The following is a 141,099-nucleotide window of genomic DNA, read 5'->3' on the forward strand; positions in this document are numbered from 1 at the left end:
TTTTTTTTTAAAACTTATATATTGATTTGTATTCTATGATTTAATTGTACCATCAAATAGTATTATCATTAAGTGTCTAATAATGTGTAAGAGAAGTTTGTGTGTAATACATAGAATTTTATTGGGGAATATTTTTTAATTGTCTCTTGGTCTTTTCTATTCATATTTATTTTGTTAATGTAATTTGTAGCATCCATTCTACCCCATTAGTTCCAAGAAACTGTGTTGATAATACCTAAATAATGCACGGCAGATCTATATATCAGTGGTGGCCTATTAGAAACTTCAGTCAAAGACAAACAAATTGTACAAATTTACCATTTGAAAAGTCATATGCTCGACGTAGGACATGTTTATTGGGGGTTCTTAGGTAAGGTTCTTAGCGTAAGAACCGTCTCTCTACTTTTAACTAAGAAAAATTAAAAACTGACTCTTAAATAAGATATTTAAGAAACAGTTCTTACTTTTTCTTAGTTAAAGTTAAGAGATGGTTCTTATATTAGGCTAAGAACCCCATCCTAAGAACCCTACAATAAACATGGTCTTTAAACTACAAATATTATATGAAGAAGATGAAAAAAACAGAAATGAAACAAAACAAATATGAAGAAAAGCTTTATGGAATTAATGACATTGTTATTTGACCAAGAGGCAAGAACCATATCATTCACACACACACAAATGATAAGTGTTAGCATGATCGGGCTTGGACATAAAAGTAACATTTGTTTGGGTTCACAAAACTTGATAAACTACCTATAAAAATACACTAGATTTTGACCCGTACTTTCGAAGCACGGGTTTTTGGATTATATACAAAATTTCATATGAATTAGTATTTTGGGATTGTTTCATTATTATGTTACAAATTCGTATCATATCGAAGAAATAATTTTTTTGAAAAAAATTATAATTTTTTACTTAGTTTATTTGAGATTTATATATACACTATGTTACTCTCTCTCTCTCTCTCTCTCTCTCTCTCTCTCTCTCTCTCTCTCTCTCTCTCTCTCTCTCTCTCTCTCTCTCTCTCTCTCTCTCTCTCTCTCTCTCTCTCTCTCTCTCTCTCTCTCTCTTAGGTATAGATATCTTATTCGAATCCAAAAATCAAACCACAATTAACCTAAAAATAAAATTTTGGTTCGGGTCCAGGTTCAAGGAAAAGTACATATTTGGTATTTTCATGGAAATGCGGGTCTCGGTTTGAGTCCAGGTCCTGCCTGAGACCCGATCAGGTTCCCAAAGTACCCTAAATGTTTTGTCTATATTATGTATATTTGGGTATTTCACATATATTTTTGGTATTACATACATATTTTAAGTTTTGGGATGGATTTTTTGGTTATAATTTCGAGTTTCGGGTAAAAATTCCAATTTAGAAAAATAAATAAATATATATATATATATGTTTTTGGTATTCAGATAAATTTTGGGTATTTTCGATTTTTAGGGTTAGATTTTGGGTAAATGTTTGGGACTTTTTGGGTATTTGAATGTTGTTCTGGTACTTTTTTGGGTTTCATGTATTCTTTGGGTTCAAGATTATTTTTGGGGTTTCGGGTATTTTGAGTCTTTTTGGAGTTTTGAATATCTAAACCAATCCTGACCCGTTAGTACCCTATTATATTTTACAGCTATTTGAATTATAGACTCGTACCCGCCGGACCCGAAAGGAATCAAATCCAACCAAACCAAAAAATTTAAATACCTAATTAGGTCCAAATGTCTAGGATCCGAAGGATTCAGATCCAAAAACGATTCGTACCCGACCCAAAGATCTGATCCGTTTATCAATTAACATATTCATTTTTGAATGTTTATCAATATAAATTAAATGTAATAATATAAAAACAGAATAATATCTTAACCTTATTAGAATATATGTAACCGAAACAATAAATATTAAAGAAATAAAACTTATAAGTATTCAGATTGGTTATAATACACCAACTCTTGTTTAAATATATATATATATATATATATAGTTGATAAATATTTTAGAAACCTTATTTTAAAAAAAAATCTTTTTTATACCGTATATAGATATGTGGTTATATTTTTGTATCTTTAATAGTCTAGATTCGTTTTTAAAAAATAAGTTAAATTAAATGAAATAGTATATAAATCAGCATAATATCTTAATGTTGTTAGAATATAATATCATAGTCCAATAAATATGAAGAAAATAAAATTAAAAATTATGATTGGTTATAATAATACACTCGAAATTCTCATTTAAATCTAAATATATAATTGATAAATATTTTTGTATCTATACTAGTATAAACTAGATCTTGACCCGCGTCTTCGCGCATGTGTTGGATTTAACTTGCGTTCAATGTAAATTTATAAACCATTGATTTTATAAAATGTCTATTTATATTTTTATGTTTTGTAAAATATATTATATTATAATATAGATGTTTGATAATAATTTTTTATCTGTACGTAATATTATATTTATAATTTTATAACTTGATGTAATTGTAATATTCATATATTAACCTATTGATTTTTTTTTAATAATTTAATTTTTTACAATAGGTTTGTATGAATTATTATTAATTTTATGATATTTGGTTTTCTTGAAAATTGTATTGTAGGAGATTAATATATACTATATATTACAGTTTGTGTTTTTATTTTCAGCAAAAAGAAATAACAATTCATTGTATTAATTAATTTAAATTTTTTATTTTAAGTGAAGTAGCAGATTTGTAAATAAGAAAGAAATGCAATGGCTAAATGTATAAATAAAAAAAATATTTAATCTGCTATCCATGTTTCCAAACAATTCTCATTTAATCTGCTATCCAAGTTTCTAAACGAGAGAATCTGTAAATGAGAAATAAATACAGTGACTAATTATGTAAATAAAAAATATTTAATCTATTATCCTTATTTCAAACAACTTTCATTTAATCTACTATCTAAGTTTCCAAATAGTATCAAAAAGTACTTCAGTTTTAATAATCTAGATTCATATTAGTTGAATGTTAATCACGTGAATTTAGGGAAATCTTATATAAATTTGCATCACATATAAAACATTTATATGATTTGGTTTAAGGATGCAATTATACGGTTTGGTTTTGAATAATTATACAAATTTGAATAAGATGATATAAAAAAATAATGTATATAAATGCTTTTATAAATGAAACAGGATAATAATGAATCTCTGTAAAGAAGTAGATGCTCTAATGAGGATGATTAGATATATGAAATTCAATTGATTTCGTTTGATCAAATTTCAACAGGTAAAGGTAAGCCATTTGGTGATGGTTCTATAGCTTCTTCCTCAGCAAACATCTGCACTTCAAGACATACAAATCACTATATACGCTTAATCTGAAGTTTATCATAGTTCAAGTATCTGACCTCGACCTCGGAATGTAGATAGTATTTCGATGATATGGTATCCCCGTTTCATATATGATGATAGTAAGTTTGATATCAAATGTTTATAAAAAAAATTCACATCGAGATGTACCAAAGAAACGTTTATATCAAATGTATGCATGGTCGCGATATGGGTTTATTTCAATGTTAGAGGATGTTATTTGACTGTTATAATAGGGGTTTGTTATAATATTTGATTATATGTAATAGATTGGGTTAAAAATGAATTGGTGCAATATTTTTTTTAATTAGATTTTAGGAAGATTTTTTTTAATAGTATAGATAATTAAAGTCAAAATATAAAGTTGAATATCACACGGTATGTAATGGTTAGATTCAAATTGTGTTTTTATTTTTGTAGTATTGATTGTTTCAAGTTCCATAACACTCAACAGAATCAGAGTTTTTAGTTTCCCAAGTTTGAGTCAGAACCCTCTGACTCATCTAGAAGTATAGCCATCTCGTCAGGTCTCCGTCTCCCGACAACGACACGTTTCCCGTTAAAAAAAACATGTTCCCGCTTTCTTCGTGTACTAACATCTGAAGAACAGAAAAAAAACGACCAAGATTGATTTTGCTTTTGGTAACTAGGCTTCATGAAGTTGAAACGCCATTAAACATCTCTTCAATTCAGATCTAACCCTCAAGATCGTTGTAGATGAACAATTAAGATATCCCAATCGAGGCTTCCTTAAATGCATTCTGTAATGGCTCCGACGAAGACGACTCTCCATCCGGAAAACGATCCAAACTCGATCGATTCCCTCTTAGCCGATGGGAACTCGCGGTATCTCTCGGCGTCTTCCCGTCTTCTCCTCCGGTCTCTTCTGCATCTACATCACCATGCCTTCTGCAGAGTTCGGCAAGCTGAAGCTCCCAAGAAGCATCTCTGATCTCCGCTTGCTCAAGTAACTGATAAAGATTTAAACTTTTTATATGGTAATCGAAGGGTATTGCTAAAGTTGTAATTTTTTTTGTTGTGTTTCAGAGATAACTTAGCGAACTATGCTAATGAGTATCCGGCGCAGTTCGTTTTAGGGTACTGTGCGACATACATTTTCATGCAGACGTTTATGATTCCAGGAACTATCTTTATGTCGCTTTTGGCTGGAGCTCTCTTTGGGGTTGTCAAAGGTGTTGTCTTGGTTGTTTGCAACGCAACTGCTGGAGCTACTTCTTGTTTCTTTCTCTCTAAGTTGATTGGTCGGCCGTTGATTACTTGGCTATGGCCTGACAAACTAAGATTCTTTCAGGCTGAGGTAGCGCTCCTCCTTTTTCTCAATGAGAACTTTTCATTTGGGAGTTGTTAGAGCATCTTTGGGTTCTTAATTTTTTTTTTGTCTGATTAAAAAAAAAATTAAAAATTAGTCAATCGTGAGCCGCCACGTGTCAGTAGAGTCCGCGAACAGTGCAAGAACCAAGCTCTTGGAAAAGAGGTTTAGGAGCTAACTCTTAAGTTTTTTGTGGGTCTCACCTCTTAAGAACCTTCCTAAGAGGTGGGGATAATCATGCTCTTATATATATATATATAAATAATATTTTTATATATTCGGATACCTGCTCGGTTTTTGGTTCGGTTATTTTGGATATTTTTTTGTTCGGTTATTTTGGATATAAAAATATAAAGACCATTCGGATATTTGAAAGTTTCGGGTATTTCGGTTCAGTTCCAGTTTAGGTCTTTGTTTTTTGCCGAGGCCTAATTGGTTGTGTGTTTTTCAGATTGGTAAGCGTAGAGATAAGCTTATGAACTATATGTTGTTTCTGAGGATAACACCAACACTGCCAAATCTATTCATCAAGTTGGCTTCTCCTATTGTTGATGTACCTTTTCATGTCTTCTTTTTGGCGACATTGGTGGGTCTCATCCCTGCAGCTTATATAACCGTCAGGGTAAGCCCTTTGTGATGATATATGTATATATCTAAGCAGAGCTTAAGATTCTTGGTTCTTTGTATTGCAGGCTGGCCTTGCTATTGGAGATCTCAAGTCGGTGAAGGATCTGTATGACTTAAAGACATTGTCGGTGCTTTTCCTCATCGGGTTCATCTCCATACTTCCAACAATACTGAAAAGAAAGAAGATATACGAATAACCAAGGAGATGTGGAGATCTCCACAACCTTCGATATCATTAGCCTTATAGAGGACAAGAATACACTTTTTAGCTGATTAGAGGAACAACAGAACAAGAATGAGTTCTGTTTACTTGGCGCTTCGTTTATTGCTTTATTTTTTGGTCTTATTGTGTTTCCATCTGAGAGCGGCCTTGAGGATATTACAGAAACAGTACACTTTGTTGATGAGTAAACCAGAGACCATCGAGCAACTAGTAGAGATAGTTTTGACTCTCTGATTATCTCATTCTTTTCCATTATAATTGTTGCATACGAAAGAGGAACTATAGAATAACAATTATGTCTTAAAATAATATATTTATTATAAAACCCAATTTCTCAACAACACAGAACTCTAGCAAACTCATGGCATTATTATAGTTAGATACCAGTTCTCAAAGCCACGACATTTACAACAACAAGTTACATTTTAGTTAAGTCAGCTTGAAACCAGCACCAACAGGTTTGTGCAAATGGTAGGTCTGGCTCGGCACAACTTGAATCACACCTGGTTGCTCTGCAACACAACACCAGATCCCACAAGAATCATATCAGAAAAAGAAAAAAAAAACAGAGCATGAATAAAAGAACATATATCAAGTTAAGACATTAATCTTCTTTTTCGAGCCTACATACTCAGAAAACGTGCTATCATGACTTATATATGATTCTATTTCTACTGGCTAGAAATCTCATATGCCTATCTCAACTTTGAAGTATCAAAGCTTAAGCAAACGGTATATATGCATAAGTGTTAACATTTCTCATTGCTTTTAACTGTATTTGATGGAAAAGTTACAAGATTCTTGTGTGCAATCATCGGTTAAGCCAGAATCAAACGAAGACTCTGATGAAAAGAGAAACATACTGGAGATCTCGGTGACTTGCTCAGGTGTGAGCTTAGCTGAGAAACCAGAAGCAGCTTCCTTGTAACTGTAGATCAGAGCGTCCTTTGCTGCTTCCTCACTGTAATCATCCCATAAGACACAAACATAGTTTCACCAAATCAAATCAAACCGATCACACACCAAAACCCATCTCATGGAAATCGAAAAAGATGGGTTTTTTTTTTTTGGGACAGACCTGCCGAGAGCGGAGGAGAGAGTACGGAGATGATAGTCTTTAGGTTCCTCATCGGTGGGCTTCTCGGTGTAGATGATGTGGACCTTCGCTTCCGACGATGCTTCTCCCGTTGATTCAGCCATGGTGATCGATGCAAAGAGCGCTAAGACGATGATGAGGTTGAGGTAGAGACTTCTTCCAGGAACAGATGGTGTTTGCATTTCTTTGATCGAATTTGAGATTTTATTTCAATCAAAAAAGATTAAAGGTGAGATTTTTTCCCATCTATGTTGATTTTTTTAAACCGACTCGCAATGGACGGCCTCAACTGGTTTACTCAGAATCTGACGGCTATTATTTGTCGGCCTAGATATGTTTCATACTGAAATTTATGTAAACTAGGTGATTTTCCCGTGCTCATGCACGGACATAAATATTTATAAAATAAATATAATATAGTAATTAATTGATATTTATTTTTACTTTTAAATTAATTTATAATTTGTATGTATAATTTATATTAATTATATCGTATTACTTTAATTAAATAATTATCTAATTGTTTTTTTTTTGTTTTTATAGTCAATTTAGTTGTCATTTGTACATATTGGATTCTGTTTATTTATTTGAATTCTACTATAATATATTTTTTTGTAAATATATTAATTTTTGATTAATTTTCTTATTTGCATTTTAGGTTGGCTGTTGTCTTTAATACATAAGTATACTTTATTAAGATTATGTATAATTTAAGATTTATTGTGATTAGAATGAAATAAAAAAATAAACTAAAATGTCTGATTCCAAATTACATAAATTAATATAATGATAATAATCTAAAGTCTCATGCATATATATAAATTTTACAAAAAATCTAAATTGTAACAGTGAGTTAATATTTTATTTATCATTTGTTAATATGTTTTATGTCATCATATAATTTATATAAACAAAATAAATAAATTATTATTATGTAAACAAAATAAATAATTTATTATTATATAAACAAAATAAATAAATTATACATTCTTATTGTAATTACATCTATGATTTTATATATAAGTTGGGTTAGTTGCTAATAAATTATACATTAGTTACATCTATGATTTTAGATATAAGTTGGATTAGTTGCTAATATGTTCATTTGTTAATATGTTTATTGCTAAAATTTATTTTTAGTTTTATCAATATCTCTTAAAATATACAGTAAAAATGTGATTGTATTTTATAAATTATATTATATAAGTAAAATAAAATCTATTTATTTTCCCTTAATTGTAAGATATTATAGTAAACTAAATATATGAAAAAACATAAAAAATACTTCAATAATAATAATAATAATAAAAAATATTTTTTGTCAATTAAACCTATATACGTTTATGTTACTTAATTATTTTGTGTAATCATCTAAGAAAATATATAGATATATATAAAAAAATTCAATTACTTTGAAAATATAGATTTGTATTGTTTAAAATTATGTTTTGAAAGAAAAATATTTTTTTTTCTAATATCAAGATCATTTGTGTGAACTTTTTTTCTTATGAAATCACATTATATACAAATATACTTTGTCATCTACGAATATGTAGATAAAAAAAAGTATTTTATTACTTCAAAAGTATATTTTTTGTTACTTAAAGATATCGTTTAAATGGAATATTACTATTTTGTGAACTTTTCTTTTTTTTATGAAATCATATTATATATATATATATATATTTTTCGTTTTTAAATTATTTTTAAAACTTTTAAATGTTTCCTTTTTATTTATATTGTTATTTGGAAAATTTTTAAAAGTAAAGAATAATATTTAAATGTACTTTTTTATTTCATTAGGGACAACGTAGTAATCAACCACCATGAGAGTTAACGTGAGCGTGACACCTAGGAAAGTGACTTCTCAAATAATATTATAGAGATAGCCTGCCAAGTGGCAGCTTATCATTAAAGTAAAATCATTAAACAATCAATTATCTTATTTATCTTTGATTTTTCAACCTGTATATATATAGTTAGGTGATTTTTGGAACCATTTATTATAATTACTTTATAATTAAATTGAAAACTTATGCAAATTATTTTATTTCTATTTTCTTTAAATATGATCTATAAATTTTATATTTCTTATATTTATGCTAGGTGATTATATTTTTGCATGTCAGATTATAATAAGTGACCATATTTTGTTTTTTAAATATTAGTTAATTTTTTGATTAACTATATTGATTAAGGATGAAATGTTTGGCAAAAAAAAAAGTTGAGTTCAAAAAGAACGAGATATCAGAATAAAAAAAAAACAACAATAACAATCGAACCACATGGCCCTATCCTCATATTCACACAACGAAATGAAAACCCATGTATAAATAGATAGAAGAAATATACATTCATTTATCATAATCATAAGCCAACTAAAAATACTTTGTTATTTTTGTTTCACATGTTAAAAACTGGACAACCGAACAAACCAAACCACCTACCCGTCGCTAACTAGCAACAGCTTAATATTCTGGATTAATAAGAACCTAGAAATTATATTTTATGATTTTATTTTTATCCAATCATTATTTTTCCCCTCCCTCGCCTCATTTCAAAGTTTAATACGCCTCAAAGCCAAGTAAGCCAATACTCTATAACTAGCAAACATGAAAAACAAAACACTAACGCTCGTCCACATCCCAATGTCTCCAACCACTTCCTCCTCCATAAACCTACACCCAGCAGTCATAGCCGTTCCTTGCGCTCTCTTGGGCTCACATCCAAACATCCTCAATATCTCATCACCATTACCATACTGGATTGCAATTAACAGACGGTAACAATAAAACGTCGTGGAGATGTATTTCATCCACACCATTCCATAAGGCACTTTGTTCACGTAGTAACCACCGGTTAAAACAAACGCTAGCATTGTCACAGTCACGATCGTGGAAGCTTTCTTTGCGTCCATGATCGCTCCGCCAAGGGCAAGTCCGAGTCCTTGGGATGCTAAAACGTATAGTAGTAGCACGAAGAGGGTGAGGAGGAAAGGGACTAGCCCTGGACGGAGACCGACCATCCAATAAGTTAGCGTCAAGAACACTGCCGGGAGAACGAGTTCCATGGAGAGCGATCCAATGACATGAGCCATGAAGTAAGATGAGAGTGTGTACATACCGGACGAGCGTTCTCGAGTGAAGATGGCTCGTTCTTGCGGAAACGTGAAAACTGCGTTAAATGACGGAATTACCCCCCAGAAAATGGATATGAAGAAGAGTAGTCCTAGTCGGTCCTGTAACAAAACATAATGTTAAAAAACACCAAACCATACAACAATATGTTTTATTTTTCTGTTTATATATGATTAGTAATGTTTGTGTGCTTACGTGTACGTCTCGATAATCTGAGTGCCACCACATTAGACCAGAGAGTAGTGAAGACGCTATCACTTGGAAAACGCGAAGTGCATCGAAGGATTCGTGGCGCCGTTCTTTAAGAAGTCTGTGGAGGAGAATGCAAAGTTGACTGAACCATGTTGCGATACCTGACGTTATTCCATGTGCGTTCTCTCGCGTTTTTACAAAACGCATGTTGTCTCCAAGAGAAGGTGCCGCATCGATGCAGGTTTTGACGTTTGGGGCTAGCATTGTATTATAAGCAACAGACAGCGTTTGTTTCACGTTTGGCTTTTCCCGTTCTGTCATGCCGTCAATTTGACAAACTCCTGGATAGGTTAAAAATATCAATCAGTTTAGAGAAGCTACGTATAATAATCAATAAAACTTGGGGAAAATTAGGCTAAAAATCAGAGAACTGTTTTCATGTATTTGCTAACCAGTAGTGAATTTCATTAAAAAAAAAACAGTAGTGCATAACAAATAGCCATGATTAGCTGGTTGGTACCTAATCGACCAATAAAATTCTTATTAATATCTATCAAACTATATATTAATGAAATTAACCACTCAAATTATCATCCAAATACACGAAAGTTAACTCGGCAATGGCCAATTGAATAATTAATTAAATATCCTAGATATAAAAATGGAAAAGACAATTCAAAGTGTAACTCCACCAAACACAGGTGAGGGCGAATCAACCAATTAATCGTCTTTTTTTTGACGGCACCAATCGTCTTGTTTGGACCGACCAAACAAATATATTCAAACAGGTTTTGACACCATATTGGATTAATCTAACAAAAGTAAATATCTTTAAACCAAATAAATTGACTAATTTAATAAGTAATGGAGACTGAGTCTGCGGTAAAGCTGACCAATCAAGTTGGAGAAGCGAGAGAGTCCACCCAAGAACGCAGAAGGTCACCACTACGGTTCTTAATTTTTTTTTTCGGTTCTTAATTTTAGCTTCTTCATTGATTCCAATTTCTTAATACTGCAAAAGCTTGAGCATCAAATAATCTACTATATATTTGAATTCCACTTTCTGTACAATAAGTTTATTGGAAAATATTCTGAATAGTTTCAATTCCTAACACGTGTTAAGCTTTACTTTTCCTGCTTATCAACAGAACTATCAACGGGATTAAAAATGAATTTCAGTGAACAAAAGTTTTTGATAGTCAATAAATAAATGAGTAATGCATAGTCAAGTAGTCGACAAGTGTAGTCATCAAATCTCATAAGCCAGCTTTTGATCAAAAGGCAATGATTTTGGAACAGAAAAATTAATTTATGTTGTTCTTTTCTTTCAAATTGATCAATAAGTTAGGGCAAGTGGTGTTTACTGTTGTACTTTGACGTATATCTAACATTTCTGATGAAAATGTAGCAAATAGTTCCAATAATTAATAACTAGTCAAACAATATTCTTGCTTAGTACACCATGTGATTATCAACTTTCCAGCCATGAAAAATCACATACATTTACATATACATATCTGAAAATATATGCATATATATACATTTACACATACATATCTGAAAATATATGCATATTATATATATGCAATAGATCGAGTGGTCATGTGGATGGTTGGTTCAATTAGAGGAAACTTTTTCATAAAGATAATGATTCAAAAAAAGATGAATGTGAAGCATATGGTTGTGAAGACAAAGAAACTATATAATGTCAAACATATGCCATTGCACGCAACAAACTATTTCTTTCTTTTTCATGACAAGCTATTTTATGTGCCATTTATACTCCCTATCTTATATGATATGAATGTGTCTCTTTAGGTTAAAACTGTAAGTAATTCCCCACAATTCATTTTCTTTTCCCTATCTAAATAAAAACTCTACTATAGTTATATTGTTTCGATGTGGATTGAGTGAGGAGGAGTGAGAACCACGAGCTAGACGCCAGGGTGTGATTGGGTTCTTTAGGCGGTTACCCATTAACGTAAAAGTTTCCAAGTCAAGGATGAATGGAAAAACGAAAACTATAGAACATCTAAAGCCATGCCGCCCACACGTGGAGCTCAGAGCCCAGGCATAAATAAAAGAGGGAAAGAGTAAGAAGGCTGCTTTCATTAAAACAAGTAAAAGAAGGTTGTATTTAGTTGGGTGAAAAAAGATTAAGAGACAAAATTGAAAAAGCTTGGGTAGTGCAAAAAAAGAAGAAGAACTTACTTTTTGAAAAAGTTGGATAAAGAGGAAACAGAAACACAAAACACAGAGAGCCAGAGTTTGTGAAACTGACGTCATTTTGTAACACAGATTAGACACGTTGTGTTTTCTTCTTATTAACCCGTTTAAAAAAAAATAAAGAGCATTTTGTTCTGATTTATTATCCACTGAAAAGAATAAAAGAAAAGCATGGTTTTAATAGTGAAAATGTGTAATGAGATAAGTTTTTTATTCAGATGATATATAATAAGCCAAAATTGAAACCCAAAAACCTGTGGCATACATATCATACTCGAAAAGAGAGAGAGAAAGAAAGACATAACACGTTCCCAGTTGGCCATAATTATTAACTTCAAAAAAGCCACCGTTCAATTATCAACTTTACTTTTAAAAATGTGGCAAAATTAGTAGTATATAAACTCATAATAAAAATTGACCAAAAAAAAATTATGATAAAATAAACAATTATTAGATATGTCCCTTATCATATAATAAATTTTATTTGATGCTGCTGAATACTAATAGTATACGCCAGCGCTTTGCTTAAAACTTTAAAGCAGTAAACTTCGAAATAACAAAGCTATAACCAAAGTAAATCACAAGCCATCACGACGACCAGAGTCCAAAAGAGACACATAATAGCTTAGACTTGTATAGTTTTCATCTACCTCGGCGTAACGATCATAAATATAACACTTATTACTATCTTTCTTTTTGGGGTCAAGCTTTTATATTCATAGTATTTTTCTATACAAATAAAATATTTTTTTTTGACTGATCTATACAAATATCTTACCTTCTCACATGAGATCGTATCATGCATGGCTGCGGTATCATTGTATCAAAGATTCCATATACTTCTACTGTTCTACATACACACAAGACCAACCAAAACGACAATTTCATATTTTGTTGTCATATCATCAGTCAATTCATGTAAGAGTACCTTTCATACAAAGTAAACCAAGCTTAAGATTTTAATAAGAAAATAGAATCCTAGGTGTAATCATCTGGTGAAATATTCGTTTATTTTCAGTCCAAGAAAATGCGTGTTAGTATACTAAGTCATGAAGTTGAATAATGAAAATTTGAATTTTAAAAATGAGAGCGTACCGTTAGCAAGATCGAGAAGGAAGTCAGCAGGATTCATTGGAAACGCAGGCGAGAACCCGACGGACTCGAAGTAAGCCATGGCGTCTCTTCCTTTTCCGTAGAACAAAAACTTTCCTTCGCTAAGAAGAAGCACAGTATCAAACATCTGGAACACACGGCTCGACGGCTGGTGAATCGACGTGACCACCGCCTTCCCTCTACCATGAGCCACCCAGGAGAGTGTCTGAACCAGCCGTAGAGCTGCCGTAGCGTCGAGTCCAGACGTTGGTTCGTCAAGGACAAGAAGGCTCGGGTTGATGAGTAACTCGTGAGCTATGCTCACTCGTTTCCTCTCACCGCCAGATATCCCTCTGATGAAAGTATTACCAACCACCGTGTTCTCGCATTTCTCCAGCCCCAGCTCGGAGATCACTGACTCGGCGGCTTTGATCTTCTCGTGTCTTGTTAGACTCCGAGGGAGACGGAGCAAGGCGACGAAAACTAGGGTTTCGCGTACAGTTAAGTGAGGGTAGAGGAGATCGTCCTGCGCGACGAAGCCAGTACGTTTTAGCGTTTGTTTCGTTGGTTTCACATCGTTCATGAGTATTTTTCCGGTGAGAGCTGGTCCATGGAGTCTCCCTGCGATAGCGTTTAGTAGCGTGGACTTACCGCTTCCGGATGGTCCAAGAACGGCCATAAACTCGCCGGGTGACACCATTCCGGTGACTCCACTAAGTATCGTCCTCTCCTCCGTTGATGTAGTCTCATCGGACGGTTTGTGGTCTAGTCCCAACAATCTCTGGATCTTACCGGACTCGCCGGTTTTGCCATGGATCTTCACTCGGTAACAGACATCAACGAACTAAACAAAGTACAAGTCATGTCCGGAGTCAAAGCGAGTCAACAATGAATCAGTGAGTGTTTCTTATATATATATATAAATATTCAAAAACTAGTGTTATATATAAATATGTACCTTGAGAGTGATTGGGAAACAAGGAGATGATGATGATAATAATGAGCGAGGATCTTGAGGGAGACGAGCTGATAAATCTAGACCGTTCCTTTGATTTTCAACGCCGTCAAAACCTGACATTATTGTTACCTCTTATCTTAAATAAAAATTCAGACAACTAACTTAAACGGAGTTAGAAGTACAGATCGAGAGAGAGAGTTTGGTTGAGAATATTGAGAAGGCTGAGGATCAGGTGGTGAGTTGCTGACTGCTGAGAGCTCTATTTATGGAGGAGAAGTGGGACGAGAAAGGCTAGTGGGATGCCATGTAAGCAAAGTGGTGTTCATTGAGAAAATAACATGTGGCAAAACGTATGATGCCAGGGGGCGGCTGCTGAAAGGAATCGGGTCGTCTTTTCTCTCCATTAGTGTGTGTTGTATAATTTGCCACTTTAATTCTCTCTTTCCTTTTCGGATTGTTAATGTGTTTCTTTCTTTTCATTTCGAATATACTTTTCCTCTCTTTAGAGAGTAGATCATTCAATTTAAGTGTTTTCCATTCTAATTGTCAAATTGAGAATCAACTGATCTTTTTTTTTTTTTTTTTGCTTTAAAAGTAAAAGACACACTTGGACGATGGTCGATTATCATAATGTATATTATCATCATATATATGTGTTAGGATTAGTTTTTTTTTCCTAGTTAAAATGCATCTGCGAGCCGGCCTCTTCTTGTTTTCTTTTGTAAAATTGCAGACACAATGACTTAATACGTATCCAAAAAATCGTATAATGAAAAGAGAAGTAACGAGAGATCAAGTTGAGTCAACTAAACCTAAATATTTTCATCTAAATCTATTAATAGTTTTTTGTGTGAAATACTTTTTATTAGTAACTAAAATAATCTATAAAACGATGATTTTTTTTTTGTTTTTTGAAATGCTTAATGTAAACACACAAATAGTTAAATAAATAATTAATAAATATTTTTTTATAAATTACTATAATATAATTGTAAAAATACAAAAGTTAAAATAGAAAGACTTAAACAATAATTTTCATTATTTATTTTAGAAAATTTATCTATAAATACATTTATCAAAAAATCTATATATAATAAATAAAATATGAAAATTCCGAAATGATTAAAATTAAATGATAAATGTAATTGATTACTATTAAATCCTTATAAATTTGTGTATGTATGATCAAGCTAAAACTGAAACTTAAAATAAATAAAATAAGTTTTTAAACTTTAAGAAAATACTTAAGTTGTAAATAATCGAAATCAAATTATAAATACAAGCTGTATATATATATATATATATATATGAAAATAAAATTGAAGAGAGACAAGTCAGTTTATGTGGGCTAGAAAATTAGCATCGCTAGCTAACACGAGAGGTAAATCTAATGTGTAATGATAACAAACCTCAGTAGTCAGAAGCCATGGCCGGCCATTGCTTGTCATCCATCTATACGAAATCATATAAATAATTAAATAATGTGAAATATAAGCATGATAAAAGTAAAAAATACGTCCATTCTACGATTAGTTTATGTTTCGATCTTAAGTTTGATAACATTGTAGATGTTTCAGTATTTTTGCTATTGAATAACCTGTGAAAGAACATATGATTTGTATATTTACCATGCTTCAAAAGTTGACAAAACTTATGTTTTGATTAAAAAAGAATGTTGTAAGTTAGCAAAAAAAAAAAATGTTGTACCCATTTGTGTGTTTGTGGCTGCTGTAGTTTGATGTTTTGAAATGTTATAAGTTTTGTCCCCACAATATACATGTTAATTTCTACTAAAATCCATTCGCTGTTTATAGTCCAGAATCATAGCACCTGACAAGCCATATTAGAAAAAAAAACATAGCACCTGATTACATGTATAATGAGCAAATCTTCTAAAATATGTTAAAACTGAAAACAATACACGAATATGAAAGAATCACGAAATTACACGTCAAACTTAACTGAACATCGAAAAGTCGTTCTTTAGAGCCGAATGTTCCTTAAAACCGGTGGATCACTTCAAATAGGATACGAAGATACAAGTCTACAACTCGACGATAACAAAAATTCTGCGTGGCACAATTTGACCAAGCATGTACTAGGAATATTTTGATGTACTACTTATTGTTCTTTTGTAATAGTACTAAAACTGATAAGTTTCCTGGGCTTCCAACTTAAAACCAATTGGCAATTAGTGGATTGGCCCAAGTCCCTTATATATTACTCAAGTCCCTTTCATATATTCGATGTGGGATCTTCTCTCCAATACCCTCCCTCGAGATAATGGTGCGTCTAACCATTAATCTCGCAGAATCCATCATACCCCCTCCGAAATCATGCTTTATTTTCTAGCGATCTTGGTGGAACTGAGCCTTCTATGGGCCATCAGCTAATGGGATGATCGGGCCACTGTCCGGGCCGGATTAACGGGTTAGGGTATTGGGCCTGCTCTGATACCATGATAATTTCTTGGGCTTCCAACTTAAAACCAATTGGCAATTAGTGGATTGACCCAAGTCCCTTATATATTACTCAAGTCCCTTTCATATATTCGATGTGGGATCTTCTCTCCAATAAAAACGTATGCGCATATTTGTATAAATACTTCTATCTTAATCGTGTGCTGTATCTGGTCAAGAAAACATGCGTAAACGGGCATGCACGGTGGTGCGTTTTAGAGACGTTATGACACCGTTTCTTAGAGCCAGAGCCGTGCCTAGCATGTATCAGAAAAGGCTTTTGCCTCAGGCCCCTTCTAAATATAAATATCTTAAGGCTTCAAAATCTTAAAATTTACTGTAGTGTAGAGGTTACTTGAGGTATCTATGTGCACATGAAAGGCAAGGTTCGACACATCGCAGTTTTAGATTTATTTTGTTTTTTTTTTAGAATTAGGCTTCGTATTGAAAAAATTATGTTTAATGACTATTGTTTTAAAATTTGCCTTGAGCCCCACTTACCCTAGGCACGCCACTGCTTAGAGCGTTCTCAAGGCGTTGACAATGACTGATTGTACACAACAAAACTAACTCAAAAGTGAAAGAAAAGATTTATCGGGATCGTTTTTGTACTTCGTCACAGAGACAATCGCACAAACACAAACTACAATGAATTGCATACATCAGTTAGTGAGAACTTTCGCAGTTTCAACTTTCAACGGTTGGTCCCATCTCCCATGTATAAACTGAGGACGGCGACGCGTGTCAAACGCAGGTGATGACCCATTCAATATTGTCCTTTCTTTTCTCAACTCAGATCCATTTTTGGGTCAGTCATCACTGTGCTGCTTTCCTATATCTATTAGGTTTGTTATCACTCACTCACCTTCCCCGACGGCGCGTTGGGTGCACAGAGAACATGGGTTACATGATCCACTTATGGCCATGAGTCATTGACGAGCGAGCGAGCATATCCTTCTCCCATTAGATTATGAGTACACTTTATTATATGACCTGCAATTACGTCACGGCAATATAAATTCATTTGGACTTTTCTTAACTATCAGTAATTAACTTTGTTTTTCGTATCAATTCAAATCTAAAAATCTGAATACATGTAATTTTATGAAGCAAAACAAATAATAAAATACAATATCGGTAAGAAACAAAGCAAAATAAAATACATATACATATATATATATATATATATATATATGTTGGAGGTGGACTGCGCACTCCTGTCAATGTCCGGTCAGGTTATGAAAAAAACTCATTTTTAACCTTGGTCCAAAAAGCAGGACCAGTCCAGCTCATTTTGAAGATCATGGGCGGCGAAAGCGATATGACGAGCTCCCAACCCATATCGCTAGTAAGCGTACAAACCAGTCAAAGGAGTACGAACGTGTCCGTTTGGGACGAGGCAAGATGAACCCGCGTCAGACTGAATATCTGACCTCGTTGCAATCTGTCTTCCGTCGGATTCGGAGAGCCTTTTATCTATAAATGAAAACTTTTGTTAACCGAGCAAATTAAGGACCAACTTATCCCGAAATTCAGATAGAATTAACTTAACGATCGCGATATTTTGTAGGAGCGAGCCCGATTCGAATATCAACCTTGCCTCACATTTGTAATCTCCTCTTGTACTTCAATTTTCTTCTAATACAAATTTCTGACCTACTTTATCCCTAAATCACCTTTAATCAAATTTTAATCACATTCCCGAACTCACACTTCAACAATATATTTAAAGAATAATATATAAGTTATATAATTATTATTTTATGATATACTTATTTATCAAATTGATTATTTCATTTAATAGAGTTTTAAAAAGAAAATAACTTTCTACTTTATAATAAAACATTATTATTTCATATTATATTTAGATTTTTAATTTATTTTTTAAAATTTATTTTGTTTTTCAGTTAAAATTATAAAAAATTTCCGGCTATCTATCCTATTATTTTCCAAGTAAATTCTTGCATTCAAACTCCCACGTTAAAATTTAGAATGGTTAATATTGTTCATACCATTAATGAATAAAATATATAGATTAGTTAAAAAATTAAAATGACTTTAAATTAATTTGATTAGAAAACTTAAAAAATTAATAATATTTAAATTATCTAAAAACTAAAAATATCTTTTAAAATATATAGATAACTCGTATATATATTGTGTTGTTATCCGAAAAAAATTTCAATACAAAAATTTAAACTAAAATCGAAAAACAGACAACTAAATATTAGTCAAGTAAAATGTTTTTTGAGAAAAGGCTTATTATTCAAGTAAAAATTTTAATTTTATATAACTGAAAAGAAAATATTGAGCGATTTAAAAAAAATATCTATTAATAATAAATATAGTGTACAAATAAATTTTCAAAATATTTATAATATGTACAAAATTCCAAATGAAACCATTTATCATTATAGTATTTTAATTATGAACGAATGTATTAATAAGTAAATATAAAAATGAATCGAATTACATATGAATTACTCTAGAAACCGAATATTCGATTCGTGTCTACCTTTGCATACGTACACCCTTACATACATACGGTTTCTTCTCAATTAGTATATTTTCCTCTTTTGACAAAGAAGCCCTCGACGTCTACCACCACCTCATAAACTACATTCATGTGTCTTAAATTTGACTATCCCCTATATATTATATAATAGTATTAATCTTGGAGCATTACAAATTTTAAGTGTAGTCACGTGTCATCACTAGAATGCTTCTCAGAATGATGCTTCTCAGAATTCTTAGAAAATTGGTTAGTCTATTTAAATATATATTATATTTTTTTATTAAATTAACTATCAAATTGATAAATAGTGTATAAAAAATTATTATCTTTTCTTTCCTTAAATAAAAGTTCGGAATTACCTAATATAATTAATATATATGTGACAGATTTTGAATAATAAAGATCTGGTAATAGTTTTTGTATCCTCCTTATTTTGTTTAACTTATATCATTAAAAAAATTAAAAAAATCACATTAACCATATAATAAAAAATTAATTTTTTTTCTTATATATTATATTTTGATTTCTTAAAATGGCTATAAATTAGTAAAACTGTTAAAAATATTACAATGAAAACGTTGTGAACAATGGTTTACTTTTTTTGTTATAAAAAGATACAAGTGATCATCAAACAATCACATTAATCATATAATAAAATCTTTAGATTTTTTTTCTTATATGTTATATTTTGATTTCTTAAAATGGCTATAAATTACTAAAATTATTAAAAGTTTTACATTGAAAATGTTGTGAACAATGGTTTACTTTTTTTGTTATAAAAAAGATACAAATGATCATCAAATCATATGAATATGAAGTATCATTTAATAGATATTCAGATTAAATATATGTACTTTAATATCACTTAAATTAATTGTGTATCATATATAATAAATATATGTTAATTTTAAAATTTCACTGAAAAGGTACTGCGACTTGAAAATTTTAATTTTTAAATTTGCATTGAATTTTTTAAAATGATTATAAATTACTAAAACAATAAAAAAATTTCACACTGAAAATTTTGTGATTGATGGTTTAATATTTTTGTTACAACTATTATATACCATATAAAATAAATAAAATGATTGTTTTAATTTATTTACTTTAATATATGTGCTTACTCCAATTTAATTATATACATAATTTTTATTCGCTTCTCAATTATTCATATATTTATTATTTGATAATAAGTAAATGAACACAAAATATATAATAATATGTAAAAATAATTTGTATACATAATGTTCATTCCCCGCGATGCGCGGATCTCTGTTGATGTATTACAGTTGAAATTTTCTCTCAGTCGATCGAAGCTCATATTTTTCCGAAAAAATCTTATGTGAAATTAAAACAAATACAAAACAGATGTGAGGTAACATAAACACTATCTTAAACACTATCATCCTTATTCCTTTGATTTTCAGTGTTAAAAAAAAGCACACATATTGTAGATCTAAACAAGAAATCACCTATAGAGACTCAAAGAAGTCTGAAATCAACTAAAATCCTAAGTCCCTTTTCGATTGTAAGTCAGTACTTTCGATGTTTGTCATTTCTATATCTGGTAAAAGAGTGAACCATAGATGGATTTTTCTTATGTATTGTTTCAGCCCCAACGTTTAATTAATTGGACTTTTACGAAACCAGTTTATCAACATCTTAGCTAGACTAGAACTTTTCACCGCGCTACGCGCGGTTTATGCATTTTAATCTGTTCATTTATAATATTTTATTTACTATATAATTTGTTTTGTTTATATTTGTATTTTATTAATATTTAAGAGCTATATAATTTTTTTTTAGTTTTGCTTTGTTTTAGTGTGCCAGCCAAATATATTAATATTATCAAATAAAATTTATATTCTTAAACCAATTAATAGATATCATTACTAACACACTAAATAGAAAAATGAGATTGATGTTCTTTTTTTCTTCTTTTTAGTTGTTGTTTTCCTTTCACTTATACATGGTATATCGTTATATTTTGTTGTATTTTTAAAATTTTCATTTAAAAATTTGAGTAATGTTTATCAAATTGTTGAAGAAAACTCTTGTTAATGGTGTTACAGTGAATATTATTTTTCTGCACTGTTTTAATTAGTTTTCAATGTCACATATGGTTTATTAATATAAGTTTTAAATTTTATATATTTGGGATTAATACAGTTACAGATATGATTTTCTTTTTCATTTTAATGTTTTTAATTTTGTGAAAATATCTATTTTCATCATTAAACTTCTATTTATGTTGTATATTTTTCTATTTTATATATAATTAGGTGTAAGTATACACCTACCTTTATTTTTATCTTTCAATTTTAATGGTTTATTTCTTGTATGGTGTATATTTTTCCATTTATATTTTTTAAGCCGATCTTTACTATTCTCTCCTTTACATTTCATTTGTTGTTCTAGAGTTTAGTTTTTATTTGAAAATAAATGTAGTTTTAAAATTTTAATATAAATTTATTAATATTATATGATATATGATTCTTTATGTTCTCCATTCTATTTTTTGTAGTTGAAATGTGATTAGATGTATAAGTAATGATGTTTTTATTTTTAAAATATAGAAAATTAAATATTTTTGTAATATGTGTGCACAATTCTGAAAAAACAATTACACTGAAACGGAGAGAGTATATGTATTATATTAAGGTTTTACTTATTGTATTCTTCAATTTTTCATTTATGTGCTACTCCACTCTTTTCTATATGTTTAGGTATATAATGAGTGTTGAGTATTGTTGTTTGCGGTTTTGCATTTGGTTTTGTGACTTGCACTTTTTTATAATTGTGATATAATTTTTGTTAGGGGTTTCCTTCTTTTATATATTATAAAATTTATGTTTTACATTCTTTTAAAACAAAACTGTAGTTTTAAACAATAAAAAATATGATAACAGTTGTTATTTCTTCAATTGATGAATTTTATTTTTTCTTTGTTGTGTCTCATGCTACATTTTTCTAATTTTATCACAATTATTTTCCATAATTGATGTTAATTTTACATTTCTACACTATTTTACATAGGAGAAAAAAATAATATTTTAATAGTGTTTGAAATATTTTTATCCAAAACACTTATATATTAATCCAATATAAAGATAATAATTTGATTTTTTTTTGTGTTAGTTCAAAATCTTTAATCTTCATAAACTCGAAAAATGAGCTGTTTTTAAGTTTACATTTTTTTAATTATCCATATCACAAAAATGAAAATAAATAGATAATATTAGTTTGGTAATAAATTTGAAGTTATTTTTAGCTAACATGTTGCTATTTATTTGTTATAATTTTCAATAGATTAATTGCATATGTTTTGTATATTATTTGAATTTCAAAAATTATTTGTTTCATCCACTTCTTTGTGGTCAATTAAACTAATAATTCCATTTAGGTTTCCTTACTATATCGGTTCCATATAACGTAAAGCATAGAGATATGTGCATCACACTATTTGCAAACCAGTATGTAAGTGATCACTTAGAAAACTGGTTTTCAATAGAACAATAGAAGACGGATACAGCATTTAGCATAGATTGAATTTGTAAGATCTAACTCGTAACATCATATAAATTAGTCAAAAAAAATATCATGTAAATTAGACTGACCCAGGAAAAAATATATTTCAAATGTGTTTGATACTGATGAAAGCATTATTTAATAATTTGACATAAAAAGTTACAGTGTCATATATTGAATGATTCTAATTTTTTTATTGCAATATATGAAAAAGAATATCTTTTTGGACCTATTACCATGCTATACTATAATGAATAGATGTTAATCATGCATGTAACATAAAAGGAACCAAAACTAAGTAGTAACTTATATCCGTTCCTATGAGATAACCTCTATACCATGACCGATCATCATAGTTAGATCGATAAAAAAATGTCACTTATAATATTTAGGCATATATTTATATCTACACAACTTAAAAATGTTATATAGAAATGTGTGAGTGAGTATATAGAAAATATATACATAACATTTTTCTATAGCTAATATGTTTGAGAAAAGTATCAAGCTGCTGTTTCAGATTATGTTGATGTTTATCTCCCAAATAATGCATGTAATAAATCCATACCATCTTCCTTTACACATGTATGATTATTTACACATGTATAATTATTTTTATTAATTAAGATTATTATAGTTATATTAAAGTATACACAATATTTATGTAGTGTATCCGTGGTTTAGGAATATCATCTGTAGGAAAAATTATTCTGAAGTAAAAATAAAACTATATTTAAATTTTGAAATTTTTATTTCCAATAATAAATTGTATAGTTATGAGAAATTGTGCACTTCAAAATTTAAGTGACATATAACTATAACTATTCAAAAATATTCTTAACATTTTAACCAAAACAAATTATACAAAATATACAACCTGGGCATTTTAACCTGGACCCGACGACCCGAACCGGAACCGACCCAAAAATATCCGACCCGGATCCGGACCGAAAATTTATAAGTACCTTTTGGGTCTAATTTTTTTTGTACCCGAATGGACTTGGAACCGAAAGGAACCGACCCGAATAGACCCGGACCCGAAAAGAACCGATCCGAATAGATCCGACCCGATAAGAACTGATTTGTACCCGACTTAAAAACATATATATCTAAAACTATAATGTTTTTGTGTTCTATTTTATATATATTATTTTATGATTTAGTTGAAATATCTTTTGTAAACAACATTTGTTATTATTTTGTAATATTGTTTAAGTAATATAAAGCTTTAAAATGTAAAATTTAGAGTTTAAAAATGTTTATGTTAATTATTAATAGTTTCATTTAGGTTATTTTGTAAAATTTTAGATATATATGACAAATATTAACTAAATTTGATAGAATTGGGTATGTCATGTCTTTTTTAGATCTTAAGTACCCGAACCCGACCCGGACCCGATATGGACCCGAAAAATTATGGGTATTTTATGGGTATTTTAATTATAGACCCGAACCGACCCGGACCCGAGAAGAACCGACCCGAACCCGAACCGAAAATTTCTAAGTACCTATTGGGTCTAAATATTTAGGACCCGAAAGACTCGGACCCGAAAGGAACCGGCCCGAACCCGACCCGAAGACCCGAACGCCCATGCCTAATTTAAGTCATAATTTTGTAGACTAAATTCCAAGTAAATTTTTTTTTTATTAGGATATTTGTAATCATAGAAAATATGTATTCTCACATGATAAATTGAATCCAAAATTGACCAAAATATTATTTTCTAAAACCAGTTTATGAGAGCACATTACAAATGAAAAATAAAACACAAACCAAATATAAAATAAACTTTGAAAACAACCACCCGAAACTTGATATATCTTATAAACAATATTTAAACAGACTTGGAATCAAGTAATAAACAATTTTATTATTTTAACCATGTGATGACCCAAAAAAAACAGATATATGAACACTGTGATGACGTAAAAATATATATGTAAATGTACACAGTCTTCAGAACAAATTTAGATTAAGAGATTAAAGTTAATAATAGTATAAACACTCGTTTCACTTTTTTTTTGACAAAATAAACACTCAATTCACAAAACAAAGATATGAGTTTTAGCCTTTTAGGATATGAAATCTGAACATATATCTAGAAGGAAAGAAGCATCAAACGGACATGAAAGGATGGTGCTCTTTTGATTGTGGATCGCGGATCTTTGAGTACATCAAACCCATGTGACGGGTCTCCAGACTCTCCACCACTACCACCACCATCACCACCGCTTTGTGATGCGATCCTTGAAATTTTCCTTCAGCTTAATCTTCTCAAAGATATACTGCTTCTCTGCCTCAGCCTTGGTTAACCTCTGTATCAGATAGTTACTTGCACATTCTTCTTCAAACCTATCCATTTTCGTAGTAGAATCTTTACAACCTCTCAGCCCCCGTTATGCTTTGTTAGCTTTAAGTTGTAACATGTCTGCATCTGCTAGCTTCAGCCTCGCGATTCTCTCTAGATCATCCATTAATTAAGTTTCTTCGTATGTCTCTATGTCTTCAGCTCTGGTACTTCTTTGGTTTTGTCTTCGAGTTCCTGAACATCTTATCTTCTCCTCAGACACCGTTTTCATTTTACTCTGACTCACACATGCAACAAAACGCAGCGTCTAACTTGACCACTTCAGAAACAGGGTAATGAAAAGGGTTAGACTAAACAGACAAAGTAATATTCAGATCCGATTCTCTCAAACCTGATAGCCACGTAGACCCTGCTGCCTTCTCCGCCACGAGTGTGACACTGGCGGTCGAGAAACACTTCGCTGTTGTGTAGCAACCTCTCAATAGATTCATCCAGAGCCACCATTTCCTACATTGGAGAGTTTTCCTGTCTGCGCCATCAATCTATACATCCGTGTGAATATGCTTAACTGAACGGTCGCAGGCATCCTGATACACCTTCTTCATTCTCAAAGCTCTTCGCACCGTCTAAGTCGATCATGGTAACAGAAAGAGTTAAAAACGAACAATAGTAATATTCATTCATAAATAAACAAAATAACCATACACTTTCAATCAGTATTTTACATTGGAAAACATTACTACTAATTTGCCAGCTGTTGTTTCTACCAACCCACCGTAAATCTTCTCAAGAAGCTTCTGACAATTACATAAAGTTTCGTAGTCGTACATTGTGGACCTACATTTAGTCGAGAAATTAAATCTATGATTCTCGATCACAGTTTGGTTCACATTGTTGAAACACATTCTAACCAAACCCAACAGCTCAGAAGTGCCACTGCATGACCGATACATAGCAAAGTTTCTTTGTTTTGTACGCCTGTTCATTGAGAAATAAAAAAGCTCGGATTAATAATAGACCTTGTATAGTTAAGGCTCCTTGATCTCTTTAAAGTGATTGCATATGTAGATACTAATAAAAAGAGTTCTCGACAATGCCCATTGCAGAGACCTGTAACCATCACAATAAAATAAGGCACTTTGATTTCGTAAATGAGTGAAACATTATTTAGTGAATAATGCAAGCAGAACCTTATTACTTGTTGGTCCTCAGGAAGGGGTTTTGCATTTTTGATTGATTAAGAAGAAGCCCCTGACCTATCGATCTTATTTATGGTGGACACTACACAAATCCCTTTGCCGTTGATGCAATCGCAGCCACAAACGATCTCTGGATCCAGTTCAGCATTATACAAAAATCTCAGGTTGCTCTTATTCCGCCTCTGTCTTATCTCCTCATACTTCCAAGTCCAATGTTCCCGGGACGTAATCTTTTACACCTTCCCCTCATCTGAATACAATATGTGTGAAAGAGAAAAGAGTCAAAAACTCAAAAAGAATAAATGATCTCATGTGTAATCACACTCACAATAGAGGTTCCTGAGCCCACAGTTAGCTTCAAAATCTTCATATAAGTGGAACTTTGATCAGCAACTTTGTAGATGTTCTTGATTTTCCTCGCATATTAATTCCTGAGGATGTAAGTAGTTGTCGGTTTGATGTGAGGTTGGTATCGTGGAGCCCGATTTGATGATCTGAAGCTTTGCATCACTGTTCACTGTCGCAAAGGATTTGAATTATTGTTTTAAAATATTGAATCTGATGGCAACAAAGATTTAGAAATCAGAACTCATACCAGCTCTTCAATAAGAACCAGGGTGTTTCCACCCTCCAAGTGGATTACGGGAACTTAGATCCATCTCAGATAACCCTGAGATGTCGCCAGGAAAACATAGAAAATGGAGAATTGCTGTTGAATTTTTCCGATCGCATCGCCAGAGAAACAGAGGGAGTTGGAGCGATCATTTGGAAAGAATAAAGGAGATAATTTAATGAGTAGTAGTGGTGGAGGTGAATTAACTACATGGAAAGGAAGAGTTACAACGTCTTATTTTCTGGATTGAAAAGGAGGTGAAGTTGAGGAGACGCGTGCAGTGAATGGAAAAGTTCTTGCCGTCGGCAAATTTGGTCTTAGGAATAGATGGGCTTGTTTTAAATTGTTAGATTTCAGTTATTATTAGTCCATGGTTTCTTGCAGAAATTTGGCCCGCTATCTTATCTGTGACATGTCAGAAAACTCAATTCTAATTGGTCAATTTTTTTATCTGACGTGGATAACCTAACTATTGAGGATATTCAACTTTTAGTATTGTATAGATACGCATCATCATTATAATATATGTGCACAACAGGTAACATTTTTTGGACTTATGACACGGTGTAATTGTTTGGGAAAAAAAAGTTAACGAGCACCCATCATAAATAATTAAAACTCACATGCGCGGGTTATCAACTACTAGTTAAGTTCTAAAATTAGAGTAAAAGTTGTGGAAAATTAATTTAACTAAAGTCATGCAATTAAACCTCGTGTTACCATTTCCTCATAAGCTACATTTCGGTATTTTTCTTTACAATATGATTTTTATAGTACAATTCAAGACAAGATTACTAATTTGAAAGTCATGTAATTGAGGTGTTGATTTAATGTTATCAAAGTTTTTAATTAATTTTCTTTAATCATTGTAGAAAGTGGGCCTAACCATGGGCTTGCTATTTTCCGAATGAATTAGATGAGCCAGATTTGATCCAGAGTACCTAAATAATGTTCAAGTCAAAATAGTTATAAAAGGAAAGTAAAACGAAGTCCAAGACAGATTCGCATAATCAAAGACCTGAAGCACAAGAGAATACAACTGAGAGAGAAGAGAGCAACCCATGGAAATTCAGGTATTCTTTGTGTGTTGAGAACTTGAGATTCAAGTTAACCCTGGGCTCTAAGTTGTGTATTGTACCAAATACATTAAAAAGCAGCTGTTAATGCATTTGTGTAATCATACCACTTTTCTAAAATTTTAAGAAAGTTAAACTGTTGAATAATTTGGTAACTCTCTCGGATTTGTTGCTTTGCGCATTTAATATTTTTGTATATAAACGATTCAATCAAACAAAACTTTGTTTTGTGGATCACAATCACAATCATACAACGAACAAAAGATACAAACAAAAACGATATGTGGCAAAATGCAATGGGAAAATATTTTATGAATTCTATTTAGTTTTTCGTTTAAAATATAACATATTTGTGTTGACAAACAAAAATAATTTCATATTTTTAAGTAAAGATGATTTCACAAACATTTTTTAAAAATAAATTAAGTATTGTTAAAGCATCATCATCAATTAGATATTCAAAAGAATATTTCATAATATCAATAATAATTGTATTGTTGTTTAATTACATATTTAATTTTTAAATATTTTTTAAACCAATTATAAAGTTTTAATTATATGATATCTTAACATTTTAAATGAGTTTTTTCCTTATGAATGTCTCTTCTTTTTAATATTATTTTTCTTTTTTTAATAGCTAGAGATTCTCTTGATGAACATGTGCTTAGTTTGTTGCAGGTATTTATTTGTACATGTAAGATACTTTCTCAACCTTTTTTTGTAAAAAAGATACTTTCTCAATCTCAACAAGTGTACACAGTTTTTGATTTTGCATGCAGTTTGGTTTGTTGACTTGTTTTTGTTCTTTTCTATGAAGCATATTTCTTTTCATTTGTACCCCACAGATTTTAGTTTTACGGAAATGTTTTTCGAGGAACAACTACATCCATAAAACTCTTACCAGACGGAGAGATGTCCCGCATGAAGCAGGTTTTGAGGAAGATATATATGAGAGGGTGATGGATTTCATTGGAGAGAATGAACTTTTTGATTAGCCCTTGTCACGAATTGCAAGCAATCAAGAGTGCTGAAAGTGAAAGGTATATTGTTTTTTGGGTTCCATATGTAAAAAAAACTTCACCGTGGAATACTTGTAAATGAAGACTACTCAACCACTGAACTAGCAAAGTACTGGCAAGAAGCTCGTATATCTTACGTGAGCTGATACTAAAAGTGTGATAAATTCATAAAAGCTCTACAACACGTAGTATTTGTTATGTTTGTTATATATGGAGTAATCAAATACCATTTGTAAGTTTGCAACTAACCATTGTCTTTTTATTTTGTTTTTGAACGAGCAACTAACCATTGTCCTCATTCATTGTTTTCAGCAATGAATTACATGTAGCTATAATTCAATTATTATTCTTTTTGAAAAAGTATAACTCAATTATTTTGACCAATCGGTTTCTTTTTTTTTCGTTTTCAAATGAATGTACCAAAAAAAATTCTATTGGATCATAGACTACTACACAATTTATTTACAAAGCATTCTATTTATGAAAACTTAAAAATTCATGTCCCTAATGTCCAAAGTCGGTTTCATATCTCACGTCAAAGCCATCAATCCAATGGGGTCGCCACTCTTACTATTACTTGCAATCTCATAACTCACTAAATAAAATGAGACCTTTCTCTCTGTCCACTTAGGGCATGTTCATTTCACCATTCAACTGATGGAAATGAGATTATTGTTCGCTTAGATTTCAAATTACAAATCATTTGAATGACTCATCTGGAGAGCTTTATAAATTTAAGTTTAATTTTTAAAACCATCCACTTAAACCAAATTGAACCATCTGGATGGAGATGGTTTAGTTAAAATGATATAATGTTTATTATACTCATGATACATTTCACAAATTACATACCTACATCTAATATCATTTTTGTCAATCATGAAAAATAACAACACCGTAAAACGTATTTTTCCACCAAAACCACAAAACGTATTTTCCGACAAAACTACAAAAATGTATTTTCTTGCCAAAAAAAACATATTTTCCCAAAAACAAATTTTTCTCCAAAAGCGTAAAACACAAACTTTCTCGCCATTCCCCCCCCCCCAAACCGCAAAACACATTTTCCTACGAAAACCACAAAATACATTTTCTGCCAAAACTGCAAAAACACATTTTCTGCCAAAATCGCAAAAACACATTTTCCCAACAAAACAACAAAAACACAATTTCCCGCCAAAAACGCATTTCCCGCCAAAACTATTAAATGCATTTTCCCTACAAAACTACATAAATGAATTTTTTTCGTCAAAATCGCAAAAATGCATTTTTCTCCAGCCAAAACCGCAAAAACATGTTTTCACACTAAAACTATGCATTTTTTTGCCAAAACCGCAAAATCGCATTTTTTTGCTAAAACCGCAAAATTTCTTTTCTCGTTAAAGTCACAAAAGAATATTACTTTTTCTGCTAAAACTACAAAATTATATTTTTCGCTAAAGCCACAAAATTTTATTTCCAGAAACCCATATTTTAAAATAATTATATTTTAGATAATTACTAAAAATAATATAGAGAAAAAAATATATGATTAACTCAAAACAAGTATATATTAATAATTTGGTTACAAAACAAATCTAGATGAAAATGAAGATACAAAAGAACATAAGTCCATTTAAATGATTCATTTGGATGGATAAACAAACAATCCCAATAATATCAAGATGGATCATTTGAATTAATTATGTAAATAAATCATCTGAATAGAAATGACATGAAACGAACAACCTAAAATTGTTCTCTGTTTAAGTTCTCTTGCGTATTTTATTGATTTATTCCCCACCTAAAATTTTTATTGTTCGTCATCCAAATAAAAGATATAAATGCAAGTGTATAATTAATTTGACGCAAGAGAGTTATAAAATTAGTACTCCCTCCGTTCCGAAATATAAGATGTTTAGAAGAATTTTTATGTTTCAATATATAAGAATATAAGATGTTGTTATCTTTCTATGTAACTTTAAGCTTATCAAAAACTGTGTAGCCAATCAAATTTAATAGTTTTATTTTATAATTGGTTGAATAGTTTTTACTTTATAATTTTAGTGATACTTTTTAGATAAAAAATAATTTTCTTAATAAATGTGTACTACCTAAAATATCTTATATTTAGGAACAGATGGAGTAGTACTTAGATGTAATTATTATGTTTGGCCTTTTATTGCAATTACAATTAGTTGAACAAAATATTTTTTAAAATTAATAGGACAATTATGTCCTTTATTTTTCCACAGTTTAAATGGAGAAATCTCTGATGAGAATAAACTAAAAGCCATTCTCTAGCTCACACTGTCTCTCCCTCTCTCTATCTCTTCTACCTTATGGATTCTTCAAAAAGCAGATTAGTAGCCAGACGATCTGATCCGGCCAACTTTCCGGCGAAGAAAAGCATTTCTTCCCGGCGATCTTTATCTTCATCTTCTTCTTCCTTCTCCTCTTGCTCCTCTAGCTCCCTCGTGTTTCCAGGCTCTCCTTTAAACTCTCCGGCGACTCCTTTTGGTCTCATCGGTGTTCCATTCGCATGGGAACAACTTCCTGGAAAACCCAAAGACTACTCTCATAGACTCAACCACCGCCGCAACAACGAGTCTTCAGTTATATTACCTCTCCCTCCTCACCGGAGTATCACCTTTCCGGTCACCGGTAAAAACCATAAATCTAACTATGCCACTAAAAAGAGCAGCTCCCCTGTGACGGCGACGGAGAAAGATCCCTTCGCGGCGGCGTTGTTGGAATGTTCCAAAGATGACGATGAAGATGAAGAAGACGTAGATCGGAGGTTCCGAGGATCAAGCAAGGCATTGGTAAAGAATAGCATCAGCGACAGGTTCGGGTTAGTGAGTCTCTACGGTTCTTGTCGGAGAACTTGTGCAGTTTCAGAGTCCATTGTTTATCTTCCGAGACCGGGAAAAGCTGCTTTGTATGATCATCTGCTTCTTCCACGCCGTCACCGTTGATTTGTCGTCATTCACGATTTACTCTATTATATCTCTTGGTCTTTGTAATACTTTCCCTATATATTTATTCATGAATGTGTCATATTATGTGTGATATTTTTAAAATTATTTCTTATGAACTTTTTAACTTTAAAATATATATTTTTTTCTCAAAAGCCTTTTCGGTATGTTGTATGTTTCTACAATTATTTCAACTTGGTGGAACCAAGTTTGAAGGTTCTGTGATCTCTAGCTAGTTTCCAATATCAACCCATGTGAGAGCAAGCCAAGCTATACGTGCAAGTACATACAAAATAACATTGATGATTTTGCTATAGGCATGGACGTGTTTGTACGTACTGACATATTATACTGTTGTTTTTTTTTTACCACTTAGAAAATGAGGTGCCTAGTGAATCGAGTTGTTTTATTGAATACTAATATATATAATTATATTTAGAGTCTTATTAGGAGCACTGATTCTTCAAAGAATACCTTGGCTATTTAATAATAATACAATTTTGGTATATAATTAAAATTTTAAAAATAAAAAGTTTTAAACATTGACAAACTTATGAGTTGAGTACCTCACCATTTGTTTGGAGTACCTTTAAAAAAGACGTCTCTTTTCTTTTCATCACTTCTTTTTTCCTTTAATAATATTTTATTATTGTTTTTATTCAAGAGAGATGCACTGAGAAACGACCGCTGCTCGCTGTTCGTGCTCTTAGGGGATCTTTCGCTGTTGGTGTGCGTACAAGGCAATAAAAATAATAGAGTTATTGAGCTACCTACCATGCATGCGTAATATGTTTTAAAATAACTATAAGCAAAAAAAATATTCTGTCTTTCTAAAAAAAAAATCTTCTTTGCATATATAAAAACAGTGTTTCATCTTGTTTTGGGTCATATAGACCCCACTTTTCTGTGTATGTAATACCAAAATGACTTGCGTGAAAGATTAATAATCATCTCCATTCATATTAAATTATCAATCAGTTATATATTTGATTATCATAATATTGAAAAAGTAGAACGATATGAGAAAAATACCAATAGTATTCAAATAAATAATATTCAATACTATCATATTCAATATTTATAAATTACTAGATAAAATTTCGAACGATATCATAATTTCTTATACACATCTCTTGCTATTAACAACCCTAAATTAAACGCATTTTAGGTGTCAAGTGTCAACAAACTACAAAAGTGGATAGATTCTCTAAGTTTGAGAAATAAATTACGTTATAATGTGTCGACTGTTGGAGTCGGGTTTCACCCAACTCCATACCCGGCCCGAAATTCTATCCAAAAGCTATAGAGTCTAAATTCTATCACCACTGAGGTTCAAGAGGGGAACATAGGCTTACCAAAATCAAAGTCCACCGCAGACTCAAGAAGCCAAAGAAACCAAACTCGGAAAAGTCAACTGAAAACGTATAAGAATCAAAGACATTAAAAGCCATCACTAAAGCGTCCAATCCATGCCAGAGATCATGCAGCCGTTACGATCTCTCTGAAAGATCTATAAAAAAAAGAAGGAGCCAAAGAGAGGGGATCTGAATCCTCCATAGCTAAATTATGCTCTGATTACATACAATCTCCATTGTAACCTAACACTTCCTTGTACTCGTATTCAAATCATTAATAAAACACACACTTTTCATTGTTGATCATAGCTTAGTCTTTTTCTTTTTATCTTACTTGTTAATCAAGTCTATATTTTCATAAATCCTATTTCTTAATGAATTTTAGGATCCATAATCAACAAGCTATAGATTAAAGATTAGTGAGGTGTTAAAAACTCGAACGCTCCTGTTATAAGAAAAGAAGAAGCTGCTATAAATAAATGATTACATAGTTGAATATTTCTCACAGATTTAAAATAGCTTGAGATATAGTTATAGACTAAACACATATATAGAAAACATACTAAAAATTTGTTCAGAAAAAAAGAGAGAACATACTAAAACATTGACAAACTCTTTAAAAAAAAAACCAAATTCTATAAGTTTCCTTTTCCCCCATGTGTGAAAATTGTGCTTCTGCAATATCAACAACTATATTTTTGTGATTAAAATTCGGGACCCCGCCGTAGAAATAAATGGCACTTATATTGTACAATATGTAATCTATATGTGCAGTATGCAGTGAAAAAACTGAAGGCAATATTGAAATATCAGTGACAATCAATAATCTTTCTACACATGAATGCTACGTAACCCACATGATGTAATATTTGAATAGTCGTTCACATTTTATGTCCCACGCTGTAGTTAACATGTCTTGATCATACTTGAGATAAGATTAGGAACTGTTTATATATCAAGTTGTTTGGTTTAGCGTACAAATTAATAATATTTACTTGGCATTAGACCGTTCCATTTTAGCATCTCTTTGTATTTAATCGATATTTAGTATCAGTCATATGGTTCTGTAATGCAAGGTCAGTAGTCAACTCCGCAATACCCACACCTTTTTTACTAAAACTTGCAAATATGAAAATATAAACGTTTACAAAATAACAATATAGCAGAATCATGAAACAATTTTTATAGAAGCTTAAGCCTCAATCTTAGATACAACTAAGACAGAGACTAGAAGAACCAAGAAGCAATGAAAAACATATGCTAATGGTAAAAGCCACGACCATGCCGACCATCTTTTTCTTTTCCTCTAACCGTCTTCCACTTCATATTGGTATTTGATAGGAGGCTTTGTCTCTCTCCTACCCTTTGTTAAGCTGAAAGAGTTAGATGGCTCAGTCTTGCTACTTGTTATGATAAAATAATACAAGATTACTCATCATAATACTACAGAAACATCAAGTAATACTACAGGAAAATGAAGTAATACAATAAAGAAAGAATAATGGATCCAATATATTGTTTTATTGATCAATAGGAAAAAAGTACATAGTATTGGTTCAGAAATAAAAGAAAAGAAGAATAACTCTACATTATTTTTTGGGGTAGAAGGTAAACATGGTCCGAAGGTCAGAAATCATGATAATATGAAAAGAGGAAGAGCTTCCTACCGTAAGTATGAAGATTGATTTTATGAATTAATTATCTTCGATACTATTTAAGACTTATATCACTTAAAACTTTTAAGCTATTTGATATTTGATAAAGGTTATATACGACACAAATTTTCTTATATTTCCAAATATAATAATAATTTAACATTTCTAACTTATAGTAGGTTTAAAGTAGTGTTAAGAATTATAATTTAGGATTTACAAACCATTTTTATGATAAAGTAATGTATACTAATTTATAGATTAGTTTTAAAGGCTTATAAATCAATTTTAAACAATGCATAAGTAATATTAACGATTTTTAGTGATAAACCTCCTCATCTATTTTTTCAGTCGGAAGAAAATCTCTCAATTAAATTTCAACATTATATATCCTCAATTTATAAAACTGAATTAAAACCGGAGATTTATTTTGTATGATTTTTAGTTGACTAAACATAATATATGAATATTGGATGAGACAAGATGGACCGCTATATATAATACTGATTGAGATGTAGATTGATTCTAAAGACACCATTATTTATCATCATCCGCCATCATGTCCCTCTTGGCACATGGAAAACAATATACTATGTGAATAATTTTTTTTTTGTCAGGTTATTATGCTATTACAAATTATGAGAAACATTACATAGTCGATATTGATAATTTTACTTACCTTATGAAGATTCACGACTGACTGCATGGTAGATGTCGTCTTGTGAGATCCATTTTTGACGGCACTCCTTGCGCCATGCGAAAGATCTCTTGTAAACATTTTTCTCCAATTTACTGCATAATTCATTTTTTCCGGGAATTAAAACTCAGATTTCTTGATGTAAAAATTGTCTCGTTTGGAATATAAACCCTATACATAGATGTAGAAACCTTTAAATCTTAACCATTAGACCATAATACTTCTGCATACATATGAATAATCTATACTAGCTAATGTCTTGCTAGTTAGTGTCTTGCGGCATATGCACAAATAATTTTTTTGTTCTATTAATTTAAGAACCAAATAAAATAAAAAATAATTATTTATTATTTATTTTTCTGTTTAATTTAACAATATTTAATGTATTTTTGGTATAGGTTAAATTAAATTAAAATGAAATTTTTTACTATATATATATATATTTCAAACTATACTTACAAATAATTTTTTTGTTTAATTTTTGTTAAATCAATAAAACTTATTTATTTTATCTATCTCACTAAATCAGTAATCATCATACCATAATTATTATATAACATTTAAATTCAAATAATCTCAATGGATTAAGAATTCAGTTAGTCATGGATCCAAATATACTTTAAATATTTGACTATTCATAAATTTTTAAATTTTACTCAAAATTGTCATGGTTTATTTGTTTAAAACTTTTATAATCAGTTTTGACGAAACTATGAATAATTATACAAAAGTACTTACTTCTTTTATCCTAAGTTCATTTTGATAAAACTTTTACTTTTACAGTTATATTATTTTAAGATTTTAATAATAATTATATATATAATTTACGTTTATAGTATATAGCCATATTCTGTAATTATCTTATTTTATCTTTTTTACCAAAAATTAAAGTCTTTATCATTAAATTTGCACATAAATAATAAGAGAGATGCCATGCCATCTTTTGACTAAGCTGTGACATCATTTTTTTCTTTCAAAATGAATGTAGTGATGATATAAAAGCAAAAATTTAAAAACCCATTTCATAAATAATGTTTAGAGGATGCGATATTAGTATAAACTACTAGACTAAATATTATGCATTAGTATAAATTACTAAACTATAGTTAAATTTGGATTTTGGTTTTTGTTTTGGATTAATTTTTTTATTTCAGTATTTCAATTTATAAGATTTACGTATCATATTAAAACAATATCTACTCTGGTTTGGTTCGTTTTATATATTTTAAATTTTATATTTATTCAATTTTATACCAAAAGACCATAACTATATTTATCATTTATAACAATTTTTTGAACTTTAGTTCATATAAATATAAATTATATTTATTAAAGTATAAATGTATTTTCAGTATTCTAGATTTTAAATATATTTTCTCAGTTGCTAAAAAAAAACTAAAATTAATAGTAAAATAAAAAAATTAACAATTATGATAGTCTTATTATAAAAATTCCATAAAAATTTGAACACTTTGTCTTGAGAATTTGTAAAAATATAAATGTGAACACTTAACGCTAAAACTTTGTTTTTTTTGGGTTATACATTTACAATTTACAAAAAAAAATATATTAAATAATCAAGTTCCATTAAAAACTGAACACTTTTTAATTTTTTTCTGAAAATTGTTCATTTAAGTGTTCACAGTTAACAAAAATATTAAATAATTTAAATCGTTATTTTCATTTTGGAAAGAAGCAAAACCACATATAACGTACTGACTAACAACCAAACACGTAAATAAAATATTACCTGTATTGCTTCGAACCTTCGTGAGGAAGAAGGAGAAGGGTTTCTGACGAAGTCTCTCGTCGATTTTTCGCAGCAGCAACAAAAACACGGCCAATTCTTACAAAAGGGTTATTATGCTTTCGTCCTTGTCTTACTTCTCCTCCAGTGCTGAAGCGATAAGTGTTGGTCCCAAGTAAAAAGAAGAATAGAGAAATCATCATGGAAACACATGGAATCCCAAACCCTAAAGCCCAACTCAGATTCTCTTGGACATAATTAGAGACCAACCTAGTGGCCAATATGCCAAATGATATCGCAAAATACAACCAGTTAAAGAATGAGCTCTTGGCTTTGGACTCTATAGGGTCTTGTTCATCAAACTGATCTGCTCCGAAAGCTCTAAGACATGCCTTGAAGCCTCCTTCGCCTAGTGCTATCAGATAGAGAGCACAAAAGAATACTGTCACTTTAAACTGAGAAACGCACGAGACAAGTGTTTCTTGATCTTTGCATGCAGACGGAATCGTTGCTGAAAACGTAAGCAGCCCAAGTCCCTAAATTCAGGATTATAGAAAATAAATACTGTTAGAAATCATACAAAGTATAGGAAAAGTTAATTTAAAACCAATTGACAATAAATGAATTGACTATTCATCTCTAGTTCCAGCTTGAGATCCTAGATTTGAGGCACTATTAAGGTAACAAAATAAGAAGAATTTTAGTAACGTTAGTTTAAAACCAATTGACAATAAATGAATTGAATATTCATCTCTAGTTCCAGCTTGAGATCCTAGATTTGAGGCACTATTAAGGTAACAAAATAAGAAGAATTTTAGTAACGTACCAAGATATAGAGAGAGGACGTGAAGAGGATGGTACGGAAACGACCAAGAAATGAGTCCGCTATAGAGCCCCAGATCAGTGGCAAGAAAGCTGCCGTCCCGAGCCAGAGGTTGACGTTTGAGGCTGCAGCCGCCGTTGACTCCCCTAACTGCGCCGTGAAGTAGGTTATCAGATTCGAGGCTACTCCAAAGTAGGCGAACTTCTCCGACACTTCCGCTCCTGTCGGAATATTCTCTTATTTTTTAGAATTTGGCGGGAACATTGAGGACGTTGGAGAAAAAAAAGGGTAAGTACTTACCAATGATGAAGCCAGAGGATCTCCAGCCCCCGGAAGAGGACCTGACGGATGGCTTGCCTCGGAAGTCAACGGAAAATATACATAAGACTCTTATAAAATATACATAAGAAAAGTTGATATATCATAATATTATTAAATAACTAAAATTTATCGAAAATTTCTGTCAATAAAAATAAATTTTATTTAATTTGATGAAAAAATTAAAAACAAAATTGAACTTAAAAATATTAAATTTATTAAAATCAAAATTATAATCAAGATCATATCAGTAAAATAAATATCTATATATATGATAGTTGTCTTATATAGTTTACATAAAACTATATTACTATATTTTAATTAATAGATTTTTGGTTTATTTGGTTTATATATCGAATCATATTCATAGTGCAGTTTTTGAAAAGTAACATCTTTTTGGTTTATTCGATATCACCAAATCATATCACTTTTTCTATTTCGGTTCGGTTTTAATTGATTTAGTTTAACCGGATTGAATAAGACTATTACATAAGAAAGTGATTTTAAAAAGTTTTGTCTAGAGAAATATTACATTTTTGTGGACTATTTTCGTAAGCATCTAACTGTACGAAATGGAAATAATATAATATCGAGATGCAAGATGAAATGAGCTATTAAATGCATTGTCTTTCGAGCTTTTAAGTGTCAACGTAAACATCAATATGTAATACCATAATGATTAAAAGATCGTACGACTGTACGAGAACCATGTGAATGTGATCACGGTCTAATAACACATGTCACACATATAGATATACCCAAAGCCATTGTTTCTAGAGATTTATACAGATCACAAATCACTAAAAGACTCGAGAAAATCTGTAATTAGTGATCGACCTGTGGGAATACTTTTAAATGTTTCAGTAAACATTGAAGGAAAGGAATTCTGATCCCCGTAAGTATTACTGTCAGGGGCACGATTTAAAAACTGAACCTAAACAACTAGAAGTCATTTTAGGAAGTTATGTTCTAACTACAATTGGAGCTATCATAGACACACGAGCAGACACAATAAGTAGTGAAGAACATGAGCATAAGAGCACCACTATACCTGAGCCACCTGACACAATTTCACAACAAGTTAATGCAACTGATTACATCTCATCTTGCCAATATATAACAAACTACGTAGATAGACTCATTGTAACACTCGTGGAACAAAAGAGAAACCAAAATTTAACCAAATTTCGCGGGAAGAACCAGTAGGTTTACCTTTCTAGGATTTTAACAAGTAAGATAATCTCTTCTGTTCATAATTAAGCGGGGAACTTCCAATTAATTTTACACTCGAAATCAACGGTCAATTAAGAAAAAAAGTGAGATTGTTTTGTTTGTTTGTTTATTGGCGATGAGGTTTATACATGCTTTAAGCTTTATACGTCATACAACGAAAATAATCTTACAAGTAGTTCTTAGGCTTACTTAAGGCTGATGCTAAGTAAAGGCCCAGCTAAAAACGAAGTCCAGTATACTGAAACGTCTACTGAACTAAGCGGTATGGCTCAACTTCAAGATACATGATTTTTTTCTCTATTGCATTTGAGTTTTACTACGAGACATACATGTGTGTGTACTAATGCTTTATTGTCTTTTTGTTGAGATGAACAATCTTTTGGTTAGAATCCAGAGATTCTATTTCTTCCACAATACAAATTCGGTATCTAGAGCATCTTTAATCTCATTCTTTTTTTTAGTCTAAACAAACGGTGTCTTTTGGTTCTTCTTTCGGCGAGGAGACTTGCGTGGACATGTGGTCATCCCAATATCGGAGCGACTCTTTGTTGATTTGGTAGACCATTGTCCTTCTCTTTTTGCAGGTTCTGAAGCTACAGGGTAGGTTTTCGTGCTTTCCAGCCCGTCTTCTTCCGATGGTGTTGAAGTTCCTGCCAGTATCAGGTATGAGACTTGGCTATGTCCTATATCACGCTTACAAGACTGCGGTTACCTTTGAAGAGGAAAGTGGGATGCGTTCGCTCCCTTACCGGATTAATTTGGTGCGATGGTGATGAGGGAAGGATCTGGAGTTGCGCCCACAACTTGGCTGTGTAGTCCGATGACTCAAAGCTATCAATCATATGGTTGGTATCGTTTTTGCTTGATTCTTAGTCTGTATGTAACCGTAATGATGCCCTTTCGGAAGATTAATGAAATTTTTTTATAAAAAAAATTGTTTAGCTAATCAAAATATATTTTCAGTTACGTTTTAATCAAAGTATTGGAAGAAGAAAAACAATATGCTTTTCAGCTTGTGCGTTTTAATCAACATATGGTAGAAAAGAAGACATGAAACATGTGCTCTAATAGATTTTTTTTGGGACTTGGATTATATGATTTCAATTTGTGCGTGTACCTATTAATCAGTACTAATAAAAAAATACAAAAAATATTCTTAACTGCCCAATTGTTATTATTTGAAAAATCTGAAGAATGGTTGTCTCGGGATCGCTACATGGTTACAATAAGTAGTCTACTAGTAGTAGACTACTACAGACCACCAAACATGGCTGGTCCTAGACCAAGTCAAATGAAACATTCATTTTAAGATTTCAATTTTTTTTAAAAATAAATAAATATATTTATAGAGAGAACTTCAAATCTGTAAAAAAAAATTCAAACCTCCAAACTACAAATTTTTTTAATTAAATCATGGGCGCCCTGCCACCAGGAAACAGGCCAAAAAGAGTAGAAGGAGCCATTGACTATTGACCAATCTAAGGGGGGCTTATTGGAATAGGTATTTGAAAGAATTTCAGTTTTTAATCAAATCTTCTCTTATTGGATTTGGTATTTATAAAAGTTCCAATAAATTCAAGGTTATTGGATTAGCCATTTATACAAATCCCATAAAATCCTCCCTTATTGAAAAACTGGAATTTCATCAATGATATTTATCAAAAGTTATTTGGGATTATCTAAAAAATGATTTGCAGTTAAAATTTAGTCATAAAAAAATACCACCTAATGAGATGGTATTTCAAAAAAAAAATAGTTACTTCATCCTCTTCGATTAAAACCAAAAAGTGATCAACCCTAATTGAAAATTAGAACAATGGAATCGTCCTATGTTATATGATGATAAATCAATTATATAAAAACACCATAATGTTTGATGAATCCAGTAATTTCCATGAATCTGATAGTTTACGGTAGTTTATGTTGTTGTAGGTTACTTTACTTCTCTAGTTTCGGTGACAGAGGTTTGATAGATGGATTACTTGCTTGCCTCTCAAGGATTAGTTTTATGTAGTTATTAGATTTGTGTGTTTGATGAATGTACAGATTGGCAAATTGCTAAGTCAGAGAAGTGTGGTTCACCAATGCAACCCCCAAGGTATTCGTTTATCACTTGTCTGGCTGTACGTAACCGTCTCTCCACGGGAGATAGGTCTAAGCATTGGGGATGGGTCAGAACTCGGACTGTGTTCTCTGTTCTGGTGAAGAGGAGACCATATCTCACTTATACTTCCAATGTGGCTGTACGGGGGTTGTATGGAGAAATCTAGTGGAGCAACTTCTAGGACTGGAGTTTATAAAGGATTGGGATAAGATTACTTCAGCTTCTAACTCAGTCAGGAGCAAGCCGAGTTAAGCTTTTTCTTCTACGTTATGCCTTATAATGCTCACTCTATCATGTCTGGAGAGAAAGAAACAATAGAAAGTGTCACCTCCGTTCCCCTCCACCTCCTGTTTTCCGATCCCTCCCCGATGCCACCTCTCTCCCGACGCTACTTCCCTCTTACCACCTCCTAATCACTAACCTTCTTCTTCCAAAGAATCCATTTATCTTGATGACTCGATAGTGTCAACTTTCTCCACTCCGGTGTGTTCTATAGCAACATCTCACCATATACAGTCTCATCGAAACAAGACCTTCCTCTTTATACTAGTTTCTCAACACCTTATAAGAACACTATTATTTCACAGTAATATGCTGTCTTTAAAAACCTTATCAGACACATTTGACAATCACCGGGACATTATTAATGGGAATTCTGTTTCCATATACTCTCTGCATGCAATGAAAATGGATGAGTTTGGGGCAAAAGGAATGTGAATCAAAATTAAAGAAGAACTAGATTTTGACCCGTGCAACCGCACGGGTGTTTGTTTTCACTTTTCTATACATAAATTATTGTTTTAGAACATAAGTGGTATATATTTTTAATGTTAATCATATACTTAAATATTTATATAACTATTTCAAATACAATAATTTTATAATTTACATGTTATAATTAATTAATTGTTTAAACCTTATGTATTTGCCACTTCTTATTATATATTTATCTTATTGTATTTGCATTTAGTTATTAAGCAAATTAATATATTCATGAGAAAATATATTTAAAAAATATTTTGTATTTAATTTATGCTAAATTCTGACACGTATTTCAAAACTGGATTTCTTTTTTACCAATATTTTTATGCTTATTCATTTTAGATAATTTATTATTGTATCTATAAAAGTGTAAGATATGTTAATTTTTATACATGTATTATATAGTTTGTTAATTTTAAGTCGTTCTATCATCATATTATATTTTAAATAAATAGTTTATATTTATGAAAATAAAATTTATAAATTTATCAATTGAATATAAATTTATCATATTTATTTTAGTCTAATAATTATATTTTAACATGATCATGACTATAAAAGTAGATAAAATAGGATATAATTTATTTATTTTTATTTCTAAACGATAACTTAAAATACATTAAGTTATTGTTTAAATATTACACAGATTTATTAGAATTTTTAAAATATAATATATAAATATATATTATATTTAAAATGAAAATATATTATGATTAAAGTAGTTACAAATATTTTATATTATTAACTTTAAAGAAATACATGTTAATTTTTATACATGTATTATATAGTTTGATAATGTTAACCCATCTTACCAACATATTAGATTTTATTTTTGAACATAAATATTTTATAATTACGAAAGTAAAATATATAAATATATAAATTTAATACAATTTTATTATATTTAGCTCAATATAATAATTTTAATTTAATATAATTGATTATGATTATATAATAACTAAAATATTATAGATTTTTTTATTTTTCATTTTATATAACTGAATATATTAATGTATAATAATATTTTAAACTAATTTCGAAATTAGTGAAAATATTTAAGTATAATTTCAAAAATGAAGATCTTGTAAAAATCTTTTTAAACAGATTTGTTAGAATTTTAAAATAAATATATTTATATTTAAAATGAAAAGATATCAAAAGATACTATGATTAAAATATTTTAAAAATTATATTTATTATTAGTCTGAATTAAAATATAGTATGAATTTCTATGTATAGGTCTATTAGGTCCATTTTTTTAAAAAATCACACATGAATCAAGGTTGTGACTTCTGTTTTAATATATAAGATGTCTTGTTACGGATACAAATAAAAATTATAAGCTAACTTTCCTATTGACACGTAATTTAGGTTTATTGTATATGTTGGCCTCTATAAAATTGATTCTTTGTTGATGAGAAATAACCAGTTGCTCACGTTTTAGTTGAAGTAATTAAATGATCAGATGTTAAGCCATTCGTTCTGAATGGTGTTTTGAAATATTAAAAAAAAAAAAAATTCAAAATTGTCTAATATTTGTACTCCCTACACACAACTTCCCCCATATTTGCATTTCATACTCTATTTCCCTTCAATTTTTTTCCTCCCAACATTACCATTTTCCCCCAATTCAATGGTATCCCATTCTTTTCAGTATATTAAGCTAATTTGCTCTTCTTTGTTTGTTTTTGTTTTAGAATTGTACCAAATTCCCCATAAAGTCTACATCAAAATCTTTAAAAACCCACCAAATCCCACCAGATCTAAAACCCTTAAATATTTCTCAAATCCCTAGTTCAATAAGCCCCCTAAGTCTTTCATTACAAGTCACAATCTGACTGAACACAGAAGAAGAAATAACAGAGTATACGACATGTCTATTAAACATCATGTACTTATATAACCCCACACTTCCAGTAATTGTTTTTGGTATTTTACTGTTTTATCAAGTCAAACGCAATAATATCGAATGCAATATTGAAAAATATAATTGGTTGCCAAAAAAAAGAAAAAAATAATTAATATTTTGAGAGTATATGCTACACTATTTGTAATATTATGATAAATCAATTACTTTATTAGTAAATGAAAATTTGAATGAAGTTCATTTGGTTAACTGCATTTAGGAGGAAATACCGTGATACCATATAGTCTACACAAAGCAATTATCTTTTTCTTTGGTCTAATACAAATCAATTATCTTGATACTTAATTAGTAAGAAATAGTAACCTCCTAGATGAACTAAATAGATACAAGCTGGCCCGTTACTTTTTTTTGTTTACCAATCTTGCCCGTTATATATCCTAATGTTATAGAGTGATCGTAATATATTTGATAAGTTAGAAAAAACTGGAGAAATGAATCCTATGATAAATAAGAATCCTAAGTAATGGCATAAGATACGAAACCCCAAATATTAATGATAAAAATACATTGATGATGGACTTGGTAGCTGAAACCCTTTTAGGGGGTATATCGAATTTGTAATTTGAAGTGATATGACTTTTAATGAGTTTGTAGATGATTGTAAGAGAATTGGAGAATTTGATGTAATTTTTGTTAAAACATTCTAGATTCTCATCTAAAATAATGAGATTTGGATTTTTATTTTTATAACTAAGGAACTCTCCTCAAACACTCTAGAAACACTTAAAGTACTCTAAAATCTCTAACTTAAATTTTGTTCAAAAACAGTTGATTTCAGAGTTTTTTTATGAAATGATAAGTTTAATAGCACTAAATTTTAAAGTATTTTTTTAAATCCACATTTGAATAACAGTAAATTTGTCATTTTAGTATAAATCACTTCAAACTTAGTATCTCGCGTGATTTTAGCTTGTATGGAAAAAGTGTTCAGTGATAACTAAGCTACCGCCACCCCAAAAAACGAAAATCTTTTTTCTTTCATGTGTGAATAATGTTTTTCAAAAAGAAGGCAAATAGGTTGGCGAGGAGACTGATTACATGAATCACCGCTCACCAGTGACGTCTTTATCAACAAAAAAAGAACAATTTAATATGGTGAGTGGATTAGTATTAACAACCACCGAATTGAAGTTATAACATAAACTTTCTCACTAGAATAATTTATCTTATCCCGTGTATATAAGAACTAGATGATAATATCCGCTCTGTAACGGAGTGAATTTTTTAAAATATATAGTACTTAAATAGTATAAACAATATACATTTTGATGTCAATAACTTTTTTACATTTAATCATAGGTAGATATTCGAGTACCATTTGGTTCAGTTCGGTTTAGATTTTTGTGGATTTAGTTTGGTTCGGATCTTTACGGATCTTGTTCAGGTTAGGGTTTAGATAACATATTTCAATTTTTTCAAAAATGAAAGTTCATATATCGTTAAAATTTTCAAAATCTAAAAATAAAAATAATATATAACATATGAATTTGAATAATGTATGTCAAAAATACTTAAACTTAACATTAAAACTAGTTTACCTTAATATTTAGATGGAAAATCAATAAATATTTTAAGTATTGATTAGCTATTTTAAACATGTACTTTTTTGTGTGAAAACATGTACTTATAACTATTTGTATTTCCAAGCATTTTGGACAACTTAAAAACATCTTTTATATTTTGTATATTCTTTTAGATAAATTTAAAAATAATTATTATATTTACATATATAAATCTGGTTCAGATATATTCAGATACCCGAAATATTTCGGTTCGGATCGGGTTCGGTTTCGTGTATTTGGATACCAAATTTTTGAAACCATTCGGATATCTAACCAATTTTGGTTAAAGTTAGTACTATTTTTTGGATCGGTTTTGGTTTGTTTTTGGACTCAGATATTTTGCCCAACTCTATATTTTTATTGTGACAAAATTTTAAACGAAAATGATGATGGTTCATATTGATTTTTGGGTATGCAATAATTTTTAAACCAAAATACATTTTACTATGTATGTGGCCAATTTAGATAATCATTAAAAATTGTTTTAGGTCCATTTAAAGAAAACAATAGGTTGAACTTAAAAAAGTTACCATTTGGATTATCAATCGACATTTTTAAATATTCTTTGTCGGTGTTGTGACGAATAGAATGGGGTTAGGTTTAGGAAAGAAAATTTGTTGTGTAATTCATGTTCTCGGTAGGTGATTTCAATAGCTTCTAAGTAAATCTTAGTTGTATCGATCTCTTGTAAGGATTTCGAACAATATTAATTATTAAAATCTTACACATGCTGAATTGTTTCTGAATTAATATATAGGAGATTAAAGTAATCACTTAAATCAACATAATACCTCTTGTTTATTTACAATATATTTATGGTATATAAATCAAAATAATTATTTTATATGGTATATAATAATATTTCAATGATATTGACATAAATATATAGTATATTTTAATATATATATATATATTTATTATTGAGACTTCCTATTCATTTAGTTTTATTAACATTTGTATATTTGATGCAACAAAAAATTTAAACCAGTAATCCCAAATGTTTTGATGTTATACTTTTCGATGCAAATTTCAAAATTAAAATATTAAGGTTTCAATACTCTTTCAATGCAAATTTCAAAATTAACATATTTTGTATTTTAAATGGTACATAGTTTAATTTAAAAAAAATATATAATATGAATATCTATTAAATAAAAATTTATATTCATACAATTTTATGATCATTGTATCTTGTTATAACAAAAGAAATTAATCCATTGATCACAAAATTTTCAATAGGATTTTTAACATTTTTGCAATTTAAAGGCGTTTAAAAAAAATTAAATATAACATATAAGAAAAATTCTAAATTTTTTATTATATGGTTAATGTGATTGTTTAATTTCTTTTAATAATATAAAATTAAACAAAAATGAAGAAATGTATAAAAATTGTTATAAATCTTTATTATTCATAATCATTAATTGTTATATATATATATGTTAATCATATTAGGTAACATCGTAGCTTGTATTAAAGGAAATAATACACGTTTTTATATTTTGGAATAATATAATGTCCCTTATCAATTGAATTTTGTACCTACAAATTATTCAATTGATTCTTATGCTGTCACGTAAGCCAAATTGACATCCTAACTAAGTGACACATTATAAGTCTCTTTTGTAATTAGTACAAAATATAAGTTCCAACTTTTTAAATGATTTTCAATTAATATACAGGGATTATTAATCTCACCAAGGCTTTGCATCTATCTAATTTATCGTAAAAGCAACAAAAAAAATTACATGCATGCATCCGACAATGCAAAAGTAGGTGTCCAAGTGGTGCTTCAAATGATGATATTGTATATGACAATATATTACTTGTAATTTTTTCATGTTTTATTTGAATAAATAATCATTATCTTAAAATATTTTACAGTTTAATCTAGCCAAAGTGATGCTAATGGAAGATCCAAAATACAAATCAGGTTGGAAGTTTGATCATGTTTGGAATATTATTAAAATTTTTGAGAAATTTCAAGATCAAGACACTCATGCTAGACAAGTAAGAAATCCATGTGGTTTTGGATATACATCTTCTGAATCAGAAAATCCTACTCCTGATTCTGCTGCACAAGCATCTCCAGGTTTGTCTTCATTTTCTCTAAATTTAGATGACAGTGAAGATGTTACTGATGGGACTTCATCTCAGAGACCAATTGGAGTGAAAAAGTCTAAGTTAAAAAGAAAATGTGATGATCAAACATCTATCGTCATCAATACTTTAAAAGAAGGAAACAAACGACTTTTGGAGCAACTAGAAAAGACAACTGCACAAAGAGAATACCACTTGAAGATTCAAAGTCAGAATTATGCCTTAAAAGAACTAAAGGAGGAGAACAAAATTTTATTTCGAGATTTAGCTTCCATTCAAGATCTAAATATTCGCGCATATGTTCAATCTGAACAAACACGGATTTTACAGAAAAAAGGGCTACACAACACCAAGATCAAGGAACTCCTCATGCATCTACCACATTCAGTCAATATTTTAATGATTTTGGTGGATCTGAAAATAACCTACCTGATTATTAAGTTATTTTCATCAATATTGTATTAAGTTTGTCTTATGTTTAGAGTTGTTAAATGTTGTATTAAGTTTGTTGTATTTTTTTTTTAACTTTGTATTAGTTATGTATCTCAATGGTATTGTTTTCTATTTTATTTTTTAAATTATATAGTATAATTTATAAAATTATAAATTATAAATTATATTTTAATAATTAATTATTGGTAATTCTATTTTAAGAAGTTTAATCAGTATATACATATTGGGTATAAAGTTATAAAAGTTATGTTTAGTGTTAATGTTTTGTTTATGCATAAAATAAAGATTGTCATAAAATAAATGATCATTATGTAAATAAAAAAAGCTTGACATCAAAATGAGGTTGTGAATAGTGTTCCCTTAAATTTGATGGAATACTGTTCATATATTCATTTTTTCCTTCAAAATGATGTACCATTGGAGATGAGTTTTCCTCATTTTTTGATATTTTCTCTCATTTTGATGCATAATTGGAGATGCTCTTAGACTATATACAATGGTTTCAAGATTCAACACCCTCCACATCATCTTTTAATACTCAATGTCATATTCTCTTTCTTACCCATCATCATTCAACACACATTCAATTTTTATCCACTACAATGGTCTTGTTGAATAAAATTCAACATTCTATTTTATTAATTAATAATTATTTTTTCTATATCCAAATTAAATAAACTTAGTCTTTATTTATAGATAATTTAAAAAGATAAATTTTAGTATACGAAATAAAAATAAATTATTTAATTTATAATGAAATTAATTAGTTTTAAATAACTAAGAGAATATCAAAATATCAAAATATCAAAAATCTTTAGAAAGTGATATGTATCGTCGGTGGTCCCCACTTTCTTCTTATTCAACATGTTGAATCTTTTCAACACCAATTAATCTACATCATCATATTTCATTTTTTAATACCCTTATTATAGGGATTCAACTGTTGAATCTTTTATTCAACACCCCCATTGTACATAATCTTACAAGTGTGTATGCACCCTCCGCGTTTACATCACGTGACGCAGTAGTCTTAGAGCCTGACTGGTTCAAACGCAGTGGTTGCGGTTGTGGTTGCAGGAGTTTGTGGATGCGGGCGGTTGCGGTTTCTAACAGTTTTAAGAGATTTGTACGACTGGTACTGCGGTTAAAAATTGGTGTATTTGCGGGTGACTTATGACTGGTTAACTATCAAATGCGGTAACTGTCAAATAATAAATTAACAATATTTACATTTAATATAATTATAAAAATATCAAAAATCATAGAATTATAATAAATATAAAATTTATATTTAGAAAGTTATAATTTTAATTTTTGAAAATTTATTGAAATTGTTTTTATTATAAAATTTTATAATATTAATTAAAATATAATAGATATATTTTAATATTTTCATAATTTCAATTTTAAAATTTTTATTAAATATTTTACTTTTGTATATATATATATTTTTTTTAATAGAAAAAAATTTTACCCTCCCGTAACCACCCGCAACCGCAAACGCTAGCTGGAGCCAGCTTTTGAATTTATGAGATTCTGAGCGGTTTGAAACGGTTTAAAGCGATTTGAGTGATTGTTGCAACCCGCCGACAATTGCTATCAACCACAAAAGCTACGTTTGCGGGTGGTAGCGGGAAAACCAGTCGCCCCCTTAATCAAACACTGAAAATTAAAGAGTTAACATTCCTCCTTCTCATTACTGTCTCCCGAAATGGTACACAAGGGAGATACATTGTACAATGTACCAAAAGTTACTAATGAAGTTATGATTATTGACACTATTTTATCATAAAGATGAATCATTGTCTGAATGCAATTTTTTTAAATTACTAAGAAGTTATGGGCCTAAACTCATAATTCATCTGTATCCAAATCACAACCGATAATATTAGTCTTGTTTGAAGTGCATTCAGATCTTATACTATAGATTTCATCTATAATATTTTCAATTTAACTAACTTGGTAAAAAAAAAGACAAGTTTAAATAGAGTAGGACACAAAAAATCAACTATTTATATTAAGATCTACTGGTTTCTTTAAAATTATTTAATAAAATAAATTAGAGTTTGATACGTGCACCCACACGGATGTTTATTTTAATAAAATAAATATATAAATTCTCTACAACACAAAAATGTAATAGTTTCACAAACATGCATTCATATGATGTTTGTTAGATTTGTAATATATAATATTTGTAATAGATAGAAGATTTTTAATTGTGTGTAATTTGTTGATTTCTCATATTGCGGTTGGATACAAAGCCAATTAAAATAATATATTATATAGCATATTTATGAATTACTATTTTTAAACTATAGTAAGCATTTTTGATATATTTAGTTATAAACTAAAATACCAATTATTATGTTTATGCATATGAATAAATCTATATTTTCAAAATTAAATGTATTTTTGTTTTAATAAGATAGATAGATAAGTATCTAAGTTTTTATATGCCAAATAAATTCCACTTCCATGTTTATATTTGAGAGAATATTAAATTGAAATTTATTTGTTGTATCTTATAATTTATATATATGTGTAAATTATACTAATCATCACATTATTATATAAAGTGTGATTATACTAATCATCACATTATTTAACATATATTAAAAATAACTTTATATGTTTTAATAAAAACATATATAGTTGATATTTTGTATGTGAAACGAAATAATAACATACATGAATGTATAACATTCAAATAAATTTGTTAAGTTTTATTGTAAAATTTGATTACAGTATAATCGGAAGTTTTGTACGTTTGGTTAGTGAATAATCTAACAAAATAAATTATTTGTGGTTAACTAACTAAGTTTGGATAGGGAAGAATCTAACCAAATAAATAATTAGTTTTATGATTTTTATTTAATTTTCCAAAATTTTATTTAATTTTTATTTATTTATTAATTAAATATCTTTTTGAAAAAATAAAGACAGACACACCATCGTTTTTACCTGCACAACTAGTCAATTTTTTTTTATTTAATGAACAAATAAGTTAGGTTAGAGGTCTTTTTCTGATATAAATATCATTTTGAAATTTAAAGATGCTAATAGAAAAAATTCAAGGTATAAAATATGAGTAAATACCACTTTCATGGTTCTCATGCTATTTTCCCTTATGAAACATGAATAATAAGTTTTATATTTGGATAGAGAATAGTGAAACAAAATAAACTATTTATGGTTAATTAATTATTTAATTTAATGGCACAAGTTGTAATTATTAAAATGAAAAAGAACTATTTCTTAAAGATATTTTAGTTTTAGTAGTGTAGATTAAAATCTAAGAAAAATGTTTACTATAATCAACCAAATCTAAAATGATTTTTTTTTTTTCAATTGAGAGTAGTGACATATCAAAAAAGGGAATCAAGAGGAAGAAGAGGGGAAACAAGAAAACAGTGTTAAGAAACAAATAAGTCAATAAAGCTTGACTGAGAGATTAATAGATTGATGCATATCCACTTGTTTTTATCCCTTCAATCATTCTCTCTTTACTCCCAAAGGCCATTATACTCGTAAAGCTCCAACCTTTAGATCTCCTCTCACTCGAACACTCCGCTCTTCTCCTTCCTCCTCCGCTTCAAATTCCCCCCAGATTCGTGGAGAATTCGAATTGCCCTCATCGTAATTCACATGTGTTCCGCTTAAAAATCCAATCTTTTTACAAAATCGAAGAGCACGACATGGATCAGAACTCTCACGACCGTCCGACGGCGGAGGCAGGGCTGCAACTCAATTCTACGGAAAACCCATCACCGGGAAGATCGGTTCATTTCGCCGGAGGTGCAACCTCTAGCTCCACGAGCACTAGCTCGGGCACTGCTCTCGCCGTGGTTAAACCCGCCGCGAAGAAGCCGTCTAAAGACCGCCACACGAAAGTCGACGGCCGCGGCCGGAGAATCCGCATGCCGGCGTTGTGCGCCGCTAGAGTTTTCCAGTTGACGAGGGAGTTGGGTCATAAGTCAGACGGAGAGACGATCGAGTGGCTGCTCCAGCAAGCCGAGCCTGCTATCATCGCGTCCACGGGGACCGGAACGATTCCGGCGAATTTCTCGACTTTAAACGCTACTTTACGCGGCGGCGGCGGTTCGACCATCTTCGCTCAGTCGTCGAAGTCTTCTCCTTTTCACAGCACCGGGATGTCTCTGTATGAAGATAGTAACGGTACTAACGGATCATCCTCCTCCGCCGCGAAGTTGTTAAACGCAGCAACAGCCGCTCAGAACGCCGCCGTTTTTGGGTTTCACCATCAGGGCTACCAGCCGATAATGTCGGCGGAGAGGAATCCGCCGACTTTGGGGAAGCCTTATAGAGAGGATTACTTCAAGGAGTCGGAACCAAGTGGGAGTTCTCAGAAACCGGGTCAGTTTCAGGAGCAAGAGATGGGTCCGGGTCCTGGTATGGGCCGTGGGACGGCGAATGTGGTGCCTCAACCTATGTGGGCGGTGGCTCCTGGGACTACGAACGGAGGAAGCGCGTTCTGGATGCTTCCTATGAGTGGCTCGGGTGGGCGGGAACAGATGCAGCAGCAGCCGGGTCATCAGATGTGGGCATTTAATCCGGGGAGTTATCCGGTTGGGACAGGGCGGGTTGTGACTGCACCGATGGGGTCAATGATGTTGGGAGGTCAGCAGCTAGGATTAGGAGTGGCTGAGGGAAACATGGCGGCCGCAATGCGTGGAAGTAGAGGCGGCGGCGGCGACGGTTTGGCGATGACGCTAGACCAACACCAGCATCAGCATCACCAGCAGCATCAAGAGCCAAATCAAAGTCAAGCTAGTGAAAATGGTGGTGATGACAAGAAGTGAACAAACGCACCTCTTGAACATTTTGGTGACCACACTGGCGGGTAGGAGGATGCTGCTGGCGATCAATGATTCCAATTGTAAAACATGTTTTGGCAGTTTAATGCTGCCATGCCTGAGAGATTTGAATGAGGAATATGGTGAAACATATGTGGGTTTAAGCTCTTGAACAGATTTGTCATATCATGTGTGATTTTTTTTGTGCTTTCTTGATTTTAGTTTTTTTCTTCTTGTGATTGTGCTTTTGATTGATAGATATGTGAATATGTTGGATTTTTTTGGGGTTTTGGGTGATCTTTTAATGGTTTCATACAGATCACACAAGGGTAGCTCGAACTGAACAACATTCAGACAGAAGCACCCGAATCCAAATTAAAAAAATACATAATTGTCGGATTATCATTATTCCAGCGTCAAACAGCCAGCAAAGGATGAAGAAACAGAAAAGAAATGACAAATACTTGTAGCTAAGATCCATAAGAAGCAAGAAACATTCTCTCTTGCAGAAAGAGAAAAGTTTGATAACTCATACAAATTTATTGAAGCAGAGAGACTCGAGTAAATTCAACCAGAAGCGGTCTTCCTCTGCTGGAAGACAACAGCAAAGATGGGAACACCAACACCGATGCTGAAAGCGGTGAAGACAGCGAGAGACATCTTGAGACCTTGGAACTTCATGCGGTCCAAATTGTACATGTGCTTGGCGTGGAGGTAGTAAGGCTCGTCATGGCCATGTCCTCCGCTCATCTTCTTAGCTCCAGTTGAGTGGAAGCTTCTGCTCACTGTTGAACAAAGAAAGTCAAAGCAATGCGTATAGTTCAAGTAGCTTTGCATTATGTTCTATTTATTAAGATATAATCATTTGAGGTTACAAGCGAAATTCAATTTCCAAAATTCGACGTTTGATAAGGTAAAACACTCAAAGCAATCGAAAATTAATCATGTTGAAGCACTCTGCGGCTAATCAGAAACATCAAAATCCCAACAGCGTATTCGATTTCTGGGCAACAATCGAAACCCTAGAAAAGGGGAAAAAGAAAGACAACTGAAACCAATCCAAGGAGATGGGGTACTAACCAGATCTGGAGACTGACGATTCGGATGAAGCTATGAGCCTTGAGACAGATCTGATGCCGGTGTTCAACGCCATGATCAGAGTTGATGGAGAAGCGGATAAAAGCTCAACGACGGCGAACTTGTTGGAGTGATTTTTTCAATGTTCACGATATAAGGAAATGCTTAGACTGGAATAGAGCGTCGTCACACGTGCGATCGACATTTTATTTTGGGCCCGGCCAGGCCCATTTATTCTCTTTTTTTTTTTTTTTTGTAACACGGCCCATTTATTCTCATAACGCCTTTCTTGACTAGTCTTATTAGATATGCAAAGCTCTAGTGTCGTCGGAGTAGTTGACATCACACCTCAGACTGAAAACTCAGTTCTCCGCCATTTATGAATTTTAAGTCTCAGGCTCAACGAGTACATCTCTCTCTTCTTTATTACAAAACGAGTAACTAATCACTAATGTGTTTTCTTACATCAACAGGAAAAAGAAGATGTTAAATACATTGTTAAAGGCATGTGATGTTATATGTTACTTGTGGCTCTAAGAGCTTACGAAGACGACGCAGCTGCTAGAAAGCTTTACTCAAACGCTGGTTACATCGTGACTGAGTCTGATCCACCCTGGGACCTCCACTAGGATAGCAAAGAAAACGTCACAATCGCATTCCTTAGGCGTTTTAGGTTTTTGTAGTTCTTGATGTATATTTGCTTAGCCATGATAAGGATAATACATAAATTGTACCGATCAATAGTGACAGTAAATGAAAACTGAAGAGTTTCAGACCATCAAAAATTTCAAGAAACAACATATCTAATATAAGTGTCCAGACATTAAGCTTCTCTACACAAAAGGGTTATAACTAACCAAACAAACAAAACATTGTTTCTACATCTAAGAGGGAAACAAAAGCCGACCATACATACCTATTGACATTCGGACATGCTCCTTCAGAGCAAAGAAAAAAACAGCGTCTGTGGACAGTCTATCTATGCAGACGGTCTGGTTAAGAGCGACATGGCCTTTCTGAAATCAAGAGACTCGAGTTCTAATCCCGGGACATGCTTGCCTTCTGGTCCCATCCAGAGACCTCCCTTTTGAGGAGGTATCAGCAACGGAGACTGACTGTTGCCCTTCTCTTGCGATGTTTCTTGCTTTTTCTTCACAAACTCAAAGAACTCAGCAACCTGGCGTGCATACCTTTCACCAATACCAATCAAGAATCCATCTGTAAGATTAAGGAATCTATTATGGTGACATTAATAGTAGTGAGAACTTACTGTCTCTTTGCTTCAATATCTCGGCTGAAGTCAATGTTTGGTTCACAGTCCAAAACCAAAGCAGGGACCTGTTAAAAACCAAAGGAACCAGTCTTAATCAAAATCTATCTTCAGACCTTTAATACAAAAAAAAAATGCAATAACGTTACCTTCTGGATGCTAGAATGCATATGGTTTCCTTCCAAGTAAAACACACGGTCTTTTATATCCGGATGCAGAGAGTTGTTATCCATCTGTAAAGACGGTTTACTAACAGACAGTACCCCATGGTTCCCACTCTCAAACGGTAAGAGCCAGCTCTCATGCTTCTCGTGCAAATCCTGGAGGTACTTCAGCGAGACTCCACCTTCTTCCGCTCGTTTCCTCAGCATCATCCTCTTGTGGCAAGTGTCCGGACTCGCCCTCAAGTATATGAACCCATCAGGAACAAGCCCAGGTAAAGCAGAGACAACCGGATCAAACCAAGAATCATATATGCTTATCTCCATCTCGTTCATCCACTTCGCCTCATGAACCGCCCTCACAAACACCATTCTGTCACTGAAGACGCTCCTCTCCATCAACCTGAGAGGCTTAACCCCAGAAGCAGACTCTTTCTCCTGCATCAGGCGCGTGACGAACACGTAGTTCTGGAAAGTGTAAGCGTACCTCTGAGGCTCTGAGTAGAAAGCGTCTAGTATATTGAAGTGGTCTGGTCCAACGTCTTGCCACTTGTCAACCGGCTCGGGAACTATCTCAACGAGGTCACGCAGCTCGATAGTCTCGTTAGCTATTCTTTGAAGAAAAGTTGATTTGCCTACACTAATGTTCCCTTCGACACAAAACGTCAAACGCTTCTTGGGGTTCGCATTAGGGTCCTTGAGCTCTGAGTCTACGCTCTCTTTGATGAACGTTGTGATGCTCTCCGCGTGGTTCCTGTGAATAATCCCAACAGAGCTACGGAGATAATCAACCATCTTGTCGCTTGCCTTCCAGAACTGAAATTAAAAAGTAAAGTCAGCAACTTTTTTTATTAGAACGAAGTAGAAGTTTTCAAAGACCTTATCTTTGTAGAGCTTCTTGAGCTCTGCGACATCTCCGATACCGTTATCAACAAGCTTCCTCTGGTTCCTCAGACCCACGCCAGGAATCTTCAGTAAATCTGGATTGCCGTCACAGCTTCCGTTAGAGCTCCGTCTATTTCGACGGCTCATCCTCATTGGCTTATCATCTTCTCCTCCGTCAGAGTCGTCTTCAACCACTGCGTTAACAGAGCTAAGACCTCCGTTTGATTCGGAGTGGAACAACTGGTTTCTTCGACTAGTACTATGGATTCTCCCGTTAACTGAGCACCGGAAAGAGGCTGAGAACGGTAGCGACGCCGCTCTGAGGACACGGGTTTTCTGTAGAATCCCGGAGAGAACGGCACCGTTTGTAGAAACAGAGCATGCCGTGGTCGGCATAGTGGAGGTAGAGAAAGGTCTGGGGGTGGAACAGAGAGATGGGTTTTTGAAGGAGGTCTTACACCTTGGAGAGAGGAGACTAGGTATGGCGATGGGTTGTGTAGAGATAAGACTACCGGCGAAGGAGGTAACCGGAGCAGAGAGAAGAGGTGTTGAGCAGGTTGTAGTCTTGTACAGAATCTTCTGCATCGTTTCGTTACCCGAGCATTTCACATCCGTAGCTGCTTTCACTTGTAGTTGAAACTATGGTAACGTAAGAAAGCGGAGATGGTGAATCGAGAAACCCTAGTTTCAGAGAAGAGAGAGAGAGAGAGCTTTCGTGTGGGTTTTGACAGAGGAGAGGAGGGAGAGAGAGAGATAGAATCGTCTAGGGTTCGGTTTTGTTTTGTTAATTCGGTTTTGCAAAATGTTAACTGAGCTAACCGGAGTTAATTCGGTTCGGTTCGGTTTAATTAAGTAAACGATATAAATAGCCATTGTTTAGCTCGCTATTTCATCTTCTAGAGTTTGCGGCGTGTGATGCAGACGAACCCTGATCATCGTGTAGAAAATCAAAGCGAGATGGCGGAAGAAGCAGCTAACGTCGACGCCAAGCCATCGAAACCCAAGGACATACGTCACTACCTCTGCCAGTATTGCGGAATCAGCAGATCGAAAAAGTATCTCATCACTTCACACATCAATTCTCATCATAAGGTTTCCATCTCCCTCCTCCCTTTCTCTCTCTAAGCCTTTAGTGTGTAGAGTTCATGAGTTGACGCGTTTCGTTTGTTTTGGGCACTTCTCCTTGTTTATTTTTAGATGGAAGTTGAAATGGAAAGAGATGAAGAAGCTTGCGAGGTTGATGAAGAAGAGGTCTCTGGTAAACACACTTGCCAGGAGTGTGGTGCTGAGTTCAAGAAACCTGCTCACTTGAAGCAGCATATGCAGAGCCACTCGCTCGAGGTATGCATCCTCGTGGAGACAGAGAAGCTCGTGGGCTTGCTTAGTTCTTATTGCGTGCTAAAAGTGTACACCTTTGCAGGAAATGAATGTCCTTTTTTTGTTTGATAACAGAAGGTCTTACTTATGTTATTGCGTGAGGCATTGGATCCCAAAAGAGTGAACTCCAAAATGCGAGGCTACATGTTATGGACTAGTATCAGGCTGGGAGACCTCCTGAGAAGCTCCTGCTAGTTTGCCTCGGTCACGCTAAAGGTTTGAAATTTGTTGTTCAGTAGCTTGTTTTTTTTGCTGCTCATTGCTTCTGGAGTTTGTTGTCTTTTATTGGATTTTGTTTCTGATTGTTTTTGTGTTCTTGCTGTGCAGAGACCTTTTGAGTGCTATGTGGATGATTGCACTTCTAGTTATAGGAGGAAGGATCATCTCAATAGGCATCTTCTTACCCATAAAGGCAAGCTATTTAAGTGCCCAGTGGAGAATTGCAAGAGTGAGTTCTCAGTACATGGCAACATCAGTAGGCATGTTAAGAAGTTTCATAGTAAGGACGATGGTAACAAGGACGATACTGGTAATAGTAAAAAGGAAGATACTGGTAATGGAGATTCTCATCACTCGGAATCTTCAACTGGCCAAAAGAAGCTTGTCTGCAAAGAAAAAGGGTGTGGAAAGGCCTTTAAGTATCCGTCACAGTTACAGAAGCATCAGGATTCTCATGGTAAGTGTCCGATTCTACTCTCATAGAGGCACTACTTCTGCTTACTGCCAGTTTTCAAGTCTCTAAAGGGTACTTATGGATTTTACATTTGCAGTGAAATTGGACTCTATTGAGGCTTTTTGTTCGGAGCCTGGATGTATGAAGTACTTCACAAACGAGGAATGTCTCAAGGCACACATACGATCCTACCATCAGCACATCAACTGCGAGATATGCGGCTCTAAGCATTTGAAAAAGAACATCAAGAGACATCTACGGACTCATGAAGAAGACTCATCATCACCGGGAGAGTTCAAGTGTGAAGTTGAGGGGTGCTCTTCAACATTCTCAAAGGTAAAGAAACACTTAAACGCAAATCAAGCACTGTTTTCAAGTCCTAGATTATTAACCATCCTCATTATTTACAGGCTTCTAATCTTCGGAAGCACTTGAAAGCAGTGCACGAGGATATCAGACCCTTTGTATGTGGCTTTTCAGGCTGTGCCAAGAGATTTGCTTACAAACATGTCAGAAACAACCACGAGAAATCCGGGAGCCACATATACACCTGCGTAAGTTCAGTCCCCAACTTGTTTTTGTTACAAACTCGAAAGAGGCTAGAATCTCACATGGAAGTTGATTGATGGTTTCAGGGTGATTTTGTTGAAGCTGATGAAGATTTCACATCAAGACCAAGAGGTGGAGTCAAGAGAAAGCATGTTACAGCTGAAATGCTGATAAGGAAGAGGGTCATGCCTCCTCAGTTTGATTCACAAGAACACGAGACTTGCTAGTTTACACGGTTTAGGCAGATATGGTTTTAACTCTGTGTAAAGTTTGTGTTTTATTTGTCTGTAGGAGAACATATAGATCAATAGTAGTAATAGTAAGTGTAAAAGATAAGGTTATAGGATAAAGATCGACACTTTAAGTCAAATCTCTCAACTCTTTTTCGTCCTCATATTCATTTCAAAGTTCAAAGAATTTCAAGTATTCGGTCAAAGTAAACTAAACTTGACTAATCAACCATGCAAAAGTCAATGGTGCAGCTAAATAATTCATTTTTTTTTTCTAAGCTTCTATATATATATGCTTTGAGAATATAATTACAATCACATTGGAAAGCATGGCTACATACAAGATTTGGCTGATGTCTCTCATGATCACAGGTATAGTTCTTGTTAACTACATACATATAAGTATATAACAATCAGAATTTGATATTACTTCTTGTTTCAAAAATTCCATTTAGGAGCGATTCTAGCAGATGTAATCCCTGGAGTTACTATAACAAAGACAGCGATCGCTTGTCCTCTCTATTGCTTGGAAGTAGAGTACATGACATGTCCTTCCTCTGGGGACGAGAAGCTGCCTCCGAGATGCAACTGTTGTCTTGCTCCCAAAGACTGTACTCTCCATCTCTCTGGTTCTACTTCTATCCATTGTACCAAATGATTTTAGAAACAAGTGTGAAGGCCTGATGAAATCCCATCCACTCATCCCAGTGTTCTATTTCATCTGTTCTGTAATCTCCTTTTTTCTTCTTCTTGCTTCTTTCTCAAACTTTAGCATCAAACGCTTACATGTAATGGATATAAAAAGAGCTTGTGAGTGAGTATCTATTGTAAGTTTGGCTGTTATATCGAGTATGTTAAAAACCTTAAAGAGTTCTACGTTGTGACCAGGTCCCAACTTTGTGATTATAAAAACGAAACCCTAATTATGCTAATGGTAAGATAAAAAAGTGCACAGCTCCTGCAGTAACTAGAACCACAGTAGTAATGGTTTTTTTAATACTTTTTGAATTTGTATTTATTTATTAAGTTAATTTATTTTAATAGAAATTAGGACCAATAACGAAATCAAAGCCATAAATTAAGAAAATGACCATAACAAAATAATGGTTGTATATTTATAAGATATTTGTCATTTTAACTTTCATCACTATTTCCTCTTATTTTAATTTACTTTTAACCTCTAAAAAAATATTTATTCAAATTTTTAGTAATTTATGAAAACATAGATATTTTCTTTCTAATGCATATTTTAAAATTTTAAAAACAGGTATACATTTATAAAAATTAATGTTATGTTTTCACTGATATTGGGTACATTCCCAAACAAGTCCCCATTACGTGGTTCCTTCTAACTAATACGATTGTTTCGGGCGATGTGGCAAAACCGCAAGACAAAGTGCGCCTCGTCGAGCGGTCGAGAAGTTTACTTTCACGAAGAAGCGACACGTGCAAAGACGTGGCGATACGTGTCATTCAAAAGTTAAAAGAAAAATAAAATGTTTGTTGCGGTTTCACATCCTCCCAAAGTGTTTATAAGTTTATTACCCGTAGTGGCAGTTCAGATTTGATGATGTAGTCAGGGGCGTCCCTTGGCACAGCCAACTAAAGCATGGGCCTTGGGCCCCCATATTTAGAGGCCCCCATTTTTGAAAATTTTATTATAAGTTTTTATAATTAATTTTGGATTTCATTGTTTTGTAAAGTAAAAAAAAATATACCAGCATCAAAATGAATTAAAGTCAATCCATTATTAATATGTTAGTGAAAAAACAAAAACAAAATAATAAAAACAAAATGGATTTACAATTATGTAGGCCCCCAACTTTTTTTTGGTTTAGGGCCTTCATAACCATAGGGACGCCCCTGGATGTAGTAAGCAACTTGCAAGTACAATGACGAATCTGTTGGCTTTGTGTCTTGTCTTCAGCACTTTATTTGCGGCGGAAGTATGGTCTCCGAGCCCAGCCGTGACCACTCAACAGACTGTGGTGTCGGAGGACGACGTCATCGTCAAAGATGGCCACCGCGTTGTGGTGGTTGAGTACGACCGCGACGGGAAAACCAATACGAGAGTCTCCATCTCGCCGCCGTCGGCAGATGAGGGAGAACAAAAACAAGAAGTAGAGAAGGAAACTACGTTGTTTAGACACGCTAAAGAGAAAGCGAAAGAAACGGCGTCGTATTTTCCAAACGTTGGTCAAGGCATCTCGCAGCCGGTTGTGACGGAGGAGGCGCGTGATCACCACGCGACGGCTGGGGAAGTCATATGCGACGCGTTCGGTAAGTGCAGGCAGAAGATCGCGAGTGTTGTTGGCCGGGCTAAAGACCGAGCATCTGATAGGGTAGATGATGTCGGAGAGAAGATCTCTGATGCCGGAGATGCTGCGGCGGGTAAAGCTTACGACGTGAAGGAGACGGTTGCACGTGGGGCACGTGACATAGAGGAAACGGTTACTGATAAAGCCGGCTATGCTAAGGAGAAGGTAGGAGAGACGGCACATGATGTGAAGGAGGGTATGGCCCATAAAGCTCATGATGTTAGAGATAAAGTTACCAAAAAGGCTCACAACGTGAAGGAGACCATGGCCCATAAAGCCCATGAGTCGAAGGAGAGGGTGAAAGATGAAGTGAGAGACAAGGCTCACGAACTCAAGGAGAAGGCGGCTCACAAGTCCCATAACGCGTGGGAGAGAGTTAAGTTGGCGGCGCGTGGATTGGGGTCAGCAACGGCGAAGGCGCTGAGTCCTACTAAGGTAGCAAGCGTGGTGGGGCTGACTGCAATTGCGGCTGCGTTTGGGACTAGCGTGTGGGTGACGTTTGTGTCGAGCTACGTGTTGGCTTCAGTGTTGGGGAGGCAGCAGTTCGGGGTTGTTCAGAGCAAGCTGTATCCTGTCTACTTCAAGGCAACATCTGTTGGAATCTTGGTGGGTTTGCTTGGTCACGTGCTTAGCAGGCGTCGGAAGCTGCTCACTGACGCTACGGAGATGTGGCAAGGCGTGAACCTTTTGTCCGCCTTCTTTATGATTGAGGCCAATAAGTCATTTGTGGAGCCACGTGCCACCAAGGTATATCTACACTTCCTTAGCCAGTTTGTCTTAGTAATATAGTAAAGTGATGTTAGTCTAGTGATCAGATCATTATGTTGTTTTGGGTTATATATATATTTGTTGTGGATAGGCGATGTTTGAGAGGATGAAGGCGGAAAAAGAAGAAGGAAGAGGAGGAGGAGGAGGAGAGAGAACGAGTGAGCAAGAAGTAAGGAGGAAACTGGAGAAGCTTAGCGAGAGGCTGAGCAAGCTCAACACATACTCCTCTTGGTTAAACATAATGATGCTCATGTCTCTAACCTGGCACTTTGTTTATCTCGGCCAGAGACTAGGCGCTGCTTGTTGATGCATATGGCTTTGATAATTTGTTTCAAGTGTGTGCATCTCCTGGTCCTAAACCTAACTTCTTTTGTCGTTGTGGTTGTTGTTTTCTGACGTACTTCTTACGGTGTCGTAGTTTAATGTTGTGTTGTTTAATGTCATATGTAGATATGTCTTGTTATTAGGTCATGCCTTCACTTTTGAATTAGACGGTTGTTTTTTTTGCCTGTACATATACAAAATTTTATGGTAACGTAGGCTAAACCTTTTTTTTTTTTTTTGTCAACCAGATTTCATTAAAAGCCCAAAGGCACAAGTGTACAAGGAAGATAAATAAATAAAATAAGGCCCACATATATTGCAAATACAACTAAGCCCAGTAAGATGATGATCTAAGATAATGAATCCGATCATCTCACGCATCCCTTATCCTTGTGTCTGCCCAACACGTGTTGAAACACGTGTTTCTCTTGCAAAGCGGAAGCTTCAGCCACCGTCATCTGCCACCGAAAGGATGCTCCGCCGAGATCACCTCTGAAACAATTCTCTGGTTCTATCAAATTTGGACCCTCTTTCCCGACCAAATTGTGCTCCTTGGAAACGCCTTCCATCTCCACCGTGGTTATTTGATCAGAAGAACTTTGTTTCACCGGAGTTGTAAACAAAGGAAGCTTGAGCCGAGTAGAAGACAGATCATATGTCGGACCGTTTTGGAAAAAACGCCAACTTTTCTTAATCCACTTCATAAACGACTTATCAAATCCGCTTCATAACTCTCATCAGAGATGCTTTCCTTAACACCAAATCTGGGTAACTATTAACAGAGGAAGTCTGATTCCCCTAGAGAGAGGTTGAGTTGAGCGATGAAACGAAAGTATCTGCTCAATCACCTACGGGATTAGAGTGAAAATCGGATGAAAAGCAGATTATTTCAATCTCAATCAAAGATAAAAGATGGTGAATGAAGAGAAGCTTCGACGAGACTGAAGTACAAAATAAAAATGGCCAAAGCTAAAGGATAACTCGGCAATCCGAAAAGACAGTTGATCAAAGATCGAACATATACTACACCAAAAAGAGAATCATCACTTTCCTCTGAAAGATCTAGGGTTTGATAAGAGGGGAGCGATGGAGAGAAAATTCTCTCTCTAAAAGAAGAAAGAGAGAATCTCACGTAGGCTAAACCTAAACAAAAGAATACATACTAAAAGAAGAAAAATACAAAAATCGGTAGCTCATTAATATTGAAAGTAGATCCTTTTAACTAAAAGTAGGCCTGGGCATTTTAACCTGGACCCGAAAACCCGAACCAGAACCGACCCGAAATCACAGGTCCAGGTACAGGTACAAGTATGTGTAGATTAACCTGTTGGATATTTTATTCATAGACCCGTGGGTACAGGTTCGGATCCGGATAAGACCCGATACCCGAACGGGTATTAATGGAACCGAAAAAACACAAATAGGCGTGCTTTAAGACTTCAAGTTACAGCGCGTCACTTAATGTTTTGTCTCAAACCTCGGTATCTCCTCGGCTCTTGCAGTCGTTTCCACTCCCCCAAACAGCCTTCAATCTTGAACAAAACCTAAAAAAACTTATCAATCAAACTGGAAGACCTAAATCATACTCATCTAATTTCTTCTTCTCTACTTTTTGAGACTTCTCAAATTAATTTTGTGATAATTCCTTAATCTAAACCCAAGTTTCTTAATTCTGTGGTAGTCTCCACTTTTTTATTGTTGATAATGGTTTCGTTTCGTTTTTGTCTTGCTCGATGATTCACTTGATGACTAAGTTACGTTTGTTTGATTCTTTTGATTTTTGAGTTTTGTTTTGTTGTTTTGTGATTTGACTTTTGTTCATTGTTCAACTTGATTTCGAAGCAAAGAAACTTGGGAGAAGACGTGATGAAGTTGTTGTTTTCTATTTTCTTTTGTTTTTGGATTGAAACTTCATAAGATTTATGTTATTTAGTACTTTTGTGTGGTTAAATTGTTTGCAAAAACATATAAGTTTGATATGAAATTATGGCTATTTGGTTTTCAATGCTTCGTAAACAGGTTTACATGGGTAAAGATTTCGGGTTTCAGGTTAAATGTTACGAGAACTACTGAAAAATATCTGAAACTCATGGAACTGAACCGAAAATAACCCGAAAAACTTGTACCCGAACCGGAACCAGATGTGATCCGAAAATAACAGGTTCTTTTGCAGGTTTTTTATTTTTAGACCCGAACCGACCTGGACCCGGTAGGAACCGACCCGAACCCGAACCGAAATCCTCTCAAGTACCTATTGGGTATAAATTTTCTAGACCCGAACGACCCGGACCCGAAAGGAACCGACCCGAACCCGATCCGAAGATCCGAATACCCAGGCCTAACTAAAAGATAGAAAAAAATCGGTATGCACCTGTGCGCCATTAATGGAGTTCCAACCCACATAACCAAAGCATCTCAGGAGTATCCATGGGCTGCAGAGATGATGAGGGTGCGGTTCGTAGTGTCCATGGGCTGCAGAGATGAAAGTGCGGTTTGTTTGCTAACCCAGGTGATTCATCTGGTACCATTGATGTTCGTTTTGTACATTATAATGTTCGATCATCCTGCTGAATTTTTAAAAAATTTTGCCAAATTTTCACCCATATGAACAGTACCAGCCCATCATCACGAGGCGCCTAAAGCCCAAATTCTTCAAACTTACGTGCAAAATAAATAGTCATTAAAATACTGCCTGAAAGTGTCGAACCCTATCCTTACTCTTGGTACTTTGGCGCCCCTGAAAAATCTAACATTATTTGGCGCCTAAAACTTTAGCTCAGGGCCGGCCCTGCATATGAAGGTGAGTATTTCGGTCCAAAATGATAAATGACAAAATATTTTTTAAAATCAAAATATTATTTCAAACCAAAAAACCTATATTTTTCCATATATATTTTTCCGCCAGAACCGAAAAATACATTTTTCCGCCAAAACTAATAAACAAGTAAACCGAAAACATACTTTTCCGTCAAAATCGTAAAATTTATTTCTTCGCCAAAACCGGAAAAATGTATTAAAACGCATTTTCCCGGCAAAAACGCAAAAACACATGTTTTCGTAAAAACTGGAAAAACGCACCAAAATCAAAAAAACATATTTTCCCGCCAAAAATACAAAAAAACGAATGTTTCCGCAAAACCGGGAAGACGCATATTTCCTCCAAAAACGCAAAAAACGCATGTTTCCGCCAAAACCGAAAAACATTTTTCCGCCAAAAACGCAAAAAACGCATGTTACCACCAAAACCGCAAAAACACATTTTTCGTCAAATCGCATTTTTTTGCAAAAACCGCAAAAATATTTTCTGCCAAAAACGCAAAAATACACTTTTTCCTTCAAAACGCAAAAATGCATTCTTTCCGCCAAAACTACAAAAATGCATTTTTCGCCAAAACGCGAAAAAACATTTTCCCATCAAAGCAAAAACGCACTTTTACGTCAAAAACACATTTCTGCCAAAACCGCAAAAAACAATTTTCCCGCCAAAACCGCAAAAAATGCATTTTCCGCCGAAACTACAAAAACACATTTTTGTCAAAACACATTTTCCGCAAAAACCGCAAAAAATATATTCCGTCAAAACCGTTAAAATGCTATTTTACCGCCAAAATTTTAAAAATATATTTTAATCATTTTATTGACAAGTCCACCTGAATGCAGATGCAAATTAAAAAATAAAACAACAAACAAACATAGTTGCATTTAGATGATTCATCTGGATGCATATACGAAATGAAGAAACGGACAACACCCAAATAGAACATCTTGATAAAGCATCTAGATTAACCATCTCGATGCATCTTCCAGATGTACAAACGAACATGGCATGTTCTTTTGAACTTGATAAGTTTCAGCTATCTAATTCTCATGTAGGCTCATGTCTTAACATCTAATCTACACTTCAGTCACTTACAATTTATTTTTAATAATATTTTTATTTATTTATTTGATCTAAAATTTTATAAATATCATTTATATTCATAATTTTGATGAAAATTACACTATATTAAGTTTATATATTCTATTTGTGTATTTTATACAATCTTAAACATGAAAATGTATTAATGTTATACAATATTCACAATTAAAGATTAACATGTTTTATGACATAGTAAACAATCTAAAAATTTCGCCAAGCATAATTTTCGATTAATCTTCTGATTTTCTCTTTAGGCGCTAGGCCCAACCCGACTGCTCGATTAGCGCCTAGCGCGTTCCCGAACAGGGTAACCAACCTCCCAAATTGACTTTTGAAAATAATTATCAATACTTAATTAAATTATTTTATTTAAATTGAATAAAGAGTAAATTTAAATAATTACAGAATATATATTTATACAAGTGTTTTTAAAAATAAATTTGATATTTTTTTTATTTATTGTTTTCCATCATCTAAAATTTAGAGTTTAGGTTATTTTAATTTTGACCAATGTTTAGAATACATATTAAGTTTTCTTATATCATTTAAGTAGTTCAGAATATGCATTACAACTTTTGTTCTATGATTTATCAACAAATAAAATATGTCTTCTTATATCCTATTTTTTTCTATGTTTTACGCAAATTAGAATATATCTATCATTAGCTATAGGGAGCAATTTGAAGAGATATCATGTGATAAGAGATGCAGTATGCCGACGTTGCTGTAATGCGGAAGAGACAGAAGATCATATATTCTTTGAATGTGAGTATGCAAAGCAGATATGGAGAGCCTCAGGACTTTCAAATTTAACGATTCTTAAATCCCTCGGCCAGTCTAAAAGATAAGATTGGAGCCTGTCTACAGATCTGTACATCAGCAGGGCTACGTCATTTTCAAGATTTACCAGTCTGGATCCTATGGAGATTATGGAAAGGAAGGAACGCTTTAGTTTTTCAACAAAAACATACACATTGGATGAACATCATACGCTACGCTAAGAGTGATGCAAAAGAATGGAAGCAGATTGAGGATACAGATACATCTGAGGTGGTTCGGAGAAACAATACTACAACGGTTCATCCACAAGGACATTGGTTAAGGCCTCCACAGGGATGGATTAAATGCAATACAGATGGAAGCTTTATTAATGACGAAACACTAACAGCTGCAGGTTGGGTTGTGAGATATTCAAATGGAATTTATAGAGGAGCTGCACAAGCTACAGGTAAACGAGTGCAAAGAGCACTGGAAAGTGAACTACAAGCAATCCTTATGGCGCTTCAGCATTGTTGGAGTTTAGGATATCGTAAAATAATTATGGAGACAGATTGCAGAACAACAAAAGAAATTCTACAAGATAATAAGCTCAACTTTCAAGTTTACAATTGGACAAGAGATATTCGAGAATGGAGTAAGAAGTTTGAAGCAGTTGAATACAGATGGATCAACAAAAGATCAAATAAGGTTGCAGATAAGTCGGCGACTTCGAATCCAACTCGAGTTTCATTTTTATTTCATAACTATGTACCAAACAACATAACATCTCTTCTTCAGGAAGACTATGTACTGTCTCATTCAAATTAATAAAATAAGTTGATATGAAAATAAAGAAAAGAATATATCTATCATAACAGTTTACTGTCAGCCCTCGGAAAGACCAATGCTAAATCAATTATCTTTCAATTTTCCTTTTTAATGGTGTAGCGGACCCGCCGAGCTTTGGATGTGCCCCCAAGCTGATGCCAGCTTTGTCTTCTTTCCTCTTTGGTTCAGATCTTTTGATGTCGTTTCATGCTTCTAGACTTAAAACCTATTCAAATACTTTTTTTTTTGGGCAAACTGATTCAAATACTCTTAGGTTCTAAATAGTAATCAAAAGAATTGAGTGGAAATAATGAATTTTTTTCATTTTTAAAATTTTACACCATTTATACAAAATAATTTTCACATATTGTTCCTTCTTATTTCTATAATTTAAAAAATTATAGAAGAATGTTCATTATTAAATTCAAGAATAAATAATAAATAATAAATATTTCTAATTTTTCATTTCGTTCTCTTTCATTTTTTCCCTTTTTATTCTTGCTTTTTTTTAGTGGTCACCAATTAAATCTTTAATTCTTTATAAACTATTTTAAAACATGATATGGATAAATATATATGTATATATTAAGTAGTTTAGGTATAAAGTACCATAACCGAATTATACCCGATAATGTTTTAGAACTTTACCAGTTCCTGACATAATTACTTCTACCAAACCGAACTAAATGATAACCAAAGTACCAAACGAATGATAACCGAACCGATCTGAACCGGTTTTAAGGAGGTTCCTATTTTGTTACCTAAAATCGAAAACTGAAAACCCAAAACTCAAAACCCAAGTTAAGCAAACCAAAATTCGAATGATCATGCCTATCAGAAATTATCAAACTGTTTCGAAATTGACGTAACATTTATGTTCTTGTGGCAATAAATAGCATAACGTTCTTGTATAATAAATGACATAGTAATATTTATGGAAAAATATTTATACATAGATAACACACATATCTTAGGAAATGAATAACTGCAACACGCACATACCTTTATTGAAAACAACATTTATTGAAAACAGTATATATCGATAACACAAGTATATCATAGGAATTGGGATGAGTAGGTTTTGATCTCTACGTCAAACATTTCGTTTTAAACGTTTAAATCGGCAGAACATTTTTCTTCTGCAGCTGATTTCATCATCTGGAGAGCTTCGACCATGTGATCACATAGGTGATGAGGGTCTGGAATTACGTCGAGATCAACTCCAAGATTGATGATAACTTTGTTTACATAGCTTGTTATGTGGACAATGAGTGCCTTATCCAACAAACAACATGTTGTTAGTCTCCTCTACATATATATATATATATATATATATATATACTGTTTCATTCGTTCAAACGCAATGATAACTTAGAAGAAAACTAAACTAAACTCCCAATAATTATATATCAATTTATCATATATTAGTTTTTCTTTTCATTTTTTGTGTTATAAAGGAAAAAAAGTTACCATTTTAGAAGTAAAAAAAACCATCATTGATGAGTTTTTACTAAGTCACTTATAAATTAAAAAAAATAGAAAAAGAAGAAAGAAGATGAAAATCTTTTATTTTGGGACATTTTATACAATTTTCGAGAAATTTTTTACTCTCTCTGTTTTATATTAAGTGTTGTTTTAACTTTTAAATTTTTGTTTCATTATAAATGTCGTTTTACATTTTCATGCATATTTTAAACAAAATTTGCTAAAATTTGCTTTTATTTTTTAATTTATTAATAAAATTAAACAAAAAATTATATTAAATAGTGGTAAAACAGACCATTTAACAAAAAATTTAATTCGCATGAAAACATTATAAGTCACTTATTATGAAACATAATGAGTAATTCATTGCGGTTAATATTGTTCCCTTATTCAAATTTACTATTAATAAACTCAATGTGTATCTACAACAACGCTGATACTCTACTTGTAAAAGATATCAAGGAAGACATAGGGTCATACCTGTGGAAAACCGGATACACTTGCAGCAACGTAAGAAATTTGGTGGTCGAAAAGGCTTATTTCTTCGGATGGACCGGCAACATTTGACAATATGATTGTTGATCGTCCGAAAATTCTCATTGCAAGATTTCTTAGTGCCTGTTTCCCACCCTCACACAACCAAATGATTCCATTAGGATTCATCATTCACATAAATAATATATCTGAAATGATCGAAGTACGAAATATATACTAACTCACCTTGGATCCGAAAATTTCGACGGTCAATTTGAGCAACACATAGGAAAATAAAGGCTCAAGTGAGAGTTTTTTCCGATCCATTATTGTTTTGGCTCGTCGGATGTATTCAAATATATCGTTTTCAGATCTCATCCATAGCGGAATCATAACATAACCAATTGAGTTTCCCCATCTTGACGTTGAAAGTTTCGCCATCATTTTAGCAAGATCCTATATTTTTTTTTTTTTGAAAAAGAAAAAAGATTAATTAGAGCGTTGAGGTTATAATATATAATATAAATATAGAAAATATTTGAGACCGTTTTGGCATGTTTGTTATTTTGCACCTCGATTTTCTTATTTGATCTTAGGTTAAAGAATACAGCAGCTCGAAGAGAAACATTTTCAAGAGATCTCTTTAACTTCGAATTTGTTTCAGAATCTGTTTCCAAAAGATCAAAACAAGAATTGTAAGAAACGTGAATAAATGCAATTCATTACTTCCTCCGTTTTTTAATATAAGTCGTTTTAGAGGAATTTTTTTGTTCTAAATTATATGTCGTTTTCGATTTTCTATGTAGAATTTACTAATAATTAATGTTGTATGACCAATGGTAATATATCTTCTATTTTTCTATTGGTTCAATTGTGGTTAAGTAAATAATTAATGATATTTTTGTTTAGAAAATATAAGAAATTAATGGTTTTCTTAATCTACGGAGGGAGTAGTACTTAATATAAATGTATAGAAAGATGTACCATATTTTTGACTCAAATATCGTGAAAGACCAGCTTGCACCATTCCAAGAATAACATCATTCACAGTCTGATTAAGAGACGACAAGAAATTATTGAAGTTCACGTTTGGTCAACTGTTAAGTAATAGGCAATACCAGAAAAAGGAATAACATACCATATTCATTGCGTTCTTCACGATTTTCACATCGTCCAAACTAATTACTCTATGAATAAATTTGTTAGGGCTAAGTGTAGCAATTGGTTTCTCCATAAGCGGAGTTGCAGCGTCGCGGACGGAACATAAAATGAGCAGAAAATTGAAAACTTCAACAAAAGTGTTGCACATTAGTCTAATTATGAACCACACACGAGCAACCAACGACCACAAAACATTGGTTACTTTGCTTTTCTTTGGAGCAACCAAAGTGGGCAATGACTCTGGGTCACTTGCTTTTCGACTACAAGCGAGTAAAAGAGACATAAGTGACATCCCATCACCCAAGGAGTGATGAAATCTTGCCACAAGGAAAGATTCTGCATCTGATGTTTTCATATTGAGTATATGCATCTCCCACAACGGTTTCGACATATCAATTGGTGAAAAAACCATATTTGATGTATAATCCTCTAGAAACTGATCAGGATTTTGAATAGTGGGATCTATATCCGGAACAACTACATGATCTTCAGCTTTTACTTTTGTGGGAATCCATTTGGCTTTTTTTCCACCAACTCCTGTCTCCTACAAAGTTTTACATAAACAAATATGTTCAAACTTAATTCAAAGTCGCGCACCAATATGGCAATATCGTTGCAAGAGTATATATATGTAAATTCATATATGAACATGTGTGTTATAATTACTAGTATGCTAGAGAAGCGTGGATGGTTGAGCAAAGTGTTTTTCAAGCCTTCAACAAAGGCTGATGGATTGGCTTCGTGTTTGAATCCGATGGTTACGATGTTGAAGCAATCGAGTCCTGGCATGCTGAACAGCCGTGAAAACGGGCTGACCGGCACCTCTCCAGAAATCATCGGCTTCTCCATTGCCATATATTCTTCTTTTTGGCTGTTTATATGAATAATCCACAAAGTGCATGGTTGAGTTATATACACATGCTAAGCTTCACGTAGCTATCAATATTATTGTATTTCAAGATGTTGTAAAGATGGATATTATATTTCAAGCGTTAAAAAAAATGTTTCTTTCGTTTTTGTCTCAAAAAATCGTATTTCATTTGTATATTCCTTTGATCATGAGTTTTCGTACAAAACGATAGTTTTTCCTTATCTTATACTCGTTTTTCTAAAGATCTTATACGATCATTGTTTTCTTTTACTTTTATAATTTTCTTATTTTTTATTTCTTTACATCAACAAAAACGAGATTTTCGCAAAAGTTTTTTTTTTTTTGTCAAAGATTCGCAAAAGTTTTTAACTAATACTTTTTACAAAACACTTCAATGCTTTATATCTCACTGCTTACGATTATGGTTAGTCTTCATTGTAGTGTGACAACAACTTAACAGCTCAATAATAAAACGATTACATGATGATGTGATTATTATTTTAATTTCTAGCATGGATTAATATCTTAATTCACATTTGTAAATCATCTACATGACTAGAAACTATAAAATTTGGACTCGTAAATTTTACACTTTACCATCACATTTATAAAAAGGTATAAAAAATAGTGGGAATTTGATTTTAAACAAACAATTATATTGATATATCAAGTTATTAACGTTTACTGCATAAAGATTATACTGGATTTTGTATTTTTTACCATATTTGTTAATATCATATAAATACGAGAATAATTTGTAAAAGATTACAACATTTTTGAACTACACAGAGTAAACCTTGGCAAAAAGAATAATAACAAGGTTGAGTCTATAATGCTTGAGTTAGTGGGAATGATGATTACTCATAGGGAAGCCAAGACTGCAATTGGAAGAGCTTCACGCCTCACCTTCCATTTTGTAACCGGTATTCTGTATTGTAATCACAAATCACTATTTTGCATTAGAAACTGTAATCGCAAAATTATGGAACATTATTTGGCAATAATAATAATTCTGCATCAGAATAGCATAACCATGATTATGCAATAGAAAGTAGAATGTCAATTTTCCGTTGAATAATCAAAATAGTTTATAACGAAGAAAATCATCATGCTACCGTGAAATCAAAGATTTTTTTTTATCATAGAATAGATTATGCAAACATAAATCATAATTTTATGGCAGATCATGGTTTTACGTTGGAGTAGCATGTTTCACGTATTTGTTCAATTTTGTAGACTAACAATCGATCCCAATTAAATTGGTGAACTACTTTTCTTCAGCAAATTAAATAAAAAGGACGACTGAAACTTCAACAAAATAGGACAACATTAAATGTGTAATAATTGACGTGTACCATAAACTATATATCTGTGTAGTAATATTTTTTCTTATGATAATAACGCTACTACGTGCTTTCTATGGTTGATGTAGCATGCATGTCTCATCTGAGACCGTGCACGGGTTTTTACAAATCATATGGACACCACTACTAGTCTTACAAAACGGATTTTGCAGTAAAAAGACTCGAGCTTATATGTTTTCATCCCAATCTTTTCAGGAAGATCATAAATTGATGTTTTTCTTTTCATTTTCAAGATTTTTTTTTTTGTTTATTTTACTTAGAAGTTATGAGCTAAAACCTTCTACATAATTTCAGGCCAAAAACAAGAACATGTAATATGGCTATCACTCAAACATAGTCTAAATTCTTGTCCCGGGGCCCAAAAGACCTGTCAATCATCCAAGTATGATATCGATCAATTAAAAAGGAAAATCAAATATGATATCTATGCTTGCTGGGAATTAAATTCACAATACTTTTCTTCTGCCAAAGAAACAAGATTGGAACTCTAACAAACTCGTTTTTGAAATGTGTGTGCTTTCAAATTTTCAGGAAAAAAACAATGTTTTGATTCACGAACTATCTATATGTAGGGTTTTGTTTTTGTTTTATGTACAAAGTAGGGTTTACATAATTGACGCAACAAGACTGTAGAATTACCAACAAAGCAGGGAAGATGTTATTCCCAATAAGTGTGCAATCCGAGAAAGTTACTTTGTATAATTTTGGTTGACTGAGAAGTGACGAGCCAAATTAAAGATCCTAAGAGCATGATTAACAGGGAGTATTTTCTCAAACAGTTCTAACAAATTTAATATAAATATCTTTTTGTTATTTAATTAATAGATAAATTATAAATCATAATATTGAGATAAACCAATAAAAAATTAACCTATGTGTAAAGAGTACCTTATCTTTTTTTTTTGTTAAGGATCTAAATGTAGAACAATTAGTTTCTCTATATTCACTTTTTATAAAAAAAATTCATTATTTTAATACTTAGAACCTGACTAAAAAAATCTTCATTGGGGCTGCCTAAGATCAATTTTAATGGTAAATATCTAAGAATAAGTATCTAAATAATGTTGTTTTAATGCATTTTTGATAAATAATTAAATTTTAATTTCCATTGAAAAAATAAGCCAATTATAAACTGACACAATAGTAAAATGGTTCTAGAGAGTATCGTGAAAGTTCTATTTTACAAGAGTTTCTCTCACCTTTTTTACTTTTAAAATTTTGTACTATTTTTTTTAGATACTCTTATGAGATACACGATAGAAGTTTTTGGAAAAATAATGAAAAGATATATAGAGCAAGAGAAAATGGAAAAGCCCAATGTAAGTGTATTACTTCCCTACTAGTTACAACATTTTCTTTTATTTAAAATTGAATATATAACTAAATAGTCACAAAATTATCCCTTTCTTATTAATGGAGAAACATTGAGAAAGAGTAACCTTAATTTTGTATTATATTTACATCACTGCCATTATGCTGACGTGCCAACCTCTCAGCCCTCCTCAGCCAAGTTATGTAGAGACCCTTTCATTACTAGAGAATTTACAACTACTGCCACTGACCTAAATAATTTTGTCCGACTATATTTCCTAATATGACATTTTGACAAAACGACCATTTATTATAACATAAATTATATAGTCATTTTTTATTGAACACACCAATACTTTGACAATGAACAGTTCTTCAGTGAATCCCACATACATATGTACCTACAAAATGAACATTTTGAGTTATTGTCAATCGTGTTAATTTTCATAATCTAAATGTTTTTATAGAAACATGTTATAAAGCTTAGCCACTCTTTAGAATAACATGTTACAAACTTCATTCAAGTTTCTTTCACCAGTGTTGAGAACAGACATGTTATATAAAAATTCCACAAAAAAAACTATTGGAAACATATGCCAAAACAAAGTTATATAGGAAACGTATACATCCCTATCAACGATAGTTCCAACATTTTAGATTAGATGTTCAAGTTTTTATTATTGATGCATTACAATGGTGAAACTCCGTTTAATGTACTATGGTTTAGTCATGTTGGAAATTTTACCAAGTTATGGTTTTGATTGATTTGGTTTCTTAATTTTAATTGGCTATTTACTTTGTCTTTACCATGAACTTAGATGATATAACGGGTACATACATGCAGTTAATATTTATTATTATATATAGGGGGTAAAGGGATTCGTAAATTTCTAAGAAATGAATGTTAGTATTAATGTTTTTTTTTTTTTGAACATCAGTATTAATGTTACGGGTGTAGTTTAATGTACATTGCTATAACTGGTAACGTGAATCAAGCAATTATTCCCCTTTCAACAGTTATAAAACTGAGTAAATTGAGACTTTCCAAAGTTATTAAAAGAGTAAATTTCGACTTACTATAGTTATGTTATCGCAAATTGAGCAATTCATATGTAATATCCCTCAATAATTGAATATATGGTAATGTCATTCATTGAGCCCACCATTTAGCTATATATAATGTCACTACCTATTAGATTGCATTCTACAAACAAAAGCCATATCAACAATTTTGTTTTCATCTCTTATCTTTTTTAACTTTGTTCATCACAGACACAGCAAGTTCTCAAATATTGTTTGGTCTTGCCACACCAGAAATACTTTGGGATATGATATTAGTTTTAATATATATATATATATTTTTAAGTGATTTCTGGAAGATAGTATTGTTCATTTTTTAATAGTTGTTGTTTTATAAAATAAACTTTACTGAATCGATGGAAAGGATAGTAAGAAAGCGTTAAATCCTCGGAGTGAAATTCGATTGCAACTGAACCCTAATCCCCCTTTTCGATTTTGCTGTCGATGTGTGTTTCAGGTTTTTTTTGTTGTGAGACCTATTTGTTCACTCAAATGACTAATACTAATAGGATAGGTTTACTAACAAATAAGGCCACTTTGAATATAAGCCTGCTTAGTTTATATCAAGCCCAATATATCATATCCAATAACACTCGAGAATGAAAAGTCAACACATCTTTTTCATATTAAATTGTTTATAATTTCAGATCCATTAGAAGTTGATACCATATAAATTGGACATTCTAAACTGTTGATGTGTATGGTTCCATAAATAACTAAAATACGATAGTAAATTGTGATTAAGAAGAAAATACAGGAGTCATAATTTTCTTTTGTCTAAAGACAATAGTTCAGTGGAATGTTCACCGGTTATCATCTTCCTACAATTTTGAACGTTTTTTTATTCTTGATTTCTCTATGTAATCTAATCATTTTAAACTTAAGATATTCTAAGTATCCTTTATTTTATTTTACTTTTTTGAAAAAGTATCCTTTATTTTATTAAAGAGTGAATTTAGAAGACAAACAAATTGTTGTTTTGTTTCATTATTATTATTATTATTATTATTATTGTTATTATTATTATTATTATTATTATTATTTCATTATTTTATTGGTTGAGATTTTTTTTGTTTTTTGCTTTCTGACTGATCATTGAGATTCAAAAAGGCTTTTATATTGTGCTACGTTTTGTACTTCAGGAAAAATTAAAGAGATAAAAAGGTGTTTATATTTTTCATTTGCTTATTTTTGTCTGATCATTGAGATTAATGGCTCTCTAATTAATTTATTGATTTTGTAATGATTTTTAAGTTGGTTTTTGAGTACGTTTCTATATGTGTGGCTATGATTTTGAAAGGATCTGATTAATTGACTTTGTTGTTCCTTCGATTTTTTACAATAGTAAAATGCACTGTTTGAGTTTGTAAGAGTTGTATGCCCATCAAAATTTTCAATAGTCTAATTCATATGAATTATAAGTCCGATTTTTTTTTTTGAAAACCAAACCAGATATCGACTTGGTATAACTACTGGCTGGACCGGTTTAATCGGTAGAACCGAACTTTCTAATTTTACATTATTTGTATCTAAAGAATATTTCTACATCGCTCGCATTTCTATTTTATTAATTATAAAATAAACAATAAGCTCCAGCTACATATACATTAAACAAGTGAATACTATTTAAATTTAAATTAATAAAATCAAATGATTGATCGTTCAAGTTACCATATTTATTTATTCTTACAACTAAAGTTTCGAATTTTATAAATATAACAAAGTGAAAATAGTATATAACTGAGAATAGTATATGAGCCAAAAAGAGATTTTTTACTATCTATTTTATTTAAAATTAAATTAAAAAGAACCAGAGTTAAATAGTGATAATCTAATGTTGATTATGAAATATTAAATTTTATAACAACTGAAAATACATTAATTATACATTATTTTTTTAGAACCAAGTTTTGAAATTGATCCGGATCACTGGGTTTACCGATTTTGACTGGTTTAACCATTTTTTTCATAACCTGATTTAAATCGAACTGGATTCAGCTTTTTCAACGAGTCATGATCTGGCCTGCTTGACCGACCAGTCTGGTCCGGTCCGGTTTTAAAAACTGTCCAGAACGAACGTAAAAAATATGAAATGCACCTTCTTTCTAATAGAATTAATTACTATAAATTCATAACATACATTATCTCATAAATGTTATTTATTTTATGTATTATGAAAGTTAAATACAAATATGAAATTTATTTTACATTGTCATTACGTAAACTCATCCCGCGCAAGGCGCGGGTCTTTACCTAGTTATTATTATATTGTGAGAACCTCTATTTTAGTATCTACTTGATGAGGACGCTCTTAAGAACACAATTTTGGCGAGTCTTAGGTGAAACCAACACGCACTTGGTCAAAAATGAAGTTTTTACCAATCGGAAAAGGATACAGTACTAATCCTGTGAACAATCTAATCTATTAAAACAGAGTCCTATTTAAAATTTACCATGACATGTTTTATTTTTGGACTCATTGAATGTTGTGACTAAATATAATTAAAGACAAGCTTCATATGCAATTTTATATGGTAACCAATATACTTAAATTAAACCAACTAATATCTCATCCTTCACAAACATAATTCTAATCCGTAACGAAATTCTTCGTCTTCACGAACATGCTTATACAATTTTCCAGCAAAAAAACTCGACTTCAATCTCTGTTTGCTTCTCTCTTTCTATAGGATATTGCTTAAGAATAGTGTGATCCTTTTTATAGTAATGATCATTTGTGTATTTCTTGTGGTTTAAAGCAGTTGGATAGGTGGGATATACGTTTAGGGCTTTGGGTTATGAGTGAAAGATACCATTGATGCCGTCTGATTGAAGATCATCAATCAATCGACTCAAAGCCAATGTATTACATCCAATGAAACCTATATCTGGGTTTTGATTCCAAATCCAAACTAAAAATCTTAGCAAAATAAAATTTGAGTTTTTAATTAGTGTTTAGAATTTAGTTGATTTGTTAGTTTACATATGATTTAGGGTTTTTTGTGTGTGTATGTATTTGATGCCTTTACCTATGTCACCAATTCAGATTATGAGCAATTCATATGAGTTAATGATTGTTGTTGTGGATATAATTTGCTCATTGCAGGAAGCTACACGCTCATGGGATAAAGAAGGAGCATACGTGAGAATAGCTAAGGAAGAGATATACTTGTGAGAATTGCACAGACAGTGAATCTCAACGAAATCATAGTGAAGGGCTCATATGTGAGGTTGAAAGAGAATAATAGTGAAGTGCAAAGATCTTGGCACTGTTGTTGAGGTAAAAACAAAAGAAAGTAGAAAGTAGAAACAATAAAAGACCAATTAGAAAAGCGTCCATGGAGAGTAATAAAGAATACTCAAGGAATATCAAGGTTCTAATACTAAGTTAGATACAAGTGGCAGTCATTCTTCTAATTCTACAGAATTCTGACAGAGCAGAAACTACTGGACGTGCACTGGTGTTTACTTTCAGGCAGCACTTAAATTGCCTCCTTTTGGAGTCTTATGGCACTGAGTATGCCACATATACGAGCATTGTCACATCCAATGATAGTAATGGGAGCACAGCAAAACATTGCGAGTAAGTTATATGTTGCCCTCTCATTTTCGCAGACTTTCTGCATTGTGTCTTTTATATATTTCTAGCATGTGAAAATGTTCTATTGATCCTATATCTTCAGATTTTTTCATAATGTGAACAAACCGATTCTAATATATTCATTCACGGACAAATCCTAAGCTAACTTCTCGTGTATAATTTGAGATTTTTTTAACACCATCAAAATTTTGAATATAATTTGGCCACACTATCATATCTAAACAAAATATTGTTTCATGAGCTGCTCATAATCAATGAAACAGAGCATAGAGGTTTTTGGGTTCGGTTTGGATCTATTCGGGTTTCGGATTTTTAATGTTAAGGATTTAAGCGTCATTTGGGTATTTACAAATTTTGGCCCGATTTTTGCGGATTCCGTTTGGGTTTCGATTACCCATTTAAATTATTTCAATAATTTTAAAATTCATATACACTTAAAATTTCTCAAAATATAAAAATAAAATAATATAACATAATTTTTTTAATAATATATGCTAAAATACTTAAATTAACAGAAAATTGGTTTGGGTTAAATATTTAGATGGAGAATCAATAGATATATCAAGTATTTTTGGTGTTTCGAGTATTGTTTAGCTATTTTAGATATTTACTTTTGATTATTTGTATATATATTTTTAAGTAGTTTGGACAACTTCAAAATTTTTTATATATTTTGGATATTTTATTGGATATTAAATCTTCAAATAATTAATATATTTAGGTATATAAATCTAATTCAGATATATTCAGATATTGTTGGTTTTGAGTGGATCCAATTTTCTAGATACTAAAATTTTGAACCTGTTAGGATGTTTAACCAATTTTAATTTTGATTCTATATTATATTTTCATATCCGATTCAGTTTGGTTCTTTTGATTCAGATTTTTCTGCCCATCCATAGCATAAAACTCAAATTATATATGTGGACACTAAGTCCATACTATCACATAAAATCCAAAAATAATATACAGCTTACATTGATCACATCAAAGTACGAAATTTACAGATATTTTCTGACTGGATATGTTATCTTGAGATATACCTGTTCTCTAAACATATTTAAAATATTAAGTCATTCAATAACAAAAAAAATAAAAACCAAAAATGTAACCAAAATTATAGCTACTAAACTAGAATCAAGATATAAAATGCCAAATCCAAAATCAGAGCCACACATTCAAATTGAACTCAAAATATTATCGGTTTCTAATATTGTTATTTGAACCAAAACAAAATAACAAAATCGAAACCAAAGAAATTCATAAAGAACCGAAAAATTATTATATTTCTTAAACCGAAAACCAAAACCCACAACTGAACTGGAAGCAAACCAAAAATTAAAAATACAATTTGGACGCAAACCAAAATTTATAAAATTTCATAAAATTATAATTAAAAAAATAAACTATAAACAATTCCGCGCATCTGCGCGGGTCAGTATCTAGTTTTGTGGTTATAAACATAACCGCTTGTATTTGAACAAAAAAAAAACATAACCGCTTGTCTTATATATAAAAGAAAGATAATAACGATATGATTAGGTTAATAAGAAAAAGTCAATAAAACATGTAAGATGGCAACTTTTAATATATGTTATTATGAATTTTTTTTTGTTTTTTTAATGAATTAAAATTGTATCTACCTAAAGAAAAAGCTTTAAAAAGTCTCATCATCAAAATGAACAGATGTGTATCCCCCACCACCAGCCAAGCAATGACCGCAAGACACACCAGGGCCGTGCCCATGTGTAGGCAAATGCCTCAGGCCTCCGAGAAGGGGCGGGTGTACTTGCATTTCGTATGGGTGATAGTGTGCGTACCCTCACTTGAAAATTATAAAAGAGAATTATTTTTGTAAGTTTTGGGTTTAAATTCATGTATTGTCCCCAGTTCCGTTTTGCCTCCATATCTAATGTTTTGCGTGGATAAACTACTCTCTCTACTTTATGTATTTGATGTTTAGAGTTAATACATACAAATTAATAATATGCAATTTTTTTATAATTTATCTTGATGATGTAAAAATATTATAAAACCATATTGACTCAACTAATAAGAAAAATTCAATAAATCTCAAACAATTTTTTTAACTTATGTTAAATTTTTATCTAATATATTGAAAACATAACTTATTTTGTAAATTTTTTTAAATCTATACTATTATTTGATAAGTGAATTTGTTTAGTTGTCGTCTTCTCCATAATTTTAGAGAATTTTGCTTATTTATCATGTTCAGTAATTTTTAGCTGAGTCATTAGTTCATTAATTTGGATAATATTATTATTTTAAATTAAGTATTAGTAACTGTTATGATATAATCTATACAATAAATCAAGATTATATATATTTTTGAGTATTTTTTTAATATTAAAGTTAAATAATAGTATAATATAATATGTAAGTGATATTTATCGTAATCTATCTTATATTATAAAAAGTATCTGAATGCTAATTCATAAGTATAATTGATATTTATTGTAACCTATTTTATATACATTATTATTTACAAAGTGATTTTTCGCATTCTAATTCTCACGTTAAAAGTTAGAGCGATTAAAATCTTTGTACCTTTAATGAATAATTAGCTTAAACATTAGTTAATCATAAAATATTTACAATAAAAATAAAAATTATCCAAAAACAGAAACATGTTATAAGAAAATATATAATTAGTGTATATCTCAATGCTCCAATTTATGTAATAATGTTATACATATTTTAATGGTTTATTTTATAAACTTATATTATCAAGATAAACATGTTGTTACAATTTCTATTTTCAATATGTTCTCACAAACATCACTTTTTATTCCTTCTTTTATTAAGTTTAAAAAACAAAGATGTGTAGTTATATATTAATGAAAAATAAAATTTTGAAAAAATTCATTATATAATTAATTAAAAACGAATTTTATATAACTAATATTAGGTTTATAAGTTATAACAGATAATTTATTATAAATTAATGTAATGAAATTTTCAAAATAAAAAATTTAAAAAATAAGATAATTATTATATATTGTGTTGTTATCTGGAAATAATAATTTAAAAATTAAGATGTAAAAAAAAATTATAATTAAAATTAATTGAGAAAAAACATTTGTATCAGGATATTTATAAAATATTTTTAATATGTTAGTGTTTTAAAAATTTAATAGAATAATAAAAAATAAAAGATATATATATATATATATATATCAGTATATACTGGTTTTTGAATTAATAAATTATAAACTAATAAGTATTTAGTCCGCATGTGCGGGCAAAACACCTAATATCAAATAAACTGAAACACATGGAATAATAATTTACACTATTAAAAAAACCCAAGATTCCAACCCACTAAGAGTAAATGTTTCAAAACCGGGTATTTACCAGAAAATTTGACTGAGTTAACAGCCGAATAGTCGTCTTGATCCTGAATGATCAGCCCAAGCCCACAGCTATTGACTTAGTGACATTGTATTGATTCTCTGGGTTTGTTTTCTCTTCTGAAAACTATCGGTTTTTAAAATACTTCAATTTATTTTGGAAAAGTTGATTTTGTAACCTATATAAATTATAAGTAGCTAATTGACCATATATTTGTCCCCCTTACCAGAAAATTTGACTGAGTTAACAGCCGAATAGTCGTCTTGATCCTGAATGATCAGCCCAAGCCCACAGCTATTGACTTAGTGACATTGTATTGATTCTCTGGGTTTGTTTTCTCTTCTGAAAACTATCGGTTTTTAAAATACTTCAATTTATTTTGGAAAAGTTGATTTTGTAACCTATATAAAATTATAAGTAGCTAATTGACCATATATTTGTCCCCCTTACCAGAAAATTTGACTGAGTTAACAGCCGAATAGTCGTCTTGATCCTGAATGATCAGCCCAAGCCCACAGCTATTGACTTAGTGACATTGTATTGATTCTCTGGGTTTGTTTTCTCTTCTGAAAACTATCGGTTTTTAAAATACTTCAATTTATTTTGGAAAAGTTGATTTTGTAACCTATAAAAAATTATAAGTAGCTAATTGACCATATATTTGTCCCCCTCCCCCCCCCCCCCCCCCCCCCCCCCCCCCCCTTAAAAATGAAGATGTAAAAAGAAATATAGTTAAAATTAATTGAGAAAACACATTTGAATCAGGATATTTATAAAATATTTTTAATATGTTAGTGTTTTAAAAATTTAATAGAATAATAAAAATAAATATATATATATATATATATATATATATATATGTCAGTATATACTGATTTTTGAATTAATAAATTAAAAACTAATAAGTATTTAGTCCGCATGTGCGGACAAAACACTTAGTATCAAATAAACTGAAACACATGGAATGATAATTTACACTATTAAAAAAGCCCAAGATTCCAATCCACTAAAAGTAAATGTTTCAAAACCGGATATTTGCCAGAAAATTTGATTGAGTTAACAGCCGAAAAGTCGTCTTGATCCTGAATGATCAGCCCAAGCCCACAGCTAATGACTTAGTGACATTTTATTGATTCTCTGAGTTTTTTTCTCTTCTGTATCGGTTTTTAAAATACTTCAATTTATTTTGGAAAAGTTGATTCTGTACCCTATAAAAAATTATAAGTAGCTAACTGACCATATCTTCGCTGTGGTTAAGATGTAAAAAGAAATATAGTTAAAATTAATTGAGAAAACACATTTGAATCAGGATATTTATAAAATATTTTTAATATGTTAGTGTTTTAAAAATTTAATAGAATAATAAAAATAAATAAATAAATAAATATATATATATATATATATATATATATATATATATATATATATATATATATATATATATATATATATATATATCAGTATATACTGATTTTTGAATTAATAAATTATAAACTAATAAGTATTTAGTCCGCATGTGCGGACAAAACACTTAGTATCAAATAAACTGAAACACATGGAATGATAATTTACACTATTAAAAAAGCCCAAGATTCCAACCCACTAAAAGTAAATGTTTCAAAACCGGGTATTTGCTAGAAAATTTGATAGAGTTAACAGCCGAAAAGTCGTCTTGATCCTAAATGATCAGCCCAAGCCCACAGCTATTGACTTAGTGACATTTTATTGATTCTCTGAGTTTTTTTCTCTTCTGTATCGGTTTTTAAAATACTTCAATTTATTTTGGAAAAGTTGATTCTGTAACCTATAAAAAATTATAAATAGCTAACTGATTCTGTAATCTGATATGCTTTTCAAAGTGATTAATGACATTGAATTGTCGAATTTTTCATCCTAATTATAAGGGATGTTCTATTTAGTTCTAGAGAAACATAAATACATACAAATTTAAATGATAACTTTTTAAGTAGATAAAAAAGTAGGACTCTAAACTAATAGAGTAGATTTAAATTTTCTCAAATCCAATTAGCCTTTTTAGATAAAATTGTAAAATATATCAAAATCTAAAAATTGTTAATCGAACTAATCCAAATAAATTAAACCCAAATAAAATTTTTTGAAATTAGTACAAAGATTTTTAAACCGAAGAGGAACCAAACACACCCCACATAATCATAATCAGATGACGTCAAAAGTCTACATGATTATCTCTAGAGCATCATCTGCCTTTTGTTGTTTTCCCAGCTCCGTAGAGAAATGACCTCTACAGCCGAAACTCCTCTTCTAGAAGAATACGTGACAGACGCCGTTGACCACGGCGAACTTCCCGCCGGAAGATCCAGTACCGGTAGATGGAGTGCCGCCTGGTTCATAATCGGTAAAGAAACCAAAACAAGATCGCAGAGTGCTCTGTTCCCTTTTATATATCTCTCCACCTGTTTATGAATTTCTCAGTATATTTTCAGGTGTGGAAGTAGCGGAGAGGTTCGCTTACTATGGAATCGCATCAAACCTCATAAACTACTTGACTGGGCCACTTGGTCTATCTACTGCTGTCGCCGCTTCTAACGTCAACGCTTGGTCGGGAATCTCATGTCTTCTCCCTGTTCTGGGAGCTTTTGTCGCTGACGCTTTTCTTGGTCGGTACCGAACAATTATCATCGCTTCTCTTGTCTACGTACTGGTTGGTCTCTTCTCGAGTTTAGATTATGTCTCAATACTTGTCTATATGCTAAGTGATCATTTCAGTTGTGTTTAGATTATGTCTTAGTGTTTTGTTATCGTTCTGTCTTTAGGGCTTAATGTTTTCATTTTTTTTTTCGATCAAAAGGGCTTTAATGTTTTGTTATGGTATTGTCTTTAAAATCATATCTAAACTTAGATATGCTTAAGTGATCAAAAGTTGAGAAATAGACACTGACTGGAGTTGACTTCAATGTCAGGGGCTGGCACTTTTGACTTTATCTACGTGTCTGGTTCCTATTAGTACACCAAGTGAACATATTGCTAGTGTGGCGTCTTCTTCACCATCTTCATTGCTGAATCTACTCTTCTTTTTCTCTCTGTATCTGGTGGCTATTGGACAAAGTGGGCATAAGCCTTGTGTTCAAGCGTTTGGGGCAGACCAGTTTGATGAGAAAGACCCGAAAGAGAGACTAGAGAGAAGCTCTTTCTTCAACTGGTGGTACCTTAGTATGTGTGCAGGGGTCACCCTAGCGATTCTAGTGGTTGTTTACATTCAGGAAGCTGTCAGCTGGGCATTCGGGTTTGGGATACCATGCGTGTTCATGGTGGTCTCTCTTGTTCTGTTTGTGCTTGGGAGAAGGAAGTACAGGTACGTTAGAAGAAGACCTGAAGATGAAACAAACCCTTTTACCAGGATAGGTAGAGCCTTGCTTGCTCCAAGTGCATGCCGTGCTAGTGATGTAGAAGATGCCACAGCTCTTGTTAGGCTTATCCCAGTGTGGCTTACAACTCTCACCTACGCTATACCTTACGCGCAATACATGACTTTCTTCACAAAGCAAGGCGTCACGATGGAAAGAACTATAGTTCCCGGTGTTAAGATTCCCCCTGCTTCTTTTCAGGTCCTTATGGGTTTCTTAATTGTAATCTGTGTACCCATCTACGACCGCGTTTTGGTGCCAGTCTCCAGGTACATAACCAAAGATCCTTGTGGCATCACAATGCTCAAAAGAGTTGGAACCGGAATGGTACGGTCATCTCTCACTATGGTGGTTGCAGCTATGGTTGAGTCAAAGCGGCTCGAGACAGCAAAAGCATACGGGCTTATAGACCAACCGGAAACAACTGTTCCAATGTCGATATGTTGGCTACTCCCTCAGTATCTGATGCTGGCATTGGCTGAAGTGTTCACAATAGTGGGAATGCAAGAGTTCTTCTACAGCCAAGTCCCTACAGAGCTGAGAAGTATCGGTCTCGCACTTTACTTAAGTACATTAGGAGTGGGAAGCTTGTTGAGTAGCTTAATCATCTCTGTGATTGGCTTGGCCACGGGAGGAGATGGTGGAAACAGCTGGTTCAATAGTAATCTGAACAGAGCACATCTCGATTATTTCTACTGGTTACTTGTGGCTATTAGCGCCTTAGGGTTCTTTGCTTTCTTGATCATTTCTAAATCGTATATATATCGCCGTGTGGATGGAGTGTAGGTTGTACAGCTTTTCTTGGTAGATGGCGACCATAATAAGATTGTTTCAAACGCAAAAATATACAACAAGAATGCATAGAACTTACACAATGCATGGCTGTATGTTTAACTGTATATCTCAACATAGTTATCGAGCAAATTGTCCCTTGTGAATTTGACAAACTAAAAAGAAAGCTTCTATTCGTGTTTTCTTTTGTGATCTGTTTCAGCTCGACTTTCTTTTTTCTGTTTTTTTTTGTATCGATTCCTTAATGATAAGAGTTGATTCTGAAATTAACTTAAATCTCAGTGCAATCTATCCTATACTAAAAGCCAAATATAAAGGGATTCTAGCATGTCCACATCATCACTTATATTTGGTCAATAAGAACATTTCATTAATCCACCCTGGCAAAAGAACTGGGTAGCAGATCTCTTTCTTTCTACGGGCTCTGCTGTGTTTGATGGGCTTCTCCGGATCGTGTTGGGTTGTGTTACCCAGTTCGAATAAAAAAAAACAAGGCAGGACGGATAATACGAGGCGCTACGCTTCTCGCTCTTCGTCTTCCACCTTTCTTCACCATCGTTTCTGCGTCTCCCTCCCTCTCTTCCTTTACTATACGTTACTCGGTATCATCTCTTCATCTCCCTACGCCCCTTCCATCATCCCCTCTTCAAATGATACACTTATATTCAATTTTTTTTTCCTCCGCTGTTGTTGCGGGTCAATCAGCCGGCCCCCTACTACTCTTCATAGATGGAAAGGTACGTACATCCACTTTCTCAAGTCAATGATTCGCCTTGCAGATTCTTGATATATGGTAAATATTAGAAACAAACCTCATGTTTGTCTCTGATCATCTAACTACTTGGTCCTCATCTATGGCTTCGCATAATTCTGTTATTCATGGGTTTATCCTGAATCTATTAGCTGATAATTCTGAAACTGCAACAGATGATACAGACCCTGCCGTGTACTCCGAGACGATTGTAGAGTGTTCATGGGATCAGGATGAGAAAGTCTGGGTACGCGAGTCAGGGTGGATAAATCAACGCCAAATGATATCAACACTTAGAGAAAGGTCAGCACATAGCTTTTATATGCTTGCTCGCTTTCTTTGGATCTGTATACCAATTGTTAAAGTTGATCGGTTTAAAGTCCTTGCTGATGCCCCTGTCATCAACCTTTAGAACTTCATACTGCGAAAGTTCGACCACCTCCAATCTTTAGCAAACATTAACTTAGAACTTCCCTGTTTTGGTTTCTATTTTGTTTCACAAATATACTAAAAACAAATCCCCTAAATTTTCGTTATCGCCTACTTTTTTACACATTTTTTTGTAGATGTTGCAGGCCAGACATGGGCCGTCCAAGGCTCCACTCTCAACAACGTCACCGTTGTTGTCGTCCTAGACCCGTCAGCCCTCATCAACCATTTCGTAGGTTTCATTTTCACTTATCTGCCAATTTTATTTTTCTTAAAACTCACACACTCCTTCAACAAATATGTGGTGGTGTATTTGTCTTTGTGGGATGATGCTTTTAGGGGACACTTGAACTCCACTGATGTAACTCTGTCAGTTATGGTTCTCACCACGGTCTATCCAAAAATACGAGGCGCTACGCTTCTCGCTCTTCGTCTTCCACCTTTCTTCACCATCGTTTCTGCGTCTCCCTCCCTCTCTTCCTTTACTATACGTTACTCGGTATCATCTCTTCATCTCCCTACGCCCCTTCCATCATCCCCTCTTCAAATGATACACTTATATTCAATTTTTTTTTCCTCCGCTGTTGTTGCGGGTCAATCAGCCGGCCCCCTACTACTCTTCATAGATGGAAAGGTACGTACATCCACTTTCTCAAGTCAATGATTCGCCTTGCAGATTCTTGATATATGGTAAATATTAGAAACAAACCTCATGTTTGTCTCTGATCATCTAACTACTTGGTCCTCATCTATGGCTTCGCATAATTCTGTTATTCATGGGTTTATCCTGAATCTATTAGCTGATAATTCTGAAACTGCAACAGATGATACAGACCCTGCCGTGTACTCCGAGACGATTGTAGAGTGTTCATGGGATCAGGATGAGAAAGTCTGGGTACGCGAGTCAGGGTGGATAAATCAACGCCAAATGATATCAACACTTAGAGAAAGGTCAGCACATAGCTTTTATATGCTTGCTCGCTTTCTTTGGATCTGTATACCAATTGTTAAAGTTGATCGGTTTAAAGTCCTTGCTGATGCCCCTGTCATCAACCTTTAGAACTTCATACTGCGAAAGTTCGACCACCTCCAATCTTTAGCAAACATTAACTTAGAACTTCCCTGTTTTGGTTTCTATTTTGTTTCACAAATATACTAAAAACAAATCCCCTAAATTTTCGTTATCGCCTACTTTTTTACACATTTTTTTGTAGATGTTGCAGGCCAGACATGGGCCGTCCAAGGCTCCACTCTCAACAACGTCACCGTTGTTGTCGTCCTAGACCCGTCAGCCCTCATCAACCATTTCGTAGGTTTCATTTTCACTTATCTGCCAATTTTATTTTTCTTAAAACTCACACACTCCTTCAACAAATATGTGGTGGTGTATTTGTCTTTGTGGGATGATGCTTTTAGGGGACACTTGAACTCCACTGATGTAACTCTGTCAGTTATGGTTCTCACCACGGTCTATCCAAAAATATTTGTTGGTATATTCAACTAACTATGACTGGAATATATATATTTATGCTCAATCTGCTTCCCAAAATAGTCTTCTTCATACGTTTCCATCATTTGTAACCTAATCTAAAACATAATTGCTCTTTCTTAGGTAACCTGTATCTTAACTCAACTCAACTCCGGCCACCAAGTTCTACTTTGACACCACCATCCCCGCCATTGAAGCATTCACAGAGAGGTTTGTGACGCAAATGTTCAACACCTAGCTTGAGAGTGTGCAGCAGGAATTGTTTTCACACGTGTGGAAACCATGGAGGGGGGAATTAAAAAGAAAGAGCTTGTGACAATTGGTGATCTTCATGCCTATCTGTCCAACTCCAACGACCATGTCAGTTGAGCTCTTTCATACTTTTAAAGTAAAATATCCAAGTGTTAATAAATTTATTCCAGTGTTAAGTCTGTTTATGTCGTAAAGAGCCAGGAAGCAGATTTTCTCTGTCAAGCTAGGATTGTCAACATCTTTCAGCAGAATGGCTGGTCTTATGTCTCTTGCACCGGTTGCAGACGGAAGTTTCAAAGTGTGGTACCTCTCTACGCTGCAACAGATGTGTTTCACCCAATGTCACTGGAGTCAAAGACTCACCCATGTCCAACAGAACGCTCCAAATTGTTAATGATCATAACAACTTGAGGCTATTTTACGCAGCTTCTGTGTAGAGCTGTCCGTTGAAGATGGCAAAGACAGTGTCACATTTTTGGTGTTTGATACCGAGTTGTCTAAACTAAACAAAATGAAAGCACCACCCTATCTTGGAGGAGGTATGATCATATACGGTTTTGTTACACTGTAAACTTTATCGTTAATAGGAATAAAACCTTAACCGTCATTTTTGTCTTCCAGAAACCACTATCGGCTACCGCCACTGGGGATTCCTTCAGCAATGCCAAGTAAGTTGATGAAGCAAAACTTCCAAGCTTGGCTGAGGAAGAGAAGACTTGCAAACGCCCCCGTGAATGATTGGTCGGAGTCCAGCAAACCGTCAACCCCACTTAGCTTTCATGTGTTTTCACTTTTCTAAATTCCTATGTTTTTCTTTTTTTGAGCAAAAAATCCTATCTTTTCCAATTTCTGAGTTTTCGTATTGTTTCAAAATTTCTGCAAACTATCACCCACTAAGGTTAGCATTTACTTTTTTTATTAATTTATGGGGAACATTGAAGAGTATTAGTATTTTCTATGTCCGCTTATACACTTTATTTTATCATGGAATGCAAATTCATACATTCCCTAACTTTGACAACACATCGAACTTCGTTATGAAAAAAAAATCTCTGGTTGGGTCAATTACAAATGTGGGTAGATTAGCACAAAAACATACAAAGAGTTTGTAAATATCAAGGTTTGAAACGGCCACCTTAGTTGAAGTCAAACTTTAATACGCACTGCGATTTATGGTTGCCTTCATGAAACTCATTATAGAAGCGCACAGATTCTGAAGTTGTATATACTTACTTGATCCATATACATGGGCAAACTAAATGCATGGTCACTTTGCACATAGCTGAATCTCTACACTACCACAAATGATAACAGCAAAGTTCCAAGTTAAACAGACATAAAGCAAATACTCACTTCCAAGTTCCAATGTATTTTATCAAAAATCATAAAACCCAAACCATTAAATTTGCAGATAGTGATCGATTTAACGGTTTACAATAATTAGATGAAGAACAACATAGAGTTAATATATTGTAAGTTTTACTCATTTCTAATTCAATTTCTATGACGAAAAAAAAAATTCAATTTCTATTTATATTCTTATAACATAGAAGTAATATATTGTAATATTGATATTAAATACAACATTATTTGAATAAATCCGGACGTAGCCCGGGCAAAGTATCTAGTGTCATTAATAGATAATATGTTTTGGTTATTCTTGGATTCGCTCCTTTGAGTTAATTTCTACATTTACTAATAACCAATAAAAATTTGTCAGTTTTTGAAATAAAAAAATAAAATAAAAATAAAAAATAATAGTAATTACCAATTCTTTAAATCCTAAACATTAAACCTTAAACGTTTGGAAAAATCATAAACATTAAACTCTAAACTCTTGAAAAAATCTTAAACTCTTTGATAAATTCTAAACCCTTGAGTAAGTCCTAAACCCTAAAATTCACTTATTAGGGTTTACTCTAAGGTGTAGAAGTTATCCTATGATTTAGAGTTTATCCAAAGATTCATGATTTATCCAAAGATTTATGATCTATCCAAGAATATAGAATTTATTTAAGGGTGTAGAGTTTAGAGTTTAGTGTCTAGGATTAGAGCTTAGGGTTTTACTCACGGCGTTAACAACATTAAAAAAAAATATTTCCTTTTCAGCAATTACTATTACTTTTTTTTCAAAAACATATAAGATATTGACTATTATGACTGTGGTGAACCTAGATATTCATCCTAAATGGTGAACCCAAGAATTATTCAAAAATTTACTCTAAATGGAAAATTAGAATACTGAATTTTAAAACTATAAATACGAGTATAATGAATTGTAAGTTATTCATCCATATAATCAATATACAAACTGTAGAAATAGATATTACACCCACTCGTAGATAAGATGGCAAGGTATGATAAATGTTCGGCTATAAATAACACATGAATGAAAAATAGACTAAATAGTTATACATAGAAAACACTCGTATCATAGGAAATGAAGAACTGATGCGACTTTTTTGTGACTAGGTTCGTTTAGATGTCTACGTCGAACTTTTACTGTCGCAAAAAGCATAATCAGACATTTCGTTTCAAACGCCCAAATCGGCAGAAATTTCTTCTTCGACAGCTGATTTCATAATCTGAAGAGCTTCGACTATGTGATCACAAAGGTGATGAGGGTCTGGAATTACGTCGAGATCAACTCCAAGATTGATGATAGCTTTGTTTACATAGCTTGTTATGTGGACAATGAGCGCCTTGTCCAATAAAAACACAGTGTTAGTTTTGTCTATATGTGCGGTTTCATTCTCGTTCGAACCCAATTAATGGTAACTTACAGAAAACATAACTAAACATCCAAATAAATATCACTTTATAATAACTTTTAAGCTCAAGTTGCAGTCATTTCTTAAAACGTTTTTTATTTAAATTTAGTTTAACATCCGTTCTTTTTTCTTTTTGACCATTTTAGAATTACTAGACTTGCAAAATAAATCAAGGATATATTATTTGCCTTTTGGGTCATACCTGTGGAAAACCAGATATACTTGCGGCAACATAAGATATTTGGTGGTCGAAAAGGCTTATTTCTTCGGTCGGACCGGCAACATTTGACAATACGACTGTTGAGCGACCAAAAATTCTCATTGCAAGAGTTCTTAGTGCCTGTTATCCACCCACACGTCCAAATGAATCCGTTTGAATTTACCATCACATATAATATATCAAACATGATCGAAATAAGAATGATATACAAACTCACCTTATATCCAAAAACTTCCACAGTCAATTTGAACAACGTATAGGAAAATAGAGGTTCGAGAGAGAGTTTTTTTCGATCCATAATAGTTTTAGATCGTCGGATGTATTCAAATATATCATTTTCAGATTTCATCCATAGCGGAATCATAACATAACCGATTGAGTTTCCCCATCTTGACGTCGAACCTTTCTCCATCATTTTAGCAAGATCCTATTTATATGACAAGGCAAAATTAATTAGGGCGTTGAGGTGATAATATATATATATCTTAGAAAGTTTTCAAAATGTTTTTAATTTGCACCTCGATTTTCTTATTTGATCTTAGGTTAAAGAATACAACACCACGAAGACATATATTTTCTAGAGATTTCTTTAACTTCGGATTTGTTTCCGAGTCTGTTTGAAAAAGACCATGGCAAGCAATTTAAGATTAAACGTTAATAAATACAACTTGCGATAATATTATAAATTATAAATTAAATAAATGGTTTACCGTATTTTTGACTCAGATATCGTGAAAGACCAGCTTGCACCATTCCAAGAATGACATCATTCACAGTCTAATTAAGTGAGGACAGAAAAATTTTGCGCTCATGTTTTAGTCAATTAATAAGTATAATTAACAAAAAAAAAAAGAAAAAAAAAACAATCAACATACCATATTCATTGCGTTCTTCACGACTTTCACATCGTCCAAACTAATGACTCTGTGAATGAACTTGTTAGGGGTAAGTGTAGCCCTTGGTTTCTCCATTAGAGGAGTTGCGTTGTCACGGACGGAGCATAGAATGAGCAGAAACTTGAAAACTTCAACAACAGTGTTGAACATTAGTTTTATTATTAACCACAAACGAGAAACCAACGACCACCAAACAACATTGGTTACTTTGCTCTTTTTTTGAGCAACCAAAGTGGGTAATGCCCCTGGGTCACTTGTTTTTCGACTACAAGCGAGTAAAAGAGACATAAGTGACATCCCATCACCCAAGGAGTGATGAAATCTCGCCACAAGGAGAGATTCTGCATCTGATGTTTTAATATTGAGTATGTGTATCTCCCATAACGGTTTACACACATCAATTGGTGAAAAAACCATATTTGATGTATAATCCTCTAGAAATTGATCAGGGTTTTCAATCGTGGGATCTATATTCGGAACAACTACATGATCTTTAACGTTTACGTTTGTGGGAATCCATCTTGGTTTGTGTTCACCAGAACCTGTCTCCTACAAAGTTGTACATAAACAAATATGTTTAAGTCCCGCGCAAAAAAGGAAAAAAAAAAGTCCCGCACAAATATCGTTGCAAAAAAAAAATATTAATCAATATGGACGTATGTGTTATATATATGGAACAAAAATAAATCTATAAATCTATCTGTCGCGGATGGAGTTATTACTAGTATGCAAGAGAAGCGTGGATGGTTGAGCAAAGTATTCTTCAAGCCTTCTATAAAGGCTGATGGACTGGCCTCGTTTTTGAATCCAATGGTGACTATGTTGAAGCAATCGAGGCCTGGCATGCTGAACAGCCGTGAAAACGGGCTGACCGGTATCTCTCCAACAATCACTTGCTTCTCAATTGCCATATCTTCTTTTTTTTTGGCTGTTTATATGAATAATTTCATAAAGTGCATGGTTGATTTATATACACATGCTAAGCCTCACGTAGCTATCAATATTTCAAGGCGTTGAACAGTTCAATATTATATATTAAGCTTTATAAAAACGTTTAAATTCTCTCGAAATTTTGTATATCGTTTGTGAATAATTTTTATCATGAGTTTTCATAGAAAACGATATTTTGGTCATTATTTTGTTTTAATTTTATAAAAGATGTATTTACACTAACAACACAAAAATCATCAACCGTGACTTTTAGCGTAACACTTCATTGCTACATATACCACTTTTTGGTGCAAATGTCAAAATTTATATCCATTTTATAGACAGACACAGGCTCTATAATTAAATAACATCGACATCGTGATATTTTATTAAGTTATATAGATATATTACTCTAAAAAATAATTGGATCAGAACTTAATTTTTTTTTAAATTATTAATTTATGTCACGTAGTATTTTATATAGGACGTTATACTGCATTTTCTATTGTAATCTTCAGTCATTAATAACTGTCTCGAAAAATCTACTATATATTAATTGAGAAACATTTAAAAAGTTATAACCTCAATTTTGTATTAACTAAAAATGAGTCGTGCTTAAGTGTCATTTAATTAGAATATCAATTTTGCTTACATTGCGGCTTGAGAATCAATTGAGAATTTTGTTAGTCCAAAATTAAATTGCTAGAGAATGTTATATTATATAGTATGTTCATTATGAATTATTTATTTATCAAATTGAAATTTATTATATATTATTTCCTTAAATAAAACATACAGAATTACCTAATGTGATTAAGATATATATGACAATTAATAATTTTAAATAATAAAGATGTCTAACAATCTAATTACTTTTTATCATTTTTGTTTAATTATTTATTATTAAAATAAATTGCACAATTACATTAATCATATAATAAAAATTTATATTTTTTGTATATGTTTTATTTTGAATTTTTCAAAACGAGTATAAATTGCTAAAACTGTTAAAAGTCTCACATAAATTTTTGTGATGAAAGTTTAATTTTATTTCTATAATAAAATACAATGATTATAAAATTATATGAATAAATAATTTTATTTAATAGGTGTTTATGTTAATATATATTTCAAATCGTTTAAATTAAATTATACATCATATGAAAATACATACTTATATTGTGATATTTGCATTGAACATATATTGAAAAGTTAATATTTTAATTTTAAAATCTTCATTGTTTTTTTGAATGATTATAAATTATTGAAATCAGTAAACATTCCACATAAAATCGTTAGTGTTAAATATTGTTACACAAATATGCAAAGAATCATATAATCATATGAGTAGAAACCTCATTTAATAAATATCCATATTAAAAGTATACTATATATTTATGTTAATAACATTTAAATTTAATTATATATCATATACGATATATAACTAATTACTTTGATTTATTTACCCTAAAATTGAAAATTTATAAGAGTGATCGTTTGATTTATATGTGTACAACAATTTATTACATAATAGAAATTTATTTCGTAGTTATTTGATATATAATTATTATTTTATTATTTCATAATATGCAAAAATACATAAAAGTAATAAATATAAAATATTTCTTCTGCACAAGGCGCAGATCTTAGACTAAGTATATATCTCTTTAATAATTTTAAATCTTAAACAATTTTTAAATCTCATGCCAAAAAGAAACGAAATGAGAATAAACTCAAAATTTAATATTTATATCGAGCAATAATCAAAATAAAAAGAATGACACAAAAAGAAAAAAATATTGAAGATAGATACTATTGGCACGTGAACATATATTTCTCTTAACCATAATTAACTTTTAAAAAGGTAAATAATGATATAACACCAAGCTGACACAGTTTCATTGTAACCACATAGTAGACTTGAGATTCTTCGGCTTAAACGTTAGACTCTTATGCAATAAATTATTTTTTGACCTAAAATATTTTTAAAAATAGAATCAACTCATCAGTAAACAAATTTTGTAATTAAAAAAAAAAAATTGTTTAAGTACCAAAAATATTAATTCGATCAAGAATATAAATTTTATTTTTCCATACGATATTTCTTAAATAACTTTTATATAAATTTTACCATGCGCAAGACGCAAGTCTTATCCTAGTTAGAACATTATTTGGCATCAATATGATTATGCAATAGAAAATAGGATCTCAATTTTCGGTCTAATAATCAATAGTTTGTGTCGAAGAAAATCATGATAAGCCACTGTTCAAAAAAAAAAAAATGATCGTAAATCAAAGAATATCATTTTCTCTTGTCATGCAATAATATCAGATCATGGTTTTACGTTGGAATGGCATAAGTCACTTATTTTTTTTATAATTTTCTAAACATCTAAATGATCCGAATTAAATTGGCAAACTACTTTTTTCCGCAAATCAAAGAAAAGAACGACTGAAATTTCCACAAAATGATAATTAATCTGTGCATGCTCATGAACAGTGTATATATCTATGTGTAGTACAGTACTATATTTTTCTTATAAATAAGAATGGTACGACGTGCTTTCTATGGTTGATGTAACATGCATGTCTCATCCGAGCCCGAGGAGGGCGAGCAAGAGTTCTTACAAATAAGAAAAGACACCACTTCTAGTCTTATATGAACGAAGTTTGCAGTAAAAAAAAAAAAAGGATTTTATCCCAAGCTTGGTTTTTTCAGGACGATCATGAATTGATTTTTTTTTTTCATTTTCAGGAATTGATTTTTTTTTCTCTTTCGTTTTCCAAATATTTTCTTACCAAGAGTTTATGAACCAAAACCTTTATACATAATTTCAGGCCAAAAACTAGAACCTGTAGTATGGTTATCTCGCAAACGTAGCCTAAATTCTTGACCCGAGGTCCATGAGAACTCTCAACCAACCGAGTATGATATCGATCAATTAGAAAAGAAATAAAAAAATACGATATAGATGCTTGGTGGGAATTAAATTCACGATACTTTTCTTCTGCCAAAGAAACACGACTGGAGTTCTAACAAAAACGTTTTAAATGTGTGTTCACGAACTATATGTGTATTTTTCTTTCTAAACAATAGTACATTTTATATATTACAATTTATAAAATTGACGCAACATGTCTGATTCTGGACACTGTAGAATTACCAGCAAAGTAGGGAAGGGGTTATTGCCAAAAGGTGTGCAATCCGAGAAAAATGAATTAGAGATCCAGAAACATACTTTTGGCGAGTTTTAAGCAACCTATGGTCAGAGCCTGTAATCGAGTATCTAAACCATAACGTAGTATTATTTTAACGTTGGTTTTATTAACTAACAAAGTTAAATTTAAAAAAAAAATGAAATACTTAAACCCGAACTCTTAGGGTGGGGTTCTTAGCTTCGGCTAAAAACCGTTTCATAGCTTTTAATTAAGAAAAGCTAAGAACTGTCTCTTAAATAAGAAGTATAAGAGCCGGTTCTTAGCCGAAAAGTATAAAAAAAAATGTCAAATGATGAGTTAAGAACTCCAAATTAAGAACTCAGGTTAATCCATGCTCTTACAGGCTGACATTTTTTGTGTGAGTTTCTAGAAATGATCTCAAAGGTTCTTACTCAGAACTTGTATCTCAACATTTCATCTTCTTAACTTTTCATAACAAAATATTTTTGAAATATTTTAATTAAAAATATTTTAACAAAAACCATTTAATGAAGGTGCTCTTAGGAACCAACTTTAAACCAACAATCACTTGGTGATAAATATGAATTTTTCACAAATCAAACGGATACCAATACTAATTATACGAACAACTTTTGTGGTTGATAACATAAACACTTGTTGTCTATATATATAAAGATAATTAAAGGTATAATTAGGTTTATAAAGACGAGAAAATAAATATAAGATGACATTGACACTTATATTTTTTTAACATTGGATAATTATATTATTACAACTATGAAAAATATTACAAACGATTCTACATCCGACAATTCTATCTGCCGTATGAGGATTCACGTCTGACTGCATCACCTGAACCGTTTTATAGGATCCACGCTTGCCGGTACTCCTTACGCCATACTGCAGATGTTTCGTTAGTTTTTTTTTCTTAATTAACATAATTCTGCATTTTCAGGGAACTGAAATTCAGATCTCTTGATGTAGAAGCATTAATGAACCATTGACCATTGGACCAATGGAGCTTTCGCATTAACGCATACTAGACCTTGACCCGCGCGACCGCGCGAGTATTTAATTTGTGTTTGTATTTAATGATATATTTGTTAATGTAGTCACATTTTTAAATGTAAATGTTATATTTGTACTTAATTTTATATTTTAGCGTAAAACGTATCACCGATATTAGGTATTATATAAAAAATCTAAAATTTATATAATAATATCCATGTCTAAGATATATAGCTAACAATTTTTTTAATAAAAAGTATAAAAATAGACAACTATGAATTAGTATGCTATTTATAAATGAAACATTAGTTATAATATTTGTAAGAAAATAAAATGATCGTTAAAATTCTATGAAATTTTGAACATATACAAATTAAGATTGAAAATAAAATAAAAATATAAATTTGATGTAACGATAAGAAATTATAAATGAGTTTAAATTTGTGTACATTTAAACCACGACCTTGCAGATGTTTGATTTTATTTTTGTAAATAAATATTTATTTTATCTAAGTGATAATATGTATTTTAAAATTTTACATGTGTTAAATAATTATTTAATAAAATTTATAAGCATAATAATTTCATAGTTTATATTTTTAAATTTTATTATCTTGTAAACCGTCAATTGTATTACCACCATTTTTAGAATATGATCCTTGCATCTATTCAAATGTTTTATTTTGTTTTTTTTGTGGATCAAAATTTTATGAAAATGTCTAATAAATTATTTTATATACATGTTAAGTTTGTAAATAATTATAATGGTGCATGTAATATATTTATATAGGTAAGAAGAAGAATTTGTTCAAAAAATAAGAAGAGTAACGTGAATTGTGGGAGAGAATGAGACAAAAATGTAATTTATCTTGTTACATAAATATTTTGTGTATATTATTGATATTTATGAATGTTTATAATATTAATATTATATAGATAAGTTAAAAGATTTATATTTAATTGATTGTGAATTTAATTTAGGAAATGTTTTATTAATTTTAAAAAAAACATGGAAAGCATAAAATTAGGAGTAATTATTACTTCATTAGTTCTGGAAAAGACAAAGATTACTTAAAAGTAGGTTCATTTAATTATTTCAATGGCACTAAGCTGTAAATATTGTGCAAGTTTAAGGGTTAGTTTCAATGTGTACTTCTCTTTTAATAGATTAGACTAGAGCTTGACCCGCGCATTCGCGCGAGTATTCATTTTTGGTTTGCAAAAAAAAATATTTATCTTATATAAATGGTAATATATGTTTTTAAAATTTATATATATATATATATACTAAATAATTATTTAATATATTTCTAAACACAATCATTTTAGAATTTATAATGAATAATTTTATTTTATTTTTTTGACCCGTCAACTGTTACAACCATATTTTTAAAATATAACTCGTGTGTTCGTGCAAATGTATTTTTTATGGATCAAAATTTTAATGTAAAATAAAATGATTATCTGTTTTTATATTTGATTTATACGATTAAATAATTTAATATTTTATTTAAAATTTTGTGGTTTATATTATGTATTTTTATAACACTTTTATGTTTTTTAGACGTCGTTAATATACCAAAATAAAAATAATCACCCCCGTAATAATAAAATCTTGTTATATTTTTGACATTGATTAAGTATAATTTATTGTTTACCTAGATTATAGGAAACATTTTTTAAATAAATAAACATAATTTGTTATACTTTATTTTAGGAAAATGCATTAATTAAACTATAAAAGACAAGAATATTAAAAGGTAGGTAAATTTATTATTTCAGTGGCATTCAAATGTAAATAACTTTGAAAACTAAGGGGTAATTTATATTGGTACTTCTCTTTTAATAATAGAGATATATAATCATTGGGCTTTCACATTAACACCTATATATAATTATGATTTTTGTAATAAATATAAAGTTGTATTCAATTAAAAAGCCTTTGTTAAAAAGCTTTCATCAAAATAAATGTACTTCAAGCAATCACTAACTCAAACTCACACGTTTAGTAATTAGTATTCCTCAACAAATAATATTTAATTATTGGAGCATAATCCTAATCTCTACATTTGGAAAAACCACCGTTAGTTTTTTTTTAAGCGCTGGATAAATATTATGCTATTACAATTATGCTACTTTTTGAGTTATGCTCAAGATTTTTTGTAAGTTTTTTCTCTCTTAATTTACATAATTCTGATTTTTTTTTTGATTTGAAATCCAATTTTTTTTGTGTAAACATTAATAAACTCTTAGTCAAACTACCAATGAGACTTCCACAGCCATCGTAAACTTAATACGCGTGAATTCTATATATCTAATCCGCGTGATCGTCTCCCAAGTCCCAAGCTGCGTTTAGATATCCCGCCTCATGTCTCCTTTGTGGTTCAGCTCCAAAAATCGATACGAATTATTATGGGTTGCAAAGCTCAGTCTCATTAATAAGTTCATGTTACTTGCCACGATTTTTGTGACCTACAACAACTCATGAAAAGCAGACTAGCCGGACTTGACACTTGACAGGAGTATATCCTCCACCGCCAGCCAAGCTATCACCGCACACACCTTCGACAAGGGGTTGATTTTTGTACATCTTTACTTTATGTCTTTATGGGTATTGATAATATGATGAGAGATAGATAGGTAAGAATTGTATTTACCGCACACACTATATTACACACGTTTATATACTACTATTTTGTGACAGGACCAGATGTCTAGGCCAGATGTTATATTAGAGACATACACTAGTAGATATAGTTACATAAATTTACGTGCTAAAGTAGTTATTCCCTGACTAGATGTTGATATAGCCACGAAAAGTCACGAATAAACGTGTTTATACGATCGTGATAACTTTTCCTTGTGATTTTTTTCTGACTAAACTAGTCACCTCACGTATAATTCATGACTAATTTAGTCAAGAAATAGACACACAAAAAAATGTGACTAAATTAATGTGTAGTCACAATTTTGTTCATAGCTAAAACGTGACTATTACAAAAAAATTAAAATAATAATTACTAAATTATAAAAACTACAATATACATATATATATATACATAAATATGTTTATATCTATACTATTATTTTTGAAGTGATATTTTGCATTTAATCTCTCACGTTAAAAGTTAGAGCTCTTAAAATCAATGAAACCCTTAATAATTATAATTTATAATTTATTATATAATTAAAAATAAATTTTACATTAATAATACTAGATCGATAGTTATCACTACAAGAAAATAAAGTGATTCCTGACGGAAAAAAATCATGACAAAACCAAAAAATTGACTTCCGCCGGAAATTCGTCGAAAATTCCCAACGAGTTTTTGATAGAAAAAATTGACTTTCATCAGAAATTCGTCAGAAATTCCGGACAGATTCTTGACGGCAACAAAAAATTGACTCTTGTCCAGACTCCGTAAGAAATTCCCGAACAAACGTACTCCCGATGGAAACAAAAAAATTGACTTCCATTGGGAATCCCGAATTCTTGACGAATTCGCAACGAAAACAAAAGAAATTATATTCATCAAGAATCTGTCGAAATTCCCGATGTTGTTGATGGAAATATATATATATATAATTTTGTCAGGAATACATTAGAAATTTCAAACGGATTCCCGGCGAAACAAAAAAATTGATTTCTATCGGGAATCCATAACTACAAAAGCTCTTCGCTCGACAATAAATTGTCTCGACGATTGAAGTTGTACTTAGGACATCATTAACCCCGGTCTCTTAGTCATGGTTGTTAACTCATGATTTGACACTTTTTGTTTTTCTACATACTTTTCGGCTAAGAAACGGCTCTTATATCTCTTATTTAATAGACGGTTCTTAACTTTTCTTAATTAAAATCTAAGAAAAATAAAGAACCGTCTCTTATCTGAAGCTAAGAATCCCAGTTAAGAGACTGTGGTTAATGATGGTCTTAGCAACGGAATGAGCTCCGGTGGTCACAGCCAGGGTTAGCTTTCTGAATCATTCCCGGACACTCAGCAGGATAGGTATGTCTGATGTTGTTGTCACAGTAATCGGTGGTGTCTTCCTGCCTAATGGGCCCATGACCCAATCCGGAAACTGGTAAGAGAGAACAATCAAAGTTCGATCCTCCAACACATAAGTCATTCTCATGATGCTCAGCAAGATCCTACCGGGCTGAGAAGTATCCGTCTTGCGCTTTACTTAAGTTCATTAGGGGTAGGAAGCTTGTTGAGCAGCTTACTTATCTTTGTGATTGGTTTGGTCACTGGAGGAGACGGTGGAAACAGCTCGTTCAACAGTTCTCTGAACAGAGCACATCTCGATTACTTTTTACTGGTTACTTGTGGTTATTAGCGCCGTGGGGTTTTGCGCATTCTTGTTCATTTCTAGATCTTATATATATCTCGCCGTGTGGACGGGTGTCGATTTTACAGCTTTTGTTGGCAGATGGCGAGTTGTATTGTGTGAAGTTTATGGTTCACAGCCTTGTGTTGATATTAGGCCACTACAAAAATATAAATATTTTTTCAGGTTTTCATAATTAACATATTTCGATAAATACCAAATCAAACGCAAACGAAATGAATTTTGCTAAAAGAATGATTGACACCTACACCAGGTATATATATATATTAGCATATAACCACATATTTAGATGATACTAATGTATCATTAACTATACACACTATCAGAAAGAATCACGGGCGCAGAATTTATTAAAGTTAACAGAGGAGAAAGAAATTTTGGAGCCAAGTATTACAAAGCTCCAGGCCTTTGCGTGGAAATTGAAGGCCCCTACGAAGATATGTCATCTTATGTGGCAGTTGTTAACTGGTCATGTGGCAGTAACGAGGAATTTAGTTAGACGCAATATGAGGTGTGACAATTACTGCCCAAGATGTGGAGAAGCAGAGGAGACTGTCACACATGCAATCTTTGAATGCCCACCAGCCCGTCAAGTATGGTCTTTATCTTCAACTCCGACGTGCCCAAATATTTTTCCGGTATCGAGCGTCTACACAAACATGGATTATCTATTCTGGAGGAAAAATAGTATCATGGAGCCAGAGCAAGACAGGGATCCTTATCCCTGGATAATATGGTACATTTGGAAGGCTAGGAATGAAAAACTCTTCAGGGGAATAGATAGAGATCCTCTGGAACTAGTTAGACATGCTGAAAGTGAATGCCATGCATGGTTTGAGGCTAATGAAGTGGTACAAACAGTATCACAAGACACTATAAATGAGGAACCCCAAGCCGTATGCTTGGGAAATATTTGTTTATTAGATGGTTCTTGGACACTTTCAGCTAACTTTAGTGGATGTGGATGGACACTGATGGATAGCTCTGGGAATAGTCAGCTTATGGGGACAAAAAACTTCCCTCGACGTGAATCAGCCTTGCATTCAGAGGTAGAAGCGCTGCGGTGGGCGATGGAGAGTATGCTGCAGCACTCGACCTGCCAGAGCTTTGGGACAGACTGTAAGGAACTGATTGCTATGGTTAAGGATCCTCAGGCGTGGCCAAGCTTTGCGACGGAATTGGAGAGAATAGAGACATTACAGATATGCTTCCCGGACTTCAACATCACTTACGTTCCACGGGCGCAAAATCACACAGCAGATTTTCTAGCCAAGACTGCTAGATCTTTTCGTAGAGAGTTACATTTTGTTGGTTGTTCTATTCCGGTTTAGTTACCCAGACCACTTCAAGTTTGAGTAATAGAATAGCTTTTTGACGTCAAAAAAAAAAAAAAAAAAAACTATACACACTATATGGTTAAACTAGTGTGTTATGTTATTCAATAACAAAAAATTTTTTGTCACCTAAAAAGTGAATCGATATGAAATTTGATAATTCAGTATTGGGAAATGAAGCAATTCCAAATAGGAAATCAATCATAACTTTTTTTTGGAATTAATGTTAAATTATTCAAGAAAAAAAATCCTTGTACAATGTGTGTAACCTGAGCTGAGAGTTTTGCCTAATGTTTAGAAAAAAAACTAAACATTCACTTTTCATCTCAGTGAAAACCATGTTTTTATGGCTGACATACTGTCGATCTCCCATCATCCGCATGCTCGAGATCCTATTCCTGACCACCTTATCAATGAGTTTGGTCAAAAAAGAAGGATTGTTTAGGTTCTCGCCGTGCCTTCTTCTGTTTCTCTCATTCCATACTGTTGACAATGTGACCTGGAAAACATATATGAGGAGAAACAAGTGCTGCTTGCTTCGTGTTTGGTCTAATAAAAGTTGGACTATCTCCTCCCACACATTTGTGTAATGCGATGACAGTAACTTCTAAGTCAAGTTTTTTTTTCATATTTCTTCTAAATAACTGCAGGTAAAGGAGAGATGCCTTTTAGTTTCCAGCTGCTCAGGACATAGACTACAGGGAGCCTGTTTTGGACTGCTACCTATGCTGTAAAGGAATATTTTGGTGTACTGTAAGAAAACCAAATACCTCTATGCCAGTCAAGCTTAGTGTGTACTGTCCGAGTGAGGTGCCAAGTGGCTTTTGCTTGAAACTCTGTTTTATACGAGTCATCCCCTGTTGCCCATAGTCTGACATATTCACTCTGCTTTAGACTTCTCATGCGCCTGAAAAATTTCCTCTTCAATGACATTAAAAATCTCTTCTCGGCGTCTTTTTCTTCGGTCACCGAAGTTCGGTGAGCTGTTTTTCTATGCGAAGTCGTATGTCTACAAGAGACCAAACACCATTTAAAGCATATTCTTCTCTGTGCTGCCTGCTGTATTGAGTTTCTCCATTTATTGAAATGGACTTCAGAATTTAGATTTACATATTACATTTTTAATAACATATTTGATTGTTTGAGTGTATGTTTATGTTTTGTCTTCAACTTGGATTTTAGTGTATATTTTTGGTTATTTTTTAGACTTGGAATGGTGATTTACTTACTTTTGGTTTTGTTCAGTATTTATAATAAATTTCAGATTACTAAAACAATAGCTAATAACAATTTCTAAATAATACAAAAAATTATCAATAAGATATGAATTATTCACAATATATTCTAAGAAGTTGATTTTTAAAAAATTAAGTTAATTTTATTGATAAACTAACAAATATTTTTAGTATGAATTGTTTTCATGTTATATTTTAGATGCTAAAAGAATTATTTCTATAAACATTAATGATTAGGAGTATTTGTTATTTTATCAGTTTGCTTTTATTTAGAAACGGCTTAATTTTTCAAAAATCTAGTTTTCCTAAGTTTTGGGAAATCCATTTTTCAAAAATGATTGATGAGAAATGGTTTTTAGGGAAAATAAAAATAAAAGCTATTTCACAACCAACAAATGAAAAATCAAGGTCTTAAACCAAGTCACGTTGTGGAAGCCCATTTAGTCCAGTGGTTTGACTAAAAAATTATTAATGTTTCTACACTAAGAGGTTTGGGGTTCAAACCCCAGAAAACGCAAATTATGCAGATTATAGAAAAAATGGGTTACCAGAAGTTTTCAGCATGGTGCAAGGGCGTATAATCGAACTTGGATCTCATAAGGCGGCTCGGTGTGATGCAGTCAGACGTGCGTTCTCATATGATTGTAAAATTATTGGCCGTAGAATCGTCTATGTAATATTTCTCATCGTTGTAATAGCATAATTAATCAAACGTTAAAAAAAACAAGTCACGTCAATATTAAATGATAATGCTCTCTAAAGCAACTTTATAATCTAGGTAATAACTTAATATTAAGCACAGCTCAGAAGATGTATTTTTTACTTTGTTTATTTAGAACAGTATTATACATGAGATGTCATTTTAGAAATCTTTGAAATCTGATTATTTCTTACAAATAACATAAGTGATAATTTGGATTGGATACAAATACCACTCGGAACATTTGGATCAAAATTCTACTTGACTTTGACCCGCCATGCATGTATTATTTTAATTTGTAATTTTTAAGAGTATAACTTATATATTTAAATTCAATGAGAGAGTAAGGTTAAATATTTATAAACAAATGTTATATTTTTGTTGTTTGATAACTGTAAATCGAAGAACGTGCAAGATTTAGAATATACTCGAAAAATGCCAGATTTTGTGTAAATTAACTGTAAAAGTGGATCATAAAGTTAGTATATCTGTGATTTTTGGTTTGACATTGACGGTTACTGATATTCATTGATCAACTTAATACATGTTGAATATCAACTTAATAACTTGTAATATACAGTATAACCTCTTTAAATTAATAATCTATAAATTAATATACACTAAAAATCTCTATAAAATAATATAATTTTATAGTTCCAAATTGAATTTTTGATTTAATTAGTATATCGATAAATTAATATCTCTATAAATCAATAAAAATTATAGTTACGGTGTAGTTCCAACATTATTAATTTATAGAGGTTTCACTATATGTTGGATCGGTCTCATCGTAAGGTGAACCAATTATAAGATTTGTAACAAACCTTGCTTTTGTATATCATATGTTTGGTACACAGAAATGACATTTGTCTATCCAGCACCGGTTCCTTTTACTATTTGAAAATTGTACTTGTGTATATTTTTGTAGCTAAAATGAAGGCGTAAAGGCATTTTGAAACTATGTATTCAAACAGAGAATGAAGTTTGAAGAATTGCATTTCCACTATGCTCTAAGAGAATGTATAAAACAAATTGTAAATGTTGGTAATGGCTGAGTGCTCGGTTATAATCATTTACTATTAAAGTTAGTAAGTTGGCTTGGTTTGGTACACTCTCTTTTTTTTTTAATTATACAGGAACATCGGTTTAACATAAGTGATCTAGACTAGTCACTTGTTATTAGTGTCAGTTTTCTGTTTCTGTCGTTGCCAAAATGTTAATTCTCCAGTAGCCGGGACTCAAACTCTGATGACTTTACCGTATTTGAGCTTTTGCCTTCAAGTTAATCATTCTCATTTCACTAACAAGCCAGAGTTATTAAGTAATGAATCACCACGGGCTTAATTAGGATGTGTTTTGATTTCATTAGTCACGGGTCTTATATTAGGATGTTGATTAAATATAATAAAATATGTAGTTAGTGGTGGACATGTGCATTTCTAAGGGATTAACAAATGACCAAAATACCAGTATTCAATTTTAGTTAAAACGTAGTGGTTTTTTCTGTAATATATCACATGAAATTAAAGTTAGTTTCAATATGTGCTTCTCTTTTTCTTTTAATAGAGAAGATGTTCGAAATGCATCATACATGTAGAATTATGAGTTACATTTGTACTTAATCCATAATTGTGATTGTATACATGCTCAATGTACACATTTAATATATTGGAACTATATAATTTTAACATTCAGTTACTAACATATCATTAAACTCGAACATCTTGAACCAAGTCTCACTTTTAATATATTTTTGTGTTACATCATTTGAAAGATACTTTGGATCACTAGTCTCTTTTTAAATCATTTTCAGATCTCATTTCTGGATCACTTATATTAGTTTAAATCAACTTGAAATCAATAAAACAAAGCAACTTTCTAACAGTTAAAATCAATAAAACAAAGCACATATGCAATAGTACAAAGTTTTAGCACCTTGCCATAAACAAAAACAACACAAGAAGCAAATAATATTCTTTTAACACAGCACCTCTAAAGTAAAAAACCCAATGTTGATCGCCGGAGATGAGCTCGGAAATACTCTTCCTCCGGGAAATCTAGCCGTCAGATCCACCTCTGGAGGATGGAAATCGGCAAGGCTCATCATCTGTAAGTAAAGTAACTAAGCTCAGTTAAGTCCCTCACTTTCACCAACTTCTCATCAGAGGTTTCTTTGTGTGTTTGTAGTCGTAGAAATGGCCGAGCAGTTCGCCTCTTACGGGATATCGTCCAACCTCATAACGTACCTGACAGGACCACTGGGAGAGTCAACGGCCGCAGCTGCAGCAAATATCAACGCCTGGAGTGGAACGGAAGCGTTTCTTCCACTTCTCTGGAGCTTTGTCGCTGACTCGTTTCTTGGTCGTTTCCGTACCATCATAATCTCATCTTCTCTATACATCTTGGTAAGTTACTGTACGATCTCAACCTATCTCATCTACTATAATCTTGTTTGTTATTGTTTCTTACAAGAAGATATTACAATCAGGTTTATCATGACTTCCAACTTGAAACTATTGGCGTTAAGTAGATTGATAGTTACTACTTATATATTAGTTAATTATTTCTTCAATTACCAATGTGTGACTTTATTGATTCATTAACAGAAGGTGCTTTGGTGAAAATAAAACAAACAGGGACTTGGGTTACTGTCTTTTTCAGCCATGATTCCTTCTCACTCCAAAGATTCGAATCAACTCCAAGTGACTCTCTTTTTCATCTCTCTGTATCTTATAGCCATAGGACAAGGAGGTTTCAGCCCTTGTATTAAGGTATTTGGAGCTGATCAATTTGATGGAAATGACCTAAAAGAGTTGAAAGCAAAGAGTTCTTTTTTCAACTGGTTGATGTTTGGAAGCTGTGTTAGCATATTGACAACTCGCTTGATCTCTAACTACATCCAAGAGAATCTAAGCTGGTCCTTAGGATTTGGTATTCCAAGTGCTTCCATGCTACTTGCTCTGCTGCTCTTCCTCCTTGGAACTAAGACTTACCGTTTCACAACTGAGAGAGGAGGAAACAAAAACCCTTTTGCTAGAATTATTCGTGTTTTTATAGAAACCGTAAAGAACAGAAGACAACCAGATTTACACATAGCTAACCCGAACGAGACCCTACTTCTTGTGGCTCACCAGAGTTCCAAACAATTTAGGTAACCTAATTAACAGAGATTCTGAATTTTTCTTTCTTCAGAATCTTGGAGGCCACGTTTGTGCTTATACTATTTTGGTTAGGGATACATATACAAATTGTTACTTTTTGTTCCTCTTTGGCGTTGTGGTAGGTTCCTTGACAGAGCGGCGGCTTCATGTGATTTGTCTGAAATTGAAGACGCAAAAGCTGTGCTAAAGCTTGTTCCCATATGGATAAATTGCTTGGTTTACTCCACTGTATGTTCACAGATCCCTACTTTCTTCACAAAGCAAGGATCAACCATGAACAGATATATCTCACCAGGAATTTTAGTTCCCGCAGCTACGCTCCAATGCGTCTTAAGCCTAGCAATGGTTGTTTTCATCCCAATCTACGACCGTCTACTAGTCCCGATCGCAAGATCATTTACTCAAAACCCTTTAGGAATCACAACGCTTCAGAGGATTGGCGCTGGCATGTTTCTCTCCAATATTGCCATGGTGGTTGCCGCTTTTGTCGAGACCAAAAGGCTCCAAACCGCTCAAGATGATATCACAACAATGATGAGCGTGTGGTGGTTGGTTCCACAATATGCTATCTACGGTGTCTCGTATGCGTTCTTAACGATTGGCTTACAGGAGTTTTTCTACGACCAAGTCCCTAGTGAGCTTAGGAGCGTCGGTATGGCTCTGAATCTAAGCATATTCGGGGTCGGCAACTTCCTAAGCAGCTTCATGATATCAGTCATCGACAAAGTCACAAGCCAGCTTTGTCAAACGAGCTGGTTCGATAACGACCTTAACAAGGCTCATTTAGATTACTTCTACTGGCTACTTGCTTGTGTTAGTTCCATTGGTTTAGCCTCTTACTTGTGGTTCGCCAAGTCGTATGTGTACAATAGACCAAACACATTCTAAAAACACTGGTTTGTCTTCTTGACTATGTGGGATTTTTGCATTTTTATATCCGCTTCATGACCAACTCGACATTTGCATACTAACTACAACATTAAATATAAGAAAATTAGGATCAGATCCGCAACTTTACTATCCAGATCTTGGAATCATGCTTTTCACGTTTTTTCAGAAAATTGATAGTTACATTTAAAACTTTATCTTCATTACATGAAGTAGCAATTTAAGTTATGTAGCTGGATCCTTCTCTCATAATCTGAAATATATCATGTACGTTAAACGTTAAATATCCTGAGAATATCCTCAGGACAAGAAATCGAAAATGATTTAGTCCAATATTTTTTTTTTTGGGTAAAAAAATCCAAAGAATAGTTAGTCAACCCACTATAATCAAACATGATCAACTTATTTGCCAGTTGCCAAAAATAACGGAGGTTTAATACGTCTACAATTATTTGATCGTAGACCTAGGGAGCTGACATGCATCGTTCTAGTATGAAGAGCGGCTAGAATCATCTTTTCAATTAAATCTAACCTAACGTTCCATTCATCATATTAAATTTTTCAATTTCTAACCACCCGATCTTGACTATTCCCATTCGTTCCAACAACTTCATACCGTGTCAAACTTTCTTGTTTAAACGATCTTTGACTCTCACTTTTTTTGTAAAATTAATTTGATTACTGGTGTGCATGGACCAACAGCGTGTAACAAGGCCACAATATTGATTGTAACATGTGAATGTGATCTCTCCACAAGGCGTTCTTGCCGTGGATCACGTGTAAACAAAGGGGTGTACACGCCGTCTATTACAAGATTTAGGTCACTGCGATGATGTGCACCAACTATAAATATTTCAACTTTTCGGATAACTCTGAAACAATAAACAAGAGACAATGTCGATCTCTAACGCTGATAGTGAGACTGGAACTACACTTTCATATGGTGTTGTCGAGGGTTCCGTTGACTTCCGAGGCAAGCCATCCGTCAGGTCCTCTTCCGGGGGCTGGAGATCCTCTGGCTTCATCATTGGTAAGTACTTACCCTTTTTTTTCTCCAACGTCCTCAATGTTCCCGCCAAATTCTAAAAAATAAGAGAATATTCCGACAGGAGCGGAAGTGTCGGAGAAGTTCGCCTACTTTGGAGTAGCCTCGAATCTGATAACTTACTTCACGGCGCAGTTAGGGGAGTCAACGGCGGCTGCAGCCTCAAACGTCAACCTCTGGCTCGGGACGGCAGCTTTCTTGCCACTGATCTGGGGCTCTATAGCGGACTCATTTCTTGGTCGTTTCCGTACCATCCTCTTCACGTCCTCTCTCTATATCTTGGTACGTTACTAAAATTCTTCTTATTTTGTTACCTTAATAGTGCCTCAAATCTAGGATCTCAAGCTGGAACTAGAGATGAATATTCAATTCATTTATTGTCAATTGGTTTTAAACTAACGTTACTAAAATTCTTCTTATTTTGTTACCTTAATAGTGCCTCAAATCTAGGATCTCAAGCTGGAACTAGAGATGAATAGTCAATTCATTTATTGTCAATTGGTTTTAAATTAACTTTTCCTATACTTTGTATGATTTCTAACAGTATTTATTTTCTATAATCCTGAATTTAGGGACTTGGGCTGCTTACGTTTTCAGCAACGATTCCGTCTGCATGCAAAGATCAAGAAACACTTGTCTCGTGCGTTTCTCAGTTTAAAGTGACAGTATTCTTTTGTGCTCTCTATCTGATAGCACTAGGCGAAGGAGGCTTCAAGGCATGTCTTAGAGCTTTCGGAGCAGATCAGTTTGATGAACAAGACCCTATAGAGTCCAAAGCCAAGAGCTCATTCTTTAACTGGTTGTATTTTGCGATATCATTTGGCATATTGGCCACTAGGTTGGTCTCTAATTATGTCCAAGAGAATCTGAGTTGGGCTTTAGGGTTTGGGATTCCATGTGTTTCCATGATGATTTCTCTATTCTTCTTTTTACTTGGGACCAACACTTATCGCTTCAGCACTGGAGGAGAAGTAAGACAAGGACGAAAGCATAATAACCCTTTTGTAAGAATTGGCCGTGTTTTTGTTGCTGCTGCGAAAAATCGACGAGAGACTTCGTCAGAAACCCTTCTCCTTCTTCCTCACGAAGGTTCGAAGCAATACAGGTAATATTTTATTTACGTGTTTGGTTGTTAGTCAGTACGTTATATGTGGTTTTGCTTCTTTCCAAAATGAAAATAACGATTTAAATTATTTAATATTTTTGTTAACTGTGAACACTTAAATGAACAATTTTCAGAAAAAAAATTAAAAAGTGTTCAGTTTTTAATGGAACTTGATTATTTAATATATTTTTTTTTGTAAATTGTAAATGTATAACCCAAAAAAACAAAGTTTTAGCGTTAAGTGTTCACATTTATATTTTTACAAATTCTCAAGACAAAGTGTTCAAATTTTTATGGAATTTAAAGTTTAAACCCTATCAGAGTTGCTTGCTTTACAAGTTAAAAGAAAGTACCTTTAAACACACAACTTTTGGCAACTGCAGATTCCTCGACAGGGCGGCGATTTCATGTGATTCAGTTGAAGTTGAAGAAGCGAAATCTGTGTTAAGTCTCGTTCCAGTTTGGATGTGTTGTTTAGTATTTGGCATTGTTTTTGCGCAGTCCCCTACTTTCTTTACAAAGCAAGGAGCCACAATGGACAGATCAATCTCATCAACATTCTCAGTCCCTGCAGCGACACTCCAAGGTTTCATAAGCGTAGCAATCCTTGTTTTCATCCCAATCTACGACCGTGTACTTGTCCCAATCGCAAGATCAATCACTCATAAACCAGCAGGAATCACAACCCTTCAAAGGATCAGCACAGGCATTTTCCTCTCTATTCTTTCAATGGTAATAGCTGCTTTGGTCGAGATGAAAAGACTGAAGACCGCTCGCGATCACGGGCTTGTTGATTCCCCTAATGCCACGGTTCCAATGAGTGTTTGCTGGCTAATTCCACAGTACGTTCTCTATGGAGTCTCTGATGTTTTCACTATGGTTGGATTACAAGAGTTCTTCTACGGACAAATCCCGGTCGAGCTAAGGAGCTTGGGATTATCTATGTACCTTAGCGTAATCGGCATAGGCAACTACTTGAGTAGCTTCATGGTATCAGTCATTGAGAAAGCAACGAGCCAGCCAGGTCAAGCGAGTTGGTTTGATAATAACCTGAACCAGGCACATCTTGATTACTTCTATTGGCTACTTGCTTGTCTCAGCTCCATTTCATTCGTTTCTTTGGTCTATTTTGCTAAGTCGTACGTCTACAACAGCCCAAAGTAAACTCTTTCAAGATTTTGAGGAATAATGTCGATTGACTTTAAATAAAAAATGAATAAAAAAAGTAAAAGTAGAAGATAAAACTAGAGTTTGATCCGTGGCAGATATTTTTCGCTTTTATACTGATTAAAATTTGATTTTTTGTCAACTTTATTTTTTTCGATGAAAATTTGGTTTATGTAAAAAATATTGTATTTGTTGTTATAGTTTATGTTATATATTGTGTAATTCTATAAATTATTGTTTATTTGTCTTGTTCATCATTATTATATTTTGCTTTATGTTTTTGATATGTAATGTGTTTTGTCATTAATCAATATCAATATTTTTACAATATTTAGTACACGAACGTCTTTAAAATAATAAAATAAAAACATCTTCAATAATAAGGAGACTGAACATACATTTTTAAAAAAAGTTTTCATACGTTATTTTTTTAAAAAATTATTAGTTATATTCTTAAATCATCATCTTATTCATTCTCTTCGTATTTGAAAATAGTTAATTTTGAAAATTTATGTTTGTTTACTTGATAAATGGGTTGGAATCAATATTTTATTTTAAATTGTTGTAAACACTTACATGTAAAATATAATGTTTGATTTATTTTGGTTATTGAAGGAAACATGGTTGAAATTGAACAAATAAACCTTATTCTAAACAATATTCTTAAAGCTTTAATTTGTTATTACCACAATGAGCTTGGTCATAACCTCGACTTAAGATCCAATTAACCAGTTACCATACTAGACTTAAAGATGAAAGCAACACATTTGGCAGGAGAAAACATAACCTCTCCATGTGATTTTATTTCACCGAATTCATCTGTTTGATACAAATGTAATACGAGTATATATAGCTATATATATAGCTTACATAATGTCATAACTTAAAAAATTCTGTAGTAGTTAAAGGCCATCTGTTTGATCCAAAACTAACTTTTGTCGCAGTTTTGCGTAAACTTCGTGTTACTTTGAAGCCGTTTCTAGAATTACTCGGTCATTTATAAAATTTAGGCCCATTAAAGTGTTTTAAAATATTGAAAATGCATTATTTGAACTTAACACCTTCATATAACTTAACAAAGATTGTACCTAATAGAGCTAAAGACTATTTTCTTTTATTATTGACCCCTAAAATAAATTAACCTAGTCTGGCATCTGCTTCATTAACTTCTACTCAGACCCGGCTCTGTACGGTAATCTTCTTAACGGCATATTCCTCGAGTTACCATTCAAAAATTAGTTTTCAAAGGGACTCTGCCATGCCATGATTTAGTTTAAATAAAAGTTAGGATAACATATATGGGATGTCTGGTTATTTCTAATAGAGAAAAAAAGGAGAAGATAATGCCTTTTCAAATTATTAGTTTCTTTTTCTAACACAACATTTTAAAGTTATTATTTTCTTGTCATTTACTATATATTGTTCATGGCTCGTCTCTAAGAAACTCTAATCAATACTATTAAGTATTCACCATGTGTCAATGAGAACCTCTTACTGTAAAATAAATTGTTGTGTCCTATATAAAACTGAGTTGAAATGAGAAGGTTCTAATATAACTATAGCCTATAGGTTTTTAACATATCTATATATGCATGGCTTGGGCACAAGGCAAGGCAAGTACTTGCCAATTTTCAGGTACTTGATACTTGGGTTGGTTCCTTCAAATAGTTTGATTAAGTATTTGTATTTAGCTTGTTCGAATCAAATACCCATCCTATCAAATACTGAGAGGAACAAAATTTAATACTTGTAAGTTACTTGACTTGCGTTGATACTTGCCAAAATCAAATATTTATTTATAAAATATTTGATTAATTGAATACTTTTTAACGAGTAACAACTGTTTTTTAATGCAAAATAGATAGTTTCTGGTGGATAACAAGTATTCTTAGGAATAAATAATGAGTAACAAATAAGAGGACAAGTACCAAGGCAATATGATACTTGATCTGGAATTACAGATAATAAAAAAAAATTGATTTGTTATTAAATTGATTTTTCAAAGCGTGGATGAAGTAACGAGAATAAGCCAAGTACCAAGTAAAATCATATTCAGCTCCATATATGTGTAAGATAAAAAAAGTCATACGATGATCTTTAACACTTAGAATCAAAATTATTTATTTATTTTCCCCCATCAGAAATTATATAATAAATTCTTAATATCTCTAATGTATACTGCGATCAATCATTTCTTAAAAATATATAAAAATAAGTAAGTGGGTTACATATAAAAAAAAAAAAAAAGAAGGGGGAAACCAGCTAAATACAGGCAAGAATGTTGAATGTTGAATGTATAATAATATAATAAGATGGCACCAGCGATGAACAAACCAACCAAACAGCTTCTTTTTTTTTGACAAAAGCAACCGATGAAGGGATGTTTACCGGATCACTGCCGGGTCTACCAACCTTACATTTTCAAATACTAAATACGATTCTAATTTTGTTTCTTCCATTATATTAACTGTTCTAGTATCAATTTTTTTGTGCAAATGCACTACTCTACTCACATAGTTTTTTTTTATTTGACACATGAAAGAAGAACAAAAATAGTTGAATATCTGGGAGACATAATATACAGCATGCAAGAGCACTAAAAACAATACAAGTCATGTCACACACATACATTGATATATATATCAATCGAATCGAATATGTGGATACATAATTCACACAATTACGTATTTACTAAATATGCAGCATCCCTTAGAACCATTACAACATGTTTTGTAGCCACATATCATCACTAGAATGAATTTTAGAATCATTAGAAAATAGGTTGATTCATTTAAATATATAATAATATTTTTATTAAACTAACTATAAGTTCATTATTAATGTATTTTATTGTTTTCTTAAATAAAAGTTACCGAATTACCAAATATGACTATAATATATATGACAATTAATAATTTTGAATAATAAATATTTGATAAAAATAGGTGTATCTTCTATCATATTTTTAATATTTTAAACTATTAAAATAAATTAAATAATTACATTAATAAAAATTTAGATTTTTCTGTATATGTTATATTTTGAATTTTTATAAATGTCTATAAATTATTAAAACTGTTAAAAGTGTCACATTCAAATTTTATGATCTATGATTTAAAATTTTTGTTACGACAAGATACTACAAAATCATATAAGTAGAAGGTCTTATTTAATAATTATTAAGATTAAATTAAACTAGATACCATATAAAATACATAAATATTTTAGTTTCAGAATTTATTTTGAACATTTTTTTTAGATAAAAGCTTTGAACGTACATTGACAACTTATTTTTTTTAAAAAAAATTATAAGTTACTAAAATTATTAATCCCACAATAAAATTTTTTGTTATCAGTAAATTAAAGTTTTTGCTTTAAAAGATACAAATGATCAAAAAACATATGACTAGGAAACATAATTTAATAGAAATTAATTTTAAAAATATACTATATATGTTAATATCATTTAAATTTAATTATATATCCTATAAAATAGAAAAAAATATTGTTTGGATTAATAAAACTTATTTATATGTTTGCACCAATTTAATTATATATGTAATAGTTCTTGACTTTTTAATTCATCTCAAAACTAAGAAAGTGTGTAACAAATCTTGAGTTTCACCAATTAATTAAAAAGTGTGTAACAAACAAAACTAAAGTAATTCATCTCAAAATACATAAAGTAATTTATATATAATGTTTATCCCATGGATCTTAACTTAGTATACAATATATTCAGTGAATTCATAATAGGTGGCAAAGAAAGTCTGATGACCAATAGAATAAACATGACATGAGTTTACGTGCTGTTTAATGAATGCACTTGGTTACATGTCGACGTAAGGTTGACAGCTCTAGTACCTATTGGAATTTTCCCCTTATGATCTGATTTGCGCAATCAATTTAGAATCAATGATTTATAGGTTGTAGGTTACAGAGACGCATCAGCTATGGTTCCAGCATACAAGTTGTAGATTACAATTACAAATACGTACAATCATTTGAGGATTTCTTACCTGCGAAGTGATCTCTATGTTTTTTAGCTTATATATGTAGGTGTTTGTCAGAAATGGATTACATCCCTCACCATCAAATAACTAAAATTTGGTCCAATTAAGTAAAGTTGGCTAGGATTTACATCGATGGATACAGAAAAGCCAAGAATCCAAGTATATGAAGAGAAGGTCGAAGACTGATAGAAGTAAAGGACATTCACAAGCACTTGTTTTCGGCATAAAATTATGGTTTCTTTTGCTTACCTTGTTTTGTCTTAAAACACCATTTTCATAAGTTCTTAGTTAAAATTCTTTGTAATCGTTTTTTGATCATCAATAAACGTTTTTTCAAATAATTTACCATCAAATTCATGTGTACCTTTCAGTACATGCCGAATTAAACTAACCAATGCTGCCCACATAAGTTGAAACGTGAGACTTTTAAATATCAAAACCTTCGATCATTATAAGTTACAAAAAAAAAAAAAAACCTTCGATCATTAGATTATATTCAATGTTTTTTTTAATTGAAAATTGTCAAATTATCATTATTAGTGGAATTAAATCTTCTTTCTTGACCTAAAAAAAAATTAAAAAACAATAAATTCTTAACGAACCCATAAAGTAATAAAACGAGAATAATTTGTTTAGCACATGTAAGATAATATACGATATACATATATGTAATACTGTGATTCTTGGAATTATAAAAATATACACATATAAGGATTTTCGAAATGATTGATTAGGCCGTACAAAATTATTTAACTTTATATTTATCTACAATCATTAAAATTGTCAACAATACTTTATTTAAATTTTAAATTCAAAGCAATTTTTTTTAAATGGCTATAAAAATTTTGTTTTCTAACATTAAAAAAATATTGTTGTTGAAATATATTTTCTTTTCATTTTTCTTCAATTATTTTTTATAACTATATTAGAAACAAAAGACTAAGCAGACAAAAAAAAAGATATGAAACTAAATAAAAAAAATCTTACAAATCAAATTTTACAGTATAAATTTCCACAGTTACAATTCAACCTATCATCCACAAATGAACATAGGCATATTAAAGTATAGGTGCGACAAGTTTCAACGTCCATACGGCAACATGGAAAAGGAATAAAAGTTTTTATTTTGGATTGGCATCATTTATCCTTGACACAACACCGCAAAAAAAAAAAAAACATGCATGTTATTAACGCCCCTAATCTCTGCCCAAAAAAAGAATGCCGCTAATCAATCATATTAGTTATGTTAACTGATATTTGTATATTCCGACAGTTTAATGACAAGTACAACTGGAACGTTTACCTCTTGTGGTGAATTGCGTTTACATTTTGTGGTGGATTGTTAAATTTGTCTCACATCTTATCACCGATCAAACTGATTTTTATGATTAATAAAAATATTTAAATTAGAAAAAAAAACAATAGCTGAAAAAAGAATAACGCAGACGTAAACGACTTTTACGTCGTCAATCTTAAACCTTATAAATCCTAAACTCTAAAGTTGGTTTAAGTTATTAATGTCGGCATCATTTTTTTCAACTAGTTTACCTTTTTAATTTATTACTCCTTCCGTTTTATTAAGATACAAATTTTAGAGAAAATAAATTGTTTTAGAAAAATATATTCTTTATATTTTCTATACAAAAATTGTAAATTTTAATAAAGTTAATTAGATTTAGTGAAAAATTATCGGTTAAAAAACATTGAAATTTGATAATTTCAAAATCCGATATATAATTAATGTATTTTTTAATATGTGTGAAAAGACTAAAACATGTATCTTTAAGAAACGGAAAAAATATCATTTTTATTAATATTAAACACCTTAATTGGTGATTAAAGATGAGGCGAATTTGATGGTTCACAAAGAAGAACACATGTATTTTTCGTACAACTGTACGTTTTATGCGGATTTTCATTCATTATGTAACTGGGTTAAATCCTTTCTCTTTTTTTTTTTGCTTAAAATTGCAGTTAAATTTATTTTATTTTTTGCTTAAATTGCGGTTAAATCTTTAAAACTCATATGATAGGTTGACACCCAAAATTTTCTAAGATCATCTGAAATATGGATCACACCCACACGTATTTAGATCAGAAGAAAAATATGAACGGTCTCAAAGTTGATAAAATATTTGCTGGTGGCATATTGTAACCCTAATATATATTTAAGAGTTATGTGATGATATAACATGGTGTCATGATTTGAAACACACTTTACTTCAAAATAAAAATTATTAAAAATACACCCCTTCCCTTTTTCTTTCTCAAAATGATTCCACTTTTTCATCAACTCAAACTTTAGTTCTTTCATATCTAAATTCGAAATTTTCTTCCATAACAGTAAAGATTCTATATTTCACCTTTAAGTAAAGTCTAAACAAAACTATTTAGGGCACATAGAAAGAATCTTGAAGACAATTCGGTATAATATTTTTAAAATAAAGGAAATCATCAACAGATATGTTAAAATATAAAATCATCGGATTTTGTGAATATATATGATAATATACCCAAAATTATCGCCTAATAGCCTTATAGGAGGAGGAATATATAGATATAATAAATAATCTAATTGTTACTTATGGAATATAAAAGTAAGGAAAGTGATATGGTTAAATTGGTTAAAAATAGGAAAGTGAACTAAATCGTGAAGCAAGAGACGGCCGTTGGAGGAAAAAGAAACTATAGACCCACAGAGAAAGCATTCGAATGAGCTGTCAAACAAAAAAAATAAACAGCTCCGACCAGTCTGTGTTCTCTTTTGTCTTCCGTGTTATAAAACCTCTCTCTCTCCTGTCTCTCTCCTCACAAAACATATTCTCTCCTTTCTTTTCTTGAATTTCTAAAAAGAATCAGAGATGGCTCAAGAAGAGGCACAGAAGTCCGCTGATGTTGTCGCCGTCGCTACCACCGATAAGGAGGTGACTGTTCCTGCTCCAGTGCCAGAGAAGGAGGTGACTGCTCCGGTTGCCTCGGAGGAGAAGGCCGTCCCGGAGAAGGAGGAGAAGGAGACCTCCGAGGCGGAGGCGGAGAAATCTGTTCCGGTGAAGGAAGAAGAGACAGTTGTGGCTGAGAAAGTGATTGCTCCATCGCCTGAGGAGCTTGAGAAGAAGGCACTTGAGGAGTTTAAGGAGCTCGTTAGGGAGGCTCTGAACAAACGGGAATTCACTCCTCCGGCGCCGCCGGTGAAGGAAGAGAAAACAGAGGAGAAGAAAGCGGCGGAGGAAACTAAAGGAGAAGAGAAAACAGAGGAAAAGAAGGAAGAGGAGAAACCAGAAGAAGCCGTCAAGGTCGAGGAGAAATCATCTGATGACGTGGCTCCGGAAGAGACCAAGCCGGAGGAGAAATCTGAGGCGGCGGCTCCCGCTGAGACCAAATCAGAGGAGAAAGAAGTTGTGCAAGCCACCGTGACCACCACCGAGAAAGCCTCGGGTGCTGAAGAAGACGGAACCAAGACGGTAGAAGCAATCGAAGAGTCAATCGTCTCCGTCACTCCTCCAGAATCCTCCGCTGCGCCTGTTGTCGTAGAGACCACCGTCGTCGCCGAGCCTATTGAGCCGGAAGAAGTCTCGATCTACGGTGTGCCTCTCCTCCAAGACGAGAGATCCGACACAATCCTCCTCAAGTTCCTCCGTGCGAGAGACTTCAAGGTCAAGGAAGCCTTAACCATGCTGAAAAACACCGTCCAGTGGCGCAAGGAGAACAAAATCGACGAGCTGGTCGAGGCCGAGGCCGGAGAAGAAGCCAGTGAGTTCGAGAAGATGGTGTTCGCTCACGGCGTCGACAAGGAAGGTCACGTCGTGATTTACAGCTCCTACGGAGAGTTCCAGAACAAGGAGATTTTCTCCGACAAGGAGAAGCTTAACAAGTTCCTCAACTGGAGGATTCAGCTACAAGAGAAGTGTGTGAGAGCTCTTGACTTCAGCAGCCCTGATGCCAAGTCTTCGTTCGTGTTCGTCAGCGACTTCAGGAACGCTCCTGGACTCGGCAAGAGAGCCTTGTGGCAGTTCATCAGGCGTGCAGTCAAACAATTCGAGGACAATTATCCAGAGTTCGCCACTAGAGAGGTACGTAATGGTCACGTTATGGTTACATAATAAAGTGTTACGTAATATTTTATTTTGCTTTGCAGTTGTTCATCAATGTTCCATGGTGGTACATTCCTTACTACAAAACATTCGGATCTATCATCACATCGCCAAGGACTAGAAGCAAGATGGTACTTGCTGGTCCATCCAAATCTGCCGATACCATTTTCAAGTAATTAACCTTTTTTTTTACCGTTTCATAATAATTATTTTTAAAAAAATTTGTCACTAAGGCTTATGTTTGGTTAAAAACAGATACATAGCTCCTGAACAAGTCCCGGTTAAATATGGCGGACTTAGCAATGAAATTGGTGGAGACTCTGTAACCGAAGCCATTGTTAAACCAGCAGCCAAATACACCATCGAATTGCCTGCTTCTGAGGTATATATATGTTCAAGATTTGATTAGGACAAGTTCAAAGTGTAAAATGTTGTTGATTGGTGTGGATTGTGTTAATTGTGGCAGGCTTGCACGCTCTCATGGGAGCTTAGGGTTTTGGGTGCAGATGTGACTTATGGAGCTCAGTTTGAGCCGACCACAGAGGGAAGCTATGATGTGATCGTCTTTAAGAACCGAAAGATTGGTTTAACTGACGAACCGGTGATAACTGGTTCTTTTAAGGTTGGTGAACCGGGAAAGATTGTGATCACAATCGATAACCAGACTTCCAAGAAAAAGAAAGTGCTCTACCGGTTCAAAACTCAACCAAGGTCCGATCTTTGAAAATGTGTGGCCATACTTTTACTTGCCAGAACCCAAATCAAAGGAAGAAAATAATGGTTATTTTTGTTATTTGTGGGAACAAATCTTTTAATTTATTTGATTTACTTTGTTATTTAATATGTAATTTTGAATTATCATAAGGTGGTTTTGTGTTTTGCTTTGTTTATTTGGATGAATGTGTGTGGAGAACATGTGATATATATATATATATATATATATATATACTTTTTTTAAACACTTTTTCTTCATTTACCTTTTACTTTTTTTTTTACTGTAATTTGTGTAAATCTTAATGTATTCATTATTTATATTTGTTTTACTGTGTCTTTTATTTTTACTTCTTCTTCTTGGTATTGATTATGAAACAAAGGTAAGGCATTCTGAAAAATTCCCATTACCAATTCTTTGAATAGTTAAAAATATAATTGAAAAGTTACAAGAGTTTAATTCTATTGTATCATCATCAAGATATATATATATATATATATATATATATATATATATATATATATATATATATAAACTAAGTGTTTTGCCTGCACATGCGGGTTTAATCATTTTAAAAATATTTGTTATTTTATTTTTTATTAATTCAAAAATTAGCATGATAACTTATTATTTATATTTTCAAAAAAAATCAAACATCAAATTATATATATATATATATGAAGAAAAATTTAATTAAAATATATATGTTTATTATTTTCAGAAATTTTAAAAGAAAACCTTCACATATTAGAAATATTTTTAAAAAATATCTTTAGACAAATTTAGTTGATTAATATTTAATTTTAAATTGTTTATCTGTTATTTTCCTAACTTTTATAATTGAAAAAAAAATTAAGTATCTTATTTTAAAAAAATCTAATATTATAAATAAAATTTCGTTTTTAATTATGTAATTAATTATATATAAAATTCATTAAGGGTAACATTGACTTTAACCACTTAATTTATTATAAATTGTTTTATATCTTACTTTTAAATTTTATAATTGATAAATATGTTTTAAGATAACAACATAAGAATTATCTTAAAGAAATATTATTGGTAAAAATTTGTTTTTGATTATATAATAAATTATATATAAAATTTATTAAGGGTAGTATAAATATTAACCGCTTTAACTTTTAATCTGATTTATTCTATTATTAAAATTTACTTTGCAAATAATAGTATAGATATAAAGTTCAATGGATATATATGACTTTATAAGATAAGGAGAAGAGACGTGTAAAGACTGGTTCTAGACTACTTGCTATATCAATATTGTGATAGAGATAGAGAGATATGAATATAAATATGATAAAGGTCACTTTATGTATAATCCATGGAATTGGATAACACTGAGTGAGACATCAAGGACGAGAACTAATGATAATGGACCCTATTGTTGAAATATGGACTAACATAATTCGTGGGTAAGAGTTGAAATCAAAGCACACATCATTAAATTTGACAGTAAGAGAAGACTAGTGCATAGAAAATATCAACAGGGGATTTTAGACTTTTAGTTGCTTATATTTCAGGGGATTTTAACTATCCAAAAACCAAACACGATCTCTTAGTAATTGTTTTCTGTAGTATCATTATAGAAAGATTAAAAACTTCAAGTGGTTTGATCAATGAGAACTACTGCATAGCAAATATCAACAGAACCAATTAAAATGAAAAATATTGCATGCTCAGACAATTGACCTCTAGATTTAGTCCAACTTGTTAAAACGATTAGACCATCGTCGATCAGACTAAGTACACATACCCAGACAGATGTGAATTTAAACAAATGCAAACTAATTAGCTATGGGCCTATGTCCTACTCATAAATCAAATTAAGTCTGAAGTTCAAGTCTAATCCGCATGAACACATATAGTTAAACACATATAAACTACGGCCCTTGCCATGATGATTGAAACAAATCCTTTTCATTTTAAAACAAAAACTTAATATATGACTTTATACATAATAGTATAATACATAAAAGCAGATTGACATCTTAAAAGCAACTGAAGTTGAGTTTTTAATTAGTACAAACTACAAAGCATGAATATGTAATGGTTACAGAAATGAATAGATAACATGTAAACAAGACATGATGTATGAGAAATGATAGTGATCATAATGTCGGGTCCGAAGACAGTTAGGAGTTTATAAGAAAAATGCATATAAATAACAAACAATACAAAAAGGAGGGTCGTGCGTGGACCGATACAACACAAAAAGCCATGAATGAAATTTGAACACATTCACTACTAGCCATAGTTGTCGCATGTGCTTCTTCATCGATTATTTTTTGCTTTTCCTTATTTAATCCACAAAGGAAACAATAAAAGTCTCACTTTCACACAATTGAAATAAACTTATTCTTGGGTTCACCCCCTAAAACCTCTAGGTTCACCAACCAATAGAATTGTGTTATTTAATATTCAATATCTTTTAAAAAATAAAACAAAATATTGTCAAATTATATTATGTTTTTAAAATTAAAAAGTAAAAAAAAATACTAATAATTACAAAAAAAATTAATATCAGCAAAACACTAAACCTTAAATCCTAATCCCTAAATCCTAAACCCTAAAACCTTAGGTAAACCCTAAATCATTGGATAAATATTAAACTCTAAATCAAAAATTAATATCAACATTTGCAAGTTATTTGGAAGATATAAACATGCCTTAAAGAGAATTTTTTCTAAGCATAGATTATCTATGTACCAAGAACGCAGAACAATAAGGCGGATAGCTTAGTCCGTAGTGCTAGGAAGGAAACATCTTTTGTAGTTCACATGGATCAAGATCTCCCAGTTTGGTTCACAGAGTTAATATGAGTCTGTAAAGTTGATGACAAAAAAAAACACTAAAACACTCAAGGGTTTAGGGTTTAGGATTTAGGGTTTAGAGTTTTAGTGTTTAGTGTTTTTTATTTAGAGCTTGTGATTTATCCAAGAGTTTAGGGTTTACCCAAGGGTTTAGGGTTTAGGGATTAGGATTTAGGGTTTAGTGTTCTTTCACGACGTTAAATTTTTTCAAAAAAATCTAATTTTATTTTGTAACTACTATTTTTTTAATCTTTTTATTTTAAAAACATAATATAACTTGACAATATTTTGTTTATTTCTTTAAAAAAATATCAAATTTGAAATAATGAAATCTTATTGGTTGGTGAACCTAGAAGTTTACCGTAGGAGGTGAATCCAAGAATAACAACAATTGTTGTTGGTTAATCACTTCCATAAATGGAGAGGTATGTGGTGTTTGTAGATAGACATACGTTATAGGTTTGTTCGTTATATCGTTTTCGACTTTTAGTATTAGGGAAAGGCGCGATAAATGATAAGGTGTTAACCCAACAACGGTAACTTATTTTTTTTTTTTGTTGAGAAAAGTAACTAATAATTTCGTATATTTAGTATACATATTTTTTATAATTTCTTATATTTAGTATACATATTTTTCAATAATACGTAAATGTAAACTAGCTAAGAAAACATTATCACTAATCTTACGTCTAATTTTATTTAGAAAATTTTAATCAATTTATATTTAAATTTATTAGTAAATTTTGAACTAACTAAAAACATAATACATATTCCACTTAAAAGTTTATTTCATACGATATACAATTTAAATTAGTGCCTTCTGCTTAATATTATATATATATATATATATATTTAAATTAGTGCCTTCTGCTTAATAATATATATATATATATATAATGCAAAATGTTGGAAAAATATATTAGTGCAAAAATTATTAATACACGCTTCTATTAAAAAATCTGATCTCACACATAGACGGTTAAACATCTCTTATTTGCTGGAACACTTCAATAAATATATATGGTTCAGTAATTTATAGCTTCAGAATATTTTTTGGATTTCCGTTTTCATGTTGCCAAAAGCATGTATGATAGAGTATATCTCGACATGATCTAGTCCAACGGAAAACCAAAATTGTTTAGAAGGATGTGTGTAAACCAACGTAAGAAAGAAGAATTAAAGTGAGGTCAGTAACAGAAGCAAATAAGATGAGATGTTTGAAACTCATATGGTGGCAATGGTGCATATTATCACCTCAGAGTTTTCTATGGCTAAGTTGGACGTTAGACCAGTAGATATTTAGTCCGCAAATGTTGTTTTGGGTTAGGGGTGGGCGTTCGGATACCCGTTCGGGTTTAGATCGGGTATTTCGGATTTTCGGGTATTTCGGTATAGAGGTCTAGAACCCGTTCGGATATTTCTGTACTTCAGGTCGGGTTCGCATATTTTTAGTTCGGATTCGGTTATTTCGGATCGGGTTCGGATATTTAGATTTTGAAAAAAAAAATTAAAATTTTCATTTCTCAAGTTTGTTGTATTTAAAAATATAACTTTTAGTTAACTAATTTTCTATTTTTAATAGATTGAATGGTTAATAGATTTTGATATAACATTTTAAAACTAAAAAGGCATTAATTTAGTTTTTTTTTTATGTAAGTTTTTGTTAATTTTTGAAATAAAAAACTTGACATGCATTTTAAGTGATTAACAAATCATTTTTTCCGTAATTGTATGTATATCATATGAACTTAAAGTATGTGTAGTATCAATATAAATATTTTTTATAAAATGAGAGATATAAACTAGAAATATAAGGTTAATTATACATATGTTCGGTTATCTTCGGATATCCATTCGGGTTCGGGTATTATCCGTTCGGGTTCGGGTATCCAATCTCTCCTTATTCAATACCCGTTCGGGTATTTTGCTATCTCGGTTTGGATTTCGGTTCGAGTTTTTCGGATCGGGTTCGGGTGCCACTTCGGATTTCGGGTAAAGTGCCCACCCCTATTTTGGGCTGTTAAAAATATAATCGACTCAGGGATGTAAAAAAGTTACTAAAATATAGAGGATTGGCATACAATTGTTGAGGTCCGAAATCGAACTACTACTTCATTTTGGTATGATATATCAGACGGTTCAACTGGGTCACGAGGCAGTATAGAGTTGGGTATTCGTTTTCACTCATCGGTAGAGACGATCCTAGACATGCAATGATGAAGAAATCATCTAGTAGAGGTAGTATAATCTCAAGGAAAATGATAAATTTTTTAGAAAAGAAAAGAGAATAATTTTAAGCTAAGATTTACATCAAAATAGATGCGGTTGTTGATCCATCAATCACGTCCATCAGTACTACTCATAGATTAAATTAAATATTTTCATTTGTCCATATATATATGATAAAATTAGTAGGTGGATGTTTTTTAAATGAATAAAAACACCTGTTTACTGTTGAAATTAGCATTCATTTTGAAAATAATTTCCAGATTCATAATTGGCATTTGAATGATGCAACAGCTTGGGTAAGCAGGACCATTGCAACTTCTTCCACCTACTCCTGTCTCCAGACACCTACATATGTCAGTGTCGAGAAGTTGTTACAACGTGTAAATCAACAGCCGGATCTCTTTAATTTATTTCAGTTGAATATAACAAAACCTGTATTTTATCGTTGATATTGCACTGACACATAATGAGCCATAACAGTTGATTTCATAAACATACACAATCAATAAACGATTGAGACTTAAAGATATTCAAGATCTTTATTATAGAAGGTCATGTAAAATAAGATTATTCTCAAATGATTACATGAGTAAAAGATGCAGAACCTCTATCGTGTAAGTGTAAACCAAACATACAAAATGATATGATAAACCAAGCACTCTCATATACAAAACACAAAGAAGGCATCTCACTTCAGAGTGGTTTGACACTGAACCTGTAAACGAGTTTCTTCTTCTTAGAGGTTGGGTTGTCTACAGTGAGTAAAACCTTGCCAAGCTCATTCACTTTGAAGCTCTGGGTTAACACCGGTTCATCGAATGGTTTCATCTTCCTCGGTTTCTGTACAACCACCGTATAAGCATCTTTCTCTTCAGGCACAAACTCTGCCTTGTAGCTCACTTCCCATCCAATTACCCTTATCTCCCACACAATCTCACATTTCTACAAATAGGATGAATATCATTATTACTCAAATACCTTGGGACATGATGACATCAATTATATAATGCTTTGAGAATATGACACGACGGTAATGAGGAGTTGAAGGTGTAAATGCACTAACCTCATAGATTATGATCTCAACAGTTTGCTTTGTTCCAGGTTTGACAATGACCTCTGAGGCTGGATCATCCAAGGAGAAGTCTGGATTGCAGTCACAAGGATCTACACTCAATCCTCCGTATTGTACCGGGACTTGTTCAGGTGATATGTATCTATATAGTCCACATTTTTCAACATATGAGTCTGATGGTCGTAAAGAGACTAAACAAGCAAACGAAACCACAAAAAAAAAAAGAACAAATATTTCGAATGTTTACTTGAAAAGGGTTTCGGCTGATCTTGACGGACCAGCAAACACCAACTTGCTCTTTGATCTTGGTGTCATGAACGGACCAATCACAGTGTAAAACACAAGGTACCACCAGGGAACATTGATGAAGGCCTAAAAAATTAATCAACGAAACATTTAAACCTCAATTTCAATCATGTTTCAATCTAGACAACAAGCTCAATCACCAAGGTTCAGTGTTCTAAAAATCAGTACATGCGGCAAATCAGTCATATTTTAATTTTTTATAAACTTTTTAGAAAATCGGTTAGGAGGCCTAGACACTAATCCCAAGTGTCTAATTACTGCCTGGCGATTTTTTGAACATTGACCAAGACAACAATTGATGTACCTGTTTGAAGACAAACTCAGGGTAATTGTCCTGAAGCAACTGCACGGCTTGCTTGGTCGCCGATCTAAGCTCTTTCTTCCCCAGTCCCGGAGAGTTCTTCATATCGTTGATCTGAAAAATGGTGGAAACTCCACCGGAGCTGAAGTCTAGCTTCCTTATACTCCTCTCCAAGAACTGAATCCTCGTCCTCAAGAAATGTTTCCTCTTCTCCTCATCAGAGAACGTCTTGTTGTAAAGCTCCTTGTTCTGAAACTCACCGTAGACATTGTAACACACCGGGTGTCCTTCTCGGTCGTGCCCATGCATGAACACCACCTTGTCTAGATCATCCACAAGGTCTTCATCGACCAACTCGTCGATCTTGACCTCCCTTCTCCACTTGACTGTGTTCTTGAGCATTGCCAGCGAATCTTTCACCTTGAAGTCCCTAGCGCGTAGGAACTTCAGTAAAACGACGTCGCTTCTGTCGTCCTTGAGGAGCGGTACTCCCCAGATCGTGACTTCTTCAGGTGCGTTGCTGCCATCTTCCGGTTTAGGTACTGAACCGAATTGGTGATTGTCTAGAGCATCTCGCACAAGATGTTTCAGTTCATCAAGAGATTTCTTCTCGGAATCGGAGAGATCGGAGAGCTTGCTGCTCTCTTCTTTGAACGAGCCAAGATTCTGTGGAATTCTCTTGTCCTCTTCAGCAGCTTCTTCCTTCTCCGACGTCTCTTTTTTCTCCGTTGACGCCGTTTCTGTTTCCGTTACTTTTGGTGGGCGTTGCTCTTCCGGTGTTACTTCAGGCTGAGCCGCGGCGGCTACTGAATTTTCCGGTGGGTTAGTCTCGGTAGCTTTCTCTGGAGTTTCAATCTCAGTCGCCAAGACTTGGTGAGTAGAGTTTGATTCTTGTGGAGGTGTTAGTCCCGATGATGGTTGATTCTCCGGTGTAGCGAGAGTGGTGGTGGTGATATATTCTTCTGCCATTTTCTTTTTTACTTTTGCTGTCTTGTTTTGTGAGTTTGTGTTTTATTATTAACAAAGGGAGAGACAAAAGTGAGTTAAAGAGTTGAAGTACGAAAGAGTATATTGGTCACGCCGATCGAACTGGTTTCTTTGCTGTGTCGTCAGCTCCGAAGATTTAAAAAACGGTGGTTGTGTTCTTTTTTTAATGAAAAGTAATTTATTAACTTTTTCATGAGTTCTAATTATCAGATTACAGATCTGAACGTTGGTATGTATATTTTTTTAACACTGACATTGGTATGTAATCTAGAAATTGGAATCCAATGATAATTGACTAATACCTTTTCATCTTTTTGGAGGTGGAAAGAAAGAAAAGAGTCAAAAGACCAGATAAATCCACGTGAAACATCAAATTCGTTTGTTTCTTCTGACAAGCTGGCTGCTCCTGATCCACGTATCTAGCTAACTCTGTGAAATTACCTACGTTGCACGGAAGCTTCATCGGACGTCCGCTTCCCGCTTCGGAACCGGAATCGGAATCGGAACCTCGTGGAAGCTTGCGGAATCTCGCTTCCAAAACGTTTCTAAAATATTCTCTTTAAAAACATGTTGGAAGCTTATGATTCCGTTTTAGAATCACGCTTCCGTTTAAAAAACAAAATACAATGTATATCAATAAAATATAAAACCATAGTTTTCATCTATATAAAAAAAAAATTAATAGTAATGAATATTGAGTTATAAATATACAAATATCAAAAATAATACTATAAATTATCTTTATGCATTGAGATTTTTTATTAAAGATATAGCACACATTGAAACATATTGTGTCAATTATTTATGAAGTATTAAAAATAATTAATATAATATTTTTTGTAAACGTAATTTATGTGTATTTTTACAGTTTTAATATGAAATTATTTCAAAATTATTATAAATGAATAAATGTTTTATTTCAAATTTAAATCATATAAGTTTTAGTCCTAATTTTTTTTAAAATTTTGCATATATATATATATATATATGGATATACGCTTCCAACACGTACCCGCTTCCTAATATTTAAAAAAATCTCGCTTCTGCGCTTCCTTACGCTTCCGCTTCCACGTACCCGCTTCCGTTTCCATGTAACATAGGAAATTACTAATTTTTGTCTCCGTTGTCTCGTTTTGAATTTTACAATATCAGCATGAAATAATATTCACTACATAGAAAATAATAAAATCTGAGTGACTGTGGTCTAAAAAAAATGAAAGATTTGTCCAAAAAAAACAACGGAAGAATAAGATATCAGTTGGGATGGTCGCTAGTCGCTAATCATCCCGTATTTAACTATTTACCCATAATATCGAGTACTCGCAGTGATCAAACTAGGTAACAAATACCTCAAATCAAAAACTTGCAAACACAAACCAAATACCAAGTCTTAAAAAAATATTAACTACTTGGCTCTTCTGTGCTTACTACTCGTTGCCAAATATTTTTTTTAAGAAACATTGGCATAAGTTTTTACTGTTTCAAAATATTAATCCATTAAAATTTGAGAAATTGGGCTGGATAGCTACAAAACAAAACATAATTAAATATCTAACAAAAAAATACCTATATTATTTATATAATATATACTATATTACCTTTAGTAACCGGTTAAAGAAATATCAAAATACTTTTTTCTTCTTCTTATTCTCGATTATCAACTACCATTACTTTACTTTCATTTGCACCACCTTTTTCTCCGTCGGCATTACAATACGATCATCACCAACTCTCTAATGTGTTTTGTATTTATCTCTCCTTAAACACTACCTCTTTTTCTATAATCAATATCTTTTTCATAATATTTTCACCTCATTCATATTTACGTTCATCACTGAACAACCATCACCATTGCCATGAAATCTACATATCACGACGGCGTTATGGTCGAGGTATCCACGTTTGTATCGTAATTTCCGATTGTACTATACTATTTGGACAATATATACTATACTATTTCGTTTGCAGATTCGTGACTAATATTATTAGTATGAATCAACCATCATCGGGACTAACACCTCAAGAAGAATCAAACACTACTCATCAAGTATTGGCGACTGAAACTGAAACTCTAGAGAAAGCTACCGAGACTAATTCACCGGAAAATTCAGTAACCGCCGCGGTTCAGCCTGAAGTAACACCAGAAGAGCATTACCCACCAAAAGTAACGGAAACTAAAACAGCGTCAACGAAGAAAAAAGAAACATCGAAGAAGGAAGAAGCTGCTGAAGAGGACAAGAGAATTCCACAGAATCTTGGCTCGTTCAAAGAAGAGAGCAGCAAGCACTTTTTTTAACAAAACAACATCATTATTATATTTTAATAATAATGATTTTGATTAAATATTTTTACAACAATTTTATGTTAAATAAGAATTTTATGTCAAAATTTAGTACGGGGATATTATATATTTTATTTATATCTAATATAAATATCAAGAAACAAACAAATTAAGGGACAATATATTTACTGCTGTAGAAATGCTTCTACTTAAATTATTAAAGCCTAATTAGAGTCCATAATTCTGAAAACCCTAAAAATGTCACGTGTTACGTATTTACTTTTGTGCACATTAGGAAAAGATGCCACTGCCTTCTGCCTTCTTCCTTAAAGAGATAAGATGACTTTGGGGTGTTCAAGCGAAAGAAGAAGATGGTCCCCGCTAATCCTATAACCATTCATCATGGACGATGTTGTGGTGGTGCGTGTTTTCGGATCCAAAAATGAACAGATGAAAAAATCTTCTCAAAGCGGAGAATTGGGCAATGAAATGAAGGTCGATAGAGAGCAGATCGGACCCTCAAGGACAGAGGCGGAGAAGATTTGAGTGGTGACAAAGGTAGTCCCCATACCATATGCTTCTGTACAAGAATCATCAGTAGCTTAAAATTGAATGCGGTCACATATCAAACTCGTTAGCTGCAGCCGTCAACATTGTTAACACTATTTTCCCTTTTATCTACACTATTATACCTAATGTATTGTTTTCTTTTTGTTTTTAATTATACCAAAATAATATTTATGAATAGCGGATGAATGCTGTAACATAAGATATGATTCTAACAGTAATTTGATAAATTAGTGTGATAATATTTTAGTGATACACTGTCCCAAATTTGAGATTACAAAGCCGTGAGTAATTAGTCGATCAAGATTCATAATGAGAACAGAGGATGAGTTTTGATTCACCTGGAGATGATTAACTGCTAAATAATAAACATTTTTGTAGAAATAGTAAAAGTAATGAATTACTGGCTTTAAGAAAAAGAAATCATGTTAAGAGTAAAATTCGTTATTTTGGTTTTGAATTTTCTTTAACAATATTTTAAGCCTTTAGAGTGGAGTGAAATAAAAATGGTTTTAAAACTCAATTAGAATTTCAACAAAGTTAAAGTTAAACCCCAATCGGAGACTATAACTCATTTGTCAACACTGACATAATGTTTAAGAAAATTGGGATAACAATGGAACACCCTCGTACGTTTCAAGATTTTGGTTGTTTTGCTAGCACATCAGCACTTGCTGCATCAAAGACTTGTTTACAATCCTGAATTGTATCAGTGAGACCTTCAAACTTGAGATTCAACTCATTCTTGCTGAGCACGTTATTAAAGTAGCCAAGAACAATTGTATAGCTTATATAAAGAATGACATTGCCTCTTCCAAAGATAATCTTCTTATAAACCCTTAGTGATTAGACCACATACTAATTTTGCTTTGTATTTTATTTCCTGACGAAATGATTTTATTATGTATTCGGCCAAGGAAAGAACAAAACAAAAAACAAAGAGCGGATCTCGTTCGGCAACATTAAAAGTTTAAAACTGAAAATGAAGAATTCAGAAAAAATAATATATATATATATAGAGAGACTTCCTCAAATAACCAATTACACGACTTGGTCTACAGATGGGCTATCATGGCCGGAGCGAAGGTGATCGGACGAACGTTCACCGATATTGTTCTTTTCAAGACACAACCAATCGAACGGTGATTTTATCGAACATGTCCGGTACGGAGGAGCAGTGGCGGACCCAGAATGTTTTTTAATATGGGTCAAAAAATTTAATGGGCTTTAAATCACTAATAAAAAAATGGTAAAGAGAGTGTGAGGTAAGTGTTGAACCCAGATTTAGGGGTGTCACCCTAAGAGATTTTGCCAACAGATCTACTGAATATATACAGTTTCTCTTTAACAAATTAGGATTTTATCATTTAAGGTGTGTCAGCTGACCCACCATTAATACATGTGGGTCCGCCTCTGCGGAGGAGTTATGGAGAATGGTCTACGGTCTAACCGACCATCTTGGTCAAACCGATCATCTTGGTCAAACCGATCATCTTGGTCGAACCGTTCATAGTAGAAATAGTTTGCATCTGTCTCTAGGTTTCCGGTTCTGTACCCTCTGGCTGAACTCATCATCTGAGGAAACGTCACGTGGCATTTTGAAAAGCTTGGGTCCACGAGCTTATTGTGAATGTCTCGCGGTAACCTAAGCGTGAACCGGTCGAGATTCTCCTCATGTTGACCGGTCCATCCGGAATTGGTGAAAATCCCGGCTAAATTCCATCCGGTAGACATTGACCTACGTGGCATACTCTGGTTACATGTCAACGCCACTGAATCAATCAATCTTGCATCCGGAGAACCCAAAACCGTAGTCCGATCACCGGTTAATTCAGAACGAGGAGCACCATCAGCTAAACCGGGTATCTGGATAGAAACAACCGACTCTCCCAGTACGGGGACGAGATTGGCGCGGCAAAGAGGACATGTGGCGTGAGACTGGAACCAAGCATCTACACAATCAGGATGAAACACGTGGCAACATTTAGGAATCAAACGCAGCGTTTCCTCGTCTTCAAACTCGTTTAAGCAAATAGGACACTCAAGGGCCTCTTTGCTGATCGTGAGCATCTTCACCGTTGAGTATCGGAACGTAGGAAAAGTCTCAATGACTGATGCGTCGATTCCACGCGCCTGTGGGCGGCTTAGAGAAAACCTGTTACCGCCCGCGCCGACGGAGTTTGCGTTGTTCATTCCAGTGACTCGCTCGAGCCACTTACGGATACATATGGAGAAAAACCCGAGGGTGAAGAAAACGCTGACTAGGACAATCATGAGTATTACCATGTTTGGATCCAACAAGCTTTCTCCATACATATCTGAATCGCCATCAGTGGCTTGAGCCGAAGTGTGGCCAGAGAAGAGTAGGAGACAGAGGTGTAGCTGTAATATCGAACCATGATGACCGGTGATTGAACGGGTGAGACCTCTGGGGTCCATGGACCAAGCTTTAGCCGGCTTGAGTCTCCAGTCCATGCAACAATCCTATCTACTTTTGTGTGTGTTTTAAGAAAAGAAAGAAACAATACTGGTAGTATGATCAGAGGAGATGCTAGGATAAGAACAAGAGAAACATTACTGAGATTTAAGGTTGCTCAACGGTTACAATGGGTCTTGTGGTAGGTTGGCTTTTGATGTTTGAACAATGTCACTATTTAAAAGATGTTTGCATCATTTCTAATTAATATGTTATATACACTATCCATTTTCTAATAGATGATGTTTAGGATCATGCACATAAATTTAAAAACATTTAATTTATTTTTGAACCAAAAAATTATTAATTATCTATTTTAACGCTATTCAATCAATAAAGTAAAATATAAAATGTCATATAACATAAAATTTATTCATTAAAATTGAATTCTTCCTAATTTGGAATATATATTTTTTTCTAAAACGTCATATACCTTTTTAACAACGAATAAGTATAGAATAATATATAAATTATATGGCATGATTGTGATTTTCCAACTAGAAGCCGGGACGTCTTTTATCAATGAGACAACCAGTTAGTGCAAATGTCGCCAATACTTGTTAATGCCCGGCGTCTATAACATTTCAGTTCTTTCTTAACTGTGCAAGTCCTTTCTATTTTCCAAAGGATTTCAAGCCTATCCCACTTTATAAGTTAATGTATTTTTTGTTTTCGTTTTTGACAAAGTTTTTGCATGTTAATGTTTTTCACATTTAAAGTTTTAATTATTTTAGTTATATCAGTAGAAAGTAGTATCCATCAACTTTAATATATAAAGTTAAAATCACAATGATCTTACACAAATATTTTGATGTGTCTGTTGAATTCAATGATTTTATAAGATCAAGTACAAAGAATAACTCTTTTTATTGGCTTAAGAAAATAATTCAAAACTTAAATTCTCAGACACAATTTCTAAAATTCATAAGTTATGCTACAACTTGTCATCTCGTTATATAGTAATCTAAATATTTCTAATCTTATTAGGTATTAGACATTTTCTTCTCCTAATCCATTTAAGCTTAAACCAACATTCTCTCTATTAATCTTAAGCTTGAAAAATCTTTTGACACATCTTGAATCCCAATGAGATCTCTCATCTCCTTGAACATGATCCTTCCATGTGTCTTCGTTAAAACGTCCGCATTTTGCTTGCCACCAGGAACATGTTCGACTTCCACTTGTCCATTCTCAAAACGCATTCCCTTATGAAGTGATATCTTGTATGTATGAGTTTACTTCAACCATGGAAGACCGGGTTCTTTGTTAGAGAAATAGCTGATATATTATCAATTCTTAACCACGACCCCTTCACACGATGATCCAATCACTTCACCAAGTATATCTTGAAGCCATATTGTTTGTCTTGCTGCTTCGGTCTTGCCATAAATCAACCTCACACGATGACAATGCGACTGTATCTTGTTTTTGTGAGCACCAAGTGATTGGTGATTCACCGAGATAGAAAATATGTCCAGTTGTATTTTTTCCATCATCTAGATCAATGTTATGGCTGATATCATTGTACCCAATCAGCTTTGTAACTTCGAATGGAGCATCCAAATGTTAATCCAAGACTTGTGGCTCATTGAAACTATCTCAGACACTGCTTCATTGCAGCACCATGAGACTCTTTAGGCGCATGCATGTATCAACTAAGTGATCCTACGCAATATGACGAATCTATTCGTGTGTGAAGAAAATATCTGAGACATCCAATATTTCTTTTGTACCCCTAGGCCTATATATCTTTCTCATCCTTAGCTCTCGACAATTTTAAGCTGGACTCCATTGGCGTGTGTGCTAAGTTACAGTCCTTTAACTCTGCTTCTTCTAAGATCTTCGATGCATATCGCCTTTGATTTAGCGTTAGACCTTCCTTGTATTGACATACCTCAATCCCAAGATAATATGTCAACTTTCAAGATCGCTCATCTCAAATTTGGACGCCATCTCCTTCTTAAACTTGTTGATAACATTCACACTTGTTCTGGTGACAAATAGGCCGTCTACATAAACAGCTACGAAAAGAAGTTTGCTGTTCACCATCTTTCGATATACTGAGAGATTTTTAGAACGCTTGTAGAACTGTAATTCCGTAAGTATTGCATTCAACTTATGGTTCCATGCTCTCGGTGCTTGTTTCAATCCACACAAAGCTTTGTTTAACTTGTAAACCTTGCTTTCACTTCCCTTTACTCCAAACCCCTCTGGTTGGGTAACATGCACAGTTTCTTTTAGTTCTCTATGAAAGAATGCAGTTTTTACATCAAGATGATGTACCTCCTATCCATGTGATGCTGGGAGATTGATAAGGAGTTGTACTGTCTCGAGTCGCGCTATGAGAGAAAAGAGCTCATCAAAATCAACACCATGACGTTGTACATACCCTTTGACGAGTCGAGCCTTGTATTTATTAATAATGCCATATGTGTTGCATTTTAGCTTGAAACCCACTTTAATCCTATTGTCTTTACCCTAAATAGAAGTTCGAAAAGCGTCCATGTTTCATTCTTCTCGATTGAAAGGATTTCATCTTCTCAAGCAAGTATACATTCCCTGTGTTCTTTTGCTTCCAAAAAAATCTCTTGTCTCGTTGTTTAGACACAATATTAATCTTTCTCATTCTTCTTCTGCGAATAAGACATAGTCCTTAAGATATTTAGGCTTTACACTCTGCCTCTCTGTTCTTCTCAGCGGTACTTGAGGCTGTTCTGTTTCGTCTTCATGTGAAGTCACAAAATCATCATCTTCATTGTTACTGTGATGAGTTTCTTCATTAGTATTCTCGACTGGTTCTATGTTTGTCATCTCTCCTTCAATATCTTCTTGTATGCCTTGGTTTCCAAATCTTCCGAAAGTCAGAACAAAATTCCATTATTATCTTGTTATGTGTCGCTTGGTTCCAGTTCCATCCCTGGGTCTCGTCAAATACCACATCGCGGCTTACCACTATTTTCTGGGTTTTCGGTTCAAGTAATCGGTATGCTTTTGACCCTAGTTCTGTTCCTAGTTGAACAAGCATGTGTGATCTGTCATCTAATTTTCTTCAAATGCGGCTTCTCTATCTTTGCATATCCGTGGCACCCAAAAATTTGGAGGTGATCAATGTTTGGCTTCTTCATACAAAAAACTTTGTATGGAGTTTTATCTTTAAGAGATCTTGTGGCTATGCGGTTTAAGATATACGTGGAATTTCGTATTTCTTCTCCCCATAGATAGTTTGGCATATGCATGTGTTTTAGTATACTTCTCGCCATCTCTATTAGGGTTCCATTTCGTTTTTCTACCCACCATTCTCTTGTGGACTGTAGGTAGCGGTGAGATGCCGCCTTATGCCGGAGATGTCACATAATGAGTTGAATTCATGTAATATGAATTCTCTTCCTCTATCTGTCCTGAAGGTCTCAATACTCGTCCATGTTTCTTGCTCTACCAGACACTTGAGTTTCTTAAACTTATCGAAGGCGTTACTCTTTTCTTTCAAGAGAATTGTCCACATGTATCTTGAATAATCATCAGTGATGACGAAAACGTACTTATTTCCCTCTGGTGTGCTCGGTGTTATAAGTCCACAGAGGTCTCCATGCATGAGCTGGAGTGTCTTCGTTGCTCGATATGTAGTTGCTTAAAGAATGTTTCTTGTTTGTTTCCCTAGTAGACATGATGGAAAGATTTATTTTCAACATTCACTCGGAATTCTTTGAACAATTCCTTTCATATCATAGACTTTAGTACTTCAAGATTTATGTGTCCTAATCGAACATGCCATCTAGTTATCTCACTTATTGTTGCTAGGTGTAGCAACTCAATGTTTCATACTCCCATACAGACTTTATATAATCGATTTTTTGATGTATTTGTTTTGACAAGTAGTTTCCCATTGTGATCATGCATTGTTAGGTATTCTTTTCTCAATCTTATATCGCACCCTGATTCTGTATCTGGACCAAGACTTATAATGTTTCTTCTTAAATCGGGGATGAAATAGACATTGGTCATCTTCCTCGATTCGCCGTGCATGTCAGTAAATGATATTGTGCATTTTCCTTTATTATCTATGTGTGAGTCATCTCCAAATCTTACTTTTCCAGTGACTGTATTATCAAGTTTTGAAAAATACCTCCGTCTCCTAGTCATAGGATTGATGGGACCGTTGTCGAGATACCATATTCTTTCTTCACCGGTATATGTTTCAAACTTATCTGGTATGAAATTCTTCTCGTTTAGGCATACTACTGCGTGCATCATAAGCTCATCCGTACTTGTGTGTCGCTGTTATCAGTCTCCTAGATTTCTTGTAGCTTATGTAAGCGATCATGACAGTTAGACACAAAGTGACCTAACTTATCACAGTGAAAACACATTACCTCCGATGTGTCTCTTTCTCCATTAAACCGTCCATGACCTCTTCCCCTGTAATAGAAACACCCTCCTCGAACTCTGTTTCTAAAGTCTCCATTGTAATCTCAACTTGATTGACCGTTTTGAGTCTCCATGTTTGCATACATTAGTTTACTTTGATCTTCTTGGGGTTCTTCTTCATTGAAGAAACATTCTTCGAAGGCCTTTAGACGCCCTATGATATCATCGAAACTGGTGGTATTAAGATCTAGCACTTGTTCTAGTGAAGCCACAATATGTATATACTTCTTGTGAGGGAGTATTTTGGGAGTTTTTTTAACTGGCTTAGATTCCTCAATACTTACTCCTAGGACAGCAGATTTTGATGATATTTCGGCTAACTTTCCTCCAAATTCATCGATTGTCCCAGTGTCTTTCATTTTGAGACGATCAAATTCCTTCATTAGTGTTTGCAATCTAACTTCTTTTAC

At 32.5% G+C, this 141,099-nt stretch overlaps 20 protein-coding genes, 2 long non-coding RNA genes and 1 pseudogene across 33 annotated transcripts in view; 13 read left to right on the forward strand and 10 right to left on the reverse strand.

The window, feature by feature from the left end:
- LOC106421502 (NAC domain-containing protein 30-like) overlaps positions 1–48 on the forward strand; it is a 2,409-nt gene extending 2,361 nt beyond the window's left edge. The window contains exon 3 of the mRNA XM_013862345.2: positions 1–48. This exon is cut by the window's left edge and continues 546 nt beyond it. The gene's annotated coding sequence lies outside the window, so the exon portion shown is untranslated.
- A 3,125-nt stretch (positions 49–3,173) lies between these two features.
- Positions 3,174–5,690, forward strand: LOC106411234 (annotated as a pseudogene).
- A 126-nt stretch (positions 5,691–5,816) lies between these two features.
- On the reverse strand, positions 5,817–6,914 carry LOC106395890 (subtilisin-like protease SBT3.9). The gene is made up of 3 exons (XM_013836220.2): positions 6,602–6,914; positions 6,387–6,484; positions 5,817–6,035 (listed from the first exon to the last, which is right to left on the reverse strand). The coding sequence occupies exons 1-3, from the start codon at positions 6,799–6,801 to the stop codon at positions 5,953–5,955; spliced, it is 381 nt and encodes a 126-aa protein (XP_013691674.1). The 5' UTR covers positions 6,802–6,914; the 3' UTR covers positions 5,817–5,952.
- A 2,018-nt stretch (positions 6,915–8,932) lies between these two features.
- LOC106395866 (ABC transporter G family member 25-like) lies at positions 8,933–14,728 on the reverse strand. Its single transcript, XM_013836204.3, has 4 exons — positions 14,225–14,728; positions 13,270–14,110; positions 9,952–10,289; positions 8,933–9,857 (listed from the first exon to the last, which is right to left on the reverse strand). The coding sequence occupies exons 1-4, from the start codon at positions 14,342–14,344 to the stop codon at positions 9,177–9,179; spliced, it is 1,980 nt and encodes a 659-aa protein (XP_013691658.1). The 5' UTR covers positions 14,345–14,728; the 3' UTR covers positions 8,933–9,176.
- A 9,957-nt stretch (positions 14,729–24,685) lies between these two features.
- Positions 24,686–27,240, reverse strand: LOC106402243. 7 transcript variants are annotated; one of them, XR_007323617.1, is made up of 5 exons: positions 26,830–27,240; positions 26,563–26,751; positions 26,226–26,484; positions 25,427–26,145; positions 24,686–25,354 (listed from the first exon to the last, which is right to left on the reverse strand). It is a non-coding gene; the product is annotated as an uncharacterized LOC106402243 (long non-coding RNA). The 7 variants fall into 7 exon arrangements; XR_001280622.3 differs by having other exon boundaries at positions 24,686–25,661; positions 25,761–26,145; positions 26,830–27,225; XR_001280623.3 differs by having other exon boundaries at positions 24,686–25,661; positions 25,811–26,145; positions 26,830–27,222.
- Positions 27,241–31,110: 3,870 nt separating this feature from the next.
- On the forward strand, positions 31,111–32,054 carry BNAA02G15700D. The gene has a single exon (XM_013862340.3). It carries the CDS (start codon positions 31,264–31,266, stop codon positions 31,897–31,899), a length of 636 nt encoding a protein of 211 aa, XP_013717794.1. The 5' UTR covers positions 31,111–31,263; the 3' UTR covers positions 31,900–32,054.
- Positions 32,055–37,279: 5,225 nt separating this feature from the next.
- On the reverse strand, positions 37,280–39,633 carry LOC125584187 (protein NRT1/ PTR FAMILY 5.12-like). Its single transcript, XM_048752253.1, has 5 exons — positions 39,620–39,633; positions 39,543–39,551; positions 38,474–38,562; positions 38,177–38,394; positions 37,280–37,886 (listed from the first exon to the last, which is right to left on the reverse strand). The coding sequence occupies exons 1-5, from the start codon at positions 39,631–39,633 to the stop codon at positions 37,350–37,352; spliced, it is 867 nt and encodes a 288-aa protein (XP_048608210.1). The 3' UTR covers positions 37,280–37,349.
- A 12,363-nt stretch (positions 39,634–51,996) lies between these two features.
- Positions 51,997–53,727, forward strand: LOC106395841 (transcription factor TCP22-like). Its single transcript, XM_013836189.3, has one exon. The coding sequence runs from the start codon at positions 52,331–52,333 to the stop codon at positions 53,453–53,455; it is 1,125 nt and encodes a 374-aa protein (XP_013691643.2). The 5' UTR covers positions 51,997–52,330; the 3' UTR covers positions 53,456–53,727.
- Positions 53,728–53,824: 97 nt separating this feature from the next.
- Positions 53,825–54,733, reverse strand: LOC106395854. The gene is made up of 2 exons (XM_013836196.3): positions 54,530–54,733; positions 53,825–54,234 (listed from the first exon to the last, which is right to left on the reverse strand). The coding sequence occupies exons 1-2, from the start codon at positions 54,600–54,602 to the stop codon at positions 54,017–54,019; spliced, it is 291 nt and encodes a 96-aa protein (XP_013691650.1). The 5' UTR covers positions 54,603–54,733; the 3' UTR covers positions 53,825–54,016.
- A 576-nt stretch (positions 54,734–55,309) lies between these two features.
- LOC106395825 lies at positions 55,310–57,593 on the reverse strand. Its single transcript, XM_013836175.3, has 4 exons — positions 56,837–57,593; positions 55,946–56,773; positions 55,797–55,864; positions 55,310–55,716 (listed from the first exon to the last, which is right to left on the reverse strand). Exons 1-4 carry the CDS (start codon positions 57,425–57,427, stop codon positions 55,506–55,508), a joined length of 1,698 nt encoding a protein of 565 aa, XP_013691629.2. The 5' UTR covers positions 57,428–57,593; the 3' UTR covers positions 55,310–55,505.
- Positions 57,594–57,725: 132 nt separating this feature from the next.
- Positions 57,726–59,835, forward strand: LOC106395808 (transcription factor IIIA). The gene is made up of 6 exons (XM_013836160.3): positions 57,726–57,934; positions 58,040–58,183; positions 58,547–58,895; positions 58,990–59,228; positions 59,303–59,446; positions 59,528–59,835. The coding sequence occupies exons 1-6, from the start codon at positions 57,758–57,760 to the stop codon at positions 59,666–59,668; spliced, it is 1,194 nt and encodes a 397-aa protein (XP_013691614.2). The 5' UTR covers positions 57,726–57,757; the 3' UTR covers positions 59,669–59,835.
- Positions 59,807–60,539, forward strand: LOC106421495 (proteinase inhibitor PSI-1.2-like). The gene is made up of 2 exons (XM_013862336.3): positions 59,807–60,043; positions 60,127–60,539. The coding sequence occupies exons 1-2, from the start codon at positions 60,001–60,003 to the stop codon at positions 60,327–60,329; spliced, it is 246 nt and encodes an 81-aa protein (XP_013717790.1). The 5' UTR covers positions 59,807–60,000; the 3' UTR covers positions 60,330–60,539.
- A 977-nt stretch (positions 60,540–61,516) lies between these two features.
- LOC106395796 lies at positions 61,517–64,136 on the forward strand. The gene is made up of 2 exons (XM_013836152.3): positions 61,517–62,736; positions 62,849–64,136. The coding sequence occupies exons 1-2, from the start codon at positions 61,564–61,566 to the stop codon at positions 63,062–63,064; spliced, it is 1,389 nt and encodes a 462-aa protein (XP_013691606.2). The 5' UTR covers positions 61,517–61,563; the 3' UTR covers positions 63,065–64,136.
- A 5,344-nt stretch (positions 64,137–69,480) lies between these two features.
- Positions 69,481–72,598, reverse strand: LOC106421491 (wax ester synthase/diacylglycerol acyltransferase 2-like). 2 transcript variants are annotated; one of them, XM_013862333.3, is made up of 7 exons: positions 72,374–72,598; positions 71,685–72,251; positions 71,531–71,597; positions 71,119–71,213; positions 70,793–71,002; positions 70,553–70,690; positions 69,481–69,862 (listed from the first exon to the last, which is right to left on the reverse strand). In XM_013862333.3, exons 1-7 carry the CDS (start codon positions 72,560–72,562, stop codon positions 69,695–69,697), a joined length of 1,434 nt encoding a protein of 477 aa, XP_013717787.2. In that variant the 5' UTR covers positions 72,563–72,598; the 3' UTR covers positions 69,481–69,694. The 2 variants fall into 2 exon arrangements, with proteins under 2 accessions (XP_013717787.2, XP_022564333.2); XM_022708612.2 differs by having other exon boundaries at positions 70,553–70,702.
- Positions 72,599–85,458: 12,860 nt separating this feature from the next.
- LOC106395755 (protein NRT1/ PTR FAMILY 5.13-like) lies at positions 85,459–87,678 on the forward strand. 2 transcript variants are annotated; one of them, XM_013836128.3, is made up of 3 exons: positions 85,459–85,683; positions 85,772–85,989; positions 86,249–87,678. In XM_013836128.3, exons 1-3 carry the CDS (start codon positions 85,563–85,565, stop codon positions 87,476–87,478), a joined length of 1,569 nt encoding a protein of 522 aa, XP_013691582.2. In that variant the 5' UTR covers positions 85,459–85,562; the 3' UTR covers positions 87,479–87,678. The 2 variants fall into 2 exon arrangements, with proteins under 2 accessions (XP_013691582.2, XP_013666576.2); XM_013811122.3 differs by having other exon boundaries at positions 85,463–85,683; positions 85,761–85,989.
- A 242-nt stretch (positions 87,679–87,920) lies between these two features.
- Positions 87,921–89,065, forward strand: LOC125584188. The gene is made up of 4 exons (XM_048752255.1): positions 87,921–88,221; positions 88,412–88,538; positions 88,811–88,896; positions 89,004–89,065. The coding sequence occupies exons 1-4, from the start codon at positions 87,921–87,923 to the stop codon at positions 89,012–89,014; spliced, it is 525 nt and encodes a 174-aa protein (XP_048608212.1). The 3' UTR covers positions 89,015–89,065.
- Positions 89,066–89,088: 23 nt separating this feature from the next.
- On the forward strand, positions 89,089–91,377 carry LOC125587116. Of its 3 annotated transcripts, none has more exons than XR_007323619.1 (7): positions 89,089–89,298; positions 89,489–89,615; positions 89,879–89,973; positions 90,081–90,154; positions 90,277–90,513; positions 90,601–90,944; positions 91,027–91,377. It is a non-coding gene; the product is annotated as an uncharacterized LOC125587116 (long non-coding RNA). The 3 variants fall into 3 exon arrangements; XR_007323620.1 differs by having other exon boundaries at positions 89,888–89,973; XR_007323618.1 differs by lacking the exons at positions 89,089–89,298; positions 89,489–89,615; positions 89,879–89,973 and having other exon boundaries at positions 90,034–90,154.
- Positions 91,378–92,679: 1,302 nt separating this feature from the next.
- Positions 92,680–95,878, reverse strand: LOC106395773 (wax ester synthase/diacylglycerol acyltransferase 2-like). 2 transcript variants are annotated; one of them, XM_013836138.3, is made up of 7 exons: positions 95,015–95,440; positions 94,272–94,841; positions 94,107–94,173; positions 93,915–94,009; positions 93,614–93,823; positions 93,379–93,516; positions 92,680–93,107 (listed from the first exon to the last, which is right to left on the reverse strand). In XM_013836138.3, the coding sequence occupies exons 1-7, from the start codon at positions 95,201–95,203 to the stop codon at positions 92,940–92,942; spliced, it is 1,437 nt and encodes a 478-aa protein (XP_013691592.2). In that variant the 5' UTR covers positions 95,204–95,440; the 3' UTR covers positions 92,680–92,939. The 2 variants fall into 2 exon arrangements, with proteins under 2 accessions (XP_013691592.2, XP_048613200.1); XM_048757243.1 differs by lacking the exon at positions 92,680–93,107 and having other exon boundaries at positions 93,117–93,823; positions 95,015–95,878.
- Positions 95,879–108,354: 12,476 nt separating this feature from the next.
- LOC106371090 (protein NRT1/ PTR FAMILY 5.11-like) lies at positions 108,355–111,145 on the forward strand. The gene is made up of 4 exons (XM_013811120.3): positions 108,355–109,141; positions 109,220–109,437; positions 109,669–110,183; positions 110,316–111,145. Exons 1-4 carry the CDS (start codon positions 109,042–109,044, stop codon positions 111,079–111,081), a joined length of 1,599 nt encoding a protein of 532 aa, XP_013666574.2. The 5' UTR covers positions 108,355–109,041; the 3' UTR covers positions 111,082–111,145.
- Positions 111,146–111,752: 607 nt separating this feature from the next.
- LOC106369468 (protein NRT1/ PTR FAMILY 5.12-like) lies at positions 111,753–114,599 on the forward strand. Its single transcript, XM_048757231.1, has 4 exons — positions 111,753–112,111; positions 112,191–112,408; positions 112,699–113,231; positions 113,615–114,599. Exons 1-4 carry the CDS (start codon positions 111,976–111,978, stop codon positions 114,393–114,395), a joined length of 1,668 nt encoding a protein of 555 aa, XP_048613188.1. The 5' UTR covers positions 111,753–111,975; the 3' UTR covers positions 114,396–114,599.
- Positions 114,600–121,073: 6,474 nt separating this feature from the next.
- LOC106371089 (patellin-1-like) lies at positions 121,074–123,392 on the forward strand. The gene is made up of 4 exons (XM_013811119.2): positions 121,074–122,481; positions 122,547–122,674; positions 122,758–122,884; positions 122,969–123,392. The coding sequence occupies exons 1-4, from the start codon at positions 121,273–121,275 to the stop codon at positions 123,224–123,226; spliced, it is 1,722 nt and encodes a 573-aa protein (XP_013666573.2). The 5' UTR covers positions 121,074–121,272; the 3' UTR covers positions 123,227–123,392.
- Positions 123,393–128,801: 5,409 nt separating this feature from the next.
- On the reverse strand, positions 128,802–131,165 carry LOC106371088 (patellin-3-like). Its single transcript, XM_013811118.3, has 4 exons — positions 129,957–131,165; positions 129,594–129,718; positions 129,338–129,488; positions 128,802–129,216 (listed from the first exon to the last, which is right to left on the reverse strand). The coding sequence occupies exons 1-4, from the start codon at positions 130,920–130,922 to the stop codon at positions 128,968–128,970; spliced, it is 1,491 nt and encodes a 496-aa protein (XP_013666572.2). The 5' UTR covers positions 130,923–131,165; the 3' UTR covers positions 128,802–128,967.
- Positions 131,166–132,978: 1,813 nt separating this feature from the next.
- On the reverse strand, positions 132,979–138,052 carry LOC125587124 (RING-H2 finger protein ATL11-like). Its single transcript, XM_048757272.1, has 2 exons — positions 135,213–138,052; positions 132,979–134,963 (listed from the first exon to the last, which is right to left on the reverse strand). The coding sequence occupies exons 1-2, from the start codon at positions 136,261–136,263 to the stop codon at positions 134,830–134,832; spliced, it is 1,185 nt and encodes a 394-aa protein (XP_048613229.1). The 5' UTR covers positions 136,264–138,052; the 3' UTR covers positions 132,979–134,829.
- Positions 138,053–141,099: the final 3,047 nt, after the last annotated feature.

The sequence above is a fragment of the Brassica napus genome, chromosome A2, assembly GCF_020379485.1.
Source record: "Brassica napus cultivar Da-Ae chromosome A2, Da-Ae, whole genome shotgun sequence".
Taxonomy (NCBI): domain Eukaryota; kingdom Viridiplantae; phylum Streptophyta; class Magnoliopsida; order Brassicales; family Brassicaceae; genus Brassica; species Brassica napus.

Bases quoted from the DNA above. Each gene is read 5' to 3' on its own strand.
- LOC106395866 (XM_013836204.3), bottom strand. From the start codon at position 14,344: ATGTCAGGTTTTGACGGCGTTGAAAATCAAAGGAACGGTCTAGATTTA. The intron at 14,111-14,224 runs GTACATATTTAT...TACTTTGTTTAG, and splicing joins GTTTCCCAATCACTCTCAAG to TTCGTTGATGTCTGTTACCG. The intron at 10,290-13,269 runs GTACGCTCTCAT...TAACCTATCCAG, and splicing joins CCTTCTCGATCTTGCTAACG to GAGTTTGTCAAATTGACGGC.
- LOC106395825 (XM_013836175.3), bottom strand. From the start codon at position 57,427: ATGCAGAAGATTCTGTACAAGACTACAACCTGCTCAACACCTCTTCTC. The intron at 56,774-56,836 runs GTCTTTGAAAAC...TTTTAATTTCAG, and splicing joins AGAAGCTCTACAAAGATAAG to TTCTGGAAGGCAAGCGACAA. The intron at 55,717-55,796 runs GTAAGTTCTCAC...TATTGGTGAAAG, and splicing joins GATATTGAAGCAAAGAGACA to GTATGCACGCCAGGTTGCTG.
- LOC106395755 (XM_013836128.3), top strand. From the start codon at position 85,563: ATGACCTCTACAGCCGAAACTCCTCTTCTAGAAGAATACGTGACAGAC. The intron at 85,684-85,771 runs GTAAAGAAACCA...GTATATTTTCAG, and splicing joins TGCCGCCTGGTTCATAATCG to GTGTGGAAGTAGCGGAGAGG. The intron at 85,990-86,248 runs GTTGGTCTCTTC...CTTCAATGTCAG, and splicing joins CTTCTCTTGTCTACGTACTG to GGGCTGGCACTTTTGACTTT.
- LOC106421495 (XM_013862336.3), top strand. From the start codon at position 60,001: ATGGCTACATACAAGATTTGGCTGATGTCTCTCATGATCACAG. The intron at 60,044-60,126 runs GTATAGTTCTTG...AATTCCATTTAG, and splicing joins GATGTCTCTCATGATCACAG to GAGCGATTCTAGCAGATGTA.
- LOC106395890 (XM_013836220.2), bottom strand. From the start codon at position 6,801: ATGCAAACACCATCTGTTCCTGGAAGAAGTCTCTACCTCAACCTCATC. The intron at 6,485-6,601 runs GTCTGTCCCAAA...GGATGATTACAG, and splicing joins CTCTCCTCCGCTCTCGGCAG to TGAGGAAGCAGCAAAGGACG. The intron at 6,036-6,386 runs GTATGTTTCTCT...GTTGTGTTGCAG, and splicing joins GCAAGTCACCGAGATCTCCA to AGCAACCAGGTGTGATTCAA.
- LOC106395841 (XM_013836189.3), top strand. From the start codon at position 52,331: ATGGATCAGAACTCTCACGACCGTCCGACGGCGGAGGCAGGGCTGCAA.
- LOC106371090 (XM_013811120.3), top strand. From the start codon at position 109,042: ATGTTGATCGCCGGAGATGAGCTCGGAAATACTCTTCCTCCGGGAAAT. The intron at 109,438-109,668 runs GTAAGTTACTGT...TAAAACAAACAG, and splicing joins CATCTTCTCTATACATCTTG to GGACTTGGGTTACTGTCTTT. The intron at 110,184-110,315 runs GTAACCTAATTA...GCGTTGTGGTAG, and splicing joins CAGAGTTCCAAACAATTTAG to GTTCCTTGACAGAGCGGCGG.
- LOC125584187 (XM_048752253.1), bottom strand. The intron at 38,395-38,473 runs GTAAGTACTTAC...ATATTCCGACAG, and splicing joins ATCCTCTGGCTTCATCATTG to GAGCGGAAGTGTCGGAGAAG. The intron at 37,887-38,176 runs GTACGTTACTAA...TCCTGAATTTAG, and splicing joins CGTCCTCTCTCTATATCTTG to GGACTTGGGCTGCTTACGTT.
- LOC106369468 (XM_048757231.1), top strand. From the start codon at position 111,976: ATGTCGATCTCTAACGCTGATAGTGAGACTGGAACTACACTTTCATAT. The intron at 112,112-112,190 runs GTAAGTACTTAC...ATATTCCGACAG, and splicing joins ATCCTCTGGCTTCATCATTG to GAGCGGAAGTGTCGGAGAAG. The intron at 112,409-112,698 runs GTACGTTACTAA...TCCTGAATTTAG, and splicing joins CGTCCTCTCTCTATATCTTG to GGACTTGGGCTGCTTACGTT.
- LOC125584188 (XM_048752255.1), top strand. From the start codon at position 87,921: ATGGGCTTCTCCGGATCGTGTTGGGTTGTGTTACCCAGTTCGAATAAA. The intron at 88,222-88,411 runs GTACGTACATCC...AAACTGCAACAG, and splicing joins TACTCTTCATAGATGGAAAG to ATGATACAGACCCTGCCGTG. The intron at 88,539-88,810 runs GTCAGCACATAG...TAGATGTTGCAG, and splicing joins ATATCAACACTTAGAGAAAG to GCCAGACATGGGCCGTCCAA.
- LOC106371088 (XM_013811118.3), bottom strand. From the start codon at position 130,922: ATGGCAGAAGAATATATCACCACCACCACTCTCGCTACACCGGAGAAT. The intron at 129,719-129,956 runs GTACATCAATTG...TTAATTTTTTAG, and splicing joins CTGAGTTTGTCTTCAAACAG to GCCTTCATCAATGTTCCCTG. The intron at 129,489-129,593 runs GTAAACATTCGA...TGGACTATATAG, and splicing joins TCAGCCGAAACCCTTTTCAA to ATACATATCACCTGAACAAG.
- LOC106395773 (XM_048757243.1), bottom strand. From the start codon at position 95,203: ATGGCAATTGAGAAGCAAGTGATTGTTGGAGAGATACCGGTCAGCCCG. The intron at 94,842-95,014 runs GTAATAACTCCA...ACAACTTTGTAG, and splicing joins CACGCTTCTCTTGCATACTA to GAGACAGGTTCTGGTGAACA. The intron at 94,010-94,106 runs GTAAACCATTTA...TTTTTCAAACAG, and splicing joins ATATCTGAGTCAAAAATACG to ACTCGGAAACAAATCCGAAG.
- BNAA02G15700D (XM_013862340.3), top strand. From the start codon at position 31,264: ATGGATTCTTCAAAAAGCAGATTAGTAGCCAGACGATCTGATCCGGCC.
- LOC106421491 (XM_022708612.2), bottom strand. From the start codon at position 72,562: ATGGCAATGGAGAAGCCGATGATTTCTGGAGAGGTGCCGGTCAGCCCG. The intron at 72,252-72,373 runs GTAATTATAACA...AAAACTTTGTAG, and splicing joins CACGCTTCTCTAGCATACTA to GAGACAGGAGTTGGTGGAAA. The intron at 71,003-71,118 runs GTGCAAAATAAC...AAAAAAATATAG, and splicing joins GATCAAATAAGAAAATCGAG to GATCTTGCTAAAATGATGGC.
- LOC106395854 (XM_013836196.3), bottom strand. From the start codon at position 54,602: ATGGCGTTGAACACCGGCATCAGATCTGTCTCAAGGCTCATAGCTTCA. The intron at 54,235-54,529 runs GTTAGTACCCCA...TTTGTTCAACAG, and splicing joins ATCGTCAGTCTCCAGATCTG to TGAGCAGAAGCTTCCACTCA.
- LOC106371089 (XM_013811119.2), top strand. From the start codon at position 121,273: ATGGCTCAAGAAGAGGCACAGAAGTCCGCTGATGTTGTCGCCGTCGCT. The intron at 122,482-122,546 runs GTACGTAATGGT...TTTGCTTTGCAG, and splicing joins CAGAGTTCGCCACTAGAGAG to TTGTTCATCAATGTTCCATG. The intron at 122,885-122,968 runs GTATATATATGT...TAATTGTGGCAG, and splicing joins TCGAATTGCCTGCTTCTGAG to GCTTGCACGCTCTCATGGGA.
- LOC106395796 (XM_013836152.3), top strand. From the start codon at position 61,564: ATGACGAATCTGTTGGCTTTGTGTCTTGTCTTCAGCACTTTATTTGCG. The intron at 62,737-62,848 runs GTATATCTACAC...TGTTGTGGATAG, and splicing joins TGGAGCCACGTGCCACCAAG to GCGATGTTTGAGAGGATGAA.
- LOC106395808 (XM_013836160.3), top strand. From the start codon at position 57,758: ATGCAGACGAACCCTGATCATCGTGTAGAAAATCAAAGCGAGATGGCG. The intron at 57,935-58,039 runs GTTTCCATCTCC...GTTTATTTTTAG, and splicing joins ACATCAATTCTCATCATAAG to ATGGAAGTTGAAATGGAAAG. The intron at 58,184-58,546 runs GTATGCATCCTC...CTTGCTGTGCAG, and splicing joins TGCAGAGCCACTCGCTCGAG to AGACCTTTTGAGTGCTATGT.
- LOC125587124 (XM_048757272.1), bottom strand. From the start codon at position 136,263: ATGGACTGGAGACTCAAGCCGGCTAAAGCTTGGTCCATGGACCCCAGA. The intron at 134,964-135,212 runs CTCCTCCGCAGA...GGTCCGCCACTG, and splicing joins CCGTAGACCATTCTCCATAA to CTCCTCCGTACCGGACATGT.